Raw genomic sequence first — 142,864 nt, forward strand, 5'->3', positions numbered from 1 at the left:
AGCCAGAGCTAACCCAAGGTTGAGTGGAGGTGGGTTACAAATACAACGTATGCAAAGTTCTCCTGTGAGGGACAAGCACAGGTAAGGTGACCTTAGGGGGAAATCTCTCCAAACACTATGTATGGGCCAGCCAAGAACACTCTGAAGTGTGATTTTGTCAATTTTGTGTGTGATGACTCTCTGTAAGACCAGGGACTTGTCCATTCATAGAGCAAAGATTCTGATCAGGCTTCTGGGATTCTTTTTATTTTTTTTTTTTTTTATTTATTTATTTATTTATTTATTTATTTATTTATTTATTTATTTTTGGTTTTTTGAGACAGGGTTTCTCTGTGGTTTTGGAGCCTGTCCTGGAACTAGCTCTTGTAGACCAGGCTGGTCTCGAACTCACAGAGATCCGCCTGCCTCTGCCTCCCAAGTGCTGGGATTAAAGGAGTGCGCCACCACCGCCCGGCTCTGATTCTTCAAGAAACTTCTCAAAGCCCCCAAGTGGGCAAGCTCCTGACTACCAGAAGGACAGATTCCCTGCAAACAGCAGTACAAACACATTGAGGTGGTTCTATAAGTTCCTGGCAGAGACCAGACCCTGTTGGAACCTTCAGAGCTTGTGAGAGCAGAGTCCTGCCAAAACTTGGGTAGGATTTGCATCTTGCCTGACCAAGGAACCGTTGCAACAGACTGTTGAAAGCACAGCCTGTACAGAGACTACCACAACTTTATTCATAAAACACTTGCTGTTGTAGTTTGAACGTAGCTGACGCCCATACACTTGTAAGGAGCAGCACTCGTAGGAGGTGTGGCTTTGCTGGAATACATAGAGTCTTGTCGGGTTGTGTCACTGTGGAGGTGGGCTTTGAGGTCATATATGCTCAAGCTACGCCCAGTGTCTCAGACCACTTTCTGTTGCCTGCCGGTCAAAATGTAGGGCTTGGTTATTTCTCCAACCCCGTGTCTGCCTGTACACCGCCACGTCACACTGAGATGATAATGGAGTAAATCTCTGAAAAATGTAAGCCACCCCAATTAAAACTTTTTCCTGAGCTTCCGTGGACATGGTGTCTCTTCGCAGCAATAAAAACCCTAATTAAAGCACTTGTACAAGAACGTCTGCCCATCAACTGCCTGGCTAGCTTTGAAGAGATGCCGCCCTGCTTGTTCATTCTGTAGTCAAGTATAACTGATAAGAAACAACTTTGGAAATCTTCCTCAATTAGTCCTTAAATTGTCCCCTGGTTTCCATTTCTTTGAACACACACGGTTTCATCTTGGAAAGCATGTCTCTGCAGTGCTTCCTGCTTATCCTCAAATAAATTGGAATTATTCCTTAGGGAGTTCACTCTTTCTCTCTTCCCCCACCCCTCATTACCTTTCTCCTCTTCTCTCTGCTCTTTAGGTCAACGAAACATCAACTCCCTAGCGCTTGTGTGTCTGCTTATGTAAGAGACAAAACACATTTCAGCAGGTTCCCAAGGAATCGGCCTAAGAGCAGCCTGAAGACACAGATACAGCACAGCAGAGGCAAGGGACTAGATCCATTCCTCCTGCCACGAGGTCTGTATCACTAGCTGGAGTCAGTAGACTGCAGAGGCGTCCAAAACAGGGCACCAGAGGTATGGTGCCTTCATTCGTGTACTGAGTTTATGTGTGAAGTGACCTTCCAGGACCTCGAAAAGAGTTCAAGCTGCTATTCAGTTTACCAGGTTGCTCTTTCAGAATGTTCCATGAGAACACCTCAACCTCAAGGTGTCTTCTCTTTCTTCCTTCCTGCCCATTTCTTCTTCTTTCCTCCATTCACATTCCTTCCTGCCTCCCTCCCTCCACACGTCTCTCTTTCCCCCACCAACTACTAGTGCTAACCTACAATGTGCCAGAGGTCACATGAGGTACATAAAATATTTTAAGAGACGAAACACAATGGGAGGGGGAGATGACAAGAGAGGATAGCGGGGGTGAGTGAAAATAGTTAAAATCCTTTACATACATGTATTTAATTACAATCGTGCTTACACATAGACGTTAAACTGCTACAGAAAATACCAAAGGACAAAAGTTGTGACTGAAACTAAAGAATTTAGTCTCAGGTTAAAAGTTAATCCTTTAAGAGAAACTTTCCCTTCTCCTGCCATACTCCCGACTAGAGTTTACTGTATTAAAATTACTTGTTTACTGGCTGGCTCCTTCTCATTATACCTCTTGCTTCCTGAGGGAAATGTTTGTGTTTTCCCTTGCACCCCCTTTTCAACTATTCGTGCACCCGTATGTTCTCCACTCCATATTCTTAACAAATTTGAGCTAACCGGTGAAATGAGGATTGCTCAGCATTGTTTTTCTACCCCACCCAAATGAATGGTTTAAGGACCAAAATTTAATTACATCTCTCTACCGCACTAAGTGGATAATAAGACCAAGTGGCTATAGACTTCAAAGGAAGGGCTTGCAACAATCTCAGGAGCAAGAGGATCTCTGGACTTGATCTCAGAGGATCCTGAGTTGTGGTGCCCTTGAATAGCCTCAATCCCACAACTGTTTCCAATCCCTCTTGATTGGAGAGGTAGCCCAGTGCACGGGCTAAGAGCAGAATCTGAGCATTGCTGGAAAATGCTGGGTTCTGGCTCTGACTCTTATGGGATTAGCCAGTCTTTGCCAAGTTACTCAGTCTCCCTGTCTCTTAGTTTTCCCACTGGCAAACGAAGATAACACAACCACCTCACAGGAAGAGTAAATGAGTCATCATATGCAAAACATTTGGAAAAGGACCTGGAGCCTAGTAAGAGCTATACAGTGCCAACTACTTACCACCTAGGAAGATGAGCATGGTGCCAGAGCCTTTGAAGCCAGAGTAAGAAACTCGGGCACTGGCAAGCAAAAGCACGTGACCTTGGCAGAATTGCTTATTTTCTCTAGAACTATTTCATTTCTCTCTGTACCATATAATGGCAATTCTATCTTTCTGCTTACTTCACAGAGCTGTCATAAAGACCAGAGGAATTAATGTATGCTGAATTTTTGGAGAAGCTCAAAGTCTTTTATAAACAAGGAGTCCTATTAATATTATTTCCCTTTGAATTATTTGTGTATTATCAGGGCAGTTTTACACCTTCCCCTTTAACGCAAAGAATCATGGGGGAAAAAAAGCTGGATGGTGGTGCACACTTTTAATTCCAGCACTTGAGATTAAAGTTCGAGACCAGCCTGGTCTACAGAACCGGTTCCAGAACAGCCAGGGCTACACAGAGAAACCCTGCCTTGAAAAACAAACAAACAAAAGAAAAGAAAATCAACTCCTTCATGAAGTGATGATGGATTGTACCATCAAACCTAGTTCAGAAGTCACAGGAATTGTTTCATGATTTAAAATACCCAGTACTCTAGTAGACTAAAGTTGATTACAGTGGGAAGGGTACTAACAGTGGGTGAGGGCACTTGGATAAAGTTCCCAATTCTCCAGTTAATTTCCTGTATCATCTTGGATGAGTCATTCTTTTAATCTGTGCTTCCACAACCTGTAAAATGACAAAAAAAAATCTATACAACTCTGATTTCCACTGGGTGGTGATGGCGCACACCTTTAATCCCAGCACTTGGGAGGCAGAGGCAGGTGAATCTCTGTGAGTTCGAGGCCAGCTTGGGCTACAAGAGCTAGTTCCAGGACAGGCTCCAAACTCTACAGAGAAACCCTGTCTCAAAAAAAAAAAAAAAAAACAAAAAAAAACCTTTGATTTCCTCTCCACTTACTGTAGTCTATGTGCAAGGGGCTTCTGGTTGCTATTATTCCAGGTTGGAACTCAATCCTATCTCAGGGACTCTGCACTTGGATGTTTCTCCACCTGCTTTTGTGCAAATAGCTCTATGGCTCGTTCTCTTTCTTTTTGCTACGTTTCTGCCTTAATGTTTTACATGCAGTGTTTGTACAAATGTCTCTAACTCTGTGATTGTGTATCTTGTGGCAGACATGCTTCTAAACACAGAGAGCTGGTCACTGAGGCTAAATACCTGTTGGATCTTTACAAAATAAGTCCTCCTAGGCAGAATTTGTTCACAAATATAGTATTTGATGAATAGAAATATTCAAAGGTGTGTCCAGCTTCAGTGTTTTCTTCTCTCAAACTTCCGGCAAACACAAGCCCAGATCACCTTGTAGATACCCGAATCTATGAAGCCATGCATCTAACGTCTGCTCACAGCTTGTCTTGAAGTGCTATGATACGAGCACTTTAAATATTTCTCAGTAGACTCTCAGGAAATATTTGATCAGATGAACATTAAATGGGAAAAAGTTATTAAATATTTTAAAAACTGTACATATATACACATTCTATATAATTGAGCAACCGTGCTTACACATAGACGTTAAACTGTTACAGAAAATACCAAAGAGCCGGGCGGTGGTGGCGCACGCCTTTAATCCCAGCACTCGGGAGGCAGAGGCAGGCGGATCTCTGTGAGTTCGAGACCAGCCTGGTCTACAGAGCTAGTTCCAAAGTAGGATCCAAAGCCACAGAGAAACCCTGTCTCGAAAAAGCAAAAAAAAGAAAAAGAAAATACCAAAGGAGAAAAGTTGCTACTGAAACTAAAGAATTTCCATTCAATTCCCTTTCTTTATTCAAGTTAATAAAATCATAATTAGCTGTCGGCTCTGATAGCTCAGTGGTAGAGTTGTTTTTTGGCATGCGCGAAACCTTTGCTTGGACTCCCAATACCAACAAACAAACAAACTAAAACCTGAATCTCAGAATTTGAGTGTGAAAGATCGTCCCTTACAAGCTTGCATGTCAAGGGAGCTTAAAAACACACCTCGCGTTTTGAGTATCACCAGCTTTACTGTTGATTATGGGTGGACAGGGCTTTCCACAGTGCAAGATAAAAAGCAATCAGCAAGGTTAGCTGATAACGACTGCTACGTCTTCATTATCATAAAAACATCTTTTTCTTTTTTATTAATTTTTTTCATACAATATAGTTTGATCATGTTTTTCCCTCTCCCAATTCCTCCCATCCTCCCTACGTGCGATTCAAAAAAAAAAAGCAAGAAAAAAATTAGTAAAAACGAAAACCAAAACCAACAGGCAAATGAATGATAAGACGAAGAAAAATGTCCCAAACAAAGCAAAACAAGGGAGCCCACAAAATACCACTGAGCTCGTTTTGCGTTGGTCAACTTCTCAAACAAAAGTTAAGCACCCACAGACAGCCTGACAAGCTGCCAGGGAGAGCGCGCATGCTCGGCCCGCCTCTTCCGCCCACGTGACCGGCACTGCTCCGTTCCCCAATATGGCGGCGCCCAGCGGAATGAACTGCACGTGAGAAAGAGCAGGCAACCCAGCCACTCAGAGTAGCGTGTGTGAAGCGCTTTCTCCTCCGTGCTGCTCGAGAATCTTTTCCTGTCTCCCTGAGGCCCTCGGAGGGTCTGTGGCCGTCGGCAGCCATGAAGACCAAGCCGCTTTCCCACAAGACGGAGAACACCTACCGGGTGAGCGCGAGAGCCGGGCCGGGAGCCGAGCCGGGCCGGGAGCCGCGGGTCCCCAGCCTCTGCCTGCCTCCCACTGATAGCGTGACTCATGGGCCTGCAGAGTTGGGGCAAAACTGCCACCCCTCGTCCCCGGCTCCGGCCAAAGTATACCTGCCACTATAGTAAACACGAGTTCCGGGGAGAGTTAGGGTTGAGTTGCAGAGGTCTCCGTTCGACGATGAGCTCCGGTGTGTCTGGGGGAACTGCCTTGGGTTCGGGGTCAAATCTATCTCCCCGGGAGGTTTCCTGCAAACGTGTCTCTCCTTTTAACCTTAAAGACTGAACAGAGGGGCTTGGAGCGGGCGGGCAAGTGGTGAGAGACTTCCAGCTAGCCGTTGTGGGGCACTTTTTAGTGTCTTCTCAGATCCTTTCGTAACTGTGTTTTAAAAACCACACTTGTTGCCATGACTTAGCGAGATCCCTGTGCTTTTGGTGTGGTATGAAATCTGAAAGACTTAGCAGATCGACTTGTCAGCGTGCATCCTGCTTCCTCAGCCTGTGTGGAGATGGTATTTAAAAACCAGAGCTTAGGAGGTAAATCAGTTGGTAGAAAGCGCTTGACTGGCGTGCAGGAACCCCCAGGAGTGGTGGCCAGTGGCCAGTGTCTGTTACCCCAGAACTGGGGACGTAGAGGCAGGAGGATCTGAAGTTAAATTTAAAGGTCACCCTTGGCAACATGGCCAGTTCCAGGTCAACCTGGGATACATAAGTAAAAATAAAAAAAAAAAAAGACAATAAGTTATGCAAAATATAAGTCTTTATTATTGTCAAGTAGTAACAGTGCATTTGTGCATCTGTTTAGAGTTCTTACATTATCTTTGTGCTTCATCAGTGATAGCTGTTCTTTTAAAAGAAGAAACAGTTACACATTTAATGATCAACAGGCGCCACAAGTCTGACATGACAGCTAAGGTTACTGTTATTTGTGGTGACAGTTCCTAGAAGGCTAATTGAAACTCTGAACATTCTGCCTTTGGAGTCTGATGTGATTATGGTATAGTGAGCTCCAACCGATATCAAGATATGATAAACATTAAGTGCGAATGTGTCTTCAGTATGCTTCTTTTCTTTGCAGTTTCTTACGTTTGCCGAAAGACTGGGGAATGTGAACATTGATATCATTCACCGGATTGATAGAACCGCAAGCTATGATGAGGTAAGAGGATGTTGTATTAGTAATCCTCAAACTGCTTTAGTAATGCAAATAAATTGTTTTTCAAGACATTTTTAATGGACACACAGCGATTTATTCCTGTGTTGTCCAGTAAAGAAAGCACACATAGCAAATACATTTTTAATTCGCTTTAAAGTCCTCGATGGCTATTAGTGTACTGGAGAAGTGCCTTACTAGATGGGACATTTCCATCCTGGCTGCAAGTTCGGTTGGGTGATGCGGGCTTAAACAGCTGGCTTGACTTGATTTGGAAACTCATCTTTTGTTATGTACTCTGCAGGTGGGACTAATTTTTGTTTCCAGCTCTGATTTCAAAGTGATTTTAATGAAATCTGCTTCTTGGGGTCTAATTTCTTCCTCTTTGAAGGAAAGATGCTAGACTACACGTTTTCCTGTCCTAACCACATTTCTGACTGGTGTTCTTCTAAGAACTGTTTTCCCCCTTTTTTGGCACATCAGATCCTTATGCTTCTGCTAGCCCTTTAAGGCTTGTTGACGCAGACGCCTTTCGCTCGGGGCTTCTGTCTCAGCTCGTCGTCTTCTGTTACTGATCAGCTTCTGTCCTGAGTCTTTGCATGCATTGTCTCCCTGCCACTTTCGAGTGTTAAAATGGTATCATCTAGATCAGCATGAAATGCTCTGAGAACTCACCATGAAGGGAGTGCTCTCTTGAAGAGTATCAGAAAGGATGTCAAAAGAGGATCTATAGAAGATAGTACCGAATTGAGTTTTGCCGTTTGGGCGGGTTTTAGTGTGGCAGGAGGACAAGAATGGCTCTTCCAAACTGAGGAAAAGTCTACACAAAGCAGCAGACGCTCGGAAATATGTGTCATATTTAAGATACTACAAAACTGTCAGCCTTACAGATGTGCTCAGGGTGCAAGCATGCGTGGTGACTGGGAGGGGAGGGGGGTAGCTGGAGAGATGGGAAAGATCAGTTTCATGTGCCAAGCAAGTTTGAATATCCTCCTGGAGCTGTAGAATGCTATTCCAAAATCATGAGCTGGGGAGTAAGTGACTTGATCAGGTGTGAGATCCGATAAGAAATGATTGTGACAGTGTCAACCAAAACAGAAGGAAAGTTCCAGGGATATTAAGTAGAGTGGATAGGGATTGTGACCTACTAGATGGGAGGAGAGGGAAGGAACAGGGTTAAGGTTTTTGGTTACAATAACAGGATGGTTGAAGATACCACTCAACGGTATAGATTTGTGAAGAGTTGTGTGTGGTCACACGTTCTTGTGATTCCAGGGGAGGCCGAGGCTGTCCTAGTTAGCCTGGACTATACAGCAAGACCTTGCTATTCACATGGGCGCACGTGTGCCTGCTCTCTCTCTCTCTCTCTCTCTCTTTCTCGCTCGCTCACTCGCTCGTTCTCTTTCGGTATGATAAACATTAAATGCTAATGCAAGAGAACACAATTCTTAGAGGAAGGTAACTTGTTGGATGTGATGTATAGTATAATGTGTAAATTACAGTGTCCATAGGATGTTTGGGAGAAAAGGACAGTACTGGAAAGCACTGAATCCTAACTACTAGACCACCAGGGGAAACATTAAAAGACATTTGACCAGCAGGGTGTGTTATCTCGTCTTTCCTCCCAGCACTTGAGAAACAGAGGCAGGTGGATCTCTGTGAGTTGGAGGCCAGCCTGGTTTACATATCTTGTTTCAGATCGGTGAGGCTATATAGTAAGACCCTGTCTCAAGAATATGTGTGGATCCAGAGCATAGATGAATGCAGAGACAGGAGAATGAATGGTCCAAAATGGCCTCAGTTATGTATATAGCAGTTGGGTCTTGTTGATCTCCATTCTTATTGTCTCATTTCTATTGCTATGATAAAGACCACGACCAAAAGCAACTTGGGGAGGAAAGGGTTTATTTCAGCTTATTATTTATAGTTCATCAAGTTGGGAGCTCAGGCCGGGAACTCAAGGCAGGAACCTGGAGACACAAGCTGAACCGAGAGCACGGAGGAGTGCAGCCTACTGGCTTGTTCTCCACGGCTTGCTCAGTTTACTTTTACCGTGCAGGACCCGGGTGTAGTGGTCTGGGCCCTCTCGCTTCCATCATCAAACAAGAAAACGTTCCACAGGCTTTTTTCCAAGGCCAGCCTCGTGGGAACATTTTCTCAGTTAAGGTTCCTTTCTCCAAAATGACTCTAGCTTATGCCAAGTTGACATAGAATTAACCAGGACACTCTTGGTATCTTTCTTTCTCCAATATAGCTGGATCGGTCTTCTTTCTGTCATGTGAGACTCTTTGTAAGGTAGTGTAGCAGGAAGGGCAGCCCTCATGCAGTAGTAGATACAAGGGGTTAGTAAGCTCTGTCTACATCCATCTTGCTTTATCCAGCAACTCAGATAGTGATTTTTAAATCAGACATTGAAATATAATACAATCTAAAGGTAAACTAATTTGATACTTGCTGAAGAATAACAGAAGCTTGGTCAGTTGTCTTGGAGTTGCTTCACTAATCGTGACCTCTCCTGCAGGAGGTTGAAACCTACTTCTTCGAGGCGCTGCTGAAGTGGAGAGAGCTGAACCTCACAGAGCACTTCGGTATTTTTGTTTCGTGTGTATTTTATTCTCCCATAATTTGCACTTTTTATGTTCCCAACAACTAGTGAGGGAGAAACTGAACGTAATCCTTTTTGCTTTCATTCTTTTTTCTTCTTTTGTTAATCCAGGGAAGTTTTACAAAGAAGTCATTGACAAATGCCAGTCTTTTAACCAGCTGGTCTATCATCAGCACGAAATAGTGCAGAGCCTGAAGACTCACCTGCAGATCAGGAACAGTTTTGCCTACCAACCTCTCTTGGAGTAAGTCACATCTCAGACGAAGGCTCGATGGTGTTTATCTGAGTCTTAAGGAAGGCCATGGTTCATTCCTGGCCTAAGTAGTGTTTATAATGTAGTAACAAGACGATCTGCCTTCCCTGCTAGTTCACCATATCAGAAATAGATGTGCTGCCGTAAGGCAGGGTAACACTCGCCCTGTACTGTGATAGGGCACATGTGACTCCTGAAGAGCTGTGCGCTTCTTTGTCCCTGGGGATGGGTGCCCTGAGTTCTGCAGTAACTATTTCTGGTTTGATTTCTCTGCTCATCTGTTAAGATTTGAGCTGCTGAGCAGTGGTGGCGCATGCCTTTAATCCTAGCACTCTGGAGGCAGAGGCAGGTGGATCTCTGAGTTCGAGGCCAGCCTGCTCTACAGAATGAGTTCCAAAATAGCCAGGGTCACACTGAGAAACCCTGTCTTGGAAGACTAGATAGATAGATAGATAGATAGATAGATAGATAGATAGATAGATAGATAGATAGATAGATAGATAGATCGATCCAGATAGATAGATCCAGATGGATGGATGGATGGATGGATGGATGGATGGATGGATGGATGGATGAAGGAAAAAGATTTGAGCTGTTAGTGATGGCACATTTTGTAATTCCCACACTTAGGAAGTAGAATCAGGTGGATCTTGTTCAGCCTGGGCTACACAGCAAGACAAGATCTTGTCTCCAAAACTAAATCAGCAACAACAGAAACAAGGACTTAGAAGTGCTTCATACAACAGTCATAGGCTATCTATAGCATTACACAGCCCTTTGGTTTTTTTAACCGGTCACTTCTTTTTCAATCCAGTTTAGTAGTACAGTTGGCACGAGATCTGCAGACTGACTTCTATCCACACTTCGAAGACTTCTTCGTGACCATCACCTCCATCCTGGAGACGCAGGACACGGAACTGCTAGAATGGGCTTTCACCTCGTTGTCGTACCTGTACAAGTACCTGTGGAGGCTGATGGTGAAGGACATGCCCAAGATATACAGGTGACCCTTTCCTTCTGCAGTACGTTTTGATTTGCCTTCTTCCTTTGCTCTGATCCCTCCCTGACTTGAATACCTTCCGGGTGCCGTGCTGATTACTTCCTTGCTCAGAGCTGGTTCGCCAGTCACTGTGGTCTATGTGGTCGTCTGTCCGTCTACAGTGTATAGCACACCTACTTAGTTTCCTCACCACCTCTTGAAACTATTCCCACCCATCCAACTGGACCTGGAGTTCATCACGTTAGCAGCCCCACCCCATGGGAGCCATGATAGCTTTGACTTCTGTACCCCTTGGCTGTGTTTTGTACTGTTTCTTTGCTTAGGTCGCCCAGGCTTTATTGTAGCTCTTTGCAGAAGTGTAACCTCGTGCCCAGGTGCTTCTGCTTGGAGTTCAGAGCTGTGTGTTTACCGGGGCAGCTTTACCCATTGCTTCCTAGCCATTTCACCGCTCTTTGAGATGTACCTCTTCCTCCTCATTATTTCCTGGTGGGGTTATTTATTTCTACTTACCGTGTCTTTGCTCTTCCTAGTAAAAAGCTCTCCACTTCACACCAAATTTATACCGCCTTTCCGATTCACTGTGGGTTTCACCATTGCGTGAGGGTTTCTTTGAAGACCAGCATCACTTAGCCTACACTGTCGTCTCTGGCCTCAGCCTGGCATTGGGCTGTCTCTGATCGTACGTGCCTTCCCAGCACTGTCAACAACACTGCTGACATGGGGCGCGTCTGTACTAAACAATTCTGTTTTCCTCCTTCTACAGCTTGTACAGTGCCCTCTTGGCCCACAAAAAACTACACATAAGAAATTTTGCTGCTGAAAGTTTTACTTTTTTGATGAGAAAGGTTAGTCTGATATTTTATGTGCTTATGGTAGTGAATTGTCAAGAGTCTGATGACCGGGATGGCTGTCTTTTTAAATGGAACCATGAAGTCACCTTTTGAAAGAGAAGCTTGTTTCTATTTTCAGCTTATTTCGCCCTTAGGTTTAGTCTTTGCTCCCTAATCTGTGAGCTCTGATTTGGGTCATTCTGTTAGTTATGTTTTCATAGCTCTCAGTGTATATAATATAATACAATACAATACAATACAATACAATACAAAACAATATAATATAAAGTGCCCTTTGGTTTAAGTCAATGAAGGGATTTTCTGCAAGGAAACGCTAGCATAGTATATTTATGTTTGTCTAATTCCTTCCTGGTGAATTTTAGGTTTTGGTAACACATAAAACATTAGTATTAAGTTTCTTTGTGCACATAAAATGTAAATACGTGGTTTACTTTAAAAGATAGAATGTTGCCTTATGCTGATTTTCCTAGCACGTGCCTTCGTATCATACCAATGAGTCCGTCACCCTCCTGTGACAATTACAAGGGCGAATGCATGGTCCTAGTCGTTTGAAATCACCTCTGTTCCTGTCAGACATTTTCAGAGCCTATTTAAATATGGGTATATAAAATAGGAAGTATGGGTTCTAATTTAGACATACTTGTATTGTAAACGCAATTTTCCATTTCTCATTCTAGGTCTCTGATAAAAATGCTCTTTTCAATTTAATGTTTCTCGATCTCAGTGAGCATCCAGAAAAAGTGGAAGGAGTTGGACAGTTGCTCTTTGAAATGTGCAAAGGAGTCAGAAATATGTTTCATTCCTGTTCAGGCCAGGTAAAGAGGGGACAAATGCCTGGAGTCTGTGCAGGCGGAATAAACAGAAGAGAACAGCACAATGGTGGGGGGGGTGTGAGGGGGGTGGAAGCACAGAGGACGCACAACCCAGAGAGTGTCAGGACTTATAATGTGGACTTTGGGTGCTTTTACATGCTAAATCGCCTTGGTCTTCTCAGCCCTGAGAACTTAGCTGCTCTAACGTCAATTGAAGGTCATGGGTAGAGGGGAAAGGCTGTTTTGTGATAAACTCCACATCCTAAGGCTAGTCTCTATGGTTGGTACTCACTTGTAATCCCAGCACTCAGGATGTTGAGGCAATGGATCGTGATTTAAGCACAAGCTGGGCTACAGAGTTAACAGTCAAAGCTGCCATAGCCTCGATTATTCCATGCTGTTTTTGATAAAATCGGCGTGATAAACCATAGCTCAAGACTGTCTTTTAAAAGCTTTTTAATTGCTTTCTCTTGCATTCCCACAGGCGCTGAAGCTCATTTTGCAAAAGCTAGGACCAGTTACTGAAACAGAAGCTCAGCTACCGTGGATTTTAGTTGGGGAAACCCTGAGAAACATGGCCAGATCCACTGTAGGCTATATCTATAAGGAACACTTTGGTGTGTTTTTTGACTGTTTGCAGGTAAGTTCTAAGAATGGATGTGTAGCAGAACACCTGCATACCCTTTGTCGTTGCTCTGCGCTGAGCTGAGCACTGTTGGAGATTGTATTTCATCATCATCTCCTTTGTTGGTCTCCCTACACATCCGTCTCCTTTCCTCCCCTGCAGTCCTTATGTATTTATTTTCAGTGTGATACCTTGTGGTGCAGTGGAACATGGTGGCGGAGAGAACTGGCAGGTTTCCTGTTTGCCTCTTGGTACTGCACTACAGGTGTGAGTGCCTGCCGCTCAGTGTTCTCCTGTGATAACGTGGGGCTGACGTTACCTGTGTCAGGGTCGCTGTGAGGGTGTTGAGTGAATACTTCCAAAGAACACAGACAGCGCTCAGCAAGCACTAGCTGCCACTGTGCAGCGATGCCCGAATATGCTCCCTTCTTTCTTTAGTTAGCAAGAGTGTGAGAAGGCGAGCTGTCGGTGGACATCCATTATCGCGTGAGCAAATAAATGGTTTGGGGTTTTGTAGTTACTCAGTCTCTCGATTTCTTGATTTGAAGGAATCCCTCCTGGAGCTGCACAACAAAATGACGGAAATAAACTGCTGTGAGAACTCTGAACAGATCAGTCGGCTGCTGGAAACCTTCCTGATCCTTGTGAAACATGGAAGTGGCTCAAAAATAACACAGCCTGCTGACGTTTGCAGGGTGCGTCTGGTGTGCTTAGGAGTCTGTTGAAGGCTGGCGCTGGGGTGTAGCGCTGTGTTGTGCACTCACCTGCGGTGTCCAAAGGCCTGATGATTCCAGCGCTGGGGGTGGGGCCGGAGTGTGGATTGCTATAAGTGCCTTGTTCTTTCTTCCGTTATTACAGGTGCTGTGTGAAGCATTACAGACAGCCAATCTTTCCACTTCTTGCCGGAAGACTCTCTTGGACGTAGTTTCTGCTTTGCTCCTAGCTGAAAGTGTTTCCTTGCCAGAGACCCTCATCAAAGACACCATAGAAAAAGTAATTTACTTCACTAGATGTTACCTGTGTGGCTAATAATGTGTTTAGCACTGAGTATCCCTGCTGAGAAACACAGATGAAGCATGGCAAAGGCTTTGCCCCCAAGGGATTGATCTTGCTAGGGAGATAGGAGCTGCATGCCATCATGGAAACACGCAGGATGAAGGGCAGCTAGATCTCAGAGCAAACATTAGTGAGTGCGTCTAGCTTGCTGTGCAGTGGGTGTGTGCTACATGTTCCAGGGTGGGGAAGATGCCTCCCATTCTGACTGGGTAAGGGAGCCAGGAGTGAGTCATTACAACACACTGAACTGATAGCTGAGAGATGTCTATCGAGAGAGAGAGCTTTTCAGAGGATGTGAACTTGGAGTGGTACTTAAAAGTTTCTTTTTTTCTTTAACTTTTTAAAATTGTTTTTAATTGAGCTATATATATATATTTCCCACTCCCATTTCATCCTCCTAAAAGTTTCTTAACAGATTGCCAAAAGGAACAAATCACCTGACAAAGGGACTTTAACGACTGACTTGTGTTCACGAATGCATGTAGTCTGGGCACACAGGCACTTGAGAGAGTATAACACCACAGCAGCGGAGCTCTCTTGGCTTTGAACACCTAGGCTCTGTCCTACAAGTAGGGAAGGCCCCCAAGGAATGCTAAGCCGGGGTCATAGCTGCTGTTTGCATTGTCATGGGTTTCGAAGTATGTTGAAATGGGACTGAAAATGGAAAACTGAGTTTCCATGGAACCCGCTGGTTTTCTTGTAGCTGGGAAGGAGCCAAGCAGCTTTGGGGCCTGCAGTAGTCACTAATATACCGTGCTCTGCTTCTGGGTTCCTTCAGAGCAGGTCAGACCTCTGGGTGGATGCTGGCTGGCATGTGGTGTCCCTGCCGTCCCTTCTGTAGTTATACTGGGGCTGGGGGAAGGACTGCTATGTACTTTTATAAATACGTTTTATCTTTGCTTCACAGATATTTGAAAGCAAATTCGAGAGACGTTTGATTTTGGATTTTTCTGAAGTCATGTTTGCTATGAAGCAGTTTGAACAGGTAAACAAGACATTAATTTTAGGGTACTTTTTAAATATGCCATGATATAATCAAATTTGAAATTATGTCATTTCTTTTTGTTACTTTTTGAGAGGAACAGAGTTAGTGCTCGCTGTTTTAGCTTGTATAATTTTAAAGCAATTATATTCAATCATAGGTTATAGGGGCTACTTTATATGCTAAGTCATTTTAAATGCTTTGTGTCCAGGTTGGACTCTAATCCCAGCTCTTAGGAGCCGGAGGCAGGAAGACTTGTCAGGGTGCTTAAGGCTGTCCGGGCTGTTTAGACCCTGTCTCTAAAACCAGCACTGCGCTGACAGCAAGCTCGGCTGCAGGCATTCTCCATGCAGTGCACTGACAGAAGGCTGGGCTGCAGGCTGCAGGTCAATCTCCATGCAGTGCGCTGACAGTAGGCTGGGCTGCAGGCTGCAGGTCAATCTCCATGCTCTGCGTTGACAGCAAGCTAGGCTGCAGGCATTCTCCATGCACTGTGCTGACAGCAAGCTAGGCTGCAGGCATTCTCCATGCACTGCGCTGGCAGCAAGCTAGGTTGCAGGCATTCTCCATGCACTGTGCTGGCAGCAAGCTAGGCTGCAGGCATTCTCCATGCACTGCGCTGGCAGCAAGCTAGGCTGCAGGCTGCAGGCATTCTCTATGCACTGCGCTGACAGCAAGCTAGGCTGCAGGCTGCAGGCTGCAGGCATTCTCCATGCACTGTGCTGACATCAAGCTAGGCTGCAGGCTGCAGGCATTCTCCATGCACTGCGCTGACAGCAGGCTAGGCTGCAGGCTGCAGGCATTCTCTATGCACTGCGCTGGCAGCAAGCTAGGCTGTAGGCATTCTCCATGCACTGCACTGACAGCAAGCTAGGCTGCAGGCATTCTCCATGCACTGCGCTGGCAGCAAGCTAGGCTGCAGGCATTCTCTATGCACTGCGCTGACATCAAGCTAGGCTGCAGGCTGCAGGCATTCTCCATGCACTGCGCTGACAGCAAGCTAGGCTGCAGGCATTCTCCATGCACTGCGCTGGCAGCAAGCTAGGCTGCAGGCATTCTCTATGCACTGCGCTGACATCAAGCTAGGCTGCAGGCTGCAGGCATTCTCCATGCACTGCGCTGACAGCAAGCTAGGCTGCAGGCATTCTCTATGCACTGCGCTGACAGCAAGCTAGGCTGCAGGCTGCAGGCATTCTCCATGCACTGCGCTGACAGCAAGCTAGGCTGCAGGCATTCTCTATGCACTGCGCTGACATCAAGCTAGGCTGCAGGCTGCAGGCATTCTCCATGCACTGCGCTGGCAGCAAGCTCGGCTGCAGGCATTCTCCATGCACTGCGCTGGCAGCAAGCTAGGCTGCAGGCATTCTCCATGCACTGCGCTGGCAGCAAGCTAGGCTGCAGGCATTCTCCATGCACTGCGCTGGCAGCAAGCTAGGCTGCAGGCATTCTCCATGCACTGCGCTGACAGCAAGCTAGGCTGCAGGCATTCTCCATGCACTGCGCTGACAGAGAGCTAGGCTGCAGGCATTCTCCCTCACAGTGTTCAGAGTGCTGCCAGGCTGTCCTCTAGCATCTGTTGTTCATGTGGAGAACTTTGAGGCTGATTCTTTGCTGGGAACTGCTGAAGTGCTGTGATCTCTCTTCTGGTCTCTGGAATCTGCCCCTGTTAATGAGCATCAATCCTTTCTTTGTCTTCAGCTGTTTCTACCAAGCTTTCTCTGCTACATTGAGACTTGTTTTTCGATGGACGACTCTGTGGTCTCCGACGAAGCACTGGCCATTTTAGCCAAGCTTATTCTGAATAAAGCTGCTCCTCCCACTGCTGGCTCTATGGCCATTGAGAAATACCCTCTGGATTTCTCACAGCAGGCTGTGGGGTAAGTTCTGAATCCATTCCCTGTGGTAAGATTATCCATTGCTAATATTTGAATGTTGGAGTGTACAGTACAGCCCAGGATGAAGATCTTACGTGTTCTCTAGAAGGATATCCGTGACAAGAGTGTTGTGCCTGTGCACAATTCAGAAGATTGCAGTTTACTAGGTTTAAAATGGTGTTGTGCATGTAAGTGTGGAGAATGTGGATGGAGACGCAAATCTGTTAGCTGTGTTTATCTCAGAGGGTGATTAGCTGGGCGGTGGTGGCGCACACCTTTAATCTCAGCACCTGGAAGGCAGAGGCAAGGGGATCTCTGTGAGTTCGAGGCCAGCCTGGTCTGCAAAGCGTATTCCAGAATAGTCAGGGCTGTTAAACACAGAAACCCTGTGTCATAAAATCAAAAACGAAAAAAAGAGGTGATTATTAATTTTTTTTACCTCTTAACATCTTTTTATATTTTTTTATATATTTATAGTATGTATTTATATTTAACATCTTTTATTTTTACATCTCTGTGTAAGATGTGGTAACATCTTTCATAATCTGCTGAGATTGGGCTATTAGAACTGGACACAACTGTGTAGCCTCGCTCACACCCCTCAGTGCGCGTGCTCACGCTCCTCAGGCGCGCTCCCCTGAGCACTGTCCACATGTAGGCCTCTGGGTCTGTGCAGGTGATCCATCACTCAGCAGACTGTCACCACACCTGGAGGCACAGAAGTGCTCATCCTTGTCCCTTTCTGTTCTCCAGTTTTTAAGAATTGAAAGACAGTTGCATCATTTCTCCCTCCAGCCTCTTCCCCTCCCCTACTCACTTCACAGTTGGTGGCACACGGATAGCCGTGCTCACACTTCATCGTAGCCCTGTGTTCACATTCGGCACTCCGGTTTTATACGCACGCATGTGGCTGTGAGCGTGTCCTATGAGAACTGCACCATCTTCCCTCTGCAGTTGGCTGCTTTCTCACCTAGCACAGTTCCTTTGAGATTCTCTGCGTTGCCCTGTCAGTGACCTCGCTCCTTTGCTTCCAAGGAGGATTCCCCAGTAAGAACGGGCACTTGTTTCCTCATTCACACGTGGAGGAACAGTTAGTTATTTCTGTTGCTTGGCCATTGCACGTTAGGCTATTGTGAACGAACGAATGTTGTTTTCAACTCTGTAAATATCCCAAAGTGGAATTTGGGGGTTTATGATCAGTATGAATTATAATCTACTTCTTGTAAATGGCTGTGAAGGCGTGGTTTGAAGAAGCAAATACAGTTTGTTTATTCATGACAGAAACAACAGTTCTATAACACATCTTGAAAACATGAAAAGTGCTTTTTGGTTTTTTTTTTTGTTTTTGAGACAACTCACTATGTAGCTCGCTCCTCCCTCCCTCTCTCCCTCCCTCCCTCCCTCCCTCCCTCCCTCCCTCCCTCCCTCCCTCCCTCCCTCCCTCCCGTGTCATATGAAGTATGTAACTCATTCTGTATTAACTGTTGTGTGGAGCCCGAGGTTTAGGCCTGCTGGCTGCTGGCTACCGACTCACTCTGGCAGCTTTTGTTGAAGGCTGCGGTGCTGCCCTTGTGCCTGTTTCTGGCCTGTGTGGTCCATAGTCTCCTCCGTTCGTGCCGTTGTATGAGAGCTGTCTTAAAAGGCCATGGCTGGCTCTTTCCTTTTTCTGTGAGGTGGGGTGTGACCTCTCTGCCAGGTCAGAGGATAGCTTTTGTGAGTAGGGTTCTTTCCTTCTGCTCTGTGGGCTCTGGGACTCAAACCCAGCTCATTGGGTTTGGCAGCAAGTGCCCTTACCCGCTGAGCCACCCCGCTGGCCCCATTCCTCTGTTTGCATACTTTATTTTGTGTTTGATGGAGTGGCTGTACCTGTTGCCACTCTTGTGGTTTGCTCTGAGACACTAGGGCGAGTGGATGGGGTTCTCTGAGTTTGTGCTAACTACTTGGCTTTGAACCTGGCTGCCTGCTCTGGGTGAGGAGTTTGTCCCTACAGCCACACACACAACATTTAGTTTTGAATTAGCACTTGGGGTCTGGAGAGACTTGCTCCTTAAAACCTGCGTACATCTCCTACTCTGGAAGCGGTTTCTCTGTCAAATGTGCCTGAGCAGAGCCCTGTTGTCTGTATCTGAGTCTGGCTCCTGAGATGTGGGCAATGAGTAACCCTGGAGAATCATTTCCTTGGGTCTTCTGTCTTGATTTCACAACCCACAGCCAGTCTCCAGCAGGCACATTCTTGTGAGTGACCAGAACTCTGGGTTCTGTGCCATGGAGCTTTGTTCTCGTCTTCCCCTCAGGGAATCCAAGGGATTGATGAGGCCGCTTGCCACACCTCACAGTTCTTTAATCCTCCTGAAAAAAGTACAAAGTACAAGTCTCCCCTGTCAGTCATAATTGATGATGATTAAAGTGGTATTTGCCATTTTTACTATGGTAACTTTGACATCATTCTTCATTTGGAAAACAGTGACATTCATGTAAAAACAAAACAGGTGGTCATCGATTGCAGTGGTTCATGCCTGTGATGCCAGCAGCACTCAAAAGGCAAGAGGCAGGAGGATTGCAACAAGTTCAAGGGCAGCCAAGTTCCAAGCTAGTGAGGACTCATAGCTATACCCTGTCTCAAGTAAATAAGAAATGGGGAGCAGAGTCAGTCGGGTTGTTCCAGTCCCTAGGAGCTCTGCACAGCAGTGCCCAGAACTAGAAAGGACTTGGTCTAAGTTAGAAATAGATTGAAACAGAGAAGCAGGTCAGGCACGTTGACGAGCCTGTAGCTGAAAGATTTTTCTTTGCATTCCTTCCTGCATTCAAGGTATGTCCTTTCAAACTTGTGGCCGTAGTAAATACCTGTCCATTGTTTTTACCTTCAGGTCCTACTTAAAGCAGAGGAAGACTAACTCCAAGAGAAGGGAGCAGTCTCCAGCGCTAGACCATCTCTTGTCCATAGTTCAGTTACCCCCAAGGAACGACGCCAGATACCTTTCACAGTCTTGGGCAGCCCTGGTGGTATTACCTCATATCAGGTAAGAAAAGAAGCTTTAGTTTTACCGGTGTTTAACATTTCAGTTAAAATGGTAAACGTTCTTTGCCATCCTGAGAATAAGCCATTACATAGGAATTTGAGAATTTCCCTTTTTCTCTGCACGTCTTGCTCAGGCCTCTTGAGAAGGAGAAAGTGTTGGCTCTCCTGTCGTGCTTCATAGAGTCGCTCTTCGTGGCTGTTGACAAGGGGAGCTTTGGGAAAGGTCAGTGACAATCAGCACTTGTTCTCTGCTTGGCCTTTCTGGCACACGCAAAGTAGATGTAAACACGTGTCATGCCAGGGACCAGCACCAACACTATTCTGCTCTCACTCCCTGCATAGAAAATGCGTGACAGGGACATGTGTCACTTGTGCCCCATAATGTGGTGCCCCGGTCCGAGTTGCCTGAACACAAGGAAAGTCAAGTATCAAGAGGGTGTTATAACATGGTCCTCCTTCCCCTTAGATACACCTGCTCCCAGCTGCTTCATTTACTCATCCGGAACCCAACGCCTTATTCATACGTGTGTTCCTTCTGCCTGAGAACCTTCCTAAGTTCCTTATTCAGCACTCTTTCCCCTCCTCACACCGCTCAGGCCGGCTGCTTGTTTCTGTGATAAACACCATGCCCACAGTGGTGCAGGAAGGAAGAGTTTGTGTTAGCTTACACTTCCGGGCAGTACATAATGGCAGGGGAGACTTGGCAGCAGGCAGCCAGAGAAGGAGGCTGAGAGATTGCTTCCAGCAGCAAGGCTCTGTATCCTAAAAGTTCTAGTATCTCCTCTAAATATCACCACCAGCAGGGACCATGTGTCTGTGGTGGGACCTCATTCTTTCTCATCCAGACCAGCACAGGTGCATAACTAGGAAGGCCTGCCTGCCTCCTGTAGGCAGGGATGGGTTGTCATACTCACAGTTACTGTTGGATTGCTGTTAACTGAATATCTTGGTGAGATCCTACTGGATATGTGACTTAATATAAATTGAAAAATAATTTGAGCATGAGAAATTTTATATACAGATAACTGAGTTTTGAAAGGTCCAGGCCTACTGTTTCGGAGAGTTCGAGTCTGCCTGATGCTGGAGGGTGCACTGTGTCCCTCAGTTGAAATACTCAGGACCAAAAAGTACTACTTCAGGTTTTGGAATGTGTACCTGTATTTGACGGATTGAGAGCTCTAATCTGAAAATCCCAGGTCCGCCATGTGACTCTGAAGCTTAGTGCACAGCACAGCCAGGCTCAGACATTAGGTTTTGGGTAGAGATCTTGACCTGAGCTAGCTTCTTGTCTCAGTCAGTGGCATGAACTTTTATTCTCTGCCTCGGACATGTGTTCACTGTAAGAAAGAGTATGTGTGACTTGGACTCTCTGTTGCTCTGTCACGCCCAGATGTCACTTCAAATGTGCTTCTGTAAATGGTGCTGGGGATGGGGTGCTTCACAGCCTAAAGGAAGCAATGTGTTTTTCCTTTCTTTCTGCCTTTAGGATGCTTATTTGTTCTTTGTCAAGCTGTAAACACTCTGCTGAGTTTGGAGGACTCTTCTGAACTTCTGCACCTGGTTCCTGTGGAGCGCGTGAAGAATTTAGTGTTGTAAGTAAATAACTTCCATTTGTCTTAGTGGTGAGCAAAGTATAAAAGGCTCCCATTTTTGTGGAAATCTTTACAATCAATAATATACTTGAATATTATTATTAACAGAAATCTTTCTAATCAATCTTATACCTGAATAGAGTCACATGGGGAAATTAAAAGTTGATACTAGATCCTTCAACTAAAATAAGTAATTTTTGACAAATTTTAAGTATATAGTCATCTTTGCAAAGAAATACTTGATTTACGTGCCTAGGATTTAGGTTATAAAGTTAAAATGCCAGCTGCATTTCTTTTAAACAGGGTCTCTCCACATAGCCTTAAAACTCAAAAAGTAGATTAGGGTTGCCTTGAACTCCAAGAAATGTATCTGTCTCTGCCTGCCAACTCCTAGGATTAAAGGTGTGTGTCACCATGCACAGCGCTGCTGGATTTAAAAGGAAGAGAAAGTTATTTCATTTGATGGTGCTAAGAGTGGAACCCAAGGCCCCAAGACACAATCTCTCCACTGTAGTATTAGCCTCCCCAACCTAACACTCAGTGTCAGCATCCCCAACCTAGCACCCCAGTGTCAGCCTCCCCAACCTAGCACCCCAATGTCAGCCTCCCCAACCTAACACCCCAGTGTCAGCATCCCCAACCTAACACCCAGTGTCAGCATCCCCAACCTAACACCCAGTGTCAGCATCCCCAACCTAACACCCCAGTGTCAGCCTCCCCAACCTAACACCCCAATGTCAGCCTCCCCAACCTAACACCCCAGTGTCAGCCTCCCCAACCTAATACCCCAATGTCAGCCTCCCCAACCTAACACCCCAGTGTCAGCCTCCCCAACCTAACACCCAGTGTCAGCCTCCCCAACCTAACACCCCAGTGTCAGCCTCCCCAACCTAACACCCAGTGTCAGCATCCCCAACCTAACACCCAGTGTCAGCCTCCCCAACCTAACACCCAGTGTCAGCATCCCCAACCTAACACCCAGTGTCAGCATCCCCAACATAGCACCCCAGTGTCAGCCTCCCCAACCTAACACCCCAGTGTCAGCCTCCCCAACCTAACACCCAGTGTCAGCCTCCCCAACCTAACACCCCAATGTCAACCTCCCAACCTAACACCCCAATGTCAACCTCCCAACCTAACACCCCAATGTCAACCTCCCAACCTAACACCCCAATGTCAACCTCCCAACCTAACACCCCAGTGTCAGCCTCCCCAACCTAACACCCCAATGTCAACCTCCCAACCTAACACCCCAATGTCAACCTCCCAACCTAACACCCCAATGTTAACCTCCCAACCTAACACCCCAATGTCAACCTCCCAACCTAACACCCCAGTGTCAGCATCCCCAACCTAACACCCCAATGTCAACCTCCCAACCTAACACCCCAATGTCAACCTCCCAACCTAACACCCCAGTGTCAACCTCCCAACCTAACACCCCAGTGTCAGCCTCCCAACCTAGCACCCAGTGTCAGCCTCCCCAACCTAACACCCAGTGTCAGCATCCCCAACCTAACACCCAGTGTCAGCCTCCCCAACCTAACACCCAGTGTCAGCATCCCCAACCTAACACCCAGTGTCAGCCTCCCCAACCTAACACCCCAATGTCAGCCTCCCCAACCTAACACCCCAGTGTCAACCTCCCAACCTAACACCCCAGTGTCAGCCTCCCAACCTAGCACCCAGTGTCAGCCTCCCCAACCTAACACCCAGTGTCAGCCTCCCCAACCTAACACCCCAGTGTCAGCCTCCCCAAACTAACACCCCAATGTCAGCCTCCCCAACCTAACACCCCAGTGTCAGCCTCCCCAACCTAACACCCCAGTGTCAGCCTCCCCAACCTAGCACCCCAGTGTCCGCCTCCCCAACCTAACACCCCAGTGTCAGCCTCCCCAACCTAATACCCCAGTGTCAGCCTCCCCAACCTAACACCCCAGTGTCAGCCTCCCCAACCTAACACCCCAGTGTCAGCCTCCCCAACCTAACACCCCAGTGTCAGCCTCCCCAACCTAGCACCCCAGTGTCCGCCTCCCCAACCTAACACCCCAGTGTCAGCCTCCCCAACCTAATACCCCAGTGTCAGCCTCCCCAACCTAGCACCCCAGTGTCAGCCTCCCCAACCTTTCATGACTCACTCACTCTGCATGCTCCAACCTCTTCCTGGTCTGCTCCAGCATGTTGTGACCTGCATATCTGAGGTCCTTTGCTCTATGATAAAATGGTCTGGTTTGGTTTTTCTGGCCTGCACATTTATTTTGACCAACCTCAGACTCTGGAGTAGCACTGGTTCGTTATTGAGAGGCCTGTTTTGGTTCCTGGTAGGTTGAGGCTCAGGCTATGGCTAAGCAACGTGCTGTTCATGAGGCAGCCCCCAGCAGAGTGTTCCTACCCTGAATGCTAGTATTGTTGGGCAACACTCCGCCTGTGGTAACCCCTCATTGGGAATAAAATCTGAAGTCTTCACCAAGCCCTCTGACTTTTTATGATCTAACTCCTCTGTTTCTGACGTCTCCCATGTCTCCTTGTTCACTGGGCCCCAGCCGCACTGGGCTCTAATGCTCTTCTAGGTGAGAATGCATCGGAGCGGGCCTTGGCTTCGCTCTTCTGCCTAGAATGCTTTTTCTTCAGATCCCCTTTATGCCTGCTCTTCTGTTTTCTTCCAGTTCTGTGTTCTTTTTTTTGTTTTGTTTTGGTTTTTTTTTTTTGTTTTTTTTTTTGTTTTTTGTTTTTCGAGACAGGGTTTCTCTGTGGTTTTGGAGCCTGTCCTGGAACTAGCTCTTGTAGACCAGGCTGGTCTCGAACTCACAGAGATCCGCCTGCCTCTGCCTCCCAAGTGCTGGGATTAAAGGCGTGCGCCACCACACCCCGGTGCAGTTCTATGTTCTGTGACTGCCCTGTATCAAATGAACTCCACTTTGCCCACTGGTCCCTGCCTGCTGCTCTCTCCTTGTTTCTTTTATAGCCTCCTTCCCCCAAATGCTCTTCTCCCCAGCATTTATTACTGATCTACTGAACTGTGCTGTGGCTACCATTTCCTAGAGATTTGAGTTTCAGGAAAATAAGAACTTTGTCCTTGGTTTACTTTCTCTCCAGTGTCTAGGAAAACTGCCGGCCATGCTCGGTTCTCAGACCATGTCTGAATGAAGTTGGCATAGAGAGGGTCTGGGGCATGTCACAAGGGAGAGTTCAGAAGTGAGCTGCACTGTTCCTCACCAGCTCAGTGCCTGGCATGCAGTGAGCACTTCACAAATTTCACATGTCCTCTTCGTATGCAGCTGCCACTCACAGCTGTGGGTTAGGGTGGCAGCTTTGGCTGTTCTAGTCCCCCCTCTGCCTCTAGCCAGCTGGTTGTATCCGAGCACGTTTCTCGGTAGGCATAGTCTTCGGAAGCTGTAACTATAAAATGATGTTGGCAAGCTCTGTAAAACTTAAAGCCTGTTGCATTTTATATTTCCCTTATCAGCGGACATTTCTGGGTAACTTAGCGGTGTGGTGGTGCAGTTGGAATCTCATAAATATCTTGTTGCAGAACATTTCCGACGGAGCCATCTGTGTTGCTGTTGGCTGATCTCTATTATCAGAGGCTAGCGTTATGTGGATGCAAAGGGCCACTTTCTGAGGAGGCCTTAATGGAATTATTTCCCAAGTTACAAACAAACATTTCAACTGGTGTCTCCAAGGTAATACTGCATTGTAGGTTCGGCTCGTGAGCACCTGGCTCCTCCTCACAGGCGCTGGTGGGGATTTCTGTCGGAGCAGTGATTGCTAAACACACAGGCCCATCACAGCCAGACTGCTTAGGGTGGTCAGTAAAATTACAGGTCCTAGGGTTCTGCTCCAGTTCTCTTCCAATTCAGTGGGACTGGGGTAGAAAAAAAATAAAATAATTTTTCTTTAATTTATGTACTCATAGATAGTAGTTGATTGACTAAATCTCCATTATAACAGTCTTGCATAGTGCGCATTTTATGGACTAGATAATTGTGCTTGTACTTACTAATAGGTAAACACCTATTCATATCTTACAACTTAAAACTAGAAGAATGTGTTCTTTCAAATTTTTTATAAAGAAAACTTAAGCCAGGCATAGTGGCACACGCCTCTAACCCCAGAAATCAGAAGAAGGATCTCTTTGAGGCCAACCTGGTCTGTGTAGTGAGTTCCAGGACAGCCGGGGCTGCATAAGACCCTGTCTCAAAGAAGAAAAAAAGAATTTAAGATGGTTTGCCTCCCCATTCAAGTGTGTGGAAATACCCACGAGACTAAGGGGTGTGGAGCCGTGGCTGTAGCTGAGTGATGGCGTGTTGAGCGGCCTTACCCACGCGGTCTCATGCTGTCTTGAACTCAGGTACTGTTTGAATTAGGTACTGGTCGTTGTTAGATACAAGACAGGGACAGAAAAGGCCAGTTTTACTCTGATCAGTAGTAACCCTTAGGTCTGTGAGATGTGGGTCTCGCCGACTGCTCCTCGGTGTCTTCCTTCACTTACACTCTGCCATTGAAATCTCCCCTCTACTTTCTCTAGATCCGGCTCTTGACCATTAGGATCCTAAATCATTTTGACATCCGGCTTCCAGCTTCAGTGGAGGTATTGTAATTATTAGAGTGGATAGTTTAAGACAAACATAATTTACACATTTTTGTAAATTTTCAAAATGGTATCTTTGCTATGTAACTATATATGACTAAACTATATAAACATTTATAGTAAAAGTTGGTATTCTTGGAATCCATATTCTTGCCTACCACTAAGTCTACTAAATGTTCTTCCAGATCTTGCGGGTAGCATACATGGTGGGAGCTCGTGTTAGATGGAGTCTTCCGTGTTATCGGTGCCTCTGGTTTTACCTCTTTCTTTAGAAGTGTAAATAGTGCCCACAGTTTAGACTCTTACTGATTCCTCTGATGACGGAAGTGGGTTAGTAAACATTTCCCAGTGTCTTACCCAGCACCGCAGTGAGCGCCCTTAGATGGATATTTTCATGTATAGAACTGTTTCCATGATGCAAGTAGTAGAAATAGAATTGCACAGTGAGAATATATATTCTCTGTGTCTGTCTGTAATAGTAGATAGGTAGATAGCTAGCTATATAGGTAGGTAGATAGGTAGTAGATGCTAGGTAGTAGTCATTTGGAATCCATTTACTCTGTATGTGTGTGCACATACATTTAGTGCACATGAATGTGGAGGCCAGAGGTTGATGTTGGGTGTTTTCTATTGTTCTCTACTTTATTTTTTAGTTTAAAATATAATTGTATCACTTACTCCCTCTAACCTCTCCCATGCCCCCCGCCACTTCCTAGTCTTTATTGTTAAATATATTTAAGTGTGAATAAATTTATAAGTATAACTGCTAAGTCCATTTACTGTTGTTTGTATGTATGTGTGTTTAGAGCTATTTTTTTTTTAATTTTTAAGTTACTGTATATTATATTTATCCATATGGATGTTTTGCGTAGATGTATATCTGTGTACTGTGTGCATGCCTGTTGCCCAAGCAGCCCAGAAGAGGTCATCAGATTTCCTGGGCTGGAGATACAGATAGGTTATGAGTCACCGTATAGGTGCTGGGAATTGAGCATTGTCCTCCAGAAGAGCAGCCAGCTCTTAACTGCTGAGCTACCTCACCTCTTCTGAGACAAGGTCTCCCTCCCTCTGACTAGCCAGGCTGACTGACCCCTGAGCTCCAGGAGTCTGCCCTTCTCTAACATATTCTAAGTTGAGTTTTTTTGTTTGTTTTGTTTTTCTTTTCTAAAACCTTAAAGCTAAGCTGAGCATAATAATGCACACATTTAATCCTAGTACTCAGGAGGTAAGAAGTAGGTGAATCTATAAGTTTGCGGTCAGCCCAGACTGCATAGGGAGTTCCAGACCAGCCAGTACTCTCTCAGAAAACCACACGTCTAGCCATGCTTCACATCCCTTCTGGGGTCAGTGTTTGACCTGCCTTGGCTTCTGTCTGCCTCTGCAGGACGATGGGCTCTCGGAGCGGCAGTCAGCCTTCGCCATCCTGCGCCAGGCAGAGCTGGTGCCAGCAACTGTGAGCGACTACAGAGAGAAGCTGCTCCACTTGAGAAAGCTGCGGCACGACGTGGTGCAGGATGCAGTCCCTCCGGGACCACTGCAGGAGGTGACAGTGGTGTCTGTCTGTCTGTCTTTAAAGTTGTTTCTTAAATTATGTTTTAAATCGTATTTTGGTGATCATACCAGATAGTTTTCAATCATGAAAATGTTCTCCTTATAAGTAAGGCGAACCTTGCTTCTCTTCCATGCTTTGTGTTAAGTTGCTCTCTCAGCCTATGAAATCAGGTGGTGTCCTTTTGTGTATGTGAAGGCCTGACACAGCGACCATCATTTTGTGTGCTTTGCGTTTCCCTTGTGTCTCTCTTGTTTCTTACCCAGCTATAGCACGTGAGCATTTCAAAATGGAGTACTTCACTTTCAGCAGTTGTCTGGCTTCAAGGGCCTCCCCCCCAAAAAAAAGGAAAGAAAAAGAAAGGGAAGTTGTTTTGTTGACAGAATAGTTCTAAAATGTTGGTTCTGTCCTTTAAAGGATGTCCTACAGGGTAGAGTGTGATTGGTGGGATGGGTTAGGTTGCAGGAATGTGAAGCAGAGTGGACTCTGGCCCTTGACATCCCCACACCAACTTAAGTAGTGAATTAGCATGATTATCAAGTGAAGAAAGGTGGCACCACCATTTCCTTGTTTGTGAGTTAGGAAAACAATGGACTGTGCTCCACTGTGGCCAAAGGAATTGTGTGAGATAAACTTAAAATCCCAGTGTAAAATATGCTACCATCTAAGCACATTATGGTAACTATTATGGTTGTTAACACTAATTAATTAATCTTTCATCAAACATTTATATTGACTAATAATGACCTGGGTGCTGGTGATAAACATCACAGCGAAAGTCCAGCCTCTGCCTTCAAAGGGTGATGTCATGGGCAAGGACTAGGGGACCTTCCAACCACAGGGAGCATGCCCTTTGGTACCTGCTCAAGAGTGTGTACACTTCTCAGATTTCTAGAAGGGCGAGGTTTGGCCTCATCTTGAAGGAGACGATAATGTCCCATTGTAGAGGAAGAGCTGTAAAGGAAGCCAAGGTTACCCAGGGAAACTGCAGGTGGATGTGCTCCCAAGGTTCGGGGGATACTGATTCCATATTCCACATTGATGTCACAGATGGACGCTTCCCTCGCCCCAGCCGTCCTGCTGTCTTTGATAGGTGATTGCGGGTCACAATACTGGCCTTCTTTCCGTCCAGAAGTTAGAGTTATACATTTCTTATTTAGGTCTTCTCTTAGTCATCTGAGCACAGCACCCTGCTCCATGGAGTCGGCTTTCAGTGGATAGTGTTCTGTGTGATCTCTCCTGGGAAGAGAATCTTGTCATTTCCTTTATTATATGTTATTACAACAAAATGACTAAAAACATAGGAAAGATTTCATAGACATATTCTAGACATTGTCCTAAAAGGCAAATGCCTACTAAACCCATTGAAAGTAGACTAGGAAAACATGGTCCCCTTCCCGTATCAAGACCATTGCATGTTCTAATGGTCTCTGTGGCTGGGTCTGAGGATTTGGGGGAATGGCCATGAAGCGTCTAATGGTCTCTGTGGCTGGGTCTGAGGATTTGGGGGATGGCCATGAAGCGGGGAAGAGTCAGAGTGGTCACACTTTGTGTTGCCTGTAAAATACACAGAAAACTCTTAAGAATGAAATACTCGTCGTAGTTTATCCTCATTTCTGCCCTTGGCATTCAAGAAAGGACAAGTCGCCTGTTATTTTCTGGAGTCTTCCTTGAGAGAGAACATTTGAAAGTCACGCGCTGAATTTAGGCACTGCACACTCAGAAGGACAGGGAATGGCAGGCAGAGCATGGTCCTCGGCAGAGAAGAAAGCTCAGGCAGTGAGCTCCACCTTTGCTCCAGATCACATGGCGCCTAGCTGGCGGGACGGACACAGCCGCGGTTTGGGATCGCTGCCCATGCTTGCTTCTGTGCACAGCTGCCTCGGTCGATGACAGCTCATGTAGTTCCATTCAGAACTCTAAGAGCAAGTTCATGCTAAGGAAGTAGCTTATGCAAAGAGCCCAGTGTACTTGGTAGTTCATGACTTGCCTTTCCATCTATATCCTTCCTACACGTAAGCTCATTCGGTTCTCACAGCAAAGCGTGGGCAGCATCAGTCCCTCTTTACAAAGGAGAAAGCAGACTCGTTGGCTCCCGATGAGGTGGGGCACATGCCAGGTGTAGTGTTCTTCACCACGTCCTCCCGCTGCCTTGGAAGCTCCGTTATGGACTGAGTGAATGAAAGCGTTCCTCTTCCATCTAGTGCTGTTCTTGGCTACTTTAAATGTTAGCGTCCTCCTCATGTCATTCGGAACAGGGATGGCAGCTGGAACCTGTGCCAACATCCCTCCCCCAAATTAAAAAAAAAAGATCTGCCATTCTCCATGATGGCTTCCTAGAAAATCAGGTGTTGGTGATATAAATGCTGTTTAAAGTTGACCGAGAAGGCTTCAGACCCCCACTGGACTCTCTGGAAGTTCAGTTTCAAGAATTGAGACATCTGGCCAGGCATGGTGGCACACATCTCCAGCATTCGGGAGGCAGAGGCAGGTGGATCTCTGAGTTTGAGGCCAGCCTGGTCTACAGGATAAGTTCCAGGACAGCCAGGGCTATGTAAAGAGATCCTTAAAAAACAAAACAAAACAAAAACCCAGGAAGTCAAGCATCTGCTGTACAGAAGGCTTGCTTCCCTAGGACCGCATTTTTGTTGTTGTTGTTGTTGTTGTTGGTTTTGTTGTCGTCGTGCTTCTGTGTCCACACTTCACTAATGCTTGGTGCTCCCCAGATCCTGTCAGTGTTTGTTAGGACGGGATCTCACTCCCAGTTAGACTTAGACTTTGCCAGTGAATGTCAAAAATGAGCTTGAATTCCATGTTCTAATGAATATGAGTAGGCTTTTAGGAGATGAGAAAGATTATTAAACACTCAGTTCTGGGTTAGTCTCAAGAGCCTTTGTTTGCTCTTGGGCAGGCTTCTTCCTAACCTTCACTCTGCCCGTCTGTGCTGGCCCGTCATGTCTACTAAGCCTGTCTCTTGGACTTGCAGGTACCACTCCGTTATCTCTTCGCCATGCTCTATGTCAACTTCAGTGCCCTCTGGGACCCTGTGATTGAGCTCATAAGGTAAGCGTGGCTGTGGATGGGACCGTTCACTTTACCGACATGGAGTGGGGACGTGTTCCATCTAGGGATGACTTACGTGCACGTGACACAGCCCTGAGGAGAAGGATGCTCTCTCCAGGGCCTGGTTGTTGGTAGTTTAGGTGTGTATGTATTTCTGTGCATGTAAATAATTGGGGGCTTCTCTTTTTATTTTACATGAGACTGTTTATATGATGAAAAGGTACATTATGTCTACTTTTATTTTTACAGATCAGATAACTGAACCATACTATAAAAATACGAACTTCTAAAACCCTTGTTGTCTTACATGCATGCGCGCGCGCACACACACACACAGATCCCTTTAGCCCTAACAGATAATTTTAATAGTAATAGAAAACAGCATGCGCTAGGGCTGAGATGTAGAAATCTGTCCTTTTACAAGTGTTTGTCCTTCACACTTTGCTCTGGCTGTTTGTCAGACTGGAAATATGGCATGTGTCTTGCCTTTCTGGATCCTATTAGCTCTTACTTGACAGAAGCAGAATAAACAAATCCCTTTCCAATTTTAAACCAATTTGCCTGCTTTTACTTCCTTTCAGAGCCGTCACACAAGTGTAGTGAAAATAAATGGCTTTTGACTTCAACCGGGGTTTTTTTTTTTTGTTCTGTACTTTCAAAAGATAAGAAGTGACATATTTGTAATCAATGGTCCATTATCACAAATGTTGACTCCTAAATGCTTTTAAAGTCTCTTCATAGTGGCTGGGCTATTTCGCTGTCGGAGACTGTTTTCTATGTATAATATGCAACATAGGTATTTCTCGTTTCTTGTGTACAGTTTATGGAAGTTCATGGGAAGGTGCACACCTTTAATCCCAGTGTCCAGGAAGCTAAGGCAGAGAGGATCACGGATTTTAAGCTAGCCTGGGCTACATTGCTATATGCCTCATGAAATAGGATTAGAGAGAAGGGAATGGAGAGGAAGATGAGAAGGAGAGAAGGAAAAAGAAAGGGAAATTAGTGACAGAGCAGAAAACATTAGAGATTATTAAGGTCTTTTAAGCTGTAACAACAATTAAAACCAATATGGTTCATTTCATGTCTCATCATTAAGTTCTGAAAAGTCCTGTTTGAGACAGATTCTAAATGTGTAGCCCTGGCTGTCCTGGTCTAGCTATGAGGACCAGCTTGGCCTCAGACTAACACAGCTCCTGCCTCTGCCTCCCAAGTGATGGGATTAGAGGTGTGCACCACCATACTCTGCTGGAAAGTGTATTTCAGATAGTGAATTAGCTGCAGAGAAACAGTCGTTCTTAACTCTGAGTGCAGCGGTTGTTTCTTCTCCTCATGGGCCCTGCCTCATAGACTGTGTTTCTCAGCCTTGTCACCTTGCTGTAGCCTAGAGTCACCCGAAGAGGGTGTCCCTGTGTGATGTTCTTCATCGGGTTGGTCTGAGGACTTGTCTTGATTGATAGTTAATGTGGACGAACCCAGCCCACTGTGGGCAGCACAGTCCCTAGGTGGGTGGCCTTGAGCTGTATAAAAAGCCAGCTGAAGGTAAGCCTGGGAGTAAGGCAGCAAACAGCACTGCTCCGTGGTTCCTACCTCTAGGGTCGTGCTTTGAGTTCCTGCCCTGACTTCCGTCAGTGAATTGTGACCTGGAAGTGCAACTCAAGTAAACATTTTCCTCCCCATGTTGCTTCTGGTTCTGGTTCTGGTTATGCTTCTGGTTGTCATACCAACAAGGCGGAAAAGGATATAACGCTCCATTTCCCTTACTGTGTCTTAACACTAGTCTTCTAAGGTGCAGAAATTCACGCCTGTGTCCTAACATTCAGTGGTGGGGCCAGCAGATTGTGGGTTTGGGGTGTTGTAGTGGGCTCTAGGCCAACTTAGACAGCATAAAAAGACTAACTCAAAGCACCTCAACAACAAAGCTAAATAGTCATATATATATATATATATATATATATATATATATATATATATATTTTATATATATATATATTTTATATATATATATATTTTATATTTTTTAAAATATTCTGTAGCCATTTATGGGTATAAAAATAATTTCTGTGGGTCGGCAAGAAGGCTCAATAGGTTAAAAGGTCTCACACAAACCCCATGACGTGAGTTCAATCCTAGGGTCCCACGGTAGAAGGAGAAAACCAAAGTGCCTGAATCACTGACTCCTCTGGTCCATGCACATCCTCACTCACTAATACCCATCCTACGCACAGACACGTATAATGATAAAGTAAAATAAATAGTTTGTGTGATGGAGGCAGTATAGAAACTACGGAAACGTATGAAATTTATTTTAGCCTCGTGTTGAAGGCTAATCAAATTAACATTTAATTCTTGTACATTTTTCTCGCGGGCTATCTGACACTAAAGACCGTGTATCGTGTGTTCTATTTTTTTCTTAGTTCTCATGCCCATGGGATGGAAAACAAGCAGTTCTGGAGTGTCTGCTATGAACATCTTGAAAAGGCAGCCTCGCATGCTGGTATGAGCAGGAGTCTCGAGGGCTGGGGGCACCAGTGCTTACCTAAGTGTTTAATTTTTACTGTGGTTTGTGCATGAAGTGGTGGAGCATGAGAAGCGTGTTCTCTCTGGGGAAGTTCTGAGATGACTGCTCTTTCCTAGTCCTGGAGACAAGTGTCTGGTCTGAGGACAAGTCTGTGACCCACGGGCGTTAAGTTGACATTTTTCTCTTGCAGAGAAAGAACTGCAGAAGGATGTGGGAGATGAGGAGCAGTCCACTGGAGATGGAGGGGAGCCAACCCAAGAAGGGGATGTTGGCTCTCTCTACCAGCAACAGTTAGCACTGAGAACCAGCTGTCGGGAGCGACTAGATCATACCAACTTTCGATTCTTGCTCTGGCGAGCTCTGGCCAAATTTCCAGAGAGAGTAGAGCCCAGGTCCAGGGAACTCTCCCCACTGTTCTTGAGGTTTATCACGTAAGTACCTAGGACCGTGTCCCTGGCACAGTGTGTGTGTGTGGGGGGGGGGGGTATGAGCCTCCTCCAGCAACTGAGAACTCTGTACATTTGTCATGTTTCAAGCCCTTGTCGCGTCTGCAAAGTCCTGCCTCCTTAGGGAAACACTAAACGAGTTTTGTTCAGCACGTAGTTTATAAGAACAGCATACAATGGAGCTTGTAGAAATAGGTCAGGTTACCGCAGGAGAAGAGGCGGTGGAGTTTGCTCAGTTTACAAAGGCCTTACTATTTCTTGCCCTCTTCATTGTTTTGTTTTTGACCTCACCGTGACTGTTTTGAGCCTCTTGACGCTGAGGAATGCGCTCTTGAAGAGCAGTGTGAGCTTTCTGAAGCCTTGTTTTGTTTGGAGTGCCTGAGTGTGAGAGTCTTGATGGCTTTGAGATTCTAACAAGGACGTGTTGTACAGGAGAGAACTAAACATTAGTGTGTGCTCTGGTGTGCCGCATCACATACGGGGTAGGCTGAGCAGAACACAAACCACAGCATGTCTGGCTGGTCCAGGAACAGCAGGGAGGCCAGGGCGAGCACTGTAGCGTGAGCCAGAGGAAGCAGTGGAGATGGAGCAGGAACTTGGCGCCGAGGCCGTGTGGTAGTGCAGTGGGCCTCTGCGCTCAGAGAAGAGTTTACACAGAAGCGTGAAGGGTTTGTGGATGTGTCTGAGAACAGATTGTAGAATGGCGTTGGTGATGATGGTGAACAGCGGGTTACAGGTGTGAGTGAGGCCTGCTGGTGGCCTGACCAAGGTTGTTGTAGTAAAGACTGATTTTTTAAAAAAGAATTCCAGCTTGAAAAAAAAAATAGAAAAGATTCTAGCCAGATCAGCCTGTGATTTGGAGGCAGCCTTGGTTGTAGGAACAGAAAGGAGTGGGGAAAACTGAATATCTTTCTCTAGGTTTTAGCCTGAGCAGCTAGGAAAGGCAGGTTACCATCTTAGAGACGCAGACATTGCCGTTGTGTGGGGAAAACCAAGAGGTCATTTGAATTTGTGTTCAGCTCAGGATACCAAGCAGATCTCCGAATAGAGATGACCTGTAGACCTTAAGTTGAGAAGGTGATGTTCTGGGGGGGGGGGGGGGGTTGACCTGCAGATGGTAAGTTGAGAACTGTCAGTAGATGAGTAGCAGCTAAAGTCGTCCAAGAGTTGGAGTCTCCTCGAGATCAGAAAGGGAGGACAAGAGTTGGCCTTTGCCTTGAAGGGAGGCCTTACCCAGAAAGTACGCCGAGACTGTAGCGAGTTGCTCTACTTAAGCCGGGTGGACTCTGATTAGATGAGCTGTAGAGAAAGTGAAGGAGAATGAACCCTGTGACCAAGGGGGTGCGGGGCCAGAGAGAGTGCTTCTGTTGATGGAACAGTAAACACGAACACTCTTGTTACAGAAGATCAGGAGGGCAGAGAGGCCAGGTTGGTGGCTCACGTCTTCAGTCCCTGCACTGGGAGAGGAGACAGAGGCAGGTGATGTCTGAGTTGGTGGCCAGCCTGGTCTAGATAGCAGGTTCCAGGTGATGTCTGTGAGTTGGTGGCCAGCCTGGTCTAGATAGATAGCAGGTTCCAGGTTCATCAAGGCTGAACAATGAGAACATTTCCTTAATAAAAAACAGACTATAGGGAGGAGAATCAGGTCAGGAAAGGTTAATGCAGACAAAACTTACAACAGATATGTGGTGGAAAAATAGGGTCCCCACCCCTTTTGTGGGGTGGTAGTTTGTAGAATGAGAAAAGCAGGGTCTGGCTTTTCCCTCACACCGTGTCTTAAAGGATGTGTCTGCTCTTGTGCAAGGTGGCAAGGGTGGTGTTGGTAGATTGATCGTCCCCGTCCATCTAAGAGTACAGCCCTTCCTGTAAAGAGACTGTGGTATAGGGACAGAGAGCGGCCTGTGGTAGACGTGGAAGGCTTAGGTACTCTCACAGAACCAAGCACTAATGTTTAAGAATAGGTGACAGTTTTTGTTTTTTTCCAAACAGGGTTTCTCTGTAGCTTTGGAGCCTGTCCTGGAACTAGCTCTTGTAGACCAGGCTGGCTTCGAACTCCCAGAGATCTGCCTGCCTCTGCCTCCCGAGTGCTGGGATTAAAGGCTTGCACCACCACCACCCGGCGGCAGTTTTGTTTTATATGCTTTTGGGTACTTGTTATTTAAAAACCATCTTTGCCCGTGACTGAAGTAAAGCATTTGCCTTTCTCTCTGTCCCTGGGAGTTTCATAGTTTTAGGGCCTTTTACCTTTAGTGCACTTTTCTGTGGCGTGATGAGAGAGGAGTCTACATGTTCTTTTACACATGGTGTTCTTTCGCCCTGGCACCACTTACCAGCAAGACTGTCCTTTCTCCAGAGTTCTCAGCATGTCACTGAAAGGCCAGCACTGGCTGCAGGCCGGTCTGTACGCTAACACGGTGCTGTTTTGGTAAAGTGGCTTTTCAGTGTGTTAGGAAATTAGGTAATTGCTATTGCTTTGGCTGTTTGAGGTCGTAATGCTATGCTTTGAAAGGACACTGGGAAAGTAGGAAAATACAACCCTGATACCTTAATCTTTTACTTTATAGTCCACTGTGACCAGTTGTGCTTCCAGAAACAAGGAGGCTGATTCCACTTTGGGCTAGAGTAGACTTGTCAGCAACATGGTATTGGAACAAGCAGTCTTTACAGTTAGTGATTGACCTGTCAGTGAGAGTCTAAGGAAAGAGAGCACTGGCGTAGGGTCTGGAGAGATGATCAGTGGTCCAGAGCACTGGCTGAAAGAGCCAGGGTGCAGTTCCTAGCACACATGTGCTTCACAGCCATCTGTGACGTTAGCCCAGGGGATCCAGCACCCTCTTCTGACCTCTGTCGGTACCAGGTGCTTGTCTCCTACACAGACACACATGCAGACAAAGCACTCACTGCACGAATAAAATCATTTACAAATACTGCTATAGAGGCACCTTGATGAAGGCGCCGTACGTGTGTGTGTGTGTGTGTGTGTGTGTGTGTGTGTGTGTGCGTGTGTGTGTGTGTGCGTGCGTGCGCGCCTGTCTGTCCTTTCCAAAGAGGTCTCCTCCTCACTTGCGTGGTTCCCGCATGCTTCCTCTGCAGCAATGAGTATTATCCAGCCGATCTGCAGGTTGCTCCTACCCAGGATCTACGCAGGAAAATTAGAGGAGCAGTGGCTGAGGAAGTGGAAGAGGAACCCGCTGTGGGAGAAGAGGAAGAAGTGGAGGAAGAGGCAGTGCCCACAGATGAAGCGCCCCAGAGGAAAAGGACAAGACGGGCTGCAGCCAAGTGAGTCCCACACCGCTGTCCCGGAGCTGCGGCTTCTGCGCGCATGGGAAATGGCTTCCTGAAGGATGAGCGTCTCACATAATTAGTGGCATGCCATGGTGCCGGGCACTGAGAACCGGCTGTAGTGCTCTGACATCAGAGTTAAAGGAAGACAGGCCCAGGGTTACAGAGGTGCCCTTCACTGGGCTCTGCTGACATCAGTGCCGCCCAGGATGTCAGTGTGTCCCAGGCAGTTGTGTGTGTGGTCCTGCATCTGTCTGCCGCCCCCTGACTCTCTTGGCATCTTGGGACTGCTGCTCTGTCAGGGAACAATTACTGACTGGTCTTTCCTGCTTTCCACGGACCCTTAGGGGCTGAGGAACTTTCCCTGTGGCTCCTTTTAAAGATGAGACTTGCAGCCTAGAGTGCCGAGCCTCCCCTCAGGCATTGTGTTTGCATGCCAGGCACTGGACTCCTGGTCAGCATTTCCTTCCCTGTGGCTTAGCCCCTTAGTTACTGTTTTCTTGGGCTACAATGCTTTCTAGTTCCCTTGGTTACCCATTTACTTAAATTGTTCCAAGCTGTTAGCAAAAAACTGTGTTCAGAGGCTTTTTGAACTTATCCAAAGATTGTCTGGATTGAGGGTCTGATCTGCCAGGCTGCTGTGAAGATGAATCACAGACATCTGCAGTGTAGGAGCACTGTTTATGGAGCACTATACAGAACCCCTCCCTTACAGTGTTTACAGAGCACTGTACAGAACCTCTCCCTTACAGTGTTTACAGAGCACTGTGTAGAACCTCTCCCTTACAGTGTTTACAGAGCACTGTGTAGAACCCCTCCCTTACAGTGTTTACAGAGCACTGTACAGAACCTCTCCCTTACAGTGTTTACAGAGCACTGTGTAGAACCTCTCCCTTACAGTGTTTACAGAGCACTGTGTAGAACCTCTCCCTTACAGTGTTTACAGAGCACTGTGTAGAACCTCTCCCTTACAGTGTTTACAGAGCACTGTGTAGAACCTCTCCCTTACAGTGTTTACAGAGCACTGTGTAGAACCTCTCCCTTACAGTGTTTACAGAGCACTGTGTAGAACCTCTCCCTTACAGTGTTTACAGAGCACTGTACAGAACCCCTCCCTTACAGTGTTTACAGAGCACTGTACAGAACCCCTCCCTTACAGTGTTTACAGAGCACTGTACAGAACCTCTCCCTTACAGTGTTTACAGAGCACTGTACAGAACCTCTCCCTTACAGTGTTTACAGAGCACTGTGTAGAACCCCTCCCTTACAGTGTTTACAGAGCACTGTACAGAACCTCTCCCTTACAGTGTTTACAGAGCACTGTGTAGAACCTCTCCCTTACAGTGTTTACAGAGCACTGTACAGAACCTCTCCCTTACAGTGTTTACAGAGCACTGTGTAGAACCTCTCCCTTACAGTGTTTACAGAGCACTGTACAGAACCTCTCCCTTACAGTGTTTACAGAGCACTGTGTAGAACCTCTCCCTTACAGTGTTTACAGAGCACTGTGTAGAACCTCTCCCTTACAGTGTTTACAGAGCACTGTGTAGAACCTCTCCCTTACAGTGTTTACAGAGCACTGTGTAGAACCTCTCCCTTACAGTGTTTACAGAGCACTGTACAGAACCCCTCCCTTACAGTGTTTACGGAGCACTGTACAGAACCTCTCCCTTACAGTGTTTACAGAGCACTGTACAGAACCCCTCCCTTACAGTGTTTACAGAGCACTGTACAGAACCTCTCCCTTACAGTGTTTACAGAGCACTGTACAGAACCTCTCCCTTACAGTGTTTACAGAGCACTGTGTAGAACCTCTCCCTTACAGTGTTTACAGAGCACTGTACAGAACCTCTCCCTTACAGTGTTTACAGAGCACTGTGTAGAACCCCTCCCTTACAGTGTTTACAGAGCACTGTGTAGAACCTCTCCCTTACAGTGTTTACAGAGCACTGTACAGAACCCCTCCCTTACAGTGTTTACGGAGCACTGTGTAGAACCTCTCCCTTACAGTGTTTACAGAGCACTGTGTAGAACCTCTCCCTTACAGTGTTTACAGAGCACTGTGTAGAACCCCTCCCTTACAGTGTTTACAGAGCACTGTGTAGAACCTCTCCCTTACAGTGTTTACAGAGCACTGTACAGAACCCCTCCCTTACAGTGTTTACGGAGCACTGTGTAGAACCTCTCCCTTACAGTGTTTACAGAGCACTGTGTAGAACCTCTCCCTTACAGTGTTTACAGAGCACTGTGTAGAACCCCTCCCTTACAGTGTTTACAGAGCACTGTACAGAACCCCTCCCTTACAGTGTTTACAGAGCACTGTACAGAACCCCTCCCTTACAGTGTTTACAGAGCACTGTACAGAACCTCTCCCTTACAGTGTTTACAGAGCACTGTGTAGAACCTCTCCCTTACAGTGTTTACAGAGCACTGTACAGAACCCCTCCCTTACAGTGTTTACGGAGCACTATACAGAACCTCTCCCATACAGTGTTTACAGAGCACTGTACAGAACCACTCCCTTACAGTGTTTACAGAGCATTGTACAGAACCCCTCCCTTACAGTGTTTACAGAGCACTGTACAGAACCTCTCCCTTACAGTGTTTCCAGAGCACTGTGTAGAACCTCTCCCTTACAGTGTTTCCAGAGCACTGTGTAGAACCTCTCCCTTACAGTGTTTCCAGAGCACTGTGTAGAACCTCTCCCTTACAGTGTTTACAGAGCACTGTACAGAACCCCTCCCTTACAGTGTTTACAGAGCACTGTGTAGAACCTCTCCCTTACAGTGTTTACAGAGCACTGTGTAGAACCCCTCCCTTACAGTGTTTACAGAGCACTGTACAGAACCTCTCCCTTACAGTGTTTACGGAGCACTGTGTAGAACCCCTCCCTTACAGTGTTTACAGAGCACTGTGTAGAACCTCTCCCTTACAGTGTTTACAGAGCACTGTGTAGAACCCCTCCCTTACAGTGTTTACAGAGCACTGTGTAGAACCTCTCCCTTACAGTGTTTACGGAGCACTGTGTAGAACCTCTCCCTTACAGTGTTTACAGAGCACTGTACAGAACCTCTCCCTTACAGTGTTTACAGAGCACTGTACAGAACCTCTCCCTTACAGTGTTTACAGAGCACTGTACAGAACCTCTCCCTTACAGTGTTTACAGAGCACTGTGTAGAACCTCTCCCTTACAGTGTTTACAGAGCACTGTACAGAACCTCTCCCTTACTGTGTTTACGGAGCACTGTGTAGAACCTCTCCCTTACAGTGTTTACAGAGCACTGTGTAGAACCCCTCCCTTACAGTGTTTACAGAGCACTGTGTAGAACCCATCCCTTACAGTGTTTACAGAGCACTGTACAGAACCTCTCCCTTACAGTGTTTACAGAGCACTGTGTAGAACCCCTCCCTTACAGTGTTTACAGTGCACTGTGTAGAACCCCTCCCTTACAGTGTTTACACAGCACTGTACAGAACCTCTCCCTTACAGTGTTTACAGAGCACTGTGTAGAACCCCTCCCTTACAGTGTTTACAGAGCACTGTACAGAACCTCTCCCTTACAGTGTTTACAGAGCACTGTGTAGAACCTCTCCCTTACAGTGTTTACAGAGCACTGTGTAGAACCTCTCCCTTACAGTGTTTACAGAGCACTGTGTAGAACCTCTCCCTTACAGTGTTTACAGAGCACTGTACAGAACCTCTCCCTTACAGTGTTTACGGAGCACTGTGTAGAACCTCTCCCTTACAGTGTTTACAGAGCACTGTGTAGAACCTCTCCCTTACAGTGTTTACAGAGCACTGTGTAGAACCTCTCCCTTACAGTGTTTACAGAGCACTGTGTAGAACCCCTCCCTTACAGTGTTTACAGAGCACTGTACAGAACCTCTCCCTTACAGTGTTTACGGAGCACTGTGTAGAACCTCTCCCTTACAGTGTTTACAGAGCACTGTGTAGAACCTCTCCCTTACAGTGTTTACAGAGCACTGTGTAGAACCCCTCCCTTACAGTGTTTACAGAGCACTGTGTAGAACCTCTCCCTTACAGTGTTTACAGAGCACTGTGTAGAACCCCTCCCTTACAGTGTTTACAGAGCACTGTGTAGAACCTCTCCCTTACAGTGTTTACAGAGCACTGTGTAGAACCCCTCCCTTACAGTGTTTACAGAGCACTGTGTAGAACCCCTCCCTTACAGTGTTTACAGAGCACTGTACAGAACCTCTCCCTTACAGTGTTTACAGAGCACTGTACAGAACCTCTCCCTTACAGTGTTTACAGAGCACTGTGCAGAACCCCTCCCTTACAGTGTTTACGGAGCACTGTACAGAACCCCTCCCTTACAGTGTTTACAGAGCACTGTGCAGAACCTCTCCCTTACAGTGTTTACGGAGCACTGTGTAGAACCCCTCCCTTACAGTGTTTACAGAACACTGTACAGAACCTCTCCCTTACAGTGTTTACAGAGCACTGTACAGAACCTCTCCCTTACAGTGTTTACAGAGCACTGTGTAGAACCTCTCCCTTACAGTGTTTACGGAGCACTGTGTAGAACCTCTCCCTTACAGTGTTTACAGAGCACTGTGTAGAACCTCTCCCTTACAGTGTTTACGGAGCACTGTGTAGAACCTCTCCCTTACAGTGTTTACAGAGCACTGTACAGAACCCCTCCCTTACAGTGTTTACAGAGCACTGTACAGAACCTCTCCCTTACAGTGTTTACAGAGCACTGTGTAGAACCTCTCCCTTACAGTGTTTACAGAGCACTGTGTAGAACCTCTCCCTTACAGTGTTTACAGAGCACTGTACAGAACCCCTCCCTTACAGTGTTTACAGAGCACTGTACAGAACCTCTCCCTTACAGTGTTTACGGAGCACTGTGTAGAACCTCTCCCTTACAGTGTTTACAGAGCACTGTGTAGAACCTCTCCCTTACAGTGTTTACAGAGCACTGTGTAGAACCTCTCCCTTACAGTGTTTACAGAGCACTGTACAGAACCTCTCCCTTACAGTGTTTACAGAGCACTGTACAGAACCCCTCCCTTACAGTGTTTAAGGAGCACTGTAGAGAACCTCTCCCTTACAGTGTTTACGGAGCACTGTACAGAACCTCTCCCTTACAGTGTTTACGGAGCACTGTAGAGAACTACTCCCTTCTCCACAAATACTGAGGCAGAGACTCAGGGAGGACCTTCTGCAGAGGAAAGGACACCTTTGCTGCTGCAGGATGAAAGCTCGTCAGCCTTGGACAGGGAAAGGACCTATCAACTAGTGGAAATAGTGTGTAAGACACGGGCCCAGGAAGGTCACAGCCCGGCTACCTGTAACTCTAGTTCCTTAGTCTCTTTCCATTAGCATACTCCCTAGCAAAAGATTAGTTCTAGGTATGTGTTTGCTGAATAAATGAATAAGCCATTTTTCCAGTCACACCTTGGCCTCTCTCACCCGTGGCCCTGCACACATGCTCTTACCGCTGTCCAAGTGCCCTGGCCCCATTTCTGCTCGCTGAAAGAATGTTTGTACTTGGAGATGTGCTTGTGGCCACAGTTCTTCACCACAGTAGAAGTTGTCTTACTGAGTCAGACTCACAGCTCAGCAGCTGTGCTGTGTGCCGGGATCCCTGCTCGCTCTGGCTATTAGCACTTACAGCTCTTAGGAAATGAGACTTCCCCAGGGCTGCGAGCCGCATTCTCACTATAGCCGCCCGCCTCGCTGCACTTGGAAGTGTTCTAAAGAAACTTGGCTAAAATACTGAAAACGAAGATGGGCTGGGCACGGAAGTCAGTGGGCAGAGAGCTTGCCGAGCATGCCTCTGAGCCTGCGTTCAGGCAGCACCTCATGTGCCAAAGAAAAACAAATTGTGAGGATTAGGTATGTGTGGTAATTCATCTGCCACCTGTGCCCAAACCTAGAATATTGCTACCAAGCACCATCATTAAAAATGTGAATGAATTGTGCCGGAAGTGTGGCACACACCCACATCTTTAATCTCAGCACTCAGGAGGCAGAGGCAAGCAGATCTCTGAGTGCAAAGCCAGCTTGCTCTATACAGCAGGTTCCAGGTGAGCCGGAGCAGTGAGGCCATGGGTCCTTGGGAGAGTTGGTGTGTATGTGTGGTGGTGGGGGTGAGTGAAGGATCTGGGTGCCATCTCCGTGTAAGCATGGCTCAGCTTTATGGTCTTCCTTCCTAGAGTCCATGTATCAGGAGATCAGGTGGGCAGATGAGGGAGACACACCTTCTCAGTCTGCTGTAGTAGATGGTGTCTTTCCCCCTGGACAGTCCTGTCTTCCTGCTAGCTTTCAGTCAGAGAACACTGCTGTTTTTCCTGGTCAGTTGAATAAGCAAGAGCCGTTGTCACCTAAACTCAGACCTCTGTTGCCTGCCATTAGCGTTCATGTTCTGTGAGTGAGAGAAGGAGGAATCCTGTCACTTCCTTGCCTGCTGTTTGGACCAAAAGGAATCGGTCCCAGCTCACCTGCACTCGCCTTCTGAGAGCAGCTTTTATCCGCCTTCTCTCCAGTTCTGCTTTAGCAAATCCTGAAGAGTTTCCTAGTGTGGAAATCCTGGGTTGTGAGGAGAGGCCTGCCTGAGATTTGAAGTTTCCAGAAAATAATTTCCTAATCATTAAAATTTGCTTGGGTAATTAACAGCAGGCACATGGATGGGGTGTTTGGAATGCTTGTCAGAATAAAACGGTAGGCAATGTTATTTCAAGCTGATGTTTCTTCCTTGTTACTACAGTAACCTTTTGTTTTCTTTAGGCAGTTAATTGCTCATCTGCAAGTCTTCTCTAAGTTTTCAAACCCACGGGCCTTATATCTAGAGTCCAAATTATACGAATTGTATCTTCAGGTACGTTAAGTAAACGCTCAGTGCTTTAATCCTTGCACACTTCATGTCCTTTTCTTTACCAGAGTAACTTGGGGTTCCATAGCCGGGGATAGGGCCCATTTCCACATTGGAAGTGCTGGTTTTGTTAATGGGCACACTTTAAAGAATCATCTTAATGTACAGTTTCAGATTACACTAATCTAGTTGGCTTTAAAGTCAGCTTCAGGGCGGGTGACTAACACTGGGCAGCTGTGTTAGCAGCAAGGACAGTAAATCACACATCGTTAGAGAGGGATGGGGACTTGGATTTCTGGATCTGTTCGACGGAATGAGAGTGGATAAGGGAAATGCTGTAATTATAATGTTTGTCCCCAACCCTAGAAAAGATGACAGCAAAATGCAGTGCTAGAAGCAGACTGAGCAAGTGTTGGGTTGTCGTTCTAAACCCTCTATGGAAATGACGTTTCCTCATTTGTGGGTGGTCTTCTGGTGGAGCTTCGTCTGCTCAGCAGACTTTGTCCAGGCTCGGCACACAATTCACACAGACCTTATTAGAAAGCCTGAGCTCAGAAGATTCTTTCCAGGTAACATGGGACCACAGCCAAGTCTTCTCCAGATATCACACTGACCGTTAGCTTTATAGTATAGGACCAGCACAGAATTCAGCTCAGAGTTTCATTTCTTTTGTTTTTTTTTTTCTTTTGGTAGAGTCTTGCTATTCGGTTTGTCTTATGGTTTGTGTATGCATTGCTTCATTGACTTATTCTGTAAAACCTCATTTCTAGTTATTGCTACACCAAGATCAAACTGTGCAAAAAATAACCTTGGATTGCATAATGACCTACAAACATCCTCATATCCTCCCTTACAGGTGAGCTATGTACAAAGAAACATTACTTCCTTCACCTAGAGCCATTTCTCAAATAATACCCAAAAGACCCGAGAAATTCCCCTCTTCCAAAGTAACCGTAACCATTTCCAGGCAAGAAATGAAAACCAGAAGTATATTTGTTGGATTATTCTCTATAGATAACAACGTGGAAAAAAAATGTTAATGTAAAAGTGTGTTGGGAAGTGGTAGCATTTCTCTGCTGACGTAATTACCTAAAACCTTTGTGATTACCTCTCTCGTGTCGTTGCTCCTAAGCCCGGGGTTAGGGACCGGCTCTAGTTCCTCTAGCCATGTGTTCCCCTCCTGAGATCTGAGGATTGTCTTGTGAGGACTGCTCTGTAGGATGGGGGCCTCAGCAAGGACTACCGCGTGTGTTGCTTTCCGTTGTGCTTGCGAATGTTGCTCCTCCCGTCTGGAAAGTGCTGACGTGGGAATCTGTCCGCAGGGAAAACCTGCAGAGGCTGCTAGACGACCGCAGCTTTAAAGAGGAGATCGTGCACTTCAGCCTTTCCGAAGAGAGCGCCGTGGTCAAAGCCGCCCACCGGGTGGACTTGTGTCCAGTCCTCATGAGGTATTTCTACTGTTTAAAATGTGAACGTAAGCCAGGCGGTGCTGGCGCACACCTTTAATACCAGTACTTGGGAGACAGAAGCAGGCACATTTCTTAAACTCAAGGCCAGCCTGATCTAAGAGCAAGTTCCGGGAAGGTCAGGCCTACACAGAGAAAGCCTATATTGAGAAACAAAAACAAAAAATAGTTGTAATACAGTCATGTATTTTATTCTTTAAGTGGGTCTCATGTAGCCCAGGCTATCCTCAGACTCACTGAAGATGACCTCACCATGCTTAGTTTTATGTAGACTGGAGATTAGAACCAGGCCTTTCTTCCTGCTGGGCAAGCACTCTCCCTGCAGAGCCTTATTTCCAGCCCTGCTTTTTTCTCTTCTTTACTTGGATCTTCTGGACAGTGGCACCAAACTGCACTAGTCATTCTTTATGGGCAAATAATTGGAGAACAAAGTGAAAACAAGATTCTCTGTCCTTCAAATGTTCTGGGCATGACTCTCCTTACAATTTTGTGTGCCGAAGGAAGACGTGGTCATGAGACGCTCCTGCTGCAGGCTACGTAGCTCAGGGAGCTCAGGGATGACGTCTGTGTGAGTGTGTTACAGTCTGCACTGGCTGCTTTTTTCCCTCTGTGCAGCACCGCTTTTATTTGAAAACCTAGATAATGAAGTACCATTCTTTTTATACGTGGGTGTTTTCGCGGGTTTTCTGAACTATGAATGCAGTGAGTTTGCCAAAGAAAACAAACAGCAGAGTTTGTTTCAAATTACTAAATTTTAACAATCAAATGAAAATGAGAATTTTGGAAAACTTGAGTCTGTTCTGTGAACATATAACTTCCCAAGAATGTGGAAACCTGCCTGGTGAGGTGGATGATTGTATTTCTAAAATATTGGTTAGCAGGCCTCTTTTGGCTGACCGCGAGAAGTATCAGCCTTTGACATTTCTACATGGCTTGTTCTCTCACTGTTTTCCAAGTAACGGGTGCATGCTACAGAGTCTGTGCACAGCTCAAGTAACAGGTGCATGCTACAGAGTCTGTGCACAGCTCAAGTAACAGGTGCATGCTACAGAGTGTGTGCACAGCTCAAGTAACAGGTGCATGCTACAGAGTCTGTGCACAGCTCAAGTAACGGGTGCATGCTACAGAGTCTGTGCACAGCTCAAGTAACAGGTGCATGCTACAGAGTCTGTGCACAGCTCAAGTAACGGGTGCATGCTACAGAGTCTGTGCACAGCTCAAGTAACGGGTGCATGCTACAGAGTCTGTGCACAGCTCAAGTAACGGGTGCATGCTACAGAGTCTGTGCACAGCTCAAGTAACGGGTGCATGCTACAGAGTCTGTGCACAGCTCAAGAGGAATAGACTTGAGTGAAACAGTTTATTGAGTATGTTGGTAGAGTTCCATATGCCATGTTGCAGGCGATTGCCATTTGTTTGGCATCAAAGTGGAATAGCCAAAATTACTGTAACATGGAGGGCTTTCCTCCCACCCCAGTGGGTTAGATGCTGAAGCCATGTGAACATCTATCTGGTCATCGTCTCTTAAACCAGTCAGAAATAAAACAGCCTTTAGTCTCGTGAATGCTGAGATGTAATTATTTTTTTCATTGAAAAGTTATTTATATTAACCTGTAATAAACATGATGCTTTACTTAAGTAAATTCATAAAACATTATTTTAAAAATTACTCGGTTTTAATTTCTAAAAATAGTAACGACCATAGGGAAACTCATTCAAAAGTTTTTTAGGCCTCTAATAGTTTAAAGATGTCTTAATATTAAAATTTTTTAAATCATATATTCAGGTTCTGAGTGTCATCAGTTAGTCTTTTTGTACTAAAATGTGGCTGTTGGCTGGGTACGTGCCTTTCATCCCAGCACCCAGGGAAGCAGAGGGTGCTGGTGTCCGCATGACAAGCCAGCCTGGTCCACACAGCAAGTTCCAGAGCAGACGGCTACACAATGAGACCTTGTCTCAAACACTATAGCTTTTATTAAGTATCTAAGGGTTTGAGGGGTGGGTGTTGACTCCTGTTACTAAGCATGTATTAAAACGGTCATGTTAACTTTTTACCGTGAGCCTTTCCTCTGTCTTATTCCCATATGTGTGCTGATCGCTCTCTGCTGCATCTCCTGTGATGTGAAGGCTGAGAGATGCTCATGCCGAGGACCCTGTTCAGTTACCAGTGTTCACCATGTTAGATGTCCTCTGGCCACCGGGCACACACTCAGTGCACATGCTTGCAAGCAAAATAAAATAAATAATAATCTTTAAAAACACTAAAAGAGCCCTTGGTGGATGTGCCCACAGAGAGAAGTGGCGGGCTCCTTTTCCAGGGGTGGAGAGATAAAAAGCTTTTCCAATTAAAAAAAAAAAAAACTAAAGAAGCGTATTTTGAGCTTATTATGGGTCTGTATGCATGCAGTCCTGGAAACCAGGTTCAAAGCCAGTGTTGGCAGTCATGGAAAGAAGGGGTGGGAGAGATGCTGTGCTTGGTGTTATAGGTTAGTCTAACGTGTTGGTTTATTGGGAGGGAGGGAATGGGGAATGACATTTTATGTTTATAAGCAAAATTAGTGTTGGCTTTTTATTTTCACTCATTAACTCATCCACGTATTCTCTTACCACGTCACATAAAGAAAAAAAAATAGTTTTTCCTCTTTTCTCTGTGCTATGAATTATATTTTTCCTGAAAAGCTTTTTAAAGTTTTCTTGTAAAACTAGATAAGTTCCATGTGATTTTTGTTCTGTTTATTTTGTTTGTGAGACTTGAGATAGGGCCTCGTTGGAGTTCTGGCTGGCCTGGACCACACAGATCTGACTCCCTCTTCCTCTCCCTCATTTTTTTTTCTTTTGCTGGTTTATATGTTTCTTTTTTCTTCCAGGTTCTTAATTTCACTTCCTTTTAATATCTATATTATTGTTTTCATTTATCCTTGATTTAACTTATCCTTGACTTGCCTGTTTTATTGCTTTTTTTTCTCTGCATACAGTGAATTGCCTTCTAGCCTTTTTATTTTCTGTTTCCTGCTTCCTGCTAGCCTTGTTTCGTCCTTTCTCATAGTACCTGTTTTCCCTTTCTCTTAACTTTATAGTATATTCTTTGAAGTCTTTGGATTAGCTCTTTAAGGCTGGTAGTAGAACAAGCAGCTCATGCTGTTTAGCCTGCATGTGGATAATGCTGTTTTGACTTTTCAGAATTTTATATGGGCGGATGAAGAATAAGACCGGGAGTAAAACCCAGGGGAAGTCTGCCTCGGGCACCCGCATGGCCATCGTTCTGCGCTTCCTCGCTGGAACCCAACCTGAAGAGATCCAGTTCTTCTTAGATCTGCTGTCTGAACCTGTGAAGCATTTCAAGAATGGTAGCTACTCACTGCCTCTGACCAAATGCACGCCTTTTGTGGCGACCCTTGACGTTCCTTGGAGAAATCTTTGTAATGGACTGTTTCCTCCCACCCCTCTGATGTCTCTTTGCGGAAATGCAGTTCACTGTAAACTTAGCTGGTCTCACAGTTGAGCCCAGGGTTGTCAGTACCCTTGCACTAGGAGTCTTCGGTAGAAAATGCATTTTGTTGTCCGTTTCTACCAATGAACAATGACAAGTACCACTCATTATACAGACCATGTGTATACTGGTCTACGTAATGATTCTGGGTCAGCCAGGGCTACATACTGAGACTCTTCAAATACACACAGACACACAGGGGAAGGGGGAAAGAGAGTCAGTCCCAGCACCCCAAGAGATGAAGAACAAATTGTAAGAATTAACCAGAACTCTAGCGATTTAGTCATTTATTTATCCACAGAATCATTTACCTGTTGAGCAGCGGCTTGTCTGTCTCTCCTGTATCCCAGCTGCTGGGCTCAGCTGGAAAGCAGTGAAGAAGTCTAACAGTGCAGGCCCAGCTCTGGTGCACTCTCCTGTCACAGTGTGGGATGGTTGTCATGGCGATTACTCGCCATCAGCACTTACTCCACATGTAGCGGGCGGCTCCGTTGATGTTTAACAAACGCGGGCGCTCTTAAGCTATAGCTGTCCACTTTACAGATGAGAAAACCGGTAGAGGTGGGATTGGAGCTCAGACCTTTCAGACTATAAAATCCTTTGTTCCAGTTCCAAAATTGATTGACTTTATCCCAACATAAATATTTATTTGGTGGTACGGTTTGTCTCGATCCAGATCATAGGTTTCCATGTAGTTTAGTCCTGCCCTGTGTAGGAGAATGGCTCCGAGGAGAACAGAGGTTTGGGTGGGTGGATGGACGATGCAGTTACGGGTGGTCCAGCTGAGTGTGTGCATCAGTAAATCCATCCTCCGATCCCAGGGGCCGTGCAAAGCTGAAGCAGTACCAGTTCAGGTATTTTAGCAAATTCTGCGGTCAGTACTGTAGCGGTTGTTTATAAAGTAGTTGTTTTTATTTATTAACCTGGAATTATATGAGAGAGAGGACACTGTAGTCTTAATCTTCTAGGAGATCCGTGACTTCCAAACTCAGCACAACTCAGTGACTCCAGAGTTCAGGAATGGCGGTTTTTAAATTGGGCCAGCCAGGCATGGTGGTGCACACCTTTAGTTCCAGCACTTGGGAAGCAGAGACAGGTGGATCTCTGATAGTTTGAAGCCAGCCTGGTCTACATAGTGAGTTCCAGGACAGCCATAACTACATAATTAGACCCTATCTCAAAAAAGGAAAATAATAATAAAATTGGGTGAGATTTGTTCTTAGAGTCAGCCCTCCAACTACCTTATCTTTCTTTATCCCTTAGTTTCCCTATCTGAAATGTGGACAGTAAAACCCAGCTTGCTGGCTCCCTGAGCATTTTCATAAAAACTGGGAGGTAACCTATGAGAGAAGTGCACTGTCCCCTACAGTAGCACGCCTCTAGGAACGCTGCACTATTTAGGGGTGGGAGGGATGCTGCCCTCAGAGACCAGCGTTTCCCTGAACACCGCATCCTCTCTGTCCCTAGGGGAGTGCCACTCTGCAGTTCTGCGGGCGGTGGAGGATCTGGATTTGTCTAAGGTCCTTCCCGTGGGCCGGCAGCATGGCATCTTAAACAGCCTGGAGGTGGTTCTGAAGAACGTCAGCCACCTGATCAGCGCGTACCTGCCAAAGATCCTGCAGATCCTGCTGTGTATGACGGCCACCGTCTCGCACATCCTCGACCAGCGGGAGAAGGTGAGAGACCGGAGATGCTCGCTGCTCAGCTGAGTCTGAATCACAGTGGCTTCCCAGGTTAAATCTCCTCCTAGAACCCTTGTTATGCTGAGAGGGTCGCACAGACTCTGGGAAGTGAGTGCTGGAACCAGTACAGTTTTTGATAAATAAGCAGAGTGACGAGCAGGACTGCTTAGGTAGCCGACCAACTGCCGGCAGGTAAGCGCTGTAGATGTTTTCTGAATTGTTTTCCAGACCTGTTCTGTTAAAATAGGAATGTGGCCGTGAGGACGTTTGAGGACAGAGGGAAGAAGTTTGTACATTATGATAAACAGGAGGCCCTTGGAGCAATTGGGTTTGAAGGAAAGACCCAGGCTCCCATTTTGTCTTTTGAACTCTGGCTGTTATTATCAAATGGGCATAAGTTTCAGTTTGTCGAAGAAGTTGTCTCTGAGGGCTGGTGAGATGGCTCAGCGGTTAAGAGCACCGGCTGTTCTTCCTGAGACCTGGATTCAATTCCCAGCACCCACATGGCAGCTCACAGCTGTCTGTAACTCCAGTTCCAGGGTCTCCAACATCTCGTACAGACATACATGCAAGCAAATCACCAACGCTTGTGAAATAAAAGTAAAAAAAAAGAAAGAAAAGGAAGGAAGAAAGAAAGAAAGTTGTCTGTTGATTCATAATACGCCCAGTGAACTGCCTTCTGAACGCGGTCTTAGGTAGAAGTTGGCTGTCAGGATTCTCAGCTGGTTTTTCGGTAGCTGTAAATTGGCCTTGTTAATGAAATGAGTCAGCAGGAGCTGACCCCCTGGGGTGGCACAGCTCCAGTGTGTTCTAAGAAGAGATGGGGCCAGGGTGTCTAGAGTGCAGTGAGGGGAAGCGTCCCATAAGTGAGGTTGGTGATACCACACGTATTTGCTTGGAAGTATGAAAACTTCCTTCCTACTGGGGAATTCCTGATAGACCTTGAGCGGAGGCGTGATAAGGACGCTGCCACAGCTGTGGTGGCCACACCAGTTGGATCTGCTGGAGGACGCAGAGGCAAGAGGATTGCGAGCTACCCAGGTGTGGGCACACACCATTAATACCAGCGCTCTGGGAGCAGGGGCTGGTTCATCTCTGTTGACTTCAAGGCCAGCCTGGTCTGCAGCGTGAGATTGAGGAAACTCTGTCCTGTGTGAGCTTAAAGGAGACGACGCACATTTCCATCTCAGCTGCAGCGCAGACAGGGGAGCGTCTGTGCACGTGCTAAGTCCAAAAGTGTGAGAGGTTTCGTAAAGACGCGGCCTTTGGACTTTCGATTAACTTAGAAGTTACTCAGTAATGGGCCATGCTCCCAAGCCAGCATTGTGTAACTCAGAGGATCATTTGTGCAATTTCATGGTTCATTAATTCCTGAGGTGTTAGGCTTGCTCACGGATGTGGAGCTTCTTGCTCTTTTAAACAGGTCCGAGGAGTTCCTCTAAGAGGCATGAGTCGCCCCACGGTGATTTGTCCTGGTGTGTGTTTGAGCTCAGTTACACACTTGCTCTTTACGGCTTTGATGGCCTTTGCAGTGTTGGCTGACATGCAGTGTGTTGTTAGGTAGTAGCTGGTTTTGTAGTGTTTGTCCATTGAAGTGGTGGCCGTGTACAAATATCCATAAAGCTCCCAAATGCTTATTTTCCGGGCTTTCCTCTGGCTTGGTCAACCCTTACGGAGTAAGCTGGACAGCTGGAACTCTAGTTGTAGAAATGAACAGAATGTGCCCCTCCTGCCCATGGGAAGAGCAGAGCTGGAGAATGGTGGGCGTCTTGTTTGCTAGGGCTGCTTGTTATGTGTCCAGACGATCACAGTGCCGTGTCCATAAGTGTCTGTTGTCATGTGTCCAGACGATCACAGTGCCGTGTTCATAAGTGTCTGTTGTCATGTGTCCAGACGATCACAGTGCCGTGTCCGTAAGTGTCTGTTGTCATGTGTCCAGACGATTACAGTGCCGTGTTCATAAGTGTCCGTTGTCATGTGTCCAGACGATCACAGTGCCGTGTTCATAAGTGTCTGTTGTCACGTGTCCAGACGATCACAGTGCCGTGTCCATAAGTGTCTGTTGTCATGTGTCCAGACGATTACAGTGCCGTGTTCATAAGTGTCCGTTGTCATGTGTCCAGACGATCACAGTGCCGTGTTCATAAGTGTCTGTTGTCATGTGTCCAGACGATCACAGTGCCGTGTTCATAAGTGTCCGTTGTCATGTGTCCAGACGATCACAGTGCCGTGTTCATAAGTGTCCGTTGTCATGTGTCCAGACGATCATAGTGCCGTGTCCATAAGTGTCTGTTGTCATGTGTCCAGACGATTACAGTGCCGTGTTCATAAGTGTCTGTTGTCATGTGTCCAGACGATCACAGTGCCGTGTTCATAAGTGTCCGTTGTCATGTGTCCAGACGATCACAGTGCCATGTCCATAAGTGTCTGTTGTCATGTGTCCAGACGATCACAGTGCCGTGTCCATAAGTGTCTGTTGTCATGTGTCCAGACGATCACAGTGCCGTGTTCATAAGTGTCCGTTGTCACGTGTCCAGACGATCACAGTGCCGTGTTCATAAGTGTCTGTTGTCATGTGTCCAGACGATCACAGTGCCGTGTTCATAAGTGTCTGTTGTCACGTGTCCAGACGATCACAGTGCCGTGTTCATAAGTGTCTGTTGTCATGTGTCCAGACGATCACAGTGCCGTGTTTTTAAGGTCAGTGGTGGTTTTTATCTTCCCCCAAACCTGACTCCAGGGGCAGCACAGGTGCACCTGACAGAGGAAGCAGGATCAGAATGATTTGTTATGTGGCACCTTCTTGTGTTCACCTGTTATTTCCTCTGCAGCTTGAGTAGGAAGGCGAGTGAAGGCAGATGGCTGTGTGAGAGCTCATGCTTCCTTGGCCTGGAGCGTGGGCTTCTCGTGGCAAGTGGCCCCCTCCTAGTTTTCTTCGCTGTGTCTTGGACGTGGACTTGACGTTCACTGCATAAGAGGATTTCCTTTGCCGCCCTGGGTTCCAGGATGGTTTAGGTAAAGCTGTAGGAAAATAAAGTCATGTGTAAATGCTGCCATTTACATACCTAACGCTCACAGCGTATTGATCAGGTAGAGAGGTGAACAGGTTTGAGGCATCTTTGATTAGTTCCTTTTAACAGTGTGTGTTCAGAGAGCATCACTCTGAAGCCCTTGTCTCTCCTCTCTGGGATAAACCCATTTATTCTTTAATATCCAGTGGAAATTCTGCATGATATTTGTCATTCCCAGGTTTATAAAACTCCTCACATATCAAACTCTTTAGAATTTTCAGTCCCTCCTATACAGGCTTTGGCTATAATGCTGTTGAAGGGAACTCAGTAAATACGTCTAGTTTGAGCCTGAACAGATAGCCTGCGTAGTTATGACTTCACGCCGCCTAGGGAGGGAAACGTCATGTCTGTTTAGTGTCTGCTGTGATTCTCCAGCCTCTCTGCCTCCACACAGACATATTTGTTTATTTCTGTTGCTGCTTTTTTTCCACTGTATGTCTGTACACAATGTGTGTGCATTGCCCCTGAAGGCCAGAAGAGGGCACCAGATCCCCAGGAACTGGAATTAGGAAGCTGTGGGTTCTGGGAACTGAGCCTGGGTCCTCCACAAGAGCAGCAGGTGCTGCTAAATACTGAGCGTCTCTCCATCCCCGAGCCTCTTTTTTCTCTGCCACATGAGCAAGAGTCTCTCTAAGGAATCAGGTGGGGGTGGGGGTAGTGTGTGTGTGTCTGTGTCTGAAAAAGGCATTTGTTTTCAGATACAACTAAGGTTTATTAACCCACTGAAAAACTTAAGACGTCTGGGAATCAAGATGATCAGCGATATCTTTTTGGATTGGGAATCCTATCAGTTCAGAGCGGAAGAAATTGATGCCGTGTTTCATGGTGCAGTTTGGCCTCAGGTAAACCTTGATTTGATTTCTCTGTCCTGCCTGACACCGTCTGCTTCTCCCATTGTTTTTTATTCACTAACATAGTCTGCCACCCAGACACAAATGTTGTCTGCTCTGCTTTCTTACATCAAGACTCTTATTTCTGCAGGTTGTTAGAACCCTTAGTTAGACCTAAAGATCAAAAGTCGGTTTTTAAATTCCGTAGCGTTTATACTGACGGTTAGCGTGAGTATGACTGTATGCCTTAAGAAGTCTGCTCTAGCTGCCATAGCGCCACTTGTCAGCACACGGGAAGGTGCTTGTGTTCATCAGCATTTCTTTTCAGGTTTCTCTGCTTGTGACCAGTTGTTATGGTAACTGGTGTATTAGCTAAGAAGACTGCGGGAGGGACTTGATTTTGAGAACAGTTTCTAGCTGTTTAAAACTCAGTCATTGAGGGCTGGAGAGATGGCTCAGTGGTTAAGAGCATTGCCTGCTCTTCCAAAGGTCCTGAGTTCAATTCCCAGCAAGCACATGGTGGCTCACAATCATCTATGATGAGATCTGGTGCCCTCTTCTGGCCAGCAGACATACACACAGACAGAATATTGTATACATAATAAATAAATAAATAAATATTAAAAAGAAAAACTCAGTCATTGAATCCCCAGACAGCTGGTCCCAGTCTCTAGATAGTCCATGGCCCATCGTTGCTATCCTTCTCTTCCTCCATCTGTCCTTTCTGTGTGGTCTCCGCTATGGTGCTTCCTCTGTTTAGTGGTTGCTCTTGTTTCTCCTGTGCGTCTCTGTGGTTTATATGCCTTCATTTGCCATCCTAGGTCTGCAGGCTTGGATCTGAGAGTCAGTATTCGCCTACTCCTCTGCTGAAGCTCATTAGTATCTGGAGCAGAAATGCAAGGTAAGAAAGAGCAGTGCTCCATTCTGGTCAGAGCTGGTCTAGGGCCGTCCACTGTCTAGTGGGGTACGTTTATGGGGTATATTACAGTACATAAATACATTGTATAGTGTAAAAAGCGGGACGATCATGTACTCAGATATCTTTTCTTTCTTGTAAAAACATTCAGTATCCTCTCTTCCAGCTTTTTAGAAAATGGAAAAATAGGTTAAAATTACACCTTGCAATGTGTTTGATACAAATGACAGTTGTACATAAAATGCAAGGTGGATGCCCAGGCGTGGCAGTCGATGGTGCATTCCTGCATGTGTGATGACTGCAGTGGTCATTTCATTTGAGCTGGCCGGGGAAGAAGGATGTAGATCCCACAAGGGATGACGTCACGTAACTTTCCTGTGCTCAGAAACAAATGCTCGTGTGTTCACTGATAGTCCAGTACGTCTTCTTCTCAGTTCCCTCTTGAACGGAGAATTAAAACTCCTGTCCAAATAAACACACAGCTCCTCTGTCAGGTTAAGCTTTGATATCGATCTGTTATTTAAAATCATGGCATCGGTTTTTACAAAATTAGGGCTATGTTGTATAGTCAGTTTTTCGTTTTGTATTTCATCGTTTACCATTATGGCATGGATGTTTTCTTGTTATTAAACAGGCTTTTCCTAAAACCCAGAAACATCATTTTCTTCATCTGTTCGTTCTACCAGTAGGGAGCCTGTTGTAAGGAAAGGCCTCACTCCACTGTTTCCACATTTGATGACAAACCTGACTGTGTATCTCACCTCTGAGCGTCTGTAAGCAGTGCTCTGCGGTCGTATTTGAGGAAGTTTCGTGGTGATGTGTACAGACAGGCCAAGGCTGCCGTGCAGCTCCTTCTGACTTTATTTGGTCCCTGATTCAAGGCACATCCACACTGAACACCGCTTCATGACTCCTCCTTTTCTGAGAAAGCAGATAATGGGCTGGAGAGATAGCTCAACAGTTACAAGCCCTTGCTGCTCTTTCAAAAGACTAAAGTTTGGTCACCAGAACCCTGTCCTGCGCTGGGACTCCTGCTGTTTGCTTTCATGACATAGAATCCCAGTGAACACGCACACACATATAGTTGTCTGTGAAAGAATTAGTGAATAAATGTATCACAAACTACTTCATAAGAATGCTACTCTTTCCAGAAGCAAATAACAAGGGCTGGCGTCGACCAGTTCCAGCGCTGTGGTTCATCGGGTGAAGGCACATGGCCTGAGTTTGATCCCTTAGGACCACGTGGATGGAGGAAGGAGAGAACTGATTCGGACGAGGTGCCCTCTGGCCTTCCATGTGTCCTGCTCAGTAGGAAACCCTCACACTCATGTGTACACACAAAAATGAATCAGTGTGATAAAAATGTAAAGTAAAACTGCCACTTACATAGCATCAGATGTTAAAGTTGATCTTCCCGTCTATAGAGAGGTGTAGCAGTTTGCTTTGCACTAAACACTTATGGTGAACTGTATCTACTGTCCTTAATCTTACAAGGAAGAGCAATTGTCTCAAAACTTCAGTGAACTCAAGATAGCTAACACTTGCTATCAGATGGAGACATGTTAATTTAAAAAAACAAAAAATGGCAATGAGCCAGGACAGCCACTGTGATCTGGGAGCCTTGGCGCTGACTTAGCTGCACTGGTTCTAATCATGACATACACCTTTGTCTCACGTGTCCCCCACGTTCCCCGTTTCTTCCTTTGCGCTTTCTCAGTGCCACAAGTCCCTGTCTTCACACCTGGCTTGTATTCTCCCTCTGTAGTTAACCCACCTAAAATTCTCAAAGAGCAGAGACCGTTTCTCTTTCATGAGTGTGTCTCCCTGCACGGTTCCTCCTCTTCACACGGCCAAGTATGTTCAAATATTTGAACTCTTTCCAGTGATAAAGAATTGATGAAGTTAATCTACCCATGTTTTCTTTTCCTGTAAATTATTTGATACATTTCTATGTGGAGAATATTCTAATTTTTTCTATGAGTGTTTTATTATTAGGATGGCTTCATCCTCTCCAAGTGATTGTGTTCTCTGAGTTCTGTCTGTCTACAAACAGCCCCTGTCTCATGCTGTAGTACATTGGTCTAATGAGTTTCTAGACATTTCAGTTTAGAAACCTTATTACTGAGTACAGAACTTTTTTTTTTTTTTTTTTTGGTTGAGACAGGGTTTCTCTGTAGCTTTGGAGCCTGTCCTGGAACTAGCTCTTGTAGACCAGGCTGGCCTCGAACTGACAGAGATCCACCTGCCTCTGCCTCCCGAGTGCTGGGGTTAAAGGCGTACGGAACTTTCATATGATCCTTTAGAAAATGCTTAAGACCAGAAGTCCAGCAGTGACTCAAGTCTCAGCTCTGCTTCTGTGTATGGTAGCTCAGTGGCTTTAGCAGGTCTGCCCTTCATCCGTGATGTACAATGATGGACCTCACAGAGATGTCATGAAGTCTAAATAAATATATATAATCTAAGTAATGTTTATAGAGTGCTTAGAATCAGCCATTGAGCTCTGGATTTTAAAGTACTTTCTCTTCATTTACACGTTAAAATCACGTATAAACTCTTTTTTTTTAATATTTATTTATTTATTATGTATACAATATTCTGTCTGTGTGTATGTCTGCAGGCCAGAAGAGGGCACCAGACCTCATTACAGATGGTTGTGAGCCACCATGTGGTTGCTGGGAATTGAACTCAGGACCTTTGGAAGAGCAGGCAATGCTCCCAACCTCTGAGCCATCTCTCCAGCCCCATGTATAAACTCTTATAAGGTGTTTTAGACATGAACATACTGAGAAGTGAGGTGCTTATCACAGGGTCTTTCCCCTTACAGATACTTCCCTCTTCTGGCTAAACAGAGACCCGGACACCCAGAGTGCGATGTCCTGACCAACGTCTTTGCCGTTCTCTCAGCGAAGAATCTGTCCGATGCCACAGCGAGCATCGTAATGGACATAGTCGATGACCTTCTCAACCTTCCCGATTTCGAGCCCACAGAAACAGTGCCGAGCTTGCCGGTGACTGGCTGTGTGTATGCCGAGGTGGCCGACAGCACAGGTGCGTGCGCGGCACAGAGCGGGTGACTCAGACGTCAGCGGGTCTGGAAAATGCCTTGTTTCAGAGACGTGTGTCATCTGAAATTCATTGCACGGGTAGGAACGTGGATGACTGCTCCCCAGGAAGTTCTTAGCCGTCCTCCAGGAAACTGGGAAATACTTTGCACTGTTGCACCCAGATTCTTCCTGTCACGGTACCCCAACAGTTCCTGGATTTACGGACCCTAAGGTCTTTTATGAATTTGTAATTTAAAAGCCAGGCGGTGGTGGTGCACTGCACGCCTTTAATCCCATCACTTGGGAAGCAGAGGCAGGGAGGATCTCTGCGAGTTTAAGGCCAGGCTGGTCTAAAGAGCCAGGAGTACACAGAGAAATCCTGCCTCAAAAAAAAAAATATATAAAATATATGAATGAATAATTGATTAAATAAATACATTTCTGATTTAGCTACTGGTGTCTCTCTTTTAAGGAAGAGAATGTTATTTAATGATTAGAGTTGAAATTTAAATGCTCATTAATAGTTGAATACTTTCCTTGTCTGACAAAAGGTTAATTTAAACAATCCCTGTTTCAGAGCCTCTCACTGTGGGAGGGAGATTGATTCTGCCCCACGTGCCTGCAATTCTTCAGTACCTCAGCAAAACCACAATCAGTGCAGAGAAGGTGAAGAAGAAAAAGAACAGGGCACAAGTCAGTAAGGAGCTCGGCATTCTTTCCAAGTGAGTGACTGTTTGTCGTTAACGGTGAAGATTAACATTCAGGGGTTTAAAGTTTTTAAAACTTTTATCTTGTTTGTCAGTTAACAATTTTGAACAAATTACGGAAAAGGAGTCTTCTAAACTGTCACCTGTAAGATGCTGGGTTTAAGCCAGAGTCAGACTAAAGATTTGCTGGTTCCTCCTTTGCATAGCTGCTTAATTAGACTCTCAGGTTTTGTTAGATCACAGAAAAATACTATAAAGAACTCAAGCCTGTTTTTTAAAAAAAAGTCTTTGGCAGTAAAATTAATAGTATATAATCAGTTTCTACAAAGGCAAAGTTAGTAAAAAAAAAAATGATTTTATCTTAAATTTTGATACAAGCATTATGAAACATTGACAACCTTTAATATTACTTTCCACAACATAAAGTGATAAACTGGGATCTGCTAGAAGCTGGAACGTTTTATGTACGTTTATCTAAGTTTCTTTCTGTAAGTGATCGCTAAGTTTTGTCCCGACTTATGGGTGCGGTAGTGGAAGAATGATGAACCCTTATGCTCCAGAAAGGCCAGAGTCACAAACCCGCTGATGCTTCCCAACACACTACAGCCTCTCCTCTGGGTCTCAGTTTCTCTCTATACAACATGGGGCTGAACAATTCCTCTGTCGTGATGCTGCCGATGGAATTACATTGGAATATTGTGTGTGTAAAACCTTTAGTGGGTCATTTCCTGCCTGATGACAGCCCTGCCATCAGGAGCCACCTAGACAGCCAATACGGTGAAATGATGGAGACGTATGGGGGGTGAGAGTGCCCGCTGTGCAGCTGACGGCGGGTGGTCTGCGGCCTGGCGCTCAGAGCCTCCTTCCCACATCTTCCTCACCTGTCCATTGTCTTCTTTAGGATCAGCAAGTTCATGAAGGACAGAGAGCAGAGCTCTCTCCTCATCACTCTTCTCCTTCCCTTCCTCCTCCACGGCAATGTCGCACAGGTACAGTTCATAGCGGTTACTGTGTCTTCAGAGGGTGCTATCCCATTAGGGGTCTTTGTTTATAGGTGATCTTGTTGGTTGATCTCTGTGATACATTTGATCCAGAAAACTTAAGACTGTTAGAAGTCCGGCATTTGAAATATGGGGGGTGGGGGTTGGGCTAGAGTAGATGGGAGACAAGGCATCACCGGACTCCGCAGATGTAAGCCCGCAAATCTTTAGACAGCCAGAAGCGTTTGTTTTCCTCGGGGGGCTTCTGCTGTTGGCTCTTCTGTGATTCGTGAACTGGAGAGACAGTGCTTCAAACTCCCGTCCATCCTCATCAGAACTGAAGGAAGAAACCGTAACTAGATTTTGTGTTAAAATGCTAATTTCTTTAAATGCCATGAAATAAATTTTTTCCAATATTTGTAACTGTTTCCTTCACTATCATAAAATATAAACTGAGCTGGGTGTGGTAGTGCACACCTGTAATCCCAGCACGGAGGAGGCAGAGGCAGTATTGTTCCAAGTATCAAAACCAGATCTTAAATAAGTAACACTTGTACATGTGAATGCGTGTGCGTGCCTGTAATGTTGTAGGAATAACTAACACTTGTACATGTGAATGCGTGTGCGTGCCTGTAATGTTGTATGAAGCACTGAAATGCAGTTTCTCCTGATTCTCAGGATACAGAGCTTGACATCCTGGTGACAGTGCAGAACTTGTTACAGCATTGTCTGAACCCCACCAGCTTCCTCAAACCTCTGGCCAAACTCTTCTCAGTTATTCAGAACAAGTTGTCAAGACAGTTGCTGTGCACTGTTTTCCAGGTATGGAGTAGGCATTTGTGATCCCAAACTGCCCTTTCTTTCTGTCCCATAAAACTCTGGAGCCAGCCACCTCTGATCCAGTACGGTGTATGTGCAGTTGAATGGTATGGGGAACTGGGGCGGTTAGAGCAGAAAGGCTATGGTTTTATCCATAAATAATTATGCTAATAGCCAGGAATGCTCCCGCAGACCTGCAGTCCCAGTATCTGGGAGGGTAAGGCCAACCTGGGCTACGCACTGAGCAACTCCCTCATCAACTCCAAAAATTAACACATTGCCCTTTCTTTTCAGAGTCTGTCTGATTTTGAAAGTGGACTAAAATATGTTACAGACATTGTAAAGGTAAGAGAGAAATCTAATTCCTTTTTGACTTCAAAAGTATTGTCATTTTGGTTTATTAATCCTAATATCTATCCCTCTATATGATTTTCCCATTATATCTTGTAGCTTAATGCCTTTGATAAAAGGCATCTCGATGACATCAACTTTGACGTGCGATTCTCAGCTTTCCAGACCATCACCTCTACCGTAAAGGAAATGCAGACGGTGGATGCCGACTACCTAGTCCCTGTGATGCATAACTGTTTCTATAACATGGAGGTGCGTGTTCACGGCTCACGCTCAGACTGTTTTGATACACGCCACTAAATACAGTGACCTAATTCCTGAATTCATTTTAGAAAGAGGACAGGCATTTTTTAGGGCTGACTTTTGTTTTGTGAAGCACTTTCTGCTGCTCTCATGATTTGAAAGATGAAAATGTTGGTAAACACATGGAAGCACTTGGGCAAACATAAAGCATACATTGCCCGAGCATGGCGGCACCCTTCCACAGTCTCACTGCTGCGGAGGCAGGATAGAAGGGTCTACAGAGCGGGACCCTGTCTTTTGGTTTGGTGAGTGTGTTTACAGACAGGGTCTCACTGCACTGCAGTCCTGTCTGAACGGGAACTCTGTGTAGACCAGGCGGTCCTCAGACTCACGATCTTCCTGCCTCCACCTCCAGCATCCCCTACCACCATGCACACCACAGCTGGCCCTGTCTTAAAGACAAGCAAGTGTTGACCTAGAGCTGTAGGGAGGGAACGGCAGTGATGAAACCCTTCGGAGAGGAGATGTCAGCTGTGGCTGAACAGCCTTCATCATCTTCTAAAACCCATCGGGGCCAGCACGGGGGCTCATTTGCCAGTCAAGACTGATGACCTGAGTTCATTCCCCAGAACACATGTGAAAAGCCAGATGGAAGGCGAGAGGGGGAGGGAACTGACTGGAAAATCCCCAAAGCTCGAAAGCTGGCTAGCCTGGAGTACTCAGAGCCGTAAAACCCTGCCTGGTGACCAGGGTGAAAGGCAAGAACGGACTCCTAAAGCTGGTTCTCTGCCTCCTCCACAGTGGTGCTGGGCGTGTGCCTGTTCTCACACACGCACGCACACGTGCTCACACAATTAATAGAAAACTGTTAACTGTATGCTTTAATAAAAGGATGAATTTTATGGCATTTCAGTATGCTTAGTTTTAGGTTAACTGTTACTTGTTTGTCTGCTTTTATTGAAGATTTATAAGAAATAAAGGGTATTTATATTAAGTGCCGTATTACTCAATGGAATTAAATCTAAAACGGGAAAATGAAGCCATGACTGTTGCTAAGCTGCAGGGCATCAAGTAGCTGTGGGGCGTTTACACTCTGTGATGCTCACAAGTTCATCTGGGATGTGAACAAGGGAGTTTCTATTTAGGGCTTATTTCTTCAGATAGCATGCCAAATTTCAACATAAGGAGTCTGAAACTGCCTGCTAGCAGTTAGTTTAGGGAAAACCTCTGCACTAAGTTCTTTTTATTTTTTTGGAGGTGTGGATTTGAGATAGGGTTTCTCTATGTAGCCCTGTCTGTCCTGGAACTCGCTCTGTAGACCAGGCTGGCCTGCCTCTGCCTCTCAAGTGCTGGGATAAAGGCGTGTGCACCAGTACTACCCAAACGCAGGGATTTCTTGGTAGGGTTTTGCAGGTAGGTTTTGTAGGGGAATATTATTCTATGTCGTATTACTAGATAACAGTTACGAATTCTCGTTTTCAGGTAGGAGACATGTCTCTCAGTGACAATGCCAGCATGTGCCTGACAAGCATCATCCAGAGGCTGGCTGCTCTGAACGTCACAGAGAAAGAGTATAAAGAGATCATTCACCGGACCCTCCTGGAGAGACTGAGGAAAGGGTTGAAGAGCCAGACAGAGGTACGCAGCTTTATCTGTTAATTAGTGCTGTCTACAGGTGTCTTCCCTCTTCTGCTGTTGGAGGGCAGTCGGGTTTAGTATAAATAATAACAGTTGCCAGGCCTGTTGAGGAGGAGGGAGTTCTTACATTGAAGGAAATGATTTACTTAAAATATGAATAACTTTTTCGTCTACCTTATCTCATCTACTGGCAAACGGATACATTTAAAATACTTTTTCTCCCCTTGGTGTTTGCAGAGCGTTCGGCATGATTATACCATGATCCTCTCCTGTTTGATTCAAACTTTCCCCAATCAACTGGAATTCAAGGACCTGGTGCAGCTCACTCATCGCCACGACCCGGAAATGGACTTCTTCGAGAACATGAAGCACATTCAGGTAGGCGCGGCTGTTTCTCCTGCCTTCAGAGTACACCCCAGACAGCTCTGCCTTCTGGGGAAGGTGTCTGGGGTGTCCCGGGGTATCCAGGTTCCTTCCCTGGTCTGCATGGCCATCGCCCAAATGTGCATATGAGATAGATGACCATCTCCTGAGGCCATCATCAAACGCACATCACAACAGTGTCCACTTTCTCCGGTTTTCCTAAGTGTTCGGGTCCATTTTACGGGTGGGTTGTATTTCTGTAAACAGATCAACACCCAGGTGTTTGCTTACCTAGTCCATGACCAGAGTTCCCGCCTGTACACTTTCCATGGGAAAAGCGCTGGAGCTGAGGTGCAGGTGGTTGTAGGAGAGTGTGCAGTAGCCATTGCACGTGTCTTCTAATCCTCTAGGTCCACAGACGAGCAAGAGCCTTGAAGAAGCTGGCCAAACAGCTGCTGGATGGGCAGGTTGTGCTATCGTCCAAGTCGCTTCAGAATTACATCATGCCTTATGCCATGACGCCAATATTTGATGAGAAAATGCTCAAGGTAAGCATTTAGGTCTCGGGAGTATACCATTGGTGACCACATTAATGTGTTGACGGAATTAGATTGAAATGGAAGTGGTTCAGATTCTTTAGAGCCTCTGCTGGCACGGGGTAAATGCTGTGGAAATGGTAAATACATTTTTATTCTGTTATTTGTGTGCACGGGCCAACCCTCCACACTAGAAACGAAACCCCTTCCTAGACATGTCTAGACGTCTAAAATGAGAAAGGATCTCACTGTGTGCCCCACGTTGACCTTGAACTCTCAGTTACCCAGTCTCAGCTTCCCCAGTTGCTGCCTTACCGGTGTGGTTTGGTTTATTGGTTTTCTTGTTGGTTGGTTTGTAGACCAAGTCTGACTCTGTACCCAAGCTGTCCTTGGATTCATTGTGTAGGAGAGGCTGGTGATGTTGGTGGTTTGTTTTGTTGTTGTTGTTTGTTATTGTTTTTGTTTTTTTTGTTCTTGTTGTTCTTTACTATTTGTGGGGCCCACCATTCAGCTCCCAAATAAATCACACACAGAGTCCTATTCTTATTTATAAATGCCTGACCTTAGCTTGGCTTACTTCTTGACGGCTTTTCTTAAATTATCACATCCACCTTTTGCCTCTGGACTTTTCCTGTTCTTACTTCTGTGTGTCTTACTTTCACTCTTCCTTTGTGACTGACCGGGTGGCTGGACCCTTCTTTTCTCGCTCCTCAATCTCTCTTGCTTCCTGATCCTTCTTTTTCTCCTTCTGTTTATCCTCTCTGCCTGCCAGCCTCTCCTATCCTTTCCCCTGCCTCGCTATTTGGCCATGCATCTCTTTATTAGGACCATCAGGTGTTTTAGACAGCACAGTAACAGAGCTTCAAACAAATGCAACATAAAAAAACGCAACACAACTTTGCTTCACTAAAAAAATGTTCCACAGCAGAAACACACGTAACACACCGGCAACTAATATTCCACAACAGGCTGCCTCGAATGCATAGAGATGGAGCTGCTTCAGACTGGCACGTGCTGCGACTGTGGCTTCTTCCATCCTTCTCTCTGCATTCTTGAGGGCGGGGTGGTTCCCTGTAACCCAGTCTGGCCTTGAATATACAACTCTCCCTCCCTAGTAGCAGGACTGTGGTCATGGACCACCACACCTAGCCTTAAAAGGTTCTTTAAATCCCAGTTTTAATTAAAGTCAGTAAGAACAATCAACTCAAGTGTCTAAAGGCACTGACATGTGAGCAGACCCAGCTGGAGAGGATCTGCCTAGGTTTCTTTGGTGTTGGCACAGTGTCTCTTAGAACCTTCACCTTCCAACGTCCTTGTGACTTCCAGGCTGTTTCTCAGGGCCCTGTTGTATGTCCAGTCTGTCTGTCCATTCCCGAGAGCGAGCTTTAGACAGTTTGCACTTCTCATGTTTGTTAATAAGGTTGGGTTGAGATCTACAATCTTGTTACTTATTTTTCATTTTCCTTCCTTTAGTTGATCCTGATATTTGTGATTTTGTTTTCCTCTATTGCCTTACTGATCACAAAAGTATTTTTGTCACCCGCTTTTAACCTGTTTTAGGTGTAAAATACACAGTAAATATTCTTACTGCTTTATAAACTGCCAGTTGTCTTCTGAAAAGGTCCAGTAGGGGAGAGTTCTTTTCTAACTGCTCGCATGTGTATGATTGCTGGTGTTCCTCACTCCACCGTATCTGTTCGCATGTTCATGCCTTGGCATCTTTTTCACTCGGCGCTAGAGAGAGGGCTAAGGATCCATCCTTAGCTGGGCCCTGCTGACGGTCTCTCCTTACTTGTGTATCCTGATTAGTGTCCGTTCAAATCAGAGAGCCTCTCTTCAAGCAGCCCTCTCGCCTGCCGCACAGTGGCCTACCACTCCCTGGAGACCGCAGCTGCCATGTGCAGCCTGCCTCTGTAACTCGGAGACCAGCAGGCTCTTCTGGAGTTCTGTATGGGAACCCCACAGTCTCTGCATACGGGGAATTCAGGTCATGGAAACACTCACTCCTACCCTTCCTCTTGGGGAGCACTGTGGTCTTGCTGCATCTTACATCCAGAGTGTGACAACTGGGTTTATTTCTGACCACTTCTGAGCAATAGTGTGTAGATTTGGACCTTGGGCACAGCTTTTTTTTTTTCGTTTCTTTTTTTTTCCGCAAAGAATTCAGAGTATATTAATATTAATGAATATTAAAGAATTTAAAGATCTTGATGCCATCCTTTGCAGGGATTGGGGTAGGAAAGGGTAAGCCTGATTTATTTGTCAATCACCCAGTGTCCAAATCGGTACTCTGTGACAGCGGCTGGCGAACTGGCCTGTGGAAGAACAGGTAGTCTCTCTCCTTGTGTAACTCCCGGCGGCCTGCGCCCCATGGAGCTCACCGAATAACCTCGTGTTTTGTTAGCGATTGCTCGCGCATTGGTGCTCTGGTTTGCGTTACAGCACGAGAACATAACCATTGCCGCCACCGAAGTCATCGGCGCTGTCTGCAGACACCTGGCGTGGCCGGCGTACGTGTACTACCTGAAACACTTCATTCACGTCCTGCAGTCAGGCCAGGTCAACCAGAAGCTGGGCGTCAGGTACAGTCAGTTGTGTTGTCTTTGACACGGAACCTGGGCTTTGCTTCCCGGGTGGGTCTTTGTGAGATGGCCGTGTATCCTCGCTGTCTGAATGTGGTTACTGAGGTGCTTGCTAGTGTCACGTTGGCATCTTCTCTCCCTTCACAGATGATGTCGCTAATCAGAGGGCCTCTCTATCTTTCTTGACAGCTTGCTGGTGATAGTGTTGGAAGCCTTCCATTTTGACTACAAATCTTTTGAAGAGCAAATGGGAAATGTTACCAGTGAAGAAAGTAAGTTTGAAACTTTGTTAAATTCGATTCTTACTCTATTCATGGGTAACTTGTTGGCAAAATGCACTGCTTTTTCTTCTCTTTGTAGTAAGGAGCAGTTACTGAGTCAGAGAGAAACAGACTAAACAAATGGCTTCTTCTTATGACATCTTAGTTGCCTGTGCAGGAGGCACATCTAAGTTGTATAATGTAAACTTCTGGGCCACTGTTTATTTCCCTAGAGGTCTGACTCCCTGTGTGTGGCGGTCTGTCTGTGAGTACCGCAGTGAGATCCTGGGCCCAGACAGAACATGACTTCTCTGCCTCAGAACAGCTCTTCCTCCTTCTCTTTCCTCTGCAGCAGCCTGCTCTGTCATTAGATTGCAACAGCATCAAAGCATGCCCGTCACATTGAAACACAGCCAGACCCTTGACCTCCTGGTTATCCGTCTTCCCAGAGTAGTCTGAATCACTGGACCAAGCCAAGGTGGAGGGGAGGGACTTCCATCCAGGTTGAAGATGAAGAGCATCTTTGACTTACAGTCCTTTATGATGCTGAGCTCAGAGTTCTTCATTTTCTGGTTCCTGATTCCATATGTTAGTTTGTTTAACAAGCCAAGTATGGTGGCACAATCTGTAGTCTCAGCGCTCGGGAAGCAGAGGCAGGCAGATCTCAGAGTTTGAGGCCAGCCTGGTCTAAAAAACAAACAAAAAAATGCTAAACAACAATGAGATGCTAATGAAGGCAGATTTTTGAGCAGAGGGGCAGTATCTTGTCATCCTGACAGGCACCTGTCAAGAACCCCATCAGTTACCTGGATTTTCACAGGAGAAGCTGAGCTCCAGCCACGTAAGACAACCAAGTATTACAGCTGGTGAATGACAGAGAGGGGACATCACGGCCACCTTTTTTAATAGTTGGTGGAATAACAAGCACGTTTAGACAGTTACAGAATTTACTTCATTTAATTCTCAGAGGAGTTTTGCAAGTTGAGTGCCTCTTCCCATTCCCTGGTGCGGAGTGGACCGCGCACAGGGAGTAAGGTGATTCACAGAGATGTGTGTTAACAGGGTCACGACTGGCTGCTTCCCAGTACTTCACTGAAGTAAGCTAAATCCCAGAAGGGAAGTTTCTACATGAGAGCCAACAGCTGGGCCAATCTTGTAAATGGGAGTTTCTGCTGTAGAAACTCTAGCCCACTGCTTAGGAAACCTTTTTTATTTTTTATGATTAAAATGTAGGCTTTATTGCTTAACTTCCTTTCCCTCCAAGTTCTTAATATATACTTAATATTTGAGTGCGTTTTGTCCAAAAATGTTGCCAGAGAGCATTTTCCTTTCTTTTCCTCCCTCCCTCCCTCCCTCCTTTTAGGAAACCTTCTGTTAGCTAAGAATCCTAATCCCAGCGTGCTCCCCACCCTACCCTGCCCGACTGTTCTCAAATGACCCATCCTGGCCAGGCCACATACTTTTATAATTGCCTGTTTCCTTGTCTCTGTTCCTCATCAGACTCTAGACTGTGAGAAAGTGAAACCCGCAGCCTCTCACTCCCTATTGGAGATCAGTATTAACTAGTGGGTGACAGTTATTCATAGAAAGGGCAGCTTCTCAGAGCTGCGCGACTTTGTCTTCATTGTCGGCATCATTGTCACCTCCTCTTCCTCTTTTCACCTCCACTGCCTCTTTATTTTGAGACAGGGTCTGGCTACTAGCTCACCTGGCCTCAAACTTTTTAATTGTCCTTTCTTGACCTTGAGTGCTAAGGTTCTGGTTAAGATTGTAGACAGGTATAAACCCTTACCCGACTGTGACATTTCTTTATTTAGTCAAAGGTGACTTATGTTACAGACACAGTTGAGATGGCTGAGGTACTGGAACATGAAGACACGGAATTGGAGCCTATGGATGAGGAAGAGAAGGAACAAGCCTGTAAGAGTTCGTCGGACGGCAAGGAGCCGCTGGAAGCCCCCGAGGCAGCTGATTCTGGTGGAACAACAGCTACGGAACAAGAGTGCATCCCAAAGTCTGTTTCTTTCCTTCCTCGGAATAAGGAAGAGTTGGAAAGAACAATTAAAACCATCCAAGGAGCCATAACTGGGGATATCCTCCCCAGGCTGCATAAGTGCTTGGCATCTGCGGTAAGGACTGCTCCAGCATCTCCTGCTGCAGCCAGGATCGAGTCAGGGGCAAAGGACACAGTCAGATGCAGGGTACAGTGCTGGCAGGCCTAGAGTTTGAATTTCCCCCAAACTCTAATTCTTACAGACCAAAAGGGAGGAAGAGCACAAGCTGGTCAAGTCGAAGGTCGTGAATGAGGAGGAAGTGGTCCGGGTCCCCCTGGCCTTTGCCATGGTTAAGCTGATGCGGTCCCTCCCCCAGGAGGTCATGGAGGCAAATCTGCCCAGGTATGTCATATGACAGGTAAAAGTTCAGAGAGACTCAGAATTTACTCTTTTCCCTTGGCTTTTAATTCCTTTCCTCAGAAAGAGAAACACTGCCATGGTTTGCTGTAGCTCAAGTCCTAACAGATAGGTGTGTTTCTATGTTTCTGTCTCTTGGTTATGTTTTGCCTTTGCATTTTCTAGTGTTTTGCTGAAAGTGTGCGTCCTGCTCAAGAACAGAGCCCAGGAAGTCAGGGACATTGCACGCAGTACTCTCACCAAAATAATCGAAGATCTGGGCGTGCACTTCCTGCAGTATGTTCTCAAAGAGTTACAGACGACCCTTGTCCGTGGGTACCAGGTAAGTGTGGCATTTCATATCACACAAGTCAGTACTTCAAGCCTGTCTTCAGTAAAGCTGACTGAGCGAGGGACTGGAGGGATGGCTCAGAGGTTAAGAGCACTGACTTCCTCCAGAGGTCCTGAGTTCAATTCCCAACAACCACATGGTGACTCACAACCATCTGTAATGAGATCTGGTGCCTTCTTCTGGCCTGCAGGGACACAAGCAGATAGAACAGTGTATACATAATAAATAATTAAAAAAAAAAAGCTGATTGAGTAAGCAGGCACCATCATTCTAGCCACAGCTGAGTTTGGTGTAAGGAAACTGTTCTAAGTAAAATTCAGTATTCCTTCTTTCTGTGGCTTTTTCTGCTAGCATGCTGAGATCATACATATAGGTAGAGATCAGCATATGTGTTTTAACAGTGTATGAGGAGCAGGTGAAACCACCACCACGTAGGTCTTCTCCTCCTGTATTATCGTTGCTTTTGTCTTTGAGAACTTCACACAGTAAGGTAACTTTGTTTTCAGTAGTCGAATACATTGAAAAGAGTCAGAGGCGGGAAGTAGTTCCACCCTAGATGGTCACATTGCTTCTTTGTTCTCTGGGCATGTCTGCTAATGCTCCTTCAACCTGGAGAACTCCCTGTAGCAATCGCGTGGAGTGTGGGGCTGGAGGCAGTGGGGTCTCACTTCCTTTCTTCTGGGAGGCCTTTATCTCACCTTCATTCCTGACTATGGAATTCTACCATTTTAAAAGCATTGTACCACTCTTTGTGCTGAGCTGTTCTGTTTGCTCCCTTCCAAGTAACACGCTCTTCTTTCGGCTGCTTTAAAGACTGGTCTGTTTCTCAGCAGTTTGTGTATATCTCTGAGTGCCCTTTCCTTCACCAGTCCCTGAGGCACCTGAGCACACCGGTTGTTTCTGCACACACTGTATTTTATACAAAACTGTCCTGTCAGAGGGCCTTCAGTGGTGACCTGTGGGAGCATGTCTCAACTGCTCTGAGCAGTAACTAACACAAGGACCCTTGAGTTACGGCCAGCACCCTCATAGCCATTTCCATTCTGACTGTGTCTCTCGTCTCAGGTCCACGTGCTCACTTTCACTGTCTACACATTGCTGCAAGGCCTCACCGGCAAGCTGCAAGTTGGGGACTTAGACCCCTGTCTACCAGTAATGACTGAGGTAAGATTCGCAGGATGCAGTTCTGCTTTCCCTGAGTGGGCAGTGGTCATTTTAGCAGTTCACAAGTAAGAAATAAAAATAGACTGTCAAAATGGAAATAGAATGCAAGGCTTCACTCATTGGTGGGTGCTTAGTATGTAGAAGGGCCCCCCCCAGGTTTAAACCTCAATACACATGCACACACTTGTGCAAACACACACACACACACACACGCATGGAATTTACTGTCTGTGTGTTTTAGATTAATGGAAGTTGGAAAGGCTACGCCTTCATTGCGATGGGCATTCTATTGTTGCTAGGTATAAGTTGGTTTAACCTTTTTCAAAATGTTGGCATTTCATGTCAACAGCATTTGAAATAAATGAAAATTTCCAGTTATCTCCAGTAATCCAGGTTAAAGGAGTAATCAAAGATACATCATGGATTTGTTGAAAAAGCTAAAAGTACCTTCAATCAGAGCTTTATAATATTTAAAAAGTAATGCTTAACTTAAATAGTTTTAAATGATTTGGGAGGTAGGATTAGCAATATAATAAACTTGACACGACAATTTTAGAATGTAGGCTCTAATTTTTGAGTCTCAATTTCAAAATTTATATTTTTTGCAATGATTAAATTGCAAATCTGAGGCTTTCTGGACCTCAGCTTGTTGCTCTGGGTTGGTTCTTGTGTTTCTGAACTGGTTTCTAAAGTGCATTGAAAATGTGTGTGCGTGCCCTAGCAAAAGCTCCCTTCCTCCCATTTGAGGCCATCCAGCCTAGCTCTGCTGGGGTCCTGCAGAGGGCGCACTGCCCAGACTTCTTGTGTGGGCCTGCCTTGCTGAGTGCTCATCTCTGCCACTTGTCCTTCCTTCCAAAGATTTTTAACCACGAATTGTTCGGTGCCCTGGCGGAAGAGAAGGAGGTAAAGCAGATTCTGTCCAAAGTCATGGAGGCGCGGAGGAGCAAGAGTTACGATTCTTACGAAATCCTGGGCAAGTTTGTCGGAAAAGATCAGGTCACAAAACTTATTCTCCCATTAAAAGAGGTAAGGAGCGAGATCCAGGAATGCCGAACATTCTGTCTGAGCTCCCGAAAGAGTCTTTCAGGGCAAACACTGTCCATGATTCTCCTGGGTTGCCTTTGCGCTTAACAGACAAGTCCCGTGAGTTTCAGCCTTGACTTAGGTGCCGTGGTCAGCCAATCAGCGTCCTTGATGGGGAAAAGATGTCAAAGGAAAGGCGCAAGAGTTGGAGAGTGAACGAATTTTACCTCCGTGTCTTTGGACCTAAAACAGCTCCCGTATCACCAAGCAGAAGAATGCTGCCATTGAATATTTGAAACATGGGCGCTAGGAAGATGATTCAGTGTTTACGAACACTGTCTGCTCTTCCAGAAGACATGGGTTCAATTCCCAGCTCCCACAGGGCAGCCTTCTATAACTACAGTTCAAGGGATCTGACACCTTCTGGCCTTTAAGGTCACTGGGAGCGCACAAGTATGCATGCAGGCCAAACACTCACACACATAACTAGAAAGAAATAGAAATGTTCTAAGCACTGTTACAGGTAGAAAATTGAGACTGGAGGGGTGGGAAGAAACATGGTTACAGAGACTCGGGATTTAGTTCTAGACCACTCTGCTCTTCACTTGCTTTCCGCTGTCTCTTTTTGCCCCAGAGAGAACGGGGGCTCTAACTTACCCCCTTTCTTACTGTTTGCCGTGCCCGTGTAAGTGATAGCAGCCGTGATGTTACTGGTTCACTTTCTTACAGCTTTATGTAATAAACTAGAGCCGACCGCCATGTAGCGGGTTACTCTTATCTCCAGATGTCTTGGTGGTAGGTGGCTGTCACCAGAGTGCACTTCATTTTATCTGGTGCTGACCTAAGGATGTTGGCTGTATTTTGAGATGGAAAGGGCTCAAGCAATGAAAGGCTGGGTGTTTTCCTGAGGTGATGGTGATCCCAAGTTCCCATCAAGCCTTTCCGAGTTTTTCCTAAAACTTGGCCATCCCAGTCCTTAATTCACATGGTTCCTTTTAAATAGCAACTGTGCGTTTTATTGATTGGGGGTGTGTGGGTGCGTGTGCACACACCTGCCATTCACCCCCATTAGTGCACTTCGCAGATACCTACAGCACTGTGCCCTGAGCCTCACCAGCAGGAATCCATGAGCACAGATACCAGTCACAGCGATCGTCTCTAGAGCAGAGGCTGCCAGAAAAGCACAGCTCTCCCCTCAAAGGATTGCGAGATTTGATGTTCTTCATTATTCTGAAGCCGTAAATGAGTAACCATGAATTCACATTACCTCAAATACCATGTTCCAACATGGCAACAGATTTATGAAGTTATAGTCAAAGAAGAAGCAAAGTAATCAAGACTTTTTAAAAATAGCTTGTAGGTCAGATGGTGGTGGTGCACACCTTTAATGCCAGCACTCGGGAGGAAGGCACAGGTGGGGCAGCCTGAGCCACAGAGTGAGTTCCAGGACTGCCAGGGCTACACAGAGAAACTCTGTCTCAAGGAAACATACATAGATGAATGAATGACAGAAATACGCTGTGGAAACACTGGGTAGGTCAGTTACAATAGAGCGGAGAGCCCCTGTAGTAGCCACTGTGTTATCTTAGCCTTGGCTTGGTGGAAGCTGGCACTCTGTCCTACGTTCCCCTAAGGGATTGTAACAGTAGCCACAAGGATGTGAGGTCAAATACGGGGGTGCACAGTAATGGCCATTTGTGGGCTAGAGACAGCCTGAGATAATTTGTTTCTGGGCCTGCAACAGTCAGGCTCTCCACAACCACTGGGGAGTTAGTTGTTCCTTGTAGATGGTTTTCTTTTGGAGACTTCAGTTCACAGGGTTGTGACCAACTTGTTTTATATGTGGTGTCTGTTTGAAGATGTGGTGCTGTACAGTCTTTAGTTAGGAAAGAGCACACCGGGAAGCCATTACGTGGAAGAGCCATTGCGGCCTATGAGAGCATGGCTCCATCCATCAGCACACGTCCTTCTGTTTGCTCATTTAGATCCTGCAAAACACCACAAGTTTAAAACTTGCCCGGAAAGTTCACGAAACCTTACGCCGGATTATAGCAGGATTAATTGTGAATCCAGACATGACAGCAGAGTCTCTTCTCCTGCTCAGCTACGGTCTGGTCAGTGAAAACCTGCCGCTGCTAACGGAAAAGGAAAAGTAAGTTACCGGGGAGCCACTTCAGTCACTGTCTCTGAAGTGCATTAATTTAATCTGCTGTAATGTGAAACAAAAGTTTAACTGAGCACATCAGTGGATGCCTGACATCCCAATACTCAGGAGGCAGAGGCAGAAGAGTTGAAAATTTGATGCAGCCTAGCTTAGACAGCAAAATTCTTAGCTTTGTGCTGTTTGGGCTGAGAACCTTCCAAGTGGTAATTTCAACATACTGTTTTTGTCGTGTGTAGTGGTGCATGTCTTTAACCCAATACTTGAGAAACAGAGGCAGCGGAGTCTCTGAATTCAAGGCCAGCCTGGGCTGTACACATAGTGAGTTCCAGGACACCCAAGGCCAGATAGACCCTGTCTCAGAATATAAAAAATAAGATAAAGTTTTTGAAAGATTGTTTTTCTCTTAATGAGGTGGTTTAAAAGACAGTAGCCAGTTATTTTCATATAATTCTCTGGTGCCGGTTTTATTTTAAATATTTATTGAATGGCAAACTAGATTTGAAATACATTCCTGTTCTGATTAAAAGAGATATAGAACTTAAGTGATCTAAAAATTTCTCATGCCCATTCTTTGGATTTTGCTCTGTGTTCTGAAAAGAGACCTTGGCATTTATTTTCAAATTGTAACCCCGGGTATCCTCTCCGTTCAGTTCCGCTCCTTAGTCTACCCTCTGTTGTTAGAGGTTGCTGTAACCCTGTCAGCCCTCCATTGTCTGCAGGGCAGGAGACAAAACAAAAGTAGCTGGGCCCTGATGGTGCCGCCCAGGTCTGCACAAGGTCGCAGTGCTTCCCTGAAGCAAGTGACAGCGCTCTTTCTCTTCTCTTCCACTGTGATTGATTGACAGGAAGCCAGCAGCCCCTGCGCCTGACACACGGCTGCCACCCCAGAGCTGCCTCCTGCTCCCCCCAGTTCCAGTCCGAGGTGGGCCAAAGGCTGTTGTAAGCAAGAGAACCAACATGCACATATTCATCGAGTCTGGTCTTCGGGTGAGACTCCCTTACACCTCACTTCCTATTTAGTCCTCTGCAGAGTCCTGGGTGCCCTTCGCCTCTGCACAAACGCTGCACTGCGAATTCATTGCAGACACACTGAAGGGTGCCTTTGTTGAGTTACTGTTGGTCTCTTCCAATACTTCCAATACTAGACACTCCTGGCTGACCCAGATCTCTCTGTATAGACGAGGCTAGCCTAACACTTGGCAGCAGTCTGCCTGCCTCAGCCTGAGTGCTGGGATAACAGGTGTGCGCCACCTCTCTAGGCCCAATTTTTTTTTTTTTGATGAAGAGATTTTTTTTAAAAACTGGTCATTTAGTTCCTGTGGCTGACAGGTTCTTAGTTTTCTTGGTTCTTTCGGGCTTCAGGCTCCAGGCCCCTACTTCTCAGCGTATATTACAGTGAGCCTCGCTTCCCTTCCGCTCTAAAGCCACCTCACTCTCTTGAGTCTGTGCCTCGCTCAGAGTCCTCAGGATAGGGACCGGGTCTGTCTTGGTCACTGCTGTGCCATGCACCCAGCCAGGGCCTGGAGTCCAGTAGGTGCTGAGTGGTCATTTGGTGAACAGATCTCAGATCTCAGTTCAGGCTCAGTTCCCACACCCTTGCCTTTCTGAGCTCACTTCTTAGATTTCTTCATTTCCTTCTATTATTTTGAATAGAAGCATCTTGAAACGTTACATTCGTCTCTTCAAGTCCCTTCCTTTACCTCGCCCACCTTGTATTATGGGGAAATAATGTCAAATTCTTCTTCAACCCTTCTAGCTGCTGCATCTGAGTCTGAAGACTTCCAAGGTCAAGTCTAGTAGTGAGCATGTGCTGGAAATGTTGGACCCTTTTGTGGAAGTCCTCATTAACTGCCTGGACGCCAAGGATGTGAAGGTGGGTGGTCCGTGTGGATTGTCTGTCCTTCTTGAGAGGACCAAGTTTATAAAGGATAGTACAGCCATCACGGTCTGCTTCACTGAAGATAACCCGTGGGGGAAGAAAGCTCAGTAAGCAAAGTTCATGGTGTGTGAGCAGGGGGACTGGGTTTGGGCCCCAGCGTGTACATAAAGTCCCGTTTGGTAGAGAGCCCCTCACATCTGTTTAAGTCCTTTTAAGTATCTAACTGATTCTCAAGACACCTGCAGTGGTGTCCCCAGGCCAGTGATCTGCATCTTCATATGCTCACCGTTGTCGTTACCTTAATGACACCATCCTGATCCTGCACGTTCCTGAGATATATATAAACGCTCAAGGAAGCCAGAAGAAGGCGCTGGATTTCCTGACATTCTAGTTACAGGCAGTTGCGAGCTGTTTGGTGTGGGTTCTAGGAACCAAACCTGGCTCCTTCCTCTGAAGAGCAACCAACTCTATCTCCAGCCTCCAGATTTTGCTTTAATGAACCTAGGTTTTTGTGCACGGTAAACAAGTGCTGCACCGCTTAGATTTGTACCCAGCCCAAGGCCGATTTTCATGAGGAAGCTGGGGCTGGCAGCTAGTCCTGACCTGTCTGTGGGACTCTGGAGCCCCCACCTCTCCACAGTCACACAGGCCATCACTTAAAGTCTCAGATTGAAGCTCAGGACTTTCAGATGATGAATGACTAAGGTTTTTGTTTTGTTTTTTGTTTGTTTGGGTTTTTTTTTTTTTGTTTTTTTGTTTTTTGTTTTTTGGTTTTGTTTTTTTTTTTTTGGTTTTTTGAGACAGGGTTTCTCTGTGTAGCTTTGGAACCTGTCATGGAACTCACTCTGTAGACCAGGCAGGCTGGCCTTGAACTCATAGGAAAACACCTGCCTCTGCCTCCCGAGTGCTGGAATTAAAGGTGTGCGCTGCCACCACTGTCCAGTGACCAGGCTCTTTCTTTCTCTTCATAATCCAGCCCAGTGAGGGTGCCAGGGTACTAGAAGGGGATATGTCAGATATTGCAGTGCTTTCTCACCCCTGTGAATTTAGGAATTCTGTCTGTAAGCACGGAGTACCAACACCCTTTCTCCATCCTTGTTCTTCTCTATATTAAATGGTACTTGTTCTTACACCTAATTTTGAGCCAGTTCTTCTTAACACAGAAGTTGTATGTGTATTTATTTTGGGGGGTTGAAACAGACTCATAACTGTTTAGCCCAGGCTGGCCTCAAACTCAAGATCTCCCTGCCTTGGCCTCCCAAGTGGTGAGATTAGAGGCTTGTGCGCCATGGCTATCTTTGTATTTATAATGCCCACAATGTACTGGTAATGTAGATCCATGGCAAAACAGTTACCTAGCATGGGAGGGCCCTGGATTTGGTCATGTCAGCATCCCACTGGCCTCTCAGGCAGTGGCCGGAAGGGCTCTCTGGTCCTGCAGCCTCACTCTGCTCTGCCATGGCCTCTATATATAGTTTTAAACTAAGTCTCTGTCGTTCTATTTACCCACAAAAAACTGGAGGACAGATAAGGGGGTGAAAACTGCCAGGTTAGAGAAGCCGAGAAGCAGCCAGTTGACCTTGCTTTTTGGCCAGAGATCCAGCAAGAAACACATCTCTTCACTCGTCCCATAACCAAAAAGGAAGCCCAAATTCAAGTTCTGGCTCTTTCCTTCCTGTGTGTCTTCTCTGTCCAGATTGCTGGCGTCTCTATGGCCAATTCTGGTCAGCTAGTTGTTAGCCCCGCCCCCTGATTCAAGGTAAACTTAACAGTCTCATGGTATCACCGTGAGATCCAACTTCCTACAACAAAGGTAGCAGTGGTGGTAGCGGCTTTAAGGATACCCAGGGTGGCTGTAGATAGAACACAAACTTGGTAAAGATGGCTACACTGTATTGTCATTCTAGAAACTAGAAAACTATTGCAAGTTAATTTTTCTTAAGTCCTGAAGTTGTCCCGTCTACCCAAATCCTTAGGAACTTGGTAAGTGAGCACCTTTGTTTCTGCTCAGGCTCTGCCTTCACTTGCCAGGATATGGGGGTCATTTCTTGACTTGGGGCTGGAAAGATGGCTCAGCAGTTAAGAGCACTGCTCTTGCAGAGGACCTAGGTCTATCCCTGAACCCACGTGACTCACAACCAGCTGTAACTCCAGCTCCAGAGGATCTGATGGGCTTTTCATTTATACACATAACATAAATAAATCTAAAAAGCCGTTTTTGTAAAGAGTGAGAAGCTTTTATTCTGTGGCTCATTCTCCCACCATGGGCTCAGCACAGTCTGATAGATAGTCCCTCACCTCCACTTGCCCGTGTCCCGAATCATCCATAGCTCTGCATTCTGTTTTCTCAGGTGATCACGGGCGCTTTGCAGTGCCTGATCTGGGTCTTGCGGTTCCCTCTGCCTTCCATAGAAACAAAAGCAGGACAGCTGACCAAGCACCTTTTCCTCTTGCTGAAGAACTATGCAAGACTGGGGGCTGCCCGGGGCCAGAACTTCCACCTGGTAGTGAATTGTTTCAAGGTGAGAGAAACAGTCGCCCTTAGTGAGCCAGGACTGGGTCCACATCCCATCCGTCAGTCAGATTTGTTTCCTAGGTGTCGTTGAGGCCTTCTCATTTCCTTAGACCTCACTTTGGGGGGCTGCTGCTGACTCACTCTTGTGACTTACAGTGTGTGACCATCGTGGTCAAGAAAGTCAAGTCCTGCCAGATAAGTGAGAAACAGCTTCAGGTTCTCCTGGCGTACGCTGAGGAAGACATTTATGACACCACAAGACAGGCCACTGCCTTTGGTCTTCTCAAGGTACGGTGTTGCCAGATGTTGGCTTGGGGCGTTTATGTATGCGCATCAAATCCTGAGAATAATATGGAGCATACTACTTGAACTTCTGAAGTTAAAGAATTGATAAAAGTTATTGTGATTTTCATAGGTGTAAGCTAATAGAGCATTTTTAAAAAGAATTATTTGTTACGTATATGGGTATTTTGTCTGCATGTATGTGTGCACACCAGACAAGAGCATTGGATCCCATGAGACCACAGTTATTGGCGGTTGTGCTGGGAATTAATCTTAGACCTCTGGAAGAACAGCCAGTGCTCTTAACCTCTGAGCCATCTCTCCTGCCCCTAACATAGTATTGAAACATGAGGTCTACAGTGACCTTTTCAAAGGGGCTGGGGATTTGTCTCAGTGATAAGACATTTCCTTAGGTTGGAAAGCCCCTGGGTTCAATCCCTGGCATTGCATGCATGCATACATACACATGTGTGTACTTACATACATACCCAAGCCTGCAGAGCTCTGGACAGAATCATGTGTTCTAGTTTATCATATTGGAGGATCTTTTTGCTGTTGTGCTTATTGATCAACCCTTGTAAGTCTGTACTTTTTCTTTTGGTTATTGTCATTGTGACTGAAAGCTGCCTGTGACTGCTTTAACATCGGGCCTACCTATTATATCCATCGGTGGATGAAATTTGTTTGTCTTTTCACTTAATGTTTTAGGCTATTTTATCAAGAAAATTACTGGTCCCAGAAATTGATGACATCATGCGGAAAGTATCCAGCTTGGCAATTTCTGCGCAGAACGAGCCTGCCAGGGTCCAGTGCAGACAGGTGTGTAGAGAGAACTAATTACCATAGTAAGGGTTGGGCCACACCTGCTAGCCTTGCTGTTACAGTTAGAGGGCATCCTCTGGATTCTGAAGACTGCTTTGTACGATGCTGTTGCTGTGTTCTGAGACTCAAGCTTCGAGGGCAGGAGGGCAGCAATCCTGAGGATTGCTGGGTAAACTGAAATCTGGATAATCAGCTGTGTTTCATTCTTAGGTTTTTCTGAAATACATTCTTGACTATCCCCTCGGTGATAAATTGAGACCAAACTTGGAATTCCTGCTTGCTCAACTGAAGTAAGTGCAGACACAGGAACAGAGGGGTGTGCTTCCTCTTCCCTTTAATGTGCTGCCTGTCTGGCCAGGACGGCCTGAGCGTGCTGGCAGTTTCTCTGCACTCTTGCTCTTGGCGCCCCTGATGCTTCTGTGCAAGGTTTAGCTCTATGGTCTGTGAAGTCATTGGCCTTGGGAGAATGGGGTAGTTCCCAGTTCTTCAAGAAATAAGTGACAAGCTGCTGTTTTAATTTGAAAGTAATCACGAGATACTGAGTCCACCTAATGTTCTCACCCTAGTTATGAACATGAAACTGGAAGAGAATCCGCCTTGGAAATGATTGCCTATCTCTTTGACACCTTCCCTCAGGTACTGTTTACCCGGGACCCCGGAAGCTCTGGCTCTCACTGTTAGGTATCCATTGCTGTCCCATCCCGGCGGTCTCACCAGTGCCTGTTCTCCCGTAGGGCCTGCTCCATGACAACTGCGGGATGTTCTTCATCCCTCTTTGCCTGATGATGGTGAACGATGGCTCTGCCATGTGCAAGAGGATGGCTTCCATGGCCATCAAATCCCTGCTCGGCAAGGTCAGCCTCGAGAAGAGGGACTGGCTCTTCGGTCTGGTCACCTCCTGGTTTGGAGCGAAAAAGGTCAGTGTTGCTTTTGGTCACGTGTTAGCTTTTGTGCATAGTTTACACCAGAACACATGCTAGGGGCACTGTTGACACAGCCTGTCCCAGACAGCCTTGTTGGTGTGTCGTCACGTAGATAGTATGCTCCCAGTCTCCTGGAGCCTAAGAAGCTGCAGAGAGAGACAGAAAAACCAGCTGTGCGCAAAACCATTAATATTAACCAGACTCGGCCCCCAGTGCACGAATGCCCTGGTTCTGCGCTGCTGTGTTCTGCAGTTTCCAGAACACAGAGCTCACATCCTTCCCATCAACACTCACCGTCGCTGCTGGCCGTCTTCTAAGGACTTCAGCTATGATTTCATTTATTTTCTTCTCTTGTTTGAAAACTATAGTTTCATCCATGCTTGGTTTCGTTGATCCTCCACCCACTCTGGCCCCCATCTGACTTGGACCTTCGCACCCTAGCAGCTCCCCCTTTCCCTCTTACATGAAGTTACTATGTTATCCTCCTGTCCCTCCCTTACCCTCCTTTCCGTCTCTCACGGGCCAGCCCTTTTCTAGTTCCCTGCTGTCCACACCTGCTCACCCCCAGGTAAATAGACATACGTGAAGCCAGGACCTGCATAGAAGGGATGGCGTGCTGTTTCTCTCTTACTGACTCTGCTGTTGACACTGCCTGCCTTCTTTCTGTAATTCTGCATCTTGCTGTGCTTTGTTCTGGGTAGCGATTAAACCGACAGCTAGCTGCCCTGGCCTGTGGCTTATTCGTGGAGAGTGAAGGAGTTGATTTCGAGAGAAGGCTTGGAACTCTTCTTCCTGTGATTGAAAAGGAGGTGGATCCTGAGAACTTTAAAGACGTAAGTGATTTGCTAGGTACTAGAACTTGGGAAGAGTTTACGAAAGCACTCGGTTGCGTTGCTAATGCTACATTGAAATGCGGTTTTCTTAAGGAAAAAACAAGAATCCAGTGCAGCTGGAGCTTTTGAAAATGGGGCCTAGGGGTTAAGGGTGTATTTCATTGAAAGAGTGCTTACCAGCATGCCCAGGACCCCAGCACCACCAAAACAAGCAAGGGCAGCGTGCTGTGCTGATGCACAGTGAGACGCTGTCTCTGAAGTAAAGTAAGCGGCCTTCCCTGTATGTGAAGATCGGAGGCGCTCAGGGCGTCTTACCACGGGTACAATTGGCAGTACCCAAAAACAGTTTTGGTTATTATCACAAGTGGAGGGTGGACTTGCAGTGGTGTCATTGGTAAGTGGCTGGGGGGATAATCTCCGTTGCCGTGGTTAGGAAACCTGCTAGAGACAGACATGCTGCGGAGCGCATGTACTGGGTGCTTCCAGGCCATTCCGTTAACTGGCACGCGCTCATCCTGTGTTTAGATCATAGAGGAGATGGAGGAAAAAGCTGCAGATCGCCTGCTGTTTGGTTTTCTCACGCTGATAAGCAAACTCGTCAAGGAATGTAACATTATTCACTTCACCAAGCCCTCCGAGACATTGAATAAAATCTGGAGTAAGTATTTTATTTAACAATGCAGTAACTGTGATAAAATTATTGGAAATACTTGAAATCTGAGCAAGAACAGTACAGAAAGTAAATGTAAGTTCATAAGGAAAAAACAAAGGAGCCCATCAGATTATTACACTGGAAAGTTATTTTTTGAGGGGTATTTTTTTCTCACTAGTACATTTCATTTATGAAACAAAAATTGGGAGTCAGTTTTGGAAAGGCAAATGTTGCAGAAATCCGGGTGCTATGTGATTTACTTCATACAGAGCTGCTACCAGCTCCTCCTTCCTTCTTCCCCTGCGCTCCCCCAGCTCTGCTAAGATGTGGTTTATAGGGGGCTGGGTTTCATGTATTCCTTCAGCAACAGTCAGTAGGCAGAGTCAGTTTTAGAATTCTTTCCTGTGTTGTGTCTCCATAACTTCTGTTGTCTGGAAAACAGGGCAGTTATTTTCCTCTTTGGCTCCTCAGTCCCAGCACGTAAGATGCCTACGCGCATCATGTTTGCCGCCAGGGACTCGGAAAAGCGCGAGGCAGCTGAGAATGCACGTTGCTCTTTCAGGTCACGTACACGCGCACCTCAGACATCCGCACAACTGGGTGTGGCTCACGGCCGCCCAGATTTTTGGGTTGCTCTTTGCATCTTGTCAACCGGAAGAGCTCGTTCAAAAATGGAAGAGCAAAAAGGCCAAAAAAAAGCCCACGGAGCCTGTAGCAGTCAGGTTCCTAACAAGTGACCTTGACCAAAAGGTACCCTTGTGTGTGTGGTGGGGGGGGGGGGGGGGGGGGGAGTTGCTTTGTTTTAAGACTGAGTCTCACTATGTAGCCCTGGTTAGCCTAAAATCAGGCTGACCTGAAATTTACCAAGATCCTTCTGTCCTGTCCTCCCAAGTCCCAAGACTTGTGTTCCTCCATGCCTGGCTTGGGTTTTGGTGTTGTTGCCTTGTATGTTTTGTTCGTCAGGTAAAGTTTCCCTAAACCCTTGTCCTTCCCTTCTGACCCGTGTGAGATGTTTCCTCTGGTTTATGGTTATCCCCTGGGCTGGCCCGTGGGTGGGAGAAACGCCAGCCGGCAACTTGCTGCACACTAAGAGTTTTGAGGAGTGTTGTTTGGTTTTGGGACACGGTCTCACTGTGTGACCTAAAGTTGTTCTGGAACTCACTGTGTCTCCCAGACTGGCCTTAAATTGCCCGCACTCCTCTGGCTTCAGCCTCCTGGTGTGCTCGGGTTTCAGGTGTGTCCACACTCCCAGCTGCTTTAACAGCCAACAATGTTGTCTGTCTGCTCATGTCCCCTTCTTCTCATAGATGAAGAGTATCTCTCTGGCTTCCTGCCACCAGCTGCATTCCAAATTCTTAGACGAGACCCTGGGAGAACAGGTAAGAGTGTGGACTCGTGTGAGAGAAGCAGCCAGCTGGTCTCCTGACAGACTAAGAATAAATACGCTTACATTTTTACATTTGTTATTTGCTTTCTTTCTTTTTGTGGGGTGAGGGGTTTCTAGACATAGACAGGGTTTCTCTGTGCAACAGCTCTGACTGTCCTAGAACTAGCTCTGTAAACCAGACTGATCTCAAATTCCGAGATCCCCCAGTCTCTACCTCCAGCATGCTGGGATTAAGAGTGTATACCGCCACCACCCAGCTGTTATTTGATTTCTTTTGCTATCAACGAACTTTAATATTTGGTAAAATGTAACGATCCACTCCAGGATGTGTCGTTGTACATCCATGTCTTGTTGACTCTGGGGCAGTATTGGAATAACTTGGCCTTATCACCATTCCCAGTGAGGATGATAGGGAAGGAAGTTGCTGAACTTAGAATACCAGTTCTGCTCTGTGGCTGAAGCTTTAAAGCAGTTGATGGATGGGTTAAGTACTCTAGAAAAGCTTGGTATTGAATCTCCTTACCATATCCCTGGAGGTTAAAGAGAAAGATTGACCTAAAAACTGGCTGTCCCTAAGGCAGGTGGGCAGATCAGCGAGCCTTAGTGAGGCTAGCCAGTCTAGCCCCAGGACCCCAAAAGATCCTGTCTCAAAAAGCAAGGTGGGCAGCTCCTGAAGAACAAGATTGTCGTCAGCAAAAGAAAAATAAATGAATGAACTGGCCACTGGCCGACCCTAAAGCAGATAACACTGTCCATCATTAAAATAGTTCCTGTACTTCCATTAGATGACATGCGCTGTACAGGTACAGCTCATGCCTGTGGTCCTGTTGGGAGACTGAGGTGAAAGGCGGCATCAGTGTGAGGCCAGCCAGGTCTGCAGAGCAAGTTCCAGGACAACCAGGGCTCTTGCACAGAGAAACCCTGTCTTTAGCATGCTTTACATATGGCCGGGTCAGGGAAGGAGTAGAGATCCGTTCAGTGGGTGGTGAGATGGAGTACTTGGCATTGAAGGCTAAGGACTGTTGAATCCTGGCTGACCGCTAGTGACATTTTATATTGGTGTAACTGTAACTGTTTCTCTCCTGGTACCAACACCTCAGAGGGATCTTTACAGTTGAATGTGGATTCAGTGAATCAGTGCGTATTATTTCTGCATAATTAGGTTCAGAGAATTAGTGCAAGATAAAATGGCAATGCTTCTTCGATGGGAAAATGTTTTACTTCTGTGACTTTAAAGACAGAACTAAGCAAAATGACAACAGTTACAGGAGAATGAATTTGGGTACTGTATGGGAGGACTTAACGTAAAGCAGCCATGGGGTAATGGCGCTGTGCCCACCATTCTGTCCCCTGCGTGTTAGGTTAGGACTCAGCACGCCTTGCTCGTCTCCAGATCTAACCTCCTCCCCTCTCCCTTCTTTAAGGTTGTTAAGAACTTACTGTTCATAGCAAAAGTCTTGTATTTACTGGAACCTGATTCTGGGAACAAGCAAGGAGAGTTGAAAGACTTGGAAGAACAGGACGCGCTAGAAGATGCTCTGGCCACAGAGGTGGCAGAAGACGAGGCTGGTGCAGACGGAAGGACGGAGTTGGACGGGGAAGAGAAGGAAGAGCCCAGCAAGCCGGCCACGCTGCTGTGGCTGATCCAGAAGCTGGCCCGGACGGCTAAGCTGGAAGCTGCTTATACTCCTAGAAACCCCTTAAAGGTGCCGCAGGCGATTAAAGTCTCTGTTGTTCGTGTGTTTTGTTGTTGCTGTCTGAAACAGGGCCTCAGCTCAGCCAGGGAGGCTTGGATTAACAGAGACCTGTCTGCCTCTCTCCCAGACGCTAGCCTCTTGGTTTTTGACACAGATTTGGTTTTGGAGTTTTGTTTTTTTGTTTTTTTCGTTTTTAGAGACAGGGTTTCTTGACACAGGCTCTAACCCATTTACCTGGTGCTTGTTTTGTATCTCAGGCTGGTCTGAAACTTGTCCTTACTGTAGCAATCCTCCTGCCTTCGCCTCCCAAGTGCTAGATTTATTATAGGAGTAAGTTACAACATCCAATATTTTCTTAGTGAGTTTTGATTTGGGGTGTTTGTTTTGGGGCTTGGGGTTTCTTGTTGAATGTGTATATGTTATTGGTGAGACTTTTGGATCCTTGGGACTTTGTATTTTGAACCTAAAATTGCAACAATGTCTGTCTCAAAAAAGAGTGAGCTGGGCTTTTCAGCTGAACACTGTTGGTGTGACTGAGTGAGCAGAGACAGTTCAAGCAAGATTTCTTCTTTCAGAGAACCTGCATCTTTAAGTTTCTCGGTGCAGTAGCTGTGGACCTTGGAGTAGACCGGGTCCAGCCCTACCTTCCAGAGATCATCGCACCTCTGTTTCGGGAACTCAACAGCACCTACTCGGAGCAAGGTACCCTGCTGCCTGTCCTTTTGCACACTGGGACCCCTTCCTTCCTGTCTTCCTTCCTACTACAGTTTAAGGAAGAAAACATTTAATGACAAACATATTTTTCATTTATTCAATGAACCTTCTGTATGCTTCCAATCATGGCAAAAAGCGGGTGTCATCGGGTGTGACTTGTGAGGCAGGTGGAACTTGATAACTTTAAGGCCAACCAGGACTACACAGTGAAACGCTGTCTGAAAGGGGTGAGAAAATGTTTGGCTTCTATAGAATGATGACTCTACCCTCGGAGGCAGCTTCTAAGGTATTCCTAAACCTCGCAGTGGACAGGTGGTGCTGCGTGCTGTAATCCCAGCACGCTGGAAGCTCCCAGAGGAAGAGAGTTCTCTCAAAAAACTAAATAAATAAGACAAATGGAGCAGATTTGGTGTTAGATTTGAAACGAAGTGGTTCTGTTAGATTTGGTATTAGATTCCCAAGTTTTCATATCTTGCTTATTCACAAATACCTCACAATTTAATGTTTTTTTAATTTCTGGCTTAAGTAAGTATAGAGCAACAGTCTGTGATTTCATAGAGACCTTAGCAGTTGGTCCTGAGGTTGGTGTTTCTAATGCTCTAGTAAGTCACTTTCAGAGGAGCCTGGGGTTGTTGTGTTTTGTTTTTAGCCAGGGTTTCTCTATGTATCCTTGACTGTCCTGGAACTCGCTCTGTAGACCACGCTGGCTCCGAACTCACAGAGACCCACCTGCCTCTGCCTCCAGAGTGTTGGCAAACGTTTGTCCTTGTCACCACCCAATGAGGCGCCTTCAGCTGTTCAGCCTCATTCATCTTTAGCTCGCTGTACTTCGTGATAAAGTGGTATTCTTTAGTGCCTCGTGTATTTGACACTAAATACAGTCCAGTCTGTGGGTCAGGCCCTCGGATACATCTTAATGGATTCCCATGTATTTAAGACAATGCAACTGTGTGGCTGAGTTGCATTTTAGAAAGAGAAAGGGAGGATGGGAGAGAGAGCACGGCTAGGCTCTGACCTGTGCGCTGGAGGCTGGAGAAACATGCTGCCTTAACGTCTTCTGCATCTGCAGAGCTGCACAGGCTCACAGAGGAAACCCAGCAGCCAGGTTCCTGTTGAGAGCTGGGCCTCCTAGAGTCTGGTCTCCTCTTGCGTTCTGGCTAAGGGGGACTCTACAGGTGCCAAACCCTCCCACCTCAGAGCTCGGGGGCCGTGGATTTGTGTTGAGTGATAACAGTCATGATGCCACGGGAGTTGAAATGTTTTGACGTGTGACTGCCTCTCATCTTTCTTCTGTGTGATTAGATCCTCTGCTGAAGAATCTATCCCAGGAAATCATAGAATTACTCAGAAAGCTGGTTGGGCTCGAGAGCTTCTCGCTGGCCTTTGCCTCTGTCCAGAAGCAGGCTAGTGAGAAGAGGGCGCTCCGGAAGAAGAGGAAGGCCGTGGAAGTGAGTGCTGTGTGCTGTGCACGCGTGTGCTGCTGTTCCCTGGGGGAGGAGGAGGAGGGTTTTCATTAGTGGCATCTTGTGCATTTGCTTTGGGTTCTTTTAACATGTACCTTAAAAGTAATGCACGATCTCTGCTTTCTCTTCAAGTTTGTAACCAATCCTGATATTGCTGCCAAGAAAAAGTTGAAGAAACATAAAAATAAAAGTGAAGCAAAGAAAAGAAAGATTGAGTTCCTGCGCCCAGGCTATAAGGCCAAGAGACAGAAATCCCACAGCCTGAGAGATTTGGCGATCATGGAGTGAGATCTCCCTGTGCGCAGAGCAGTAATTCACGCGGTCTCTGGGGTGGAAACCTGAACTTCCAGCCTTCCTCTACTGGACTGAATTAGACTTCAGAAGGTAGGCATGGCTGTAATCTCTGCTCCTGGACGGCTAAGGCAGGATTGCTTCAGGTTTGAGGCCCACCTGAACTACACAGTGAGTTTCAGGCCAGTGGACTAATGAAAACAGGACTCAACCAAAAGAAAACAAGTTAAAGCTTGGCATAGATTTGTAATTATATTTTAATGCAATCATGTTTGTATTTTTTTTAATTAAAATGTTTAATATGATACTCCTGTATCTTCATTGTCTAAAAAGTGTATACTAAATGACATGGTTTTAAACCTAGCTTTTTCAGAAGAAGATCATTTAACACAGGAAAAAGCTGGTGTGGTGGCATTCACCTTTAATCCCAGGAGTCTGGAGGTAGAAGCAATTGGATCTGTGAGTTTGAGAACATAGACCCTACCTCAAAATATATATTTATGTATATTATATATTTTAAAAATTATATTTAAGTATAAAAAGGAGATATTAGGAATAAGTAGAACGAAGTATTGGTAATAACATCAGAAAGCATTGAGAAGTCTGTGAACAGATACAGCCATGCTAATGGATTCAGTATCATAAAGTGCTGTTTTCCCAGATTGATCCCTCTACTGACTACATATGGGAGCAAAACCCAAAAATATATGGCCCTGTGTAATACAGGATAAAGAGAATGAGCCCAGTGTTCAAAGACAGTGAGTCTGGAGAAGGAACATGATTCGAACCCGCAGTGTGTGGTTACAGGTCTTAGGTTGTACTAGCAACACTCCTAAGATTTGGAGGTCCGGGTTTCCATATTTGGCTTGTGTGCAAATGCCTCGGCTTCAACAAGAAACACAATTACCATTTGCTTTCACAGACACTTTCCCAAGGGATTCTAAGGTTGACTGCCTCTCTGGAGTGACTCATTCTTGAAGGAAACTGGTTTCAGTTGTTCAGCCATCACCTCCTCACCACACTCAACGTTGAAGCAACACTCTTCAGTGCCCAGTGCATTTGGCAAACAGAACCCATCCTGTGCGTTGGGTACCTGGCGTACATCTTAATTCTGATCCTACCTCTGAGATCCAAAATTGTTCCTATATTACAGATGCAGTGGACTCAGCAAATAACTAAGAAATTGTGGAATGTAGATAGAACCAAAATGCAAAACACTCCCTTTACTAAGCTTCTTGCACACACAAGTGCACGCATGCGGGCACACACAAACTGCCAAGCTCCTTAGACAGGTTGGTGTGCACACAAACACACTCTCTAGTATTCAGATTTACTTGGTAAATGTCAACACTGGAGCTTGGGATTTATTCTAGCCTCTGTGATGCTCCATCAGATTGAGGTGGTGGGGGCTAGGTGCCAGGTGGCCTGTGTCTGCCACACCCTATTTTTCCAGTGTTCCAGAATCATAGGGGAGTAAACCCAGTAACTCAGTGTAAATAAATTACTCTCTTGTCATTTTCCAGCTCTGTGCCATAGACCGGAAGGAAACTAAAGTATAAACTGCAGTGAGTGCCTCTTGCCTACCTGACAGCGGTGTATCTTATTGCGGCTTCTGCGTGTGAGGGATGCGCTTGTCTGTGTGTGCAGATGTGAAGGTCAGATCTCTCCATCTTGTAGGCTGAGATAAAGGTCTCAGGGCTGGACCTTGCCATGTCACTAGACCAGCCCCCAACACTGAGGTTAAAGACATGCCTGGCTTTTTACATTCTTGCTGGGTATCAAACAATGACCCTCATGCTTGCACCATAACCTCCCCAGCCTCAAGTATGAATATATTCCAATGGAAGGGAATGTCCACATATATGGGTACCAAAATGCATATAAAAACAAAAGCCCTGTCCATCAAAAGTGTACTCATTTGTCCTGGGAATAATTGTGCCTGGAGGAAGAGGGTCCCTAAAAAAGATTGCAAAAAAAAACTTGAGTAGAAGAACAAAAAGGTTATGAATCCTAAGCCGGCCGTGATAGTATGAAGCCAGACATGAAAATCCCTCAGGAGCAAAGTGCGTTCTTTACTTCCTAACAAAATGACCATCTATGGGAGGGAAGGCTAGAGCCCACATCTGTACCATGTCTAACTTTCAAACACTCCTTTTGGTATCTGAAAGAATCCCCAGTGTTAGTCACACACAGACCATGCCCACCGTCACACATGCTAAGGGCAAGGTGGACTGTTAGACTGACGTAGTTCCTCAGGACAGTGTTAAGCCTGCAGTATGCCTCATTTTTAAAACTAGAGTTTAATTTTCTTTAGAACCAGTAAGATTCTTTAGTCAATTTTAATCTGAAAAGGGCAGATGAGTGGAAACCAGTAAAGACACCATGTTAATATTATTAAAATTACTTTTTATTTGCTTTCATGTGAAGTTTTTTATGTGTTGTAGATTCATTAGATACAGCTATCTGGGATCATTCTGACTATCAGTTGTCATTTTACTAGCATAGACAGAGTTTATATAAACAGTACTTTGAATGTCCATAACTACTTTAGTATATTTTGTGTGTGCGGTTGGTTTGTTAATTTTGTTTTGAGACATGGTCTCAAGCAGCCCAAGCTGGCTTCAGATTCACCACACAGCCGAGGCTAGCCCTAACTCTCGGTCCTCCTGCCTCTGTCTCCTGAGTACTAGGATCACACGTGTGTGCCGCCAGATCAGTATCTGTGTTCCCAGATCAGTGTTTCCATATACAGTATGGTTTCTGACACAAATGTCTGACCCCCACCTCACTATATAGGGCCAGGCAAAGCAACATAGCAGAACCTTGAGTTTCTCACAGGGTTACTGTACAATGTTCAGGTCAACGTGTCAGATTCTTTTGACAGCTATGAAGTATTATAAAATAATGTAAGTCAGTAAAGTAAGCCAACAGAATAATACTCATGCCTATAATCAAAAACCCAAGAGGAATAGCTTAATATAAACTAGTCAGTTAGTCCAGTGAAGATTATATTATACACACTATATTGCTAATCTACTTTGCTAAGACTAATCTTTGGAAAGCCTTAATTCATTTTAAGGGGAAATAAATCTGAGCTAAATATTAGTGTTCATACAAACAAAATGCAACCACTAATTTAAAGATAGAAGGCCCAAGAGTATACATCCTTTAATAGAATTGTATTTGCGTAAGAATTCCATACAAATAGAATATATACCTTAACACAAGAAAGCAAGGAAGAATATTTTACATTACACAGACCATTTGGATGGTATAATCAAGCTAACCCTCTCGCCAAGTACTTGCTTTTTATATTTATTACAAATCCTGGAGTCAGTTCTGTACATGCCAGCAGTCACAGTCCTAAGTCACCGAAGCACATCTGGCCGATTCCAATGAGTGTGTGACAGTGTTTGCTTCACAGATGAGTGGACTTACTGTCTGCTTTTTAGTGTTTCAACTAACCTGCAGAGAGAAAATGCAGTAGTTTAACAAAACTAACTCCCAAGTATAAAGCATGACCATTTACAATATGAATTCCACAGTGGAGGTGGATTTAGAGCATTTTACTCACCAAGTTTAACACAGATCAAAGAAAGGGGTCGGGTATCTACTGATTTTTCTTTTTCTTGAGACAGAATCTCAAGCCCTAGGCTAACCTAGAACTTACCATAGACCCTAAATTACTGACCTTGTCTCTGCTTCCAAAGTACTGAGATTATAGGCAGGCACCATCAAATCTGAATCTCAGGTATCTTACTTTCTGCTGTTACTGCTGGGTTGTACATAGGTACACCTCAGAGGTAAGAACTCATTATTCCCAAACAGCTGGAGTAGATACACCTATTGATCAGTTATAAGCTGATGTAGCAAGCATGTGTCACTGGGCTGTGATAAGGGTGAATAAGTTCACGTGTGTGAGGACAGTGGAATCGCAGATACACTTTGAGACTCTTGGGGGAGGAAGAGGACTGCAGCAGAGTCTCCCCACGCAGCCTCAGCTGATCTACCAACTGGCCTCAAACTTGGTGATTCTCCTGCATGTGCCTCCTAAGGGTTGGCAGTGGTGGTATGGGCTACCACGATGCCTGTCAAGAGTCTTGTGGAGCCGGGTGGTGGTGGCGGCGCACGCCTTCAATCCCAGCACTCGGGAGGCAGAGGCAGGCGGATCTCTGTGAATTCGAGGCCAGCCTGGTCTACAAGAGCTAGTTCCAGGACAGGAACTAAAAGCTACGGAGAAACCCTGTCTCGAGTCTTGTGGACAAGAAGTAAGCCTTATCCTAACTCCCGAAGGACTCAGGACAGGAAGGGGACGTAGAACAGAGAGCCAGCTTACCCGGCGTGGGAATGCACACTAAGGAGGCTGGAGCAGGAGTATGTCCTGGGCTACATACCAGGACAAAGAACACTATCCTACAGGAAGCTTCCCGTATGTGTGCACAGACGCTCACCATTCCATGGCCTCGTCAAGGCCGGTGCCTTTGGTTGCTGACGTTTTAAATATCTGCCATTTTCGGTCCTTCAGAGCTGGCAGCCCAAGCGCATTTGCCATCTCTGAGGGTGTCATAGCCTGCTCCATGTCCTGCTTATTTGCAAACACCACTAAAATGGCCTTCCTCAGCTCTTCTTCCTAAATAAGATGGAAAGACTTCATTTTAATATGCACCCTTGATTTGGAAAAAAAAACACTGAAAAATAAATTGTGTTGAAGAAAGTATGTGCTTATGTAGCCGTACTCTTGTAGACTAATGAAATTCACGGTCACACACACAAAAGACATGAACACAGAAGGGAGGCCAGGTGGGAAGAGGGGCTGGTGGGGGCGGAAGGAGAACGGAGACGATAAAGGGGGATACATATAAACAAAACACAGCATGTACGCGCAGGAAAACGTCAAAGACACCACTACTGTGTACAGTTAACAGACAGAAGCATTCAAATACAGAAAGAACAGCAATCCTGTACTTGGAAGTCTGAGGCCAGCCTGAGGACATGGCAGGCAAGTTCAGGTACGCAGATGCTAAAAGCAAGACCCAATCTCAGAAGAAAAAAAAAAACCTTTCAGCCCTCACTGATTTCCTATCTTATTTGTTGGTGTTCGGCACATCTCAACTTTGGGAGTTTTGAGTTACAATTAAACCTATCTTCTCTTTTGTAAATCTTCCCACTGTTCCAGAAAGGCTTTCCCAATCCAGATGCTATGCTTATTCACTGATACATTCCTGGCTAATTTCCGTATTTTACACATTAGCAATTTCATTTAGAATGCATTTATACGTACAGAGAGGGTAAAACCCTAAAGTGCTTTGTGTTTAGGCTTTAATGCCAACAGTGCACACTGGCACCAGACCTCCACCCAACTGTCGATGGCGCACACAAAAGCCATTTCCTAACAATGGGGCTTCCAGTTCTTGCTCTGCAAGGTGTCCTCTCCTGCATGAGGGGTGTGCCAGGGTCTTGTGCAAGCTAGAGAAGCACTGCGGGCTACAACCCCCCTGGTTTTGAGTAGTTCAGGACAGTCCCATGTCATGACCTCAGCCTCCGGGGCACTAGAACAGAAGCACGTCCTGTAATGACTGACAGGCCCATTTCACTAAGATTTTATAAACCAAATCCCAATGCTGCAAATGACTCCTAACAGTCTTACACAACTCGAGAATTGTACATTTAAGTTAATAATCATTTTTTCCAAAATACTTTATATGTGTAAACCAGGCCTAAATAAGGCTGCTGTTTTAAAAATCCATTGTATGTGACAATAATTAATAAAAACAAAGGTCATGAGTCTTAAAGACTGCAAGAAGTATGAGGAAGGCCTTGGAATGACGAAAGGAAGGCAGAAAATGATGGAACTGTAACCTCAAATAATTTAAACAAATTTTAAAAATCCATTATACCCAAGGGAATTAAATAGTTCCTTAAGATTCCTTAATTCCCAGGCAGGCATGGTGGACACACCTGTTACCCTAGTACTTGAGAGGAGGAGGCAGGAATACTATATGAGTTAAAGGCCAGCATGGCTTCACAGCAACACCTTGTCTCAAAAAAACAAAGAAAAACAAACCTTTATACTTTTACCTAAGCAGCTTATAAAGCAGATGCTTCGCTGTGCAAACAACTAAACACAGGTTTAAACCTACCGACTGTGACTTACAGCCTTGAAGCCATTGCAAAGTCGCAGTCCGAGAAACTACAAACCCGCAGTCCACGCTTCTGAAAAGGACTGACCTAGCACGGTGGCCCAGTGAGAACGGCCCCTCCACCTGGTGTCAGACACTTACTGACCTAGCACGGTGGCCCAGTGAGAACGGCCCCTCCACCTGGGGTCAGACACTTACTGACCCCCACCTGAGCAGGAGGTGCTATGTGAGGAGTCTCGGGAGGTGTGACTGACTGAAGAAGGTAAGTCTCTGGGACCTGGGCTTGAGAGACATTTCCAGCTGGTTCTCTCTGGTTCCTGCTGGCAGTTTAAGATGTGAGCCCTCAGCTTCCTGCTTCTGCAGCCAGGACTGCATCCACCGTCCCAGACTCTAACCTGATCCTCTGGAACCGTAAACCCAGGAAGCCCTTCTGTAAATTGCCCTGGCTGAGGCATTGAACCACAGCAGCAGAACCTCAGTACCAAGTAGCCTACAACTGGTAGGTAAGCATCAAACAGCCGGGTTAAGCTGGAACTGTAGAAAAATGAATATCCATTTTAAATTTCTAACAAATGCTACTGGCGTGTTCTTTGACAATCAAAGCATTTTTACCTTGAGTCTTTGATTTAATGAATGTTCTAAATTTGACTAGCCAGACAATAAATTATAAATGCTATTAGTAAATAAGATGTACTGAGTTTCTGAGCTAGAGATCCAGCTCTCGCTTAGCATGTACATGGCTCTAAATTCAGCTGCCAGTACCAGTTAAAAAAAAAAAAAAACCTGCAGGGCGTGATGGCCTTTAATCCAGCATTTAAAAGATAGTCAGGTGGATTTCCGTGAGTTCAAAGGCAGCCAGGGCTGGAGTGAGACCTTGTCTGAGAAACAAACAAAACTGCCTGCAGGGCAAGCTCCTGTCACAGAAGGGAGAGGACAACACAAAGGAGGAGGCGGCACCATGCTGTAGGGAGCAGTGACTGGGGAAACTCCACGAAGAACCCAGAATACACATTTCTTAGTGCACAGATGTTTTCAAATGACCAAGAGTAATAAGACAACTTAAAAGGCAGAACTGGAGAGATGGCTCAGAGCTCCTCCAGAGTTTGGTTCTGAGCACCCACAACTGTAGCTCCTATGACCTGGACTCCAGCCCCGGGGTATCTGTCACCTCTTCTGGCCTCTGAGGACACCCACACACGTGTTCATGCAGACACACCACAGACAAAAATAAACCTTTTAAGACAGCAAGATGACTCAACAGGTAAAAGTTGCCTCATAAGCCTAGCAACCTGAGCTACATCTTGGGAAACCTACGTGAGGACAGATGAAGAATTGGTCCAGTGGTTAAATTGCTCCTGCAGAGGACCCAGGCTCGATGCTTAGCACCCACACATTGGCTCACAATCATCTACACTTCCACTCCCAGGGGACTGGATAATCTCTTCTGACCTCCACAGACACCAGGCATGCACACGGTACTCACACATAATGCAAACAAAACATCCATACAAATAAATAAAACTTAAAAAAAGAAAAGACAGGAAAAGAACGGAGGAAAACTATCCCTGCACATGGCAACGATTCCTCCACTCCTCATTTACATGTGTAACGTTAACGCTGGAATGCTTGCTTACCTCCAACATGGCCACTAACTCTGACTTGGAAATGCCAATTCGGTCTCGGTCACAACTGTCAACCACATAGATGACTGCATCTGTGTTGGAGTAGTAACATCTCCAGTATGGCCTAAGGAAAATTCAAAAACGGAAAACATGTTATCCCTTGCAAAAACCTCACGTGTCAATCTACATGCTAGACTGGGTGGATGATAGGGAGCCGGTGATCACATGCCCGCCCGGCTCCGCCCATGCTCAGAACAATGCCTCAATGATCTCCTGTTTCTGACAGAAATGCATCTCGCACCACACTCCATGTGACTGAGTTAAGAGTATTAAATCACAGGCCCAAAATTACACGTTCAGAGTAAATTTGAACTTCAGGATGAGAAAATACAAATATAATCTACAAAGAACACTAACTATACCAGTAGGAAACGGTACACAGACCTGATGAGTATAACTTATGAGTCTTAACCATGAATACCTTACAAAAAAAGGATGGGTTTGTTTGTTTGTTTCCCTCAGACAGGGTTTCTCTGTGTAGCCTTGGCTGTCCTGAAACTTGATCTATAGACCAGGCTGGCCTCAAACTCAGAGATTCGCCTGCCTCTGCCTCCCAGTGCTGGAATTAAAGGTGTGCGCCACCACTACCTGGAATTTTTAATGTGACTTTATGTCCTTAATCACTGATGATAACCAGAAGTAGAATTGGCTATAATTAGAAATAATCTCAAGTGACTTAAATGAGTTATTGAACAGCAGAATATTTAGTGAATGTATTACCAATCAATCGATGATCGATCTCTCTCTCCTCTATTTATTTTGTCTTTTCTGAGACAGTTTCACTGTGTTACTATTCCCGACTGAACTGGAACTAGCTCTGTAGACCAGATTCTCTTGTCTCTGTCTCCAATGCTGGGATTAAAGGTGTGCACCGCCACACCACCAATCTTTGTAACAGTAACCTTACTACTGATCTAAGCTGGTCCCCTAAGCCACTGACAGTCACAGACACTCGCAGTTGCTGAGTTGTGAGCACTGAATTCCAGGAGGCACATGCATTTACGTCACCTCTGCATGGCCTTGTACGGATGACAGCTCTCGGAGGGGAACAGAGGAAACTGAAACAAGGGGCCCGTTTCTGAGCCTTTCAGGCTTTCATGAAAGGATCCTACGTGATCTGGGAACCTGAGCTCCTTAGATTTTAATTACTGGGTGCTCTAAGAACATTTGTAGTTTCCAGTTCTCCCTCATTTTTAAGTGTGACCCTAGTTCCCACCAGAGACACACTGTGGGTTAGTGCTGTCGGCACGAAAAAGCAGCAGCCACTGTTAAATAGCAACAAATGACCTGATGTTCGTACCGTACCTGATACTCGTCTGTCCTCCCAAGTCCCAAACTTGGAATTTGAGGTTCTTGTATGTCACCGTCTCTACGTTAAACCCAATAGCTGAAAGAGAAATGAAACCGCTAGTGCATGTAGATGGATCCACGCCACCTTGACAGTCTCCAGCCTCACCGAGTTCTAGCAATTGCTGGTAATTCTCAAGCACATTATGGACTGGGTTATTATAACATCTAAGACAATATGCTATGACACACACACACCATAAATTAGTAAGATCAGCACCACCTTCAGGTTACAAAGAATCTCCTGACTGCTCTGTGCACGTTACTCACGCAAACGCTGGCACACGTGCATGTGTGTAAGCCAGAGGATGAGGCCAACACTGCTCCGCAGTCACTGCCCATTGGGCCGCAGGCACCTGCCAGCTGCCTCTTCACTGCTGGGATCAGAACTGCGCACACCATATCCAGGCTGTTCTTACACAGGCTGTGGGGACTGAACTCAGGTCCTTCGCACTTTATGCAGGGAGCAATTCCAGTCCTACAGGTCTGTCTATCAGACTCCCCTGAATACTGGCAGATAAGCGTTCAGAAAGTTGTTTGCTTATTTGTTTTCACTGTGTAGTCCTGGCTGTCCTGGAACTCGCTATGTAGACCAGGCTAGCCTCGAACTTACAGGAATCTGCTTGCCTCTGTCTCCAAGTGCTGGGAGTAAAGATGTGGGCCAGAAAGTTTGATTTGAAAAGTAGAGTTATAGACAGAAAAACTGAAGTGCTGGAAGACAGTAAAAACTACAATTAACACAAAAGACTAGGCTCTAACATCCAGAAAGGGCACAGCAGTGACTTTATGGGAGCCAAGTTCTCTGCTGACACTCCAAGAGCTCCCATGTAGCCAGGTCGCAGCTGGGTGGTCCATAGCTCATCTTTATGTCTACATCCTTCCTAGGTGTAGCTCTGGCACACGGCTAAGACCTGACACTGCTTTCAAAGAAAGGAGTCTAAACGAGGGAGAAAGTAACGCGGAAAAGACCTAGGGTGGACACACACACGTTTGCTCACATTTCCTAACCTCAAAGGTCAGAGTGAAGAATGACTTTTACTCATTGCCGTTTCCTATTTAACACTGAGCTGGCAAACAATGCATGTGGCAGGCAGGTATGCACATTACAGCTGAAAAGCAAATCCACAGCAAATGCAACAAATAAAAAGCAAGCTCCGGCCGGGCGGTGGTGGCGCACGCCTTTAATCCCAGCACTCGGGAGGCAGAGGCAGGCGGATCTCTGTGAGTTTGAGGCCAGTCTGGTCTACAAGAGCTAGTTCCAGAACAGGACCCAAAAAAAAAACTAGGGAGAAACCCTGTCTCGAGAAAAAAAAAAAGCAAGCTCTGCTCTCCCTCAGAACTAGACAAAGGCAGCTCCATGCTCATCACCACCAAGAGCAAAGGACAGGGGTGAAGGCAGCCCACGCCCACAGTGGGTCCACCCAGTGCGCAGCTCTGTGCAGCATTGCAGAGGTCACCAGAAGCTACCCAGATGCAGAGGAGGGAGTCTGAGAAGTGAGAATCGGAGGAAATGAAAACAGCAAAAAGAAATAACAGATGCTACAGAATCCAAACATTCATCTGTAAAAGCAAAACAAAAAATTCCTAGAAGGTTCAATGACGATATGGGAATTTCCTGACAGTAATTCAAAACACAGTTTAAAATCTTGAGCAAATTATATGGATTCTCCAATTTAATTTAAATGTACTGCTTTTACCTCTCTAAATTTAATTTAGCAAATGAAAGAGTAACCATCCCCATGCAGATGGGAGTATCTGCAAGTAATTTTCTAAGCCAGCAAGAATAATAAGGCCATCAACAGAGTTGAGGTTCGGGTGTTTTTTCTTCGTTTTCCGGGAGCCCAGTCATTTCAACCCCCAGCCTCTACAATTCCCATCTTTAAAAGTGATCTACAGATTTACCTAAGAGAAACTACACTGTGATTCAAGCATTAAAATGCAGAAAAATGTACTTTGTATGCAACGACACCAATTTACCATCTATATTTATCATCTATATACTCCATTCCACACCAACAAAGTGCTGTGTGCACTTCACCTCTTTACCCCTCAGAGCCAGTAGATGTTTAGTATCTCCATGAAGCACAAAGACTTAGTGACTTAAGCCAGCTACAGCTCTAAACAGACATCTGTTTGCAGGCCTGGAGAGGGAACCTTAAAGTGCATCAAAGCTTCTTAGTGTTGTGTGTGTGTGTGTGTATATATATATATATATATATGTATGTATTGCCAATATCATTTTCATACTAGAAGCTTATAAACCCCTATCAATGTATCATATGACTAATTTATTCATAAAGTTGTATTAGATAGAAACCAGAAATGTTCTATAATGAGTTATGAAACCAGTACTTACTGGGAATGGTAGTAACAACTTCTCCAACCTGTAATCTGTACAGAATTGTTGTTTTCCCAGCACCATCTAATCCCAAAATTAATATCCTCATTTCCCTGGTTCCAAAGAGACTGGAAAAAATACTTGAGAAAAAGCCACCTACAAGACAATAAAAACAAAATATATTTAATGTCATCTTTTAACTTAGGTCCATAAAACATTTAACCTTGCCTTTTGACAGCTATATGCCTAATCAAATAACAAAATATCTTCCCGGATGCACAGGTAGATACTTTTGCCTCCAGTGAAATATATTATGCAACAGCAAATAAGCAATCAGAGATGTTCCCTGGTCCTGCATACTGTCAGGCAGACAGAAGACACACTAAATAATCAGACATGCAGACACTGCCCTCAAGAGTCCAGTTCACTTCCCAGTCAATAGAGCAAGGACAAGATAACTCAGCCGTCTCCTCCTTCCCCCCTAAATACCAAACACCAGTCAGAGGAGCAGGGGCACAGTGCAGCCCTCTGCTGAGAGAGCAGTCACAGGACAGAGGCATTACCAGCACCCTCGGTGCGCTTTGGAGCCCAGGCTGGCCTGGAAATCAACTCACCCGCTTGCCTCTGTTTCCTGGATGCATTAGAAACTCATTTTAGACAGTAAGGCTACATCCAATACTTTATGCATCCAAGGCACAAATAAAAGCATTTGTGGCAAAACTCTTTGCCTTCAAAAGTCACTAAAGAAAAAAAAAATCACAATATCAGCCGGGCGATGGTGGCGCACGCCTTTAATCCCAGCACTCGGGAGGCAGAGGCAGGTGGATCTCTGTGAGTTCGAGACCAGCCTGGTCTACAAGAGCTAGTTCCAGGACAGGCTCCAAAGCCACAGAGAAACCCTGTCTCAAAAAACCAAAAAAAAAAAAAAATCACAATATCAAATGAGAAAAGGGAAAAGTGGGGGAGATATAAAGGAGATTATACTCCATATCAATATATACAGGTAATAGATGTGTGTCTATGCATATATATGTACAAGGCCTTTTGGCTAGTGGTCCAAGTCTGTAATGCCAGCTACTCAAAGAAAAAGCAAGAAGAACACTGGTAGTTGGAAGCTAACTTTGACTACACGGTTGAGCTCAAGGGTAGGCAGCTTGGTGAGATTCTGTCTCAAAGTTTTAAAAGGGCTGGGACTAGCTCAACAGCAGGGCGTTGGCTAACAGGCTCAAGGCTGACTTCAAGCCATAGTCCGCTTGCACGCGCACGCGCGCACACAAACACGGACACAAGGAAAGAAGGGAAGAAGACAGGAAGAACAGATGCCACCTTGCAAGCAGAACCTGGGGGAAGAATGGGTGTGACTTGACAAAGTTCTTTTCGACCCTTTTACACGTAGGAGAGAGGAGGAAAACAACACCGCAGGGTTGCGGAGAACCGAGCAGACTGAGGATGCCCGGCATCACTCTGAAGAAAACCGGGGAAGGGCTGAAGGACAGCAACTCCCTAGAGGCTCCGGCTGTCCTGGGGGGCGTCACCGTAGGGTGCGCCGGGACAAGGACCCTGATCCCCTCACCTGCGAGTCGCGATGAAAACATCACGCACTTCCCACCCGGCAACCCACCTTCCCCAACTCTCCCCACCGACAGGTACAGTGGGCGGGCAGCACTCGGCCTCGGGGTTTCTCCAAGGGACGCAGTCCCCGCTGCCCACGCAGGAGCCATTGAAATTCCACAGGGGTCAGACAGCAGGGCAAGCCTGCGGCCAGGCACCGGCCAGCCGAGATGGGGACGCGGGGTGGAAGGGACCGAGCCGGGGGTCTGGTCCCCACCAGGGCACGAGCCAAGGTGGTTCCACTGCCCGTGGTCCGCCCGGTCTCCCCCCCGACGCCCACCCTCCCCACAGTGCTCACCCATGGTGAACAGCCGCCGCGCCCTCGCCGATCCTCTGAGTCAGGCCGGGAGTCGGCAGCGAGCGACTCCTAGTTGAGCCTGGACGCCGCCACCTCCGCTGCTCCGGGCCTCCGGTGCCCAGGCCGACTCCCTCCGAGCCAGGTCGGCCAGCAACTTCCACGTCGTCCACCCAGCTGGGGGCGGGAGCTGGAGCAAGAGGCTACTGCGACTGCGCGGCCGGGCACGACGGTCTGGGCGTCCGCGTCGGCGTTTTCGACGCAAAGCCTCACTCCGCCTGCTGAGCGTAGCTGAAGGGGACTCCGCCACAGTCACCCCAACAAAAATGTTTAGGGACCAAAAGTATCTCCTGATCCCACGTTTCTGAACAGGAAGGCCTTCTGAGATATTAAAGTTGGAATTTTTTCCCGGTTAAATTCTGATACCAAGTCGTGGCGAATCGGCCAAGGCAAAATAAGAGTCATCGATCGATGAAGCGAGGGCACGGGATGCTGGCGCAGGTTGCGGCGTCGCAGTGGTTGTGGAGCCTGGAGCAGGCAACGGAGGCGGTCCACTTTTCCCCAGATGCTTTCCCGCAGAAGCAGCCAAGATTACGTAATAATAACAAGGAAGCTCAGCCATGCTCGGTGCGAGCCACCCGCACTCCCTGGGAGCCATCCGCACGGGGCAGCCTCGTACCCGAGGTGTCCTAATTTTTTGTCCTCTAGGTGGCCATCTGACCGCCTTTCCTCCTCCGCAGAACTGGGAACCCGTTGCTTCCTGCGACTTAGGTTGGAAGTTAGGTAATTTTCGGAGTAGTTTCGAAAGGGTAGATCGGATCCGCCTGTGTCACCCACCGCAATGGCCAAGGAAGGTGCCGCTGCTGGAGCTGCGATGGACATCCACTCTGCTTTGAAGGAGGTGCTGAAGATCGCCCTGGGCCACGACGGCCTGGCGAGAGGGATCCACGAAGCTGCCAAAGCATTAGGCAAGCGCCAGGCCCGCCTCTGTGTGCTGGCATCCAACTGTGATAAGCCCGCGTACACCAAGTTGGTGGAATCCCTTTGTGCTGAGCACCAGATCAACCTGATTAAGGTTGATGACCACAAGAAACTCGGGGAATGGGTAGGCCTCTGCAAAATTGATCAGAAGGGGAAACCCCGGAAAGTAATAGGTTGCAGCTGTGTGGTGGTTAAGAGCTATGGCAAAGAGTCTCAGGCTAAAGATGCCATCGAAGAGTACTTCAAATGCAAGACATGAACGGCAATAAAATTGGCTTCTTTTCGTTTTAAGTTCCTAAAAACATAAAAAAAATAGAAAACTAGCACTATCTCAAACTCTTGCGTTTTCGTTGGACATAATAGCACTCTTTCGGTTTTCTTCCAAATGTAAACTTTGCATATTATGTTCTTGTTTGTAATGGAAATCATCTGTTTGGAAGTTTACAAACCGCTTAAGATTTGCTCTAGCATTATTAAGGTTTAATTGACAATCTTATATGTATGTTTGAGGCCAGCGTGGTCTACAAGAGCTAGTTCCAGGACAGGCTCCAAAGATACAGAGAAATCCTATCTCAAAAAAAAAAAAAGGACTTTAATTCCAGCACTTGGGAGGCAGAGACAGGCGGATCTCTGTGAGTTCGAGACCAGCCTGGTCTACAAGAGCTAGTTCCAGGACAGGCTCCAAACCACAGAGAAACCCTGTCTCGAAAAACCAAAAAAAAAAAAAAAACTGGGCAACACACAGCTTTAATCCCAGCACTTGAGAGACAGAAGCAGGGAGATCTCTGTGAGTTCAAAGCCAGTGGTCTACAGAGTGAGTTCCAGCACAGCCAGAGCTACATAGAAAGACAGTCTCAAAAAATAAAAAGAGAAGGAAAAAAAGAAGAAAGGAAAGAGAACAAGACAGGGAAGGAAGAAAAGGAGGCCGGGCGGTGATGGCACATACCTTTACTCTCAGCACTTGGGAAGCAGAGACAGGTGGATCTCTGAGTTTGAGGCTAATCTGATCTAGAGTGAATTATTCCAGGACAGGCTCCAAAACAACAGAGAAACCTGTCTCAAAAGAACAAGAAAAGGGAAAAAGGAAATACATCACTATAAAACTACTATGAAAATAGTAAGTCCCTGTAGGCAAATTATGGAATCTCTGTTTCTCAAAACTTCCTCAATAAAGAATAAAGAAAAATCTCTGAGGCTAAAGAGGTGGGCGGCTCAGTAACTAGGACCTCATCTTTTTTTTTCTTCACAGGGTTTCTCTGTGTAGCCCTGGCTGTTCTGGAACTCACTCTATAGACCAAGCTGGCCTTGAACACACCGAGATCTACCTTCCTCTGCCTTCCAAGGGCAGGGATTAAAAGTGTGTGCTCACCAAGATAGGCTAGATAATTATTTTCTCCTAATTTTGTCCAATACAAACACACTAGCTATTGTAACTAGTTCTTACTTGGTAAGTATTTCATTGTATGTAATTTTACTATGCTAAAATTAAAACCTCCCTTTTTAATTAGACCAAAGGGGGGAGTGCTGTGAAATAACCCTTCTGTACACTAACTATGTACTGCTCTCATTGGTTAATGATAAGGCCAACTTGGCCTATAGCCAGGCAGAATAAGACTAAGCGGGAAAGCCAAAAGGAGATATGGAGAGGAAGAAGGGTGTTGTCAGAGGAGAGATGTGAGCCAGCCGTGGGGAGAAGCAAGATGCTAGAGGATAGGTAAAGCCAGGAGCCATGTGGCAAAACTTAGATTAATAGAGATGGGTTAGTTTAAGTTGTAAGAGCTATTTAGTAACAAGCCTGAGCTACTGACCAAATGAGCTTTATCACTAACCAATGTGTCAGGAGCCAGTTTCCTCCTAAAATCATTACAGGAACCATCACCCTGGGGAGTCTGCAGAGAACCCCACACCCCTAATTGTGTTAAGAATGGTTCTATTGACAGAGCCTACCCCACACCCAAATTGGCTGTTAATGAGAGCTATCTGTTAGCGGAACCCACCCCACATTCCAAACTATCTAGGGAGCTAGGTGAGCCAGGCCTACTGTGACTTGACCGAAGATAACCTCCTGCCTACGTGACCAACGAGGACCATGTGACCAACGTGAACCACGCGGCAAGAGCCCAGAACCCTGTGCCCATCCCCCCAACTCCTTACCCTATAAAAGGTTGTATCTCGTCCCTAATAAACGGAGGCTCTGACAAACTTTGCATGGCCTTCTTCCTGTCTCCTAGCCCATATCTTCCAGGTAGTGCCTCTCCGTGACCCTGGAATAACTGACCTGCCAGGCGGGCTACTAACCCTAGACTAAGTGGCCCGCCAAGGCAATCGACAGTGGCGCCCGAACAGGGACTCGGAGCACGGTCAACTATCGGACGACAACGCGCAGTCCCGGGACAACAAGAAGAAAAGAGAAGGTTCTGCGGCTGTAGGACTCGGACAGATCTGCAGGACAAGGTAGGCGCAGGCTCACCGTCGTCCAAAAAGATATGGGACTTTTAAGGGAAGAGAAATTCATACAGGAATTTAATCAATCACTCAGGGAGAGAGGAGTAAGAGTCAAAAACAGAGATTTATGTGTTTGCTTCATGTGTTTGCTTTATGTGTTTGCTTGAGGACTCAAAAGGGAGTCCATCGAGATGCGAGAAGTTAGGGTACAATCCACACAGCTACGCCTGCCAAGCAGGCTGGCTGCTAGGGCTAGAGAGCCTATGTCTTTAACCCCCTGCCATATGGAGCAAAAGCTGACAGGCAGGATTGCTATACAGAAATCTAGACTCAAAAAGCTGCAGCTTCATTTAGGACAGTAAATATGCTTCTTTTCCATTTTAAAAATCTTGCTTCTTGGTCAAAAATCTTTAGTTTGTAGGTATATAAGTTTATATCTAGGGTAGATTAATTTCAACACTGTGTTTCTGTAGGAAAGTTTTAAAATCAAAGATTGTGATATATTCAGAGGATTTTTAAAATTGTTTAGGCTATCCTGAGTTTTTATTTCTTTCGTATAAGGTTGGAGATTGTTCTTTTGAGTTCTATATTGTTCTTTCGAGTTCTGTGAAAAGTTTTGCTATAATTTTAATGAACATTTACATTAAATCTGTGTATAAATTCTGTGAGGAATGTTGCTATAATTTTTAATGGACATTTACACTGAATCTGTAAACTTCTTTCAGTGAAATTGTCATTTTTGCTGTGTTTCTTCTGCTTTCCCAAGAAAGTAGGGGATCTTTCAAGTTTTAAAGTTCTTATCCTACAAGTTTTTCCATTTGTACGGCCCGCTCTTGGGTGGGAGTCGTATCATTTCAGCTTGAGGTCCTTTCCTGCTGCCAGGTGTGGCTTCAAGGTGGAATGCTGAGACTCAGGCCTCTTAATTAATCAAGGGCCAGAGTTATACTCTGACAAGTGATAATGGTTAAAAATAAAAAACATTTCCGCCTTCATAGGCAGAGATGACAGGACCCAAAAACTTCTGTCCTGCTTGCTTGAAGTTACTCCAAGATATTTTGTGGTATTCATGGATATTTAAAAGGATGATGTCTCATTTATCCTAGGTGTAAAAGAGGTACATCTGGGTTATTTTCAGATTCTAGGCTATGATAAAATGGTTCTGCTATGGGCATGGCTGAGCACATGTCCTTGTGGTTTGGTCAAACATCTTTGTATTTAGGCCCAAAAGGGGTATTGCTAAGTTTTGAGGTAGATATTTGCCTAATTTTAAAAAATAGACAAAATGAGGGTCCCTCAATGCTGGGGAGACTCTCACTTGGGTCTCTGGATGGCGTGGGCCTGGAGACCATCCTTGCTGAGGTCGCACACGTGGCCTTGGTTGGTGGGGGAGGAGTTCGACCCCCAGTGACCAGGAGAAAAAATTTTTTGAGGAAAGGGGCCACACCCCAGTGGTCCAGGAGGGTCGTAAATTCCAAAAATCCTGTGGTGGTTGCAGGAAGACAGCTCTCCTGCCTCTCGGGACCACTCCCAATAATCCGCTAGTTCCTAAAACAGTACTGTGATAATTGCAGCTGAAAACCCTGTTTTTCGAGGTTAAGGTCTGGCTTTGTCTTCAGCTGGTTCCTAGGGCAATTCCTAGGGCTGAAGCGGCTAGCCCTGGATTTTTGATTCTTTTCTTCCTGCTGGGAGAGTCTGGATTCATCCAGGTTTTTCATTACTATGTGTGATCCAAAGGTGACTGTCGGTTTGCACTTCCAGCAATAAAAGTTTTTTCTTTACCCACATTTTCTTAAGCATAAATTGTTAATAATAATTTTTAATCTTGGTCATTTTTACAAGGATAAGATAAAATCTCAGAATTTTGGTTTGCATTTCTCTGATGCCTAAAGGATGTTATGTTTGAAAGTTTTTTGAGTGTCTCTCAGTCATTTTTAAGTTCGTCTGAGAGTTTTCAGTTTACGTCTATAACAAATATTTTTTTTGGGATTAAAATTTTTAATAACTAAGTTCCTGAGTTCTTCATATATTTTTGGAATGGATTTATGATAAGTAAAGATCTTTTCCCACTATATATAGCCTTGTTTACAAAAGTTTCTCAGTTCAGGAGATTTATGGTTTCTCCAAATATTTAGGCCACTGAGGCTGTGTTTGAAATGTGGCAAAATGTGCTTCAAAAATTTTTCTCTGTAAGGTTCAACATAATTTTTATATGCTGAGGCCTTTGGCTCATTTAAACTTAAGTTTTGTACATGGAGATGGATGTAGATTTATTTTCATTTTTCTACATGTTGGTGTCTAATGAGGCCAGCATTATTAGTCAAAAAATGCTTCATTTTTCCATTTTCCTATCTGCAAGGCAGACTTAAAACTTAGTAGGATAGCTTACAGACTTTTGGTTGGAAGTCCAATGGTTAAAGCTCTAGTTATAACATTCTTATGGGAGACCTTGAGCCGCTAGGTAAAATTCTTACAAAAAACAGTTTCCAATAGAGAGCTTGAAGCTGCCTAACAGGTACTCAAGCAGGTAAAAAATATAAATCAACAGGTAAAGTATACAGTAATCAACAGATACAGTATATTAATTATAATTTAGCTATGACAAATGTGTATATTAAATGTAAAACTTATTCTACAACAGTTTTATAAAAAAATGCTGTTTATGGCTAAACCTTCTCAGTTTTGCCAGTTAAGATATTAAACTCTTAATTTAAAGCCTGTCTGATACAAAAGGGCAGGATAAAAGCTAAAAAATGGCTTTACAAAATATTGACTATGATCAATGCTTCTTATACTAAATAATAGATTCATTGATAATTTTAAGATTGATTCCTGGACAATTGTCTTTGCTCAATTCAAAGGCAAAAACAACAATCTTTTCCAAGATCATTGCTAAAATTCACACAACTGTATTTTGCTAATGTTATAGCAAAAAAAATCCCTTAAAGGATTTTATGCTAAATTTTACAAATGGCTTTTCCAATGGAAAAACTGCATATATGGCTAATAAAAAAGAAATTGTGGAGCGTAACAAGGCTCCTTGAAAGCAACTCATAAAAGGTTGCAAGCAGATCTTGATGCAAATGGATCTGGCGTGATAACACCAAGCTAACCTTTGCTAAGGCAAGGTGGAAAAACCCTTGCAATGCATTATGAAAAAACCCGACCTATTTATATTTGGGGTCGAGGATATGTTTATGCTTTTTTCACAGAAAGAAAATAAAAGCTGGATCTGATGCTGTCGAGGCTGCAGACATCCCACAGAGGAGTTCCAGAGGAAACTGGGGAGAGGTCCTTGGTCCGGCCTTTCCTGCCCCCAAGGAGAGAGGAGTGCCTGATAACAGAACCTGCTACCCCACTCTGCAGGGTGTCAATTCTGCCCCTAGAGAGTCCAGGGAGACCCGCCTGAGATAAGTGCCAGGATGTGCTTCAGATAGCTAAATCCAGCTCACCTCACTCAGGAATCCTCTGATGCGGACTAAACATCAGACAGTTTTAATCTTTGGGACAAAAAACTCATTTTAATTAAAATATTAATGCTTCTTCACTTAAGAAGGGGGAAGATTAGGGTTCCTGTCACTGTTGCTCAGAGACTGGAACTGGTGGTATTTGATAACAACAATGTATGTCATTGTGCCCTTACTACAATTGACCTGATATTTGTAACTGCTTATAGATGTTGGGAAAAAGTCTGACACACGCTGTAAAATGTTTGGGTTTAATGCATATGTTAAAAAATTTTAGATTTAGATCCCTTTTACACTGCCCTAATTGTTGGCAGGCAGCACTCATATTCTTATTGTGGAGTAGGCATTTAGGAAGGAGGATACCTAAGGCCAGATAAAAAGGTGAATACTGGGTTTGGAAAATGCCCTTTCTTCTTGTCTGGAAGATGGAGTTATTGGTGCCCAAAATTATATCATTATATTTTGTTTGAGGAGCTACTCACAGTCTTTTCATTAATGATAGACACAGGGGCCCAATGACGGGAGTTAGTGTGGATCCTCGCCTGAACAGCACACCATACAGAGGCTGTACTGGCCGGCTCAACATGGCATGGTGCCAGGCACGAGGAGTGCCCTCCACATAGCCTAAGACAGGGTGACCTGTGATCTGTTTACTTTAAATCTCGCTAGATACCTTTCATTTGAGGAGCTCCAAGGACGGGTGACTTGTGGCAGGAAATCCCCCAACCTAAGACAGGATACTGGGAATCCTAAGACGGGTAAGGGGGATAAAGACCTGGTCCCCACTAGACCTAAGAATCATAAGGCACCCCTCTGTTCCCAGGAGAGGTAAATTGCTTCACCATTCGAGAGGAGGGTCTCTCTTTGTCCCAGTCCCTTCTCCTTTAGATCTGACACCATGGTTGGACTCTGACCTGATGCCCTTCACTTAATAGCTGCCTGTCTTTATAAAAGAAAGGGGGATCTGTCAGGAGCCAGTTTCCTCCTAAAATCATTACAGGAACCATCACCCTGGGGAGTCTGCAGAGAACCCCACACCCCTAATTGTGTTAAGAATGGTTCTATTGACAGAGCCTACCCCACACCCAAATTGGCTGTTAATGAGAGCTATCTGTTAGCGGAACCCACCCCACATTCCAAACTATCTAGGGAGCTAGGTGAGCCAGGCCTACTGTGACTTGACCGAAGATAACCTCCTGCCTACGTGACCAACGAGGACCATGTGACCAACGTGAACCACGCGGCAAGAGCCCAGAACCCTGTGCCCATCCCCCCAACTCCTTACCCTATAAAAGGTTGTATCTCGTCCCTAATAAACGGAGGCTCTGACAAACTTTGCATGGCCTTCTTCCTGTCTCCTAGCCCATATCTTCCAGGTAGTGCCTCTCCGTGACCCTGGAATAACTGACCTGCCAGGCGGGCTACTAACCCTAGACTAAGTGGCCCGCCAAGGCAATCGACACCAATGGAAGCAATACATATTCACAGTATACGGAAGGATTATCTCAGCAAATTTTTATCCAAAGAAACCTAATTTGCTCACTAACTTCGTTGTCTTACACTTATTATCTTACATTCATTAAAATGTAAAATAAATGAATTTTTATTGTTATTGCAAAAAAGCACTAAGGTGTTTGATTTTTTTTTTAAATTAATTTATTTATTATGTATACACGTATATGCCCGCAGGCCAGAAGAGGGCACCAGATCTCATTACAGATGGTTGTGAACCACCATGTGGTTGCTGAGAATTGAACTCAGGACCTTTGGAAGAGCAGGCAATGTTCTTAACCACTGAGCCATCTCTCCAGCCCCCTGATTTTTTTTTTTTGTTACTATTTGTTTGGGTTTTTTGTTTGGTTGATTGGTTAATTGAAACAGGATCTCACTCTAGCTCTGGTTAGCCTGTAACTCACTATGTAGACCACGCTGGTCTCAGGTATGGGCTACCATGCCCAGCTATATGCTAAATTATAAAATGAGATTTGGGGACTAATGCAATGATCATTAGTATAATTTTTCAATGTCCTTTACTATTATTGAAGCTGTCACCTGCAGTTAATCAGAAATGAACTATTCATGTGATCCTGGAGGCCAAACTACCAAAGAGCGGTTCTAGTCAAGAGCGGCCACAAGGTGGAGGCGATGTTTTAAGTTCACTGCCGTCAGAAGCAATGAGCAACTTACTATTCTATGCTTGTACTGGAACAGAGTCTTGCTGTGTGCTCCAAGCTGATACTGAACTTGTTTCTGAGTAAACTATTTACTCTTCTTTTCCTTTTTTTTTTTTTCAGAGTGCCACTCTGTAGCCCAGGCTAGCCTTAAACTCATCTTGCTACCTCAGCCTCCCGAATGCTGGGAGTATAAATGTGAGCCCCCACACCCAGCCAGTTTAATCTTTTTCAATTGGTATAGTCCAATAATAATTTACTAATTATTTTCAAATCTAATTTCCCCCCATTTAAATTCACATTTCATTCTGAGGTAGAGAAAGGAATCAGCAGTTACAGCATTTTGAGATTCTATGGTTTCTCAGAGAGAAAACATCTAAATTCCTATGGCTTCTAAGGATCTTCGTAGTGATATTTCATTTGTATTTTAATAAATAAAGTTTGCCTGAAGATCAGAGAGCAAAACAGCCACTCTGGTCAGCCGTATAGACCAAGTGACACACACCTTTAATCCCAGTAGCCACGCTAGTTGCCATAGAAACTGGGTAGTAGTGGTGCACGCCTTTAATCCCAGCTAAAACAAGAGGAGGCAGCTCTCAGACACAGTCTCATTCTGAGATTCCTGGAGGCAGGATCGCCGTTTCAGACTGAGGTAGAGGTAAGAACCAGTGGCTGGCTGTTTTGCTTTTCTGGCCTTCAAGTTGAACCCCAATCTGTCTCTGTCTGTATCTGTCTCTGGGTTTTTTTATTATCATACTACAGATCAATCTTGAGGTCTGCTCTGTGGCAGGCTTGTGTTCCCGAGCCTGGCCTTCCACGCGGAACCAGGAGGTCCTCGGTGAAGACCCCCAGAGAGAACTGGATGCCACCACCCAGCAGCTGCCAGCAAGGGGAGGCAGGAACACTGGAGGCTGAAGCAACACAGGAGGTGGGAGTCAGCAGCGCCCTCACAGAGAGGATACTGGGGATCACCGAATTTGCAGCAGTACCCCACCCCTGGGGTCCAGGGTAGCAGGCCCTCTCCAAAGGGTGAAACGGGGTTTGTTCCTTGATTTCTCGCTGGCCTCACAAACAGTCCAGTACAGATCCCACAAGCTCACGAGCACGGGAGACATCTTTTCCACGGTTCTTCACACCGCTCTGATAGAGATTCTGGGAAACAGCACCTAGCATATTGAGACTTTCCTTCCCTGCGGTGGCTGACTTTCTGTTCCTGCAGAAGACTGCGAAACCAGGCTGGTCTCAGTAAAGGACCTGGAGGCCGGCGGGAAAGTTTCAGACGTCCAGCTCGATGTGCGTTCTCATTCCTGAGCCGCTGAGAGCCAGCCTTGCCTACGCTCTAAGGATGCAGCAGAGTCTGGGGTGTGGAGGGGAGAATGTCCCTTGCTCCCCTGGGCTTCTGGCTGTTTCTGCACCGATATTACTGAAAGCTTTGAAATTGTCCAAAGACTTGAAGTTCAGTCCCTGTCTCGATTCGGCCCTCCTCTATTCTTTTCCCAGGCAATAACTCGGTCCAGGACAGCCCTGAACACGCAGCAATATCCCTGCTCCAGCTTCCCCGGTGCTCGGATTACTCTGAGTTGACCCCTTTGCTTACCCCACCATATACAGTTTCTTCCTGAGGTCTTAACTTTTTCTACAGGCCACCACTGGCCTTTTCTTTCCACTTTGCCAGGTGGAGAAGTCTAACTTTCTAATCCTTCCCGTCCTCGGGCGGGGCATCCAACCATTCTCCCCTCTTAGAACTTCTAGTGCTCAGAAGCAAAATGATTCAATACCCTGCCTGGAAATCTCCCAGCTTGAAAATCCATTAGCTATGTGACACAGATTTCATGTAGCTTACTTACAGGAAGGTTTTTTTTTCCCCTGCCCTTTTCACAGCTGCCTGACACAGATCTCTTTCCCTAGCCTCTAGGCACACTGATATTTGTTCCCAGCCTTCACTAATAGCCCGTTCTTCTCCACCTCTAACAGCCCCTGTTTATACAGCGCCCACACACTGCGTTCAAAAGCCAAAGTCGCATTTTAAATTCCCATGTACCCACATCTGCTACTGGTTTCTGTGTAGCTAGTACTGATGTATAACAAATTACTTCAGAAATTAGTAGTTCCGGCCAGGCCTGGTGTTGTCCATAATCCCAGAATTTGAGAGACAGAAGCAGGAGTCTCTGTTCCAGGCCAGCCCATTTTACCTCGGGAGTCCCAGGCAAACCCAAGGCTACACAATGAGACCCTATCTACAAAACAAAAACCAAGGCTGGAGGTGAATGTAGGGATAAAGTACTGACTAGTATGCCTGAGGCCACAGGTTCCACCCAGCACTCTATCTTCATACGTAAATCCCAGAGATTAAAGCAACGGTAAAGTATGACTTCCTCAAGTTATATGGATTAGTTGAGCAGTTCTTTCTCGATCCTTGTGTGGAGGTGGGGGCGGGGGTATTCAACTGGTTTGGTGGCTGGATGAGTTGACCCCTTTGCTCATATGGTCTCCCACTCCCCTAAAGGCTAACCTGGTCATGATATGGCTCCAGTGGTCCCACATACCCAACAGATGCTTGTGTGCGCATCAAGAGCCACGCGCAGGGATGCTTTAAACAGCGTGATTCACAGAACCAAAGACCAAACAGCCCAAATGTGTGTCCTTGCATTCTGTGTCTTAGCGTTAGCAAATGACCTTGGGGACCACACTATAAGAGAATTGAGGAGAAGGAATTGTTTCTCAGGTCACAGTACTTGCCCTAACTGTCCCTGTATGGTAGCCTATCCTCACACAGGGTTAGCCTATCCTCACACAGGACTCTCCTAGCCTCACACAGACTAACCAATCGACACAGAGTAATCTGAAAGGTGACCCCTGAACACACATTGCCATTCATTTATTATTGTCATTGTTGTGCATGATATATTCTTGTGTGTGTGTGTGTGAGCGTGCATGTGTGTTCATATGTTACCATGTGTGCGTGGAGGAGATAACACAGGGGTCTTTCTCTAACATTCTCTTATTTTCTTGAGACAGGGTCTTTCACTAAGCTCATGGGTACAGCTAGGCTTTCCTCATTAGTGAGGAAATAAAGCTTAACTTCTTAACGTGGAATTCAAATCCTTCCACACGACTCGGGATTCACTCTTTACAGGACTGTCTGATTTGGGCTTTTAAAAAAGGTTTTCTGTTACCATAAGGGAAGCCATTCAACCTCTCTAAGGCTCAACATCCTTTCTGAATTGAAGAATCGGCTGATGACGTCACTTCTCAGACATCAAATGAGCTAACATAGCCAAAGACGAGAGTCAAGCAGAACCACATGCTGATTTTGTAATTGTAAAGATAGGGGATGCTCATGTTGCTTCCCCCTCCCGCCCCGGCCAGGCCTCCCTTTGAGTAACTACGAAGTTCTATGCTCTGTGACCTATTTACTGTGTTTTAAACAGCTGGCCATTGTAATGGTCTGTGCAGTGCTCCAAGCTCTGTGCTTTCTCCGTTATTCCCCATTATATGAATCCTACCCATCTCTTTAAGCTTCTCCCTAGGCTGTTCTAGTGCCCAGCTCTTCACTCTTTCTCTGCTGTGCTACAGTGTTCAACAATGGTGTTTGGAATTTGCACTCATCGTCTCTAACCATCAGCTGTAGCTGATTATTGGGTTCGTGGACATATCCAGTTATACACTATCCTTCTTTAAAACCGCGAGTCCTCCCTAGCGTTAACGGTCAACTTGACACAGCCTGGAATCACCTGACAAGAGTCTCAATCGAGTCTGAGTGTGGTGGCGCACACCTTCAATCCCAGCACTCTGAAAGCTGAGGAAAGCGGATCTGGTGAGTTCGAGACTGTCCATGGCTACACAGACAAACTCTGTCTAAAGAAGAAAGGAAGGGAGGGAAGGAGAGAGGGAGAGAAGGAAGGGAGGGAGGGAAGGAGGGAGGGAAGGAATGAAGAGCTCATAATTATCTTTATTGGCTAGGTCTGTGAGCAGGTCTGTAAAGGATTATGAATTATCTTGATTGGTAATTGACAGAGGGCCCAGCACACTGTGGGCAGCACCATTACTAGGCGTAAGAAAGGCAGCAGTTAACCAGGAGCCCGGGAGTGAGCCCCCCAGTAGAGTTCCTCCACGGTTCCTGCTCCACGTGCTTTTCTTGATGTCCTGTCTTGACTTCCTTCAGTGACGGAGTGCGGCCTGGGAGGGTAAGCTAAATAAACCTTTTTCTCCCTAAGTTTCTATTCGAGTGGTTTAGTTTGGTTTCAACAACAGGAAGAAAACTAGAGCCCCGTGGTACCGGGAATTGAAACCAGCGCCTCACACCTGCCAGGCAAGAGCTTTGTAAACAGAGCAATATCCCTAGCCCCAAAGTTGTGGGTTTTTCTTCTTTCTTATGAAGCTTAACATCGTACCTCATATAAAGTAAGTACTTAGAAGAGTCGTCGTTGAGGATTTGAGTGAAGGACTCATTACAGAATTATGCCCCAGAAATAAACCCGATATTTTAATGTGTGATATTGTTTCCTAGGGTGTGGAGGAAATAGCCAATATGGAATTTCCCTAATCTACTCAGAGGGAGCAGGGTAATGTAAACAGTCCGGGCTGCTCTTCAGCCAACAGCATCAGGAGGATCTAAAGTGAGTTTATCTTGAGGTTCAGCCGCCTCCCTTTGGCACTGGAGACAGTGAAATTAGTTGCTGTGGCCCCGTCGTTCAAAACCAAACACACAAAGCACACTGCTTGTGTGACTTTTCGGGATCACTTGAACAAAAACTAGTTCCATAGAGTGTTTCTTGAAGTGGTGGGTCCAATACCCAGTTTAAACGCTTGCCTTATACCAACTGCAAGTCAAATAAAAGTGTGAACTCTCTGCCTGGAAAAACCAAGACTCTTAATATCAACGTAGAGAAGTTATTTCAAATTTTAAAGTTAAAATAAGGAAGTGTTTTGAATGTTGCCTAACTCACCATTGTGGGAAAAAGTTAGAAGCCGTTCCGACCACGCCGTTCTACTTTGCATTTCTATTGAATACTTGGATTTTTTCTTAACAAACTTGCAGTATTTGTCTCATAATCTTTAACCTAAATACTAATTTATAATTTTTGCAAGAAGAATTATATTGCCAATGACCAAATTATTAATCAGGCAGAAGTTTTAGTAGCCAGGTATTGATGTTTACTGTGGACGCTATGAAGTACTAACTCCATACATCTGAAAGCAGTTTTTAAAAGTATGTGTCTATTGTATTTGTATGTGTGTGTGTGCCTGAGTGTGTATGTGTGCACCATGTGTGTGCAGGTGCCCTAGGAGAAGAGAAAAGGTCAAATCCCTAGAGCTGGAGTCTCTGGAAGAGCAGTACATACTCATAACCCATAATTCCTAAGCCCCTCTGAAAACATTTTAAATTACAGCGCATAATATTCCTATAAAATGTTGCAATTATCAGCTAAATGATAGGCCTAATAAAAGCAATGTAATACTTGTGTAGGACATACGGAATATGATGGGTCTTAGTCCTGGTGTATATTACTCATTTAAAGCTGTTCTTAGACGGAAGGACCTCCCTTCCTTTAATCAAGCTATTCAATAAATAAAAACTATTCAATAAATAAATACAGTAAAAATAAAGTTAAACCTCCCAGAGAATAAAATATCTTTATTCTCTCTCTCTCTCTCCGCCTCTGTGTCTGCATGTGTATGCGTGTGTGTTTGTGTGTGTATGCATATGTGCGTGTGTACGTGTGTACAGACACGCACCTGCTAGAGCACACACATCACTGTCTGAGGACAGCTTTGCACAGATCAGTTCTCTCGCTCCACCTTGTTTGGAGGCTAAGTCTCTTGTTTCTGTCCCTGAGCTGCATACCCCAGGCTGGCTGTCAGCCTCTGGCCATCTCTCCCCCTTTTCCTGGGTCCCATCTTGACACAGGCATGTTCTGGAATACAGATGTGCATCTGGCTTTTTTCTCTTTTAAACCACGGTTCCAGGGTTCCAACCCAATCGTCAGGCTTAGGCAGCAAGTGTCTTTACCCACTGAGCTATCTCCCTGACCCTTACTGTCTTTCATTTCTCTTAGTCCTCTGTGGTCAGGAAACACTCATGGGAAGGGGGTTGTGATCTCTCTGCGATCCTCTGATCCAGTGGTTCTCAAAATGCAGCAACACGGTGGTCTGGACCAGGAGAACCGTAGCAGCCCTGGAATTCTTATGGAGTTTCAGGAGCCAGATGAACCCAAGACCTGGCCCGGTCTCTCTGTTTTGTAGGTGGTGGGGACTTTGTGGAGCCAAGGCCACCTAACTCAACAAGGCACAAAACCAGATTTCCTATTTTTCTTCAGGCTGGTTCCTTCAATCTTACTGAGAGTCTGGAAAACACAGACATGTAAGAGCAACCAGAAACACGAGTGGTGTGCTAAAGAGATGAGCAGAATTGATGCCCCTTAGTGAGGCGCTGGGCTCTTTGTCTCAGACCTTTCAGTCCCAATGAACTGCCTTGGGGTTCAGCGGGATCTCTCTTGTGTTGTTTCTCAAGGTGTAACTGTTTCTTTTTTCTTTTCTGTCTCTCTCCTGTCTCTCTCTCTCTCTCTCTCTCTCTCTCTCTCTCTCTCTCTCTCTCTCTCTCTCTCTCTCTCTCTCTCTCTCTAAATAAAGGTCAGAGCCTAAGTGAGCCCCTTTCTCCTGCCCACACTTCCTCTAAAGTTCCTGGCCCTGACATTTGGTAGCTGCTGAGATTTACGGTTTGCCTGCCCTGGTTTTGTTTGTTTGTGTTGTTTCTTTTAAACCCTAAAAAATATTCCTAGAGAAGAACAAACCAGAACCACAAGTTTTTTTGTTTGTTTGGGTTTTTTTTGTTGTTGTTTTTTTGGTTTTTCTAGACAGGGTTTCTCTGTGGTTTTTGGAGCCTGTCCTGGAACTAGCTCTTGTAGACCAGGCTGGTCTCTAACTCACAGAGATCCACCTGCCTCTGCCTCCCAAGTGCTGGGATTAAAGGCGTGCGCCACCACCACCCGGCTGAACCACAAGTTTTTTGATGTGGTGGGGTTCATGCTGGAAATCCCAGCACTGGGGAGATAGAGGGAGAAAGGCGGCTGGGGTTATGTAGTAGACTTCAGGCCAGCCTGGTCTACAGAATGAGAGAGACGGGCTTGCTTCTCCGTGCTATGCCAATGCTCTTCATTCCTGGGACGATTCAGTGTCAGTCACTGCCCGGAAATGACTGACTCGGTGGTTCCATGAACGGAATGTCTGTGTGCGCTGAACACATTCTACCACCCCTGTCCTCAAAAGGCCAGATTTAAAAAAAACGAAAAGCCATGGTTGTAGGTGGAACTGAGTGGTAAAGGCCGAGACCCCCACAAGGCTCGCTGAGACCCCCACAAGGCTTGGTTTTGGTTATCTCTTTTCCAATTTTTTTTTTTTTTAGTTTTTCGACACAGGGTTTTTCTGTAGCTTTGGAGCCTGTCCTGGCACTAGCTCTTGTAGACCAGGCTGACCTCGAACTCTCAGAGACCCGCCCGCCTCTGCCTGCTGAGTGCTGTGTTTAAAGGCGTGCACCACCTCCTGGCTCTTTTCCAAATCCTTATTGTGCACGCCCCGCACGTTCCTCACGGGTGCAGTCTGCTGCCGGTTAGTGCACGTGTTTACCTACCCTTGGCCACGTGCTTGTTGGTACTTCACCTGATCTACATTTGAACAGTAGAGGTAAACATCCTTGATTAAAGTCAATGAAATCAGCATTTAGATAAGCTAAACAATTTGCTCAAGGTGTGTAACTAGTAAGTGGCTGAGATAAAACTGGCCCAGGCTTTTGTCATCAGAACCAGGCCTCCTGGGCGCTCTTGCCACGCTTTGAGGTACACAGAAACCAGATGACTCAGGATAAAAACTTCCTTTTCACTGGACGAGAGGATGCTGGATGAGAGGACCTGGGGACGTGAGGGTACGCACACACAGGTCACACCTATCATTCCAGAAGCTTCCAGCAGGAGGCTTGTGAACTCAAGGTCAGCCTGGACTAGGAAACAACACCAAAACCATCTTGGCTACATTGTGAGGCTTCTATCAAAAACAAAACAAAAAGAAGAAAACGAAAACCCACCCCTACTCCTTGGCTGCTGTGATTTGAAAAGCCCCTGCTTCTACACCCCTTCCATCATGATGAACTTCCTGCCTCACCACAGGGCCAGAAGGATGGGACGATTGTGCCGTGGACCAAAACCCCTGAAACTAATGATACAAAGCAGATCTCTGCAGGATCCTTCTGGAACTTCTGCAGCTCTCTGACCCTCACACCCTTTGTCTTTGAACGGGATGCTGCAACCCAACCCTGGGAACCAAGCCTGCAGTTAGACAGGACCAACTTTCAGGAAGGCAAAAGGACACCCCCACACAAAGCCAGCTGACCAGCAAGAGAGCACGTCTCCTCCAACCGTGGCAGTAACTCTGGAACAAGTTGACAGTGGTTTAGAAAGTCCAATATGCAAAGATTACACAGTGGAAGAAGCCGGAGACTTAACCCGTGATCACCTCTTCCCAGCAGCTGTGTTGTGTCACCATCACCGCCTGGCACATGTCCCTTGTTTAGGACTTCCAAATGGTGAGGACCCCTCTCGACAAAGCCAGAGGCCTCCGCCAGTAACAGATTCGGCCGTGAAAGGCAGTTCTATGACCGATGCCTTTCTGAAACGAAGGCGTTCTGGATCAAGCCAGTTTTGGTTCCCTTCTTATTATGCTTTAAACTAGATCAAAATTAAAAAAAAAATAAAGTAGCTATTATGTGTAAGATAATGGGACCAACAGCTAATACCATAAAATATCACACATATATTAGATGGATTTAGGGTTCACGTAAGAAACCCCACTTTAGCTGGGCATGGTGGTGCACACCTTAGTCCTAGCACTCAGCAATGCAGAGACAGGTGAATTTCTATGAAGCCAACCTCCCCCTTACCCAGTCTATGCAGTGAATTCTAGGACAGCCAGAGTTACATAGAGAGACCTTGCCTCAGATTAAAAAAAAAAAAAGAGGGTGGGACACACACACACACAGAGAGAGAGAGAGAGAGAGAGAGAGACAGAGAGAGACAGAGAGAGAGACAGAGAGAGAGACAGAGAGAGACAGAGAGAGAAGAAACCCCAATCTATAATATTAAAGCAATGGGAGTTTTTCTTCTCTCATGAAAGTCAACACCTCCAGACCTACAGCTGGAAAACCAAATGTCTCCTGTTCCTTAAATCACAGTGATAATTTCATAACAATGAAACTTAATTACATCGGTTTGCTGTTTCCCCAGATAGAACACTTCCCTAGGGACCTGCTCTATTACACTGATCTCTAATGGACGGTCCTGCGCCCTTCTCCGGCCCCTCCCCCACCACCACCGTGTTTTACGTTAAATACAGAGGACTTGGAGCTCTAGAGCCCTGTTGATAACAAGCCCTTTTGGTTTTCCTTGTACAAAAGTATCCCCCAGACTGTGTCATTGGTAAGATTAAATCAGGAATCGAAGACTAATGGTTTGCCTTGATCCTCGTAGCAAATCAAAGAAGTTGTAGCAGACCACAGATTGTCTTTTTTATTTTTTATTTTTTTCTTTTGGTTTTTCGAGACAGGGTTTCTCTGTAGCTTTGGAGCCTGTCCTGGAACTCCCTTTGTAGACCAGGCTGGACTCGAACTCACAAACATCCGCCTGCCTCTGCCTCCCGAGTGCTGGGATTAAAGGCATGTGCCACCACAGCCCGGCTACCGCAGTTTGTCATTGCACACTTTTTTTTTTTTGAGACAAAGTCTCGAGGTCTCACTATACAGCTCTTGGCCATCCTAGAAGTCACCATATAGACCAGGCTGGCGTCGAACTCACAGAGATCTGCCTGTCTCTGCCTCCCGAGTGCTGGGATTAAAGGTGTGCACCACTAGGGGCCTGGCTGCATTTTGGTTTCTTGAGTTTAGCTTTCCAGCAGTACTTCTGGAGGTACATTTTCCCAGAAATCAGCATGGCACATCTAGGGAGTCTGATATCCGTAGGTTCTGATCCCTTTAGGGGGGATAGATGAAACCTACAACTTCTATACACACAGAAAGCGAATGTTTGAAATACTTGTGGATTTTTTTAAATAGATCTCATGTTTACTCACATTTACCGTATTTCGTGCCAGAAATAAAATAATTTCCTTCAAAGGACTAGAATTATTTCATTACGACTTTTACAGCCAGATCACTGTTTTATTTGCTTGCTTGCTTGCTTGCTTGCTTGCTTGCTTGCTTGCTTGCTTGGGTAGTCTGCTTTAAGTTCCTGTATGTGAATGGATGCGTGTGTGCTCACATGTATGGAGGGCAGAGGTCAATCTCACGTCATTTCTCAGGAGCCGTCCAAGTTGTTTTTTGAGACTAAGTCTCTCACTGGGACCTGGAGCTTATGGGTTAGGCTAAGCTGACTGTCGCATCGCATCGGCTCCAGGCTCTATGTGACTCTACTTGCCTATCCCTGGGATTGCAAGCATGTACCACCCTGACTAGTTTTTTATGGGGGTGGTGGGGCTCACACTTTGGTCCTCATGCTTACAGTTAGCACTTTCTCCCCAGACCCCAGTTGTCTGTTTTGTTACTGGTCTGTGTCTGTTTATTTTGAGGCAGGGCCTGCCTATGCAGCCCTGTCTATCCTGGAACCACTAGGTAGGCTAGGCTGGCCTTGAACTCATGGAGATTCATTTGCCTCTGCTTCCCAAGGGCTGGGATGAGAGATGAGTGCCACTGTGCCTGGCAATTTGTTGTTTTTTTTTTTAAAGACAAGGTTTCATGTAGCCCATGCTGGCCTCAAACTCCTTCTGTAGTCAAGGCTGGCCTTGAACTCCTTATCCTCCTGCCTCAACATCCCAAATTCTAGAATGACAGGCATACAATCATTGCACTTGGTCCAATTTGCTGTTGCACATCTATTCATTGTTTAAAATGACATTATTTTGGGTACACAGGCACATGTATCCCTCTCCAGCACACATGCAGAGGCTATGACACTCAGGCCATCAGCCTTGGTGGCCTATGCTTCCCATACTGAATCATCTCACGGTCTCCTTCATTTCAAGTAGCTTTTGGTTTGGTTTGGGGATTTTTTTTTTTTTTTTGCTGTTGTTGTTTTGTTTTGCTTTTGAGACAGGGTCTCTCTAGGGTCCTGGCTCTCCTGGAGCTCACTATGGAAACCAGGCTATCCTGAAGCCTCCTAAGTGTTAGGATGACAAGGGTAAGGGCTAGTGGTTTATACATCCTAAAGAAACACCCTGTCAGGGTGCTTCAGGCAAGAGAAGAAAGGGTACGACTATTTCTTTTTCTGCGGAGTCTAGATGTCTTTGCTACTGGTTTCATAACATCCAACTCCCTCGCTAGGTGTCAAAGAGGAGAACTAAGTGAGCACAAGTTTGAATTCATGTGACTTTCCCACGTTGATGCCAGCGAAAAAGCCAGCACGTAAGTAAAAATATAACTTTGGAAAGAAGAAAAGACATGACTAAGCAAAACTGGCATTGCCAAGCTAGTTCTTCTTTTTGTACAGGACTTGAAACTTGCTAACTTTATAGGAGTGTGTTTCTCATGCCCAGAGGGTCATTTTCACATCCCACATTTGCCAGCTCAGGGTTTCCTTCCTTGTTACTTAAAAGGTTTCTAGATTTTCTGAAAGGAGAGAAGTTGATGAAGATAGATGCAGATTGCTTAAACAGTTCTCAAAGGATGAGGACAGGAATTGATTTGATTTGCTCTGCAGAGGGCAAGGAACTTTGATGTTTATTTAATCTTGTTACTCATAGGGGGAAGGTGTTATATCTGTATTAAAAGTAAATATGATTTTAATATTTGTTCAAGTGGAAAAATTCTTTTAAAAATAGATTTATTTGTCTTTATTTTATGTGTGTGTTTGCTTGCATGTATATTATATGTATGAGCATGTGTCTGTCCCCCACTCACCCACCGAGAAGGCAGAAGAAGACATTGGATTGCCTAGAATTGGATCTCTAGGTTATTATGAGCCATCATGTGAGTTCTAGTTTGCCATAGAAACCAGGCGGTAGTGGTGCACGCCTTTAATCCCAGCCCTAGAGAAGAATATAAAACAGGAGGAGACAGCTCTCAGACACAATCCCATTCTCAGCATTCATGGAGGCAGGAACGCCATTTCAGACTGAGGTAGAGATAAAAGCCAGTGGCTGGCTGCTTTGCTTTTCTGACCTTCTGGTTGAACCCTAATATCTCTAAGTTTTTGTAGTCTGTGGCTGCTTGTTTGTTTCCTAGCCACTCTCAAAATAACCACACAGAAACTGTATTAATTAAGTCACTGCTTAGCTTGTTAGCTCTAGCTTCTTACTGCCTAGCTCTTACATCTTAAATTAACCCATTTCTATTATTGTATATTTTACGTTGAGGCTCATTGTTTATGGGCAATGTTCAGGTGCATCTTTTTCCTACGGTGGTTACATGGTGTCTCCGGGAATCCACCTACTCTCTCCACCTCTATCTGCTTGAAATTCCTGCCCTATTCTACTAAGCCAGTGGCTGAAACAGCTTTATTCATTAACCAATAAAAGCAACACATAGACAGAAGGACTTCCCATACCATTTCTCCTTTCCTGTTTAAATAAAAAAGAAAGCTTTAAGTTTAACATAGTTAAAATTACATATTACAAAACAGGTATCAGGGCTGGAGAGATGGCTCAGAGGTTAAGAGCATTGCCTGCTCTTCCAAAGGTCCTGAGTTCAATTCCCAGCAACCACATGGTGGCTCACAACCATCTGTAATGAGGTCTGGTGCCCTCTTCTGGCCTGCAGGCATACACACGGACAGAATATTGTATACATAATAAATAAGTAAATAAATAAGTATTTAAAAAAACAAAACAAAACAGGTATCAAACAAAAATTTTAGTTAAAATATTTATATCTACTTTATCTTTTATTATAACTAAGAAAACAGTAACTATCTTTCAACTCATCAAAGACCCCAGAAGGATATAATATTACCTAAGTTAAACAACTTCCAAAACTTTAGAAATAACAGAGACATCTCGCTGCCTGGACAGTCACCCAAAGTTCTTTTTTTTCTTTTTTGGATTTTCGAGACAGAGTTTCTCCGTAGCTTTTTGGTTCCTGTCCTAGAACTAGCTCTTGTAGACCAGGCTGGCCTCAAACTCACAGAGATGGGCCTGCCTCTGCCTCCTGAGTGCTGGGATTAAAGGCGTGCGCCACCACTGCCCGGCCCCAAAGTTCTGTTGTAACATTGGAGCATCCAACCAACTTCAGCCTACAGGTCCATAGTATCCAGCAGACTTTTTCACGAAGCAGGATATTTCAAAGACAGTTCAACCTATATTGACAGTTTGTCAGTCACTTTCTTCTGTGTCCTGCAGAATGTCTAACAGCCTCTTTTTGTTCTATCATGAAGCAGAAATCCTGAAGGACCATCTCACCTTTATGCAAGCTCAGCAGTTTTTCTGTGTGTCCTGCATGTCCAGTTCATACAGGATAACATCAAGCAGTCCAGGCAAGAGCAGCTTCTTACCCAAATGGCTAGAAAATTCCATAAGGAACCTCTTTTATGTCCATCTTCCTCTTGAAGTAATCGGTGCTGCCAGGAACAGATGTGTCTCATTGTCATGAAAAGTCCTAAGTTCTTAAAACATTTTAAATGCCATATTCCATAGGTCCTTGAAAGGTTTGAAGATTATCTACCTAACTGAAATATATCTCTATATATCTAGAAAAGCCTAACTAACATGACTACAAGCTTGACTATTATAAATGATTATTTATTAATCTGTATGTTTTTTTTTTTTGGTTTTTCGAGACAGGGTTTCTCTGTGGTTTTGAAGCCTGTCCTGGAACTAGCTCTTGTAGACCAGGCTGGTCTCGAACTCACAGAGATCCGCCTGCCTCTGCCTCCCGAGTGCTGGGATTAAAGGCGTGCGCCACCACCGCCCAGCTAACCTGTATTTTTTAATTATACATTATATTTTTAAATGAGCTGCACAAACACAACACCTTAATCAAGAGCAGATATATATATATATATATATATATATATATATATATATATCCAAATTGATCTCAAATTTGTATCAACAAACCAAGATCCATACCAAGGCAAATCTCTACATATTAAATGTAAACAAACATTTTTAAACAATATTTGGAAATTTGGCCATACTTTTCTCCAAACTGCTTCCTGCTTTTTGTTGGGTGAAGTAATTTTGGGGGGTGTTTATGGTGACCTTTCGGGGGCTCTTGGTCCATTAAACTGTAATTGTCTGATAGGAATCCACAGGTTCTTATCCCCTGTGGAAACAAAAGAAGAACCCCTTTTACAAAGCAACAAGTCCTTAGATCCAAATTTTGAAGTCAAAATACTTTAAAATATATATTTTGGTTTAGCTTATCAGCCCATACAATGAGATGTCTCTTTATACTTGGCTCCTTCACAGTCAAAAAACTCAAAGAAAACAGAATAATATACATAATCCAGACTCTCTGTGTATATTCCATCTTTACGTGGCTTATTTTTCTGTACTCCTTTAATCTATGACAGTCTGTACTCTGTCTCTTTAAAGGCTTTGTTTTATTTTTTTATAACCAATTACTTCCTTTTATAACTGTCTATATTTTCTTTCTCTCTCAAGCCTATGTACATTTATCCAACACTGTGACCCATTTAAGAGGTCTTTTTCATTTGAATTTGAATCTGTCTTTATTGTGTATCTGTAATTGATTATTGACCAGGAGTGCCCTTTTTTTTTAATGCTAAGCAGCCATGGCTAGGACCAACTCCACGGTCCTGCCTGCTTGCTCCACTCAGAAGCATGACAGACGCATGTTCACGGCCTCTGAGAGCCATTCTCTTCACCCCAGGTCTTAGCAGGTCTCTGTCACCATTAAGCAATTTGAAACACACTGCTCACAGGCACCATTTAAATGCTCTGCAGATGGACCTCCCGAAAGAGTCAGAGCCATTCATGCTGGTGAACCAGGAAGCCACCATTTTCTTTAAAGAAGCTGTGTAGTTTTTAATGCTAAAACTGAATCGGGAAACCTCTTGAAGAAGCCACGTCTCTGCTTTGTGCCAGAAAACAGAGCAAGAAGCTGCATTAAACTCTGTTTTTCATTTTCAAGCTCTCTCAGGTTTTTAAGTAGATCAGTTGACCAACTTGGCACCAATTTGTAGTCAGAGGCTGCTCGTTTTTTTCCCAGTCACCCAGACTTCCAATATAATCACACAGAAACTGTATTAATTAAATCACTGCTTGACCTATTAGCTCTAGCTTCTTATTGGCTAGCTCTTACATCTTAAATTAACCTATTTCTATTATTTTATATTTTAAATGGGTCTATGGCCACACTACCCTGAATGTTGATCTCGGAAGCTAAGCAGGGTCCAGCCTGGTTAATACCTTTAATGTCAGCACTGGAGAGACAGAACAAAACTGATCTCTGTGAAGTTCAGGCCAGCCTAGTCTACACAGTGAGTTCCAAGACAGCCAAGGCTCCATAAAGAGACCTGGTCTCAAAAATATATATATACAGAAAACAAAAAAAGTAATCCCTACCTTTCTATAAGAGCCATAACAAGCTAGATTAGGGAATGATTCAAATGAGAAACTTGGCTTTAAAACTTAAAACTAGGGGCTGGACATACCCTGGGTTGGGGAGTGACCTTTGGTAATGAAATACCAGGTACTTGTTTCTGTTCTGAAGCTACATGGCATAGTGGTTATATTTCCTCAGTGTTTTATTATACGTGGTCTCCTCCATCTGGCAGCCAGGACCCTGCCTATGTCTTCCTCTGAATCCTCACGCTAAGTCTGAGGCCCCTAACCAAGCCCCGCAAGCTCCAGGTTTCCTAACCCTTCTTCATCATGTTCTTCTACCGAACATGAGACATCAGAGCCCAAACCAGCACTACGTGATGCCAAAGCGGTGGGTTTTTAAGGAATGATAAATAACATGGGGATGCCAGGGGGACTGCCTGCCCCAAGTCTGAGCTTTTCCTGGAGGCTTTGAAAATTCTACCCCAGCGAAGACCACACAGATGAAAGCCGTCTGCCTGCCTTCTTCGGTGCCATTTGCTGACTCATGGCTCACGATGTTCCTCTGAGAATGATTAATCAGCAGTCTTCTGATGTTTTTTGGCAAGAAGGCCGGAGGAGGCTGCCCCTGGAGATGAGATTTAAATTAGCAGCAACATGGAAAGAGGTCACATTACTGCATTCGCTCAATATTTGCTCAAGAAGGGGGGTTTCCCATGGAAAAAGCACTTACATGGTGAAAGGACAAAAAGAACTACAAATATTAAGATAGTAGAGTGGGAAGATACCGTGAGGCAACAACACACATTGTATAGGAAAAGGTACAGTCGGTCCTTATGCCAAGCCTCCCGTGACCACCCAGCTTACAGCAGATCTCAACATCAGGTTGCTTTTTAATGTTCAGGGCATGACATAAATAATAGAGTTCTATCTGCCTATCATCTTGAGATAAAGCCCTGCCTTCACCACTAAGCCATTACTTTCCTGACCACAGAAGCCTTGCCTGGTTTTGCTTGCTACTTGCTTGGAGAGTATCAGGCCCATGGCCCATGTGTAATGAATACCTGCTAGGTGAATATCAGCCAACATATTCAACCATCAACAAACTCCAAGTAGCACAGAGTCAACACGATATGAGTAACCGACAACTGAATAATTGCTAAGGTGTTGTTCACATGTTACAGGGACAGGCTTAACTATCAAGAACATGTTAGATTACACTGTGTTCAAGCACTGAGGGGAAAGGCTGGTGGAAGCGTTGCAGCTCTGGGGGGAAAGATATCCTCTGGCAGTCAGGAGCCAAGGAATACCACAAAGGCACACTGCACAACAAATCTCACGCAAGAGATTCATCAGGAAAGACACAAGAAGGTGTCTGCCTCTGCTGGGAAGAGAAACAGCAGAGAGCTGAGCTGGAAGCAGGTTTTTATAGGGTTTCTGGTATGTGTGTTGTGGAGGGGGTGGGGGTTGAGGGCTGAGATTTCCATGGTGGGAACTGGTGGGATTTCAAGTCCTGATCTTGGGACAAGTCCAGGAACAGGGGGGATTTCGAGCTCAGAGGTTGGTGGGATTTTAAGATTATGGATTAGGTTATGTTAAATAAGCACACTGGCAGATTGAAGTAGAGACTGTATTTACTGGAGGGTTAGGACCTCAGTACCAGGATGGGGGCATTTATGGGAGTTCCATGACAGGCCATGACATTCATGAGGCAGGAAGAGCAGAAGGGATGGTTGCCTAAGTCTAGGCCTGCTAAGTGGTCACTTGTGGCTAATGGAGAGGTAGTGGATGGCTGCAGCATCAGTCTGGAGTCTTTGAGGCCCAGCAAGATAGAAAAAAACATAACCAGAGCATGACCCTAATTTCCCTTAGCCTGGGACCAAGTGCCAAGAGCCAACCCAACCCATTGCATCCGGAGGAATAGGGAAATATGCAAAAGCACTTAGGTAACATGGTAGCATGACGAGGCCGCTTAAGAAAACTATAAAGTTATGTGAATTAAGAAAACTATAAAGTTATATCCCCACCCATGCCCCTGTGCCTATTGTTACTTTATAAATTAGTATTTATAGCATTGACTGGATTGGAACTCATTCTGTAGACCAGGCTGGCCTTGAACTCATAGAGATCCACCTGACAAACGGAGGGAATTCTGGAAATGGAACATATGAGTAAGCAAACACAAAATACAGATGCAGGTATCACCAACAGAATACAAGAGCTGGAAGAGAGAATATCAGGCACTGAAGACTAGACAGAGGAAATAGATTCTTCAGCCAAAAAAAATGTTAAATCTAAAAAAATCCTAACAAAACATCTAGGAAATATGGGACAAACCTAAAAATTGTAGGACTAGAAGAAGGAAAAGAGGATATATTTAACAAAATTAAAGAAGAAAAATTTTCCAACCTAAATAAAGACATGCCCATGCTGGGCAGTGGTGGCGCATGCCTTTAATTCCAGCACTCGGAGGAAGAGGCAAGAGGGAATGGGGGATGAGAATATGAGGGACAGTTGGGGAGGGACAAGGAGGGAGAGCACCAAAGAGATATCTTGATAACCATTATAGGGTTAGGGAGAAACCTGGTGATAGGGAAATTCCCAGGAATCCGCAAGGATGACCCCAGCTAAGACTCCTAGCAATAACAGAGAGGATGCCTGAACTGCTTGCCCCTGTAATCAGATTGGTGACCACCCTAATTGTCATCATAGAACCTTCATCCAATAACTGATGGAAGCAGTTGGCAGAGATCCACAGCCGAGAACTGGGCTGAGCTCCTGAAGTCCAGTCGAAGAGAGGGAGGAGGGATCACATGGGCAAGGGAGGCCAAGATCATAATGGGGAAACCCACAGAGACGGCTGACCTGAGCTTGTGGGAGCTCATGGGCTCTGGACCCACAGCTGGGGAGCCTGCATGGGATGAACTAGTACTGCATGTGGGTGACAGTTGTGTGGCTTGGTCTGCTGTGGCCCTGGCAGTGGGACCAAGATCTAGCCCTGGTTTATGAGCTGACTCTTTGGAGTCCAATTCTTATGGTGGGATCCCTGCTCAGCCTTGATGCAGTGGGGAGGGGCTTGGTCCTGTCTCAACTTGACGTGCCAGACTTTATTGACTCCCCATGGGAGGCCTTACCCTTTCTGCAGAGCAGGTGGGAGGTAGGGTGGGTGAGAGGTAGGGGTTGGGGGGGCGGGGGAAAGAACTGTGGTTAGTATGTAAAATGTATAAAATTTTTTAAATAAAAAAAACTAAAGCTGGCTTTGGAGTTGGAGCATGGCTCTCTCTTTCTCTAAACCCAAGCATGCTTGTTAAAGTTAAATCCAAGATACCGCTTACTGTGTCATCAGAGAAATTTATTATTGGGAAGCAGAAAAACCTATTTCCACCATGGAGGAAAGAACAACTTTCAAAGGTCTTTTAAAGGCAAGCGTCTTTTGCAGACAAATATCAGAAACACAGAATAAATTCTTTAATAATGACGTATACAGATACTGCTTAAATAATGACAGACCTCGATCACTCACAGATATTTTTCTCTTAAAGATTTACCATTTTTAATTTTAAGTATGTGCTTGGGTCTGCGTGTTTGAGTTCAGGTGCCCGTTGAAGCCCTTGGGATGCTTTGGTTCACAAGAATGGCTCTGCTCTCCGGGTTCCTAGGGTGTCCAAGATCCTGGCCCCCACAAAGCAGACCACACGAATGTTTTCCCCAACAGACACAACAGTGGTAAAGGCCTTGAACTCCTGAAAGGCACTGTTTGACCTCACCTCGTCCCTGTGGACAACCTTACCCAGAGGTGAAAGTGTTGAGAAGATTAAAGGAATTAGCACTGAGAAGTGCTTAAAACAGGGCACACCCAGCACACTGGAGACAACTGGCCTGGTGGTTCTCAGGTAGTCTGGGTTTGTCTGAGAGAGTTTCTACAGTTCAGTTTAGATTTTCTCCCTCCCTCCCTCCCTCCCTCCCTCCCTCCCTCCCTCCCTCCCTCCTTTTCTTCCCCTTTCCTCCTCCTCCTCTTCTTCTTCCTCTCTCTCCCCATCTCTCTCTCCCCATCTCTCTCTTTCTCCCCCCTCCCCATCTCTCCCCCCTCCAAGGTCAAATTGGTTAGCCTGGAGCTCACTACGTTGACCAGGCTATCCTTGCACCAACAGACTGAGTGTTGGGATTAAAAACAAGCGCACCCTAGCTTCTGTTGTTCAAAGTATGAAAGAGCCATAGATTGGGAGTCTTTTCAGTTTTTGTTTTTTTTGTTTTTTGTTTTTTGGTTTTTCAAGACAGGGTTTCTCTGTGGCTTTGGAGCCTGTCCTGGAACTAGCTTTGTAGACCAGGTTGGTCTCGAACTCACAGAGATCCGCCTGCCTCTGCCTCCCGAGTGCTGGGATTAAAGGTGTGCGCCACCATCGCCCGGTTTCAGTTTTTTTTTTTTTTAGTTTATTGATATTTTTTATTGAGCTCTACCTTTTTCTCTGTTCCCCTCCCTACCTCTCCCCTCACCAAGCTACACAACTGTCACATGTATGCAGGGGGCCTAGGCCAGTCCCATACAGGCTCCCTGGTTGTTGGTTCAGACTCTGTGTCTTCTTATGAGCCCAGTTTGATTCTGCGAGTTGAGTTTTCTTGAGATGTCCTTGACTCCTCTGATTCCTAAGATCCTTCTTCCCTCTCCTGCCCAGGATTCCTTGAGGTACCCCCTAATGTTTGGCTATGGGGTCTGCATGTGTTTCTATTGGTTATTGGATAAAGCCCCTCTGATGACAGTTGGGGTAGGCACTATGATTGTAGCAGGATATCATTAGGAATCATTGCATTGATATTTTTCTTCCTAGGTCTCTGGTCCATCCAGTCTCTGGGTCTTGGTGCTCCAGGCAGTATCAGAGATAGCACAGGTCTCAGGCTAGACTGGTCATTGGCTGGCCACTTCCACAATCTCTGCAACACCATTACCCCTTAACACCCTTTCCAACTCATGGCAAAGACAGGACAGACTGTAGGTTGAAGGTCATGTGACTGGGTTGGTGTCCCAGTTCCTCTGCTGGAAGCTTTGTCTGCTCACAGGAAATAACCAACTCAGGCTGTGTTAACCCCACTGGTGGAGAATAAGATCACTACCCACAATTTAAGGCCAAATCTGAAACTTGCTTTTTTATTAAATACTGGCCAGGTAGATGGGCTCTAGCCAGGCCCATACTCAGGTTCTTGAGAAATGGCCCAAGTCAGGGTTTGCAATGGCTTAAGTATTCCCCAATGGAGACAAGTATGCATTTTGACTTATTTCCTGCCTGTAAGCCTCCCGCCCACACGTGATCAACAGGTCAGATTTAGAGGAGCGAACCTGTTTTGTTATCTCTCACACACAACAGCCTCCAGCCTTTCAGTAACTATCTGTCCTTGGGTTTGCAGGTCAGAGGCCTTTTTTGTTTCACTCGTCTTTAAAATTTAAATGATTTTAATTTAAATTTAACTCGTGATTAAAATTTAAAATGAGCTGGGCAGTGGTGGTGCACACCTTTAATCCCAGCACTGCGGGAGGATCTCTGTGACTTTGAGGCCAGCCTAGGCTACACACAGAGCGAGGACCAGGACAGATTCCAAAGCTACACAGAGAAACACTGTTTCAAAAAACAAATAAAAAACCCCCAAATCTTAAAATTGTACGTTGGCTATCACAGTTACATATCTGTAGCTGTTCAGAATCTTAGCCTGGCACAAGAGGCGGCTTCACCAACAGCACAGGCATGAAGATCGACGATTCAAACGGAACCTCATGGAACTGAAAGGCTTCTGTAAGGCAAAGGACACCATCAAAAGGACTAATGACAGCCTACAGAATGGGAAAACATCTTCACCAACCCCACATATCTGACCAAAGGATGGCCTCCAAAATATATAAAGAACTCAAGAAACTAGTATCACCCAACTCCGCCTTAAGTCTCAGTACTCTTACGCAACACAACAGCCCTTTACTGCCACTGGGCTGCTCTCCTCCTCCTCAAACTGCCCTCCTCCAGTACCCCACCTCTGGGAGTACCGCTTTGATCCTGCTGCTCCGAAATGTCACTCTGTTTTAAGGATTCCATTTGTGGTCCCCATGCTGCTTTTATTACCGATTTAATTTACTTACACAACACCCTCTAGCTTCAGCTTCACTGAAAATCAGTATCCCTTGGTGCTAGGAATCAAACCCAGGGCTCTATTCACGCCAGGCAATGGCTGTACCACTCATAGATAACTTCTTTCCTCTCAAAGGCCAAAAAATAGTTCATCATATACCGCATACATGCAGATGCATGTGTGTATGTATATACCACAAATTCTTCATCCAGTCATCCACTGACATATTGCCTCTCTATCTAGGATAAATACCACAGCAGACATAAGACATAGTTGATTCATTTCCATGCAATAACTGAGTATATACACAGATTTGGGATTCTTAGAGCATATAGTATTCTATTGTTAATTTTACGAGGAAACTCCACACTGGTTTTTTGAGGATTTTTTTTTTGATGGTTCACATTCCCAATAGTTTTGGGGTTCCATTTCTCCATATCACACTTCTTCATTTCAAAAGAAGGGGAAACAAAGGAGCCTTCTGAGCAGCCTGATAGAGCCACTCTCACTGTGAGCTCTCAAGCATTTAAGCCGGGACTGCCGGCACGTGTCTGTCATCCCATCATTGAGAGGTACAATTGGGCCAGTCTCCACTCCGTGCAAGGTCATAGGTCATCCTGGGTTATGAGACTCTATCTCGTTAAAAAAAAAAAATCACCGGGATATCGTGTGGCTCAGTAGTAGAACACATACTGAATGCGCGCGGTACACACAAGACCTAGGTTAGATCCTCAGCAGCACCCACCCCTGAGAAGAGTTCTTCCTCAAGGGTAGTAAGGCAAAATCCAGAGTCCTGTGTTGTCCTAAGCTTTCAGTGTCCCACACTCTTGAAGGTCTTCTTTCTTCAGTGCTTCCCACAGCTAACAGAATCCCGCAATTTACTGAGCCTCGCTTCTCCAGTGCTGCGGTCCTCAGCCCCATCACCTGTGATCACGACTGCTGTTTCCCCACAGGTGTTCCCACAATTCCCCTCACCTCTGTTGCTCAACGGGGAGGGTCGTGATCACCCTTTAGGAGAAGATACCAAGCCGTGCACGCGTGACACTCAGATGTCATCCCAGCACTCCGAGGCAGAAGCAGGACAATTATGAGTTCTAGGCTAGCCCAAGCTGTGTGGCAAAGCTCTGACTCAGAACACAAAGAAAGAAAACAGTAGTAGAGTCTAGAGACATAGATCCATTCGTAGAGTTCTGGCCGAGCATGCAGAAAGCCTTGGTTTTGCTCTTTAGTGTGGTATAAAAACCAGGCATGGTGTTACAGGCTTGCAAATTCAGCTCTCAGGAGGAGGTGGAGGCAGGAGGATCAGGAGTTCAGAGTCATCTTGACTATGTAGGAGTTCAACATCACCTTGAGGTATATGAGAACCTGCTTCAATAAATAGACAGACAGAGACAAAATTCTCATCGTTCAACATTCTTTCCCTTCTAAGAATATCTGTCTTCCGGTTGCTTTTTAGTTTACTCATTCTTTATATTCATGCGTATTTCTTTGTAGAAATGTTATGAAATATTTGCCTGCCCAATAATCTATGTATTGAAGCTTCCAGAATGGCTGTCTAGTATCCAGGGATGTTTGTTAATTGGAGTAAATCCATCATAAAGTTCCGTGAATCTACGGTGGTCCAAAACAAGAAAAATTCTTGAAGACTTTATCATTTTAACTATGCATGTTTGTGTGTGTGTGTCTGTGCATGCAGAGGGCACAGGCATAAGTTATGTGTGTGAGCTGACTGATATCGGTGTGGGAACTGAACTCCAGAAGAGCAATGTATATTCTTAAAAAGAATCATCCCTACAGCCCACAAAAATACTTCTGATCTTGGTTCTGAGTCTCAAATGCATAGTGTTTGTAGCCTCACTGAGCAGCTGAAGTGCATCTGGCACACGCGCGTGTGCACGCACGCCCACACACACAATGTTTGGTATTGATTTTGGATACTAGAATTCTTGTTATAAACCAGGCGTGGTGATGCAGGTCATAATGGATACAGAGGCAGGATCTCTGTGAGTCCCTGGCCAGCCAAGGTTACATAGTGAGACTCTTTCTCAAACAAACAAAAAGTAAATAAAAATAAAATCCCTGCGACATTTGAATAGCTCTCTAGTTCTTATGCTGAACCTTTAAGTCATTGTGTTTTGTTGCAATGTGCCCACTGTCTCTATTATCCTGCTACACGACATTAACATAATTTAGATCTTCCTTTCCTTATATGCTTGTGGTACAAATGTATTTTTCCTATATGTGAGTGTGTGTGTGTGTGTGTGTGTGTGTGTGTGTGTGTGTGTGTATATATATATATATATATATATTTGCTATAAGTACCCATAGTACTATATATAGTTATTCGGCAGTTAAGAGCACTGCCTGCTCTTCCCAGGGTCCTGAGTTCAATTCCCAGCAACCACATGGTGGCTCACAACCATCTGTAATGAGATCTGGTGCCCTCTTGAGGAAGTGACCTGGTCAGTCCTCCTTATCCACTTAGACTATGAAACCCAATATGGACAAGTTCAACAGATCTGCCAAATACTGGCTGCCCATACATATTTCAGTATTGCCAGGGCATAAGTTTCATTTTTTCAAAAAAAAGTTGTAGCACACATAGAACATTTCCTATATATACAGTTTGTTTAGTGTGGTCTACATTTCCCTGTGGCTGATAAAACCACACTTTCCACATATCCCCTGGTTATCTTGTACAAGAGCTGCTGGACATGCATGTGATAGGCTTTCCTAATGATTTTTTTTTCAGTTATAAACTGATTGGCCTAGTAGCTCAGACTTCTTATTAACTCTTATAACATATATTAGCCCATTATTCTTGTCTATGGTAGCCACGTGGCTCGGTACCTTATTCAGCAAGGCAACATATCTTGCTTTTTCTGTGGCTGGGTCACAACTGCCGACTGCAGAATCCTCTTCCCAGAATTCTCCTGTTCTCATTGTTCTGCCTTTACTTCCTTCATGGTTGTCCCATCTATACTTCCTGCCTGGCTACTGGCCAATCAGCATTTTATTAAACAAGTACAATAAATAAATGTTTAAGGGTAAAACCATAAACCATTGTCCCACAGCAAATCCCACCACCACCACCCTTTCTTTTTTAAGAACAAGAACTCTGAAGTTAATATCCTTTGTTTAGCTTTTTTCCTGACCATTATCCATAACAACTTGTAACCAACATTTCCATAATCCATTTTTGGGAATGTGGTCATAGTTTCTCAAGCTATTTCCTGCTGAATTGGGACACTGATAATCTTATGGGGACCTAAAGAAAATTTAGAATTATGATCAAGTCCTGACTGGGGTATCCTGTGAGGCTTGATCATTTCAGGTAGCAGTCAGAGAACTCAGGTTTGATCAAGAAAGACCCCCTAAGAAATCTTCAATAGGAGTGGATGGCCCAGATTCAATCTGTTCTGGATGTAGAACTCAGACATCTGGGCCATCCACTCCTATACAGATTTCTCAGGGGGTCTTCCTTGATCAAACCTGATTTTTCTATTTATTTATTTATTTATTTATTTATTTATTTATTTATTTATTTATTTATTGTGTATACAATATTATGTCTGTGTGTATGCCCAAAGGCCAGAAGAGGGCACCAGACCCCATTACAGATGGTTGTGAGCCACCATGTGGTTGCTGGGAATTGAACTCATGACCTTTGGAAGAGCAGGCAATGCTCTTAACCTCTGAGCCGTCTCTCCAGCCCCAAACCTGATTTTTCTTAACCTGAAATGAATCCACAGCCTCTCATTTCCTGTGGAAACAAAAGCAAAACCTCTTCTCCAAAGTAACATACCTTTTGACTTCAATTTTGAAGTCAAGGTATTTTTTAAATATTTATGTTTTATTTGTTTGTTTGTTTGTTTGTTTGTTTGTTTGGTTTGGTTTTTTGAGACAGGATTTCTCTATAGCTTTGGTGCCTGTCCTGGAACTAGCACTGGTAGACCAGGCTGGCCTTGAACTCACAGAGATTCGCCTGCCTCTGCCTCCCAAGTGCTGGGATTAAAGGCGTGCGCCACCACCGCCTGTTAAAATATTTATGTTTTATTAATCTAGCAGCATTTGTATTTAAATGTCTTTTAGCAGATGTTGCTCCTTCCTCAGCTGTCAAGCAATTCAAAGACAACAACATAATAATAATATACAGTATCCCGATTCTCTGTGTATTTTTCATCTTTACGTGGCTTTATTTTAACCTCTATTTCTTTTATTTTTATTTTTAATTCTTGGCTTTTTGAGACAGGATTTCTCTGTGTATCTTTGCCTGTTTTAGAATTTCTTCTGTAGACCAGGATCTCCTTGAACTCACAGAGATCCACCTGCCTCTGCCTCCCGAGTGCTGGGATTAAAGGCGTGTGCCACCATCGCCCGGCCAGAAACAAATTTTAAAGCCATTGCCAGTATCCACCAATGGCTTCCAGGGACCACATCTGGAAATCTGTGCTGATAATGAGGAGACTCCACAGTAAGCCCTACACTCACCACGTGACCTCTGATCCCTCTAAGCGTCGGTTTCCCCACTAGCAGCGTGGGGGTTGGCGGTTCTGCTAGCCGCACCGGAAGCCGTGCCGCCTCACAGGTGCCCATGCCCCCTTTCCCCTCCAACCTTCCTGCTGTGCTTTACTCTTTGGTTCTAGAAGAGAGAAAAAGTTGCCCCAGGAGGGATCGTTTTCCTTCAGAGTTGCTGAAGTGAAACAGCAGCAAGAATGTCGACGATGACGGGACCTTACCAAAGGGCGAGTCTGTGTGACTTTGGCGGTGGTAGTGGTGGTGACCAGGAGGATTATGTGAAAGTTATAGAACTGAGAAAAGTAAAAAAGAGTACTAAAAGGTTCTTAATGACCTTTGAGGGGTTTCTGTTTTGTTTTGTTTTGTTTTTTTCCCTTTCTAACTCATCAGAAGCACTCTATAGTTTTAAAAATAGTATTTTGTGGGCTGGAGAGATGGCTCAGCGCTGCCTACTTTTCTAAAGGTTCTGAGTTCAATTCCCAGCAACCACATAGTGACTCACAACCATCTGTAATGAGATCTGGTGCTCCCTTCTGGCCTGTAGACATGCATGCAGGCAGAATACTATATACACAATAAATCTTAAAAATAAATAGTATTTTGTGCGGGTTGGGCCGGTTGGTGGTGGCACACACCTTCAATCCCATCCCCTGGGCGGCAGAGGCATGTGGATCTCTGAGAGTTCAAGGCCAGCCTGCTCTGCAAGAGCTAATACCAGGACAGGCTCCAAAGCTACAGAGAAACCCTGTCCCCCCAAAATAAATAAATAAATAAATAAATAAATAAATAAATAAATAAATAAATAAATAAATAAATACCAGGATTGGAATGTACTCTGCACCGTCCTAGAGGAGTGGAAGGCTAATATGAACCCAACTGCAAACTGTAATGATCTGCTTTGTCCCTTTAAGAGACAAGCCATGCCCCTCCCTCCCCTATTTACCAAGGCAACCTGATCTTCAGCTTTCAGCCTGAGTCCCTTCCCTTTTCCATCTCCTTCTCAAAGAGGCAGCTTCCATCTCCCCCCACTTCTTCCCTTCCCCTTCTGTTTCTCTCTCTCTCTCTCTCTCTCTCTCTCTCTCTCTCTCTCTCCCTCCCTCCCTCCCTCCCTCCCTCCCTCCCTCCCTCTCCCTCTCTCTGCGCTTTTCCCTTCTCCCCTTCTCTTCCACAACCCACTAAATATCTATCTATCCGTATCTTGCCCGCTGCAAGGCTCTCTGACCAGGACCAGCCGCCTTCAGAGACCTGCGTGGTGGTCTCGTGGCGTGCCCATCCGTCTATCCTAGTGGAACTTGCCCTCGAGGCCCACAGTAGCCACTTGGGGAACTGTGCCATCCCTGGCTGACCTGGCTGCTCTCGGGACCGCTGCCTGCTGCCTGCTCCCTCTCGGGACCCCGCGGCTTGGTCTCATGGCCCACTGCGGCCACTCGGAAATCTGCAGCAACTTTGCTTTTACCATTACACAAAGCCTTTGAATCTACAAAGACGGCCAGCCTGCAAGATACACTGGTGCGACGCGGCCCAAAAGTTGTAGGAGTGACCAACCACTGTCTGATCAGGTTTAAGGCCCGCTCCATGAGATGAAACCCTTGAGCGTCAGACGTTGGTTGGTAGCCAAGAACCTAAGACTAGATAGACCATAGACTTAGAGGAAAAGCAAATACGGAAGGAAGGCAGCTGTAAAAGGAGTGACTCCTAACAACATTCTGCTCTGCTCATAGATCACTGTCTTGCTCAACCATTCTCAGAGAAGCTTTCTCCTGCAGGCGATGAGAACAAATAAACAGAATCACAACTGGACAAAGAGCAGAGTGAGAGACCTGGGAACACTCAGTCCTAAAACGCTTGTCGCCATCAAATCCCTCTGCTCAGGGCTTCCCAGAACCAGTGGAGATGGAAGGCAGCAAGGGGCCAGGCTTTCTAGACAACACAGCAGAGACTATGGCAGCCCTCGCAGGGCCTGTGCGGGTCTAAGTCAGAAGGAGCCCCAGCACTGAGAGGGGAAATGGACACAGGCCCCCATCCCTAACCCAGAAACGATCTCCAGTTGTTAACTACCCACAAAGGAAAAATAGAGTCTCACTGGGTATAAAAAAACGCTCTTAAGGGCAGGCCCCATGCCCAGCAGTAAATGCCAACACAAAATGAATTCAGTGTTAGCATGGAAGAGTTTCGTCTTATAGTACTGTCTGGGCATCTTTTACCTGTACGTTAAAGGTTTTGGATTTTGTGCCTTTATGGGATTTCTGGTTTCTCTGTGTTGTTTCTTTCCTTTAAAAAAAATAATTTATTGAGTGCATGCCTTTAATCCCAGCACTAGAGAGGCAGAGGCAGGTGGATCTCTATGAGTTCAAGGCCAGCCTGGTCTACAAGAGCTAGTTTCAGGTTAAACTCCAAAAGCTACAGAGAAACCTTGTCTCAAAAAGCCAAAAATAAATAGATAAACAGATAAATAGATAAATAAAGATTTGTATTCATGGGTGTTTTGCCTGCATGTATGTCTATGTGAGGGCATCAGATAGTTGGAACTGAAGTTACAGATAGTTGTGAGCTGCCATGTGGGTGCTGGGAATTGAACCTGGGTCCTCTGGAAGAGATGCCAGTGCTCTTAACTGCTGAGCCATCTTTTCAGTTTTTGTTTTCTCTTTCTCTCTCTCTCTCTCTCTCTCTCTCTCTCTCTCTCTCTCTCTCTCTCTCTCTCTCTCTCTCTCTCTTTTTCAGACAGGGTTTCTCTGTGTAGCTCTGGCTGTACTGGAACTCTCTGTAGACCAGGCTGGCCTCAAACTCACAGAGGTCTGCCTGCCCCTGCCTCTCGAGTGCTGGGATTAAAGGTGTGTGCCACCACCACCTGGCTCTTGCTTGTTTTCTATTGAAAGATCTAGAAAGGGTGTGGATTGGGTTGGGTTGGGTTATTCTGGGAGAGAGAGATTAAGCCTTAATTAGAGCAGCCTTATTTGGAGTATATTAAATGAATAAAACCCATTATCAGCCAGGTGTGGTGGTGCACACCTTTAATCCCAGCACAGGGCTACGCAGTTGCTAGCAGAACTCTGTGAGCTCAAGGCCAGCCTGGTCTACTAGAGCTAGTTCCAGAGCAGCCTCCAAAACAACAGTGAAATCTTTTTTTTGTTTTGTTTTGTTTTGTTTTTTCGAGACAGGGTTTCTCTGTGGCTTTGGAGCCTGTCCTGGAACTAGCTCTGTAGACCAGGCTGGTCTCGAACTCACAGAGATCCGCCTGCCTCTGCCTCCCGAGTGCTGGGATCAAAGGCGTGCGCCACCACCGCCCGGCCAACAGTGAAATCTTCTCTGAAAAAAAAACAAAAAGAAAGAAAAGAAAGAACATTATTTCCCAACTAATCCATTTTTTTTTTTTGGAAATACAGAGTTACCATTCAGATATTACTGGAACAATGTTCTCTTCAGGTTGGTGAAACGGCTGGACAAGCCAAAGTACTTGCCACCAAAGCTACCAACCTGAGTTTGATCCCTAGGACCCATGTGGTAGACAATAATCAACTCCTCTAAGTTTTGCTCACAAGCACGTTAACGTGCATGTGCGCGCATGCACACACACTTACGATAACATGAAAATAGAAGTAAATTGTTTAGGGGGTCAAAGGAACCTAACTGAAGCAGAGAGGGTTGAGAAAAAAGAAGGAGAGGGCCGGGGGCACATGAGTTCACCATACAATATCTATGGATGAAAGCATAATCAGTAAATTAATCATTACATAATGTTTTTACGTTTGAAAGATTTACTTGTATTATTTTCAGTTATGCTTAGGCATCTGCGTCTGCGAGTACGCTGGAGTGAGCACTGGGGCCCTTGCACGCCAGAAATGACAGGTCCCCCGAAGCTGTAGTTACAGATGGTTGAGTGCTACTTGATTTGGGTGCGAGAAACCAAACTTTCTCTAGTCCCCTGGAACAGCCTCTCTCTCTCTCTCTCTCTCTCTCTCTCTCTCTCTCTCTCTCTCTCTCTCTCTCTCTCTCTCTCTCTCTCTCTCTTTCTTTTTGGTTTTTCGACACAGGGTTTCTCAGTCGCTATGGAGCCAGTCCTGGAACTAACTTTGTAGACCTGGCTGGCCTCTAACTCACAGGGATCCGCCTGCCTCTGCCTCCCTCCCGAGTGCTGGGATTAAGGGCTCGCGCCACTACCGTCCTGAGGAATAGTTGTTCTTAACAGTTGAGCCATCTCTCCAGCCCCAGCTTCAATTCATTGAAAATGATTTAGTTGCCGCCTCGCTCCTCGAGAGCAGTGAGGCCAGGAAGGCGGCAGAGCTCCTGGTGCTTACAATTACATCAGAACGCAGGGAACCAAGGTTCTGCAACCTCCGCGGGACCCTAATTACAGGACGCCCTTCTTCGAAGCCAGGTGACTTTCAGCTGACCTTGCGAAGGAGGTGGGTGTTAAGAGGAGCTAGTGTAATAATGGCAATACTTAGAGCCATCAGAGAACGGAAGCCCAGTCTGAGTGGTAAAGAAAATCTGGTTTGCTGCCAACCCTGAGCTTCAGGCCCTAGTGCTAAGTGTTTGCTGCTCTCCGGAGCTGTTCCAGCAAACCTTCGACAAAAGCCCCAGGACCCTGGGTTGTCACGTCCCTCTCTCTCTAGAGATAAAAGACACAAGTCAGGTGCCTCAGTGAAAAGATTCCGGTTTAGAGTGGTTTAGTGACCCCTACCTCTGGCTGGATGACCTTTAGTGTGTGGCTTTTTTCCCTCAACCTCCATTTCCTTATTTGAAAAATGGCAATAATTGAAAGGGGGGGGGACAGTATTTGGTGGATGTTTGTCACGTTAATCCCAAGCACAATGAATATGTTTTCGAGAGTAAGCTGCTTAGTAGCCCTACGGGAAAAAGGAGAAGGAGAAATACGGACTGAGGTACGTGTTCAAGCGCAGTTAGGAGCTGGGAACCCACAAGGGCACAGAGAGACAACGCCTCAGGTTAGGGTTAGCTGACCACTTAAAAAGCAGTAAACCTAGGAGAAGGAGCCACACGGTGAGAGAAGGGTCAGTGGAACTACTGGCTGTTTTTTTGTTTGCTTTTTGTTTGTTTGTTTGTTTATTTGTTTATTTTTTTTCCGCAACAGGGTTTCTCTGTAGCCCTGGCTGTCCTGGATCTCACTCTGTAGACCAGGCTGGCCTCGACTCAGCCTCCTGATTGCTGGGATTAAAGGCGTGCACCACCAACCGGCTCTGTTGTTGTTTGGAGACCAGGTTTTTTTTTTTTTTATGCAGTCCTACATATAGAATTTTGTGCTATGCAGGCCTTTAATCTCAACACTATCGGGGAGGCAGAGGCAGGTGGATCTGAGTTCAAGGGCAGCCTGGTCTACAGAACAAGTTCTAGAGAAACCCCGTCTTGAAAATACAAAATAAAAAAAATGGGGCTGGAGAGATGGCTCAGAAATTAAGAGCACTGAGTGTTCTACTAGAGGACCTGGATCCAACTCCCATCACCATATGGTGGCTCACAACTGTCTGTCTAGGGGATCCGACACCTAAACACAGACACATGCCAAACAGGCAGAGGAAACACCAATGAATGTAAAGCAAAAATAAATCATTTAAAAGGTTTCAAAAAAAAAGAAAAAAAAAACAAAAAGGAAAAATCCCACTAAGTACTTTTTAATCTATTCTTTTCTAAATGCTCTTTCTAATTTTGCTTCTAAAACAGCTTCTTGGAACCAATATTATTGTATTTGTGTCTAACTTTTGTTCCCTTCGAAATGTGGATTTTCTGACTGTACAGAATAAACATTGTTAAATGATAAACTAAATATTCAAATTACAAAAAATTCAAAATAAAATAAATTTACATTCCTTTCAAAGATTAAAAAGAAGCAGCTCTTTCGCTCTCTGTTTAACTGGAAACTGGCACTTGAACTTAGTCTTCCTTCTGGCGTCTGCAGTTCCCTATTCTCAGAAAATGCAGTCTTCCACCTGAAGATGGGCACCGGCTGCTTCAGACTCCAGCACATCTGTTGCTTAAGACTTTTCCAAAATAATTTCTGTTGCCGCTGCGGACAGTGAACTTCTGCAAAAGAGGCTGTTGATCGGGGAGCCTCCCTGCCCAGTCCTTGCCAGTTTCTTCGGCTTGCTTCGGAGTGTCAGCGCAATCCTGACATCTGTACCAGACTCCTTCCAAGGAAAAAGCAGGCAGTCGTGTCTCAGAGGCAGTTGCCTTTTGGGACAGGCCTAGCAGGTTATACACAACATAGCCAGGTTTGCGGTCTCCTTTTGGTCTGGAGTCAGGGTTTCTGGATCCTTCTTTGGGGAGGGTTCATCTAAAATGGTGTGTCAAAGGCAATCACAGTCCCTGAAAAGCCCACAGCAAATACTTGGCGACTCATTTCACCAACACTCATCAACTGCACAGGAGCCTGAGGAAGAAGGTAGCATAGCATGTCCTTAACTTAGAAATAAGGGAGCCGGCCGGGCGGTGGTGGCACAGGCCTTTAATCCCAGCACTTGGGGGGCAGAGGCAGGCGGATCTCTGTGAGTTCGAGACCAGCCTGGTCTACAGAGCTAGTTCCAGGACAGGCTCCAAAGCCACAGAGAAACCCTGTCTCGAAAAACCAAAAATAAATAAATAAATAAATAAAAATTAAAAAAAAAAGAAATAAGGGAAAGGAAAAAAAAAACAATAAAAAAGAAAGAAAAGAAATAAGGAAAAGACAGAAAGGAAAGTAGTAAGAGGCTAGTGTTTTCCTGGGGAAGACCTCCAAGATTCCACCAGATTCTGGAAAAATAAGATCTTTTCAAGGAATAGCCTTGAATGCTTTGGCACAGGAGACAACTCCCCGGGCAGAATACCAATGGCACTCCAGAGGCAGAGGCAGGCAAATCTTTGTGAGTTCGAGGCCAGCCTGGTCTACAAGAGCGAGTTCCAGGACAGCCAGGGCTACACAGAGAAACCCTGTTTCAAAAAAACCAAAAAATAATAAACAAACAAATAGGACCTCGTGAAACTGAAACGCTTTTGTAAGGCAAAGGTCACCATCAATAGGACAAAACGGCAGCCTGCAGAATGGAAAAAGATTTCACCAACCTCACATCTGACAGAGG

General features: G+C 45.5%; 3 protein-coding genes across 3 annotated transcripts; 2 read left to right on the forward strand and 1 right to left on the reverse strand.

Annotated features, from left to right (window-relative positions):
• The first annotated feature begins 5,250 nt into the window (after positions 1-5,250).
• On the forward strand, positions 5,251-87,296 carry Utp20 (UTP20 small subunit processome component). The gene is made up of 62 exons (XM_075954385.1): positions 5,251-5,470; positions 6,585-6,665; positions 9,181-9,247; positions 9,376-9,508; positions 10,332-10,520; positions 11,281-11,362; positions 12,046-12,183; positions 12,665-12,820; positions 13,354-13,500; positions 13,664-13,798; positions 14,769-14,846; positions 16,542-16,720; positions 19,585-19,737; positions 19,871-19,959; positions 21,223-21,328; positions 24,861-25,011; positions 25,857-25,919; positions 27,304-27,462; positions 30,455-30,531; positions 32,946-33,025; positions 33,240-33,480; positions 36,589-36,774; positions 43,535-43,625; positions 44,390-44,475; positions 44,942-45,067; positions 48,266-48,432; positions 50,043-50,251; positions 54,027-54,170; positions 54,980-55,059; positions 57,899-58,122; positions 58,696-58,840; positions 59,727-59,814; positions 60,484-60,627; positions 60,919-60,969; positions 61,075-61,227; positions 62,701-62,856; positions 63,094-63,234; positions 63,630-63,767; positions 66,198-66,337; positions 66,527-66,609; positions 68,437-68,726; positions 68,854-68,993; positions 69,174-69,330; positions 70,405-70,503; positions 71,362-71,529; positions 73,512-73,678; positions 74,536-74,677; positions 75,447-75,563; positions 77,921-78,091; positions 78,241-78,372; positions 79,075-79,185; positions 79,399-79,478; positions 79,755-79,824; positions 79,923-80,105; positions 80,813-80,944; positions 81,470-81,602; positions 82,159-82,346; positions 82,904-82,975; positions 84,408-84,689; positions 85,256-85,382; positions 86,697-86,842; positions 86,990-87,296. Exons 1-62 carry the CDS (start codon positions 5,426-5,428, stop codon positions 87,143-87,145), a joined length of 8,364 nt encoding a protein of 2,787 aa, XP_075810500.1. The 5' UTR covers positions 5,251-5,425; the 3' UTR covers positions 87,146-87,296.
• A 2,241-nt stretch (positions 87,297-89,537) lies between these two features.
• Arl1 (ARF like GTPase 1) lies at positions 89,538-101,114 on the reverse strand. Its single transcript, XM_075954386.1, has 6 exons — positions 100,565-101,114; positions 98,674-98,811; positions 96,276-96,357; positions 94,923-95,034; positions 91,600-91,778; positions 89,538-90,613 (listed from the first exon to the last, which is right to left on the reverse strand). The coding sequence occupies exons 1-6, from the start codon at positions 100,566-100,568 to the stop codon at positions 90,583-90,585; spliced, it is 546 nt and encodes a 181-aa protein (XP_075810501.1). The 5' UTR covers positions 100,569-101,114; the 3' UTR covers positions 89,538-90,582.
• A 175-nt stretch (positions 101,115-101,289) lies between these two features.
• Positions 101,290-101,922, forward strand: LOC142838776 (small ribosomal subunit protein eS12-like). Its single transcript, XM_075954387.1, has one exon. The coding sequence runs from the start codon at positions 101,403-101,405 to the stop codon at positions 101,799-101,801; it is 399 nt and encodes a 132-aa protein (XP_075810502.1). The 5' UTR covers positions 101,290-101,402; the 3' UTR covers positions 101,802-101,922.
• The last annotated feature ends 40,942 nt before the right edge of the window (positions 101,923-142,864 follow it).

The sequence above is a fragment of the Microtus pennsylvanicus genome, chromosome 20 (assembly GCF_037038515.1).
Source record: "Microtus pennsylvanicus isolate mMicPen1 chromosome 20, mMicPen1.hap1, whole genome shotgun sequence".
NCBI classification, from domain to species: domain Eukaryota; kingdom Metazoa; phylum Chordata; class Mammalia; order Rodentia; family Cricetidae; genus Microtus; species Microtus pennsylvanicus.

Coding starts and splice junctions, on each gene's coding strand:
- Utp20 (XM_075954385.1), top strand. CDS start 5,426: ATGAAGACCAAGCCGCTTTCCCACAAGACGGAGAACACCTACCGG. Junction 16,721..19,584: donor TTCTCACAGCAGGCTGTGGG/GTAAGTTCTGAA, acceptor TTTTACCTTCAG/GTCCTACTTAAAGCAGAGGA. Junction 79,825..79,922: donor TCTTTGACACCTTCCCTCAG/GTACTGTTTACC, acceptor GTTCTCCCGTAG/GGCCTGCTCCATGACAACTG.
- LOC142838776 (XM_075954387.1), top strand. CDS start 101,403: ATGGCCAAGGAAGGTGCCGCTGCTGGAGCTGCGATGGACATCCACTCT.
- Arl1 (XM_075954386.1), bottom strand. Junction 95,035..96,275: donor GGAGGACAGACGAGTATCAG/GTACGGTACGAA, acceptor AATTTTCCTTAG/GCCATACTGGAGATGTTACT. Junction 90,614..91,599: donor CTTGACGAGGCCATGGAATG/GTGAGCGTCTGT, acceptor TTCTCTCTGCAG/GTTAGTTGAAACACTAAAAA.